The sequence below is a fragment of the Euleptes europaea genome, chromosome 14 (assembly GCF_029931775.1).
Source record: "Euleptes europaea isolate rEulEur1 chromosome 14, rEulEur1.hap1, whole genome shotgun sequence".
Classification (NCBI taxonomy): Eukaryota; Metazoa; Chordata; class Lepidosauria; order Squamata; family Sphaerodactylidae; genus Euleptes; species Euleptes europaea.
Window position 1 is genome coordinate 27,887,879 of NC_079325.1, and position 114,986 is coordinate 28,002,864.

Below are 114,986 nucleotides of genomic sequence, written 5' to 3' on the forward strand. Positions count from 1 at the left end.
TATGCTGACAAAATAGAGAAATGAAAATCCATACAAAATGGAGTTGGGATGGCCCTTGTGAGGGCGGAAAGGTGGGATATAAATTTTGTAAAATAAATAAAATATGTCTTTCTTGGAACAGATTCTTCCACACATGGCTACACAATTGGGGTGGGGTGGAGAGATGCACAAGCTGAGGGCTACAGTTTGAGCAGCCCTACATGATAAAGCTATTCCTGGCAGCAGTCTGGCGTCCCCAATTTCCCCCAAATCTCCAGGAATTTCCCGAACCAGATGGCAACACTAATGTAGTAAATTTATGATGGGAGAACATTCAGACAGGCAATGCCCACCCCTAGCATACAACTGTAAAATGAAAAGAGACAATCCAGGTAATGGTTCACTACTAATTCTACTGAATGTATAAATTCTACAGAATGTATTAAGTATTGTTATATCTAAGGGCTACATTATGCCAATCATAAAAACAACATAACTTGACTCCAGACTGCTCAGATATGCCAAAACAAAATAAAATACAACTTTGAAAATTAACTATAAAGTACAACTGTCCCACACAGGGATGGATGCCAGCCTCCAGGTGGGACCCAGGGATCCCCTGGAATTACAGCTCATTTCCAGACTACAGAGATCAGTTCCCCTGGAGAAAATGGATGCTTTAGATGGTGGACTCTATGGCATTATACTCCACTGAGGTCCCTACCTCCCCAGGCGCCATCCCCAAATCTCCATGAGTTTCCCAACCTGGATTTGGCAACCCTACCCCCCCCCCACATCTCCCGCTGGTAGCCAGGGGGACCTGGCAACCCTAGTCCCATAGCCTGGGACTGTGCAAGCTCCAGGTGACCTCAAAAAGTCAGCAGTTCCTAGTTAAAGGGGAAAAGAAAGCGATGAGGGACCACCTCTCCTGGTATGTGCCCCGGAGAACACTTTGTTCTGCCAATAATAACCTCCTGGTGGTCTCCGGCCCAAAGAGTGTCTGGCTAGCCTTGACCAGAGCCAGGGTTTTCTCTGCTCTGCCCCCTGCCTGGTAGAATAGCCCTTCTAATGAGACCAGGGCCCTGCGGGACTTTAGGGAATTTTGCAGGGCCTGCAAGACTGAGCTATTCCACCAGGCCTATGGTTGAGGTCAGCTAAATGCTGGCCTCCCCACCTCCTTTACTGATTTTTGCTCATAGGGGAGTGCTGACTGGTTATTTTTGCTGCAGTTCTATGTTGTATTAAGGGTGCCAAACGAAGTGAGATAGATATTTATATTTGATATTTAATGGTTGGTTTTATGGGGCAATTTTATATTTAGGATGTTTTAATGATGGAAATATGTTTTAAAATGTGTTGTGTGCTGCCCTGACCCCGGCTTTGCTGGGGAGGACGGGATATCAATTTAATTTAATTAAATTAAAAAATAAAGCGGCCTTTTAAGAATGTATACTATTTTGGAGGGAGAGATCTGTGTTGGGAATAACTATTTTCCAATTACCGGTACAATCCAGCCTCCAACCTAACTACTAAATTCAAACACTATGACCACCCCCCCTCCAATATTAGAGCACTCTCCCTGGAACTGAATGTGCAAAGCAAATTAAAGAAAGAACGTTTCCAAAAGAAACACTTCAATTACTACTTCAGTCCCCCCCATATCTTCATGCTGACTTGAACCCAGCTGGCAGCGTGACTTGGAGTACCATTAGGAAGGGGTAAAGATGGCCAATCACAGGCAGATTGATATTGGTCTAGGGTTCGGAAGACCTGGGTTCAAATCCCCCACATGGCCATGAAACTTGCTGGGTGACCTTGGGCCAGTCCTGCACACTCTCTGTCTCAGCCTAACCTACCTCACAGGATTGTTGTGGCAATAAAATGGAGGTGGGGAGAATCACATTGCCCTGACCTGGATGGCCCAGGCTAGCCTGATCTCGTCAGATCTCAGAAGCTAAGCAGGGTCAGCCCTGGTTAGTATTTGGATGGAAGACCACCAAGGAAGTTCAGGGTTGCTATACAGAGGAAGGCACTGGCAAACCACCTCTGTTAATCTCTTGCCTTCAAAACCCCGTAAAGGGGTCGCCATAAGTCGGCTGCGACTTGACGGCACTTTACACACACAGAATCACATTGGGGAGAAAGGCAAGGTATAAATGAAGTAAATAAACATGGTGTATTCCTTTACTCTCACCCATCTGTGTGAATGATTGTCACTCATGCCAGTGGGAGAAATGTAAAACAATACTCAGCATGCATACAGTATTTTAAGACCTTTCACACATCATTATGTTGTAATTCTTACAACAACAATCTTTTAAGGTGGGTCAGTATGATCCTCCGAGGATATACAGGGGAGCGGAGATTAACAGATAATGGCTTCTCTAAAGCTGCCTGGTGAATTAATGGCAGAGTTGACATTTGAACTATGAACTGCTTCCTAAGTCTCACAGGTACCAGGTCACGCTAAAACATTTCTCTTTACCCAGGATTTATCTGAAGTTTCGCTCTGTTGTCTGTTTTTCTATTTTATGGTCTATATCTCACCTGTTTTGATTTTTTATTACTTCCTCTTAAGATTCCTGCATGCTGCTTTTATGCTTCCATTGGGTGGTGGTTTTACGACTGTTAGAGTGGGGTGGTTTTATTGGTGGCAGAGTTAGTGTTACTGAGCTGTTTTACTGTTTTATTGGATTTATTTTTACTTTTTTATTGGCAGCTTATTTAAAGAGGAATTTAGAGAAGTGGCATGCAGACCTTCTTAATAAATAGTCCAGGCACTGAATCTGGATTTGCTGTGAATGAAAAGTGGAGCGAAGGGTGATATTGGTGACTCTGCACTCTGCAGGTGCCTTAGGAATTTTGACACAGGTGGTGGGCGTAACCAAAAAATGGCTGCTGCAGGAGGCGGAGCCAGCCACAAAATGTCAGGGAGTGAGGTTATGCATAACTCCTAACAATAACTCTTAAAATTTCAGGCAGAAGCTCTGCTTGACAGGACATCTTTTTAAATGAACATATTGTTTAAAATATCTTACATTCAGTCATGCAGTGCTGTAGTGGCAGATGTTTCCGAAGCAATGTTTTCAAAGCTATGCAAAGCCAATCAGATCTCCAATGGCCAATCAGAAGCCCTGTTGGGCAAAAGCCCCACCTGGCCCCATCCACTTTCTAAAGACAGTGGGCAGGAGCAATGGTGACCCAGATTCTACATTGCTGGATGGTTCCTCCCAGCAGTAACAAATGTTGAAAAAATACCAGGGACATTATAGAACCTCGCTGTAACCCCCAGGATAAAGCTTAGAAAGCAGAGCAGCAGTCATCCATGGTTGCCTTCTGCAAACTACCCTTCAAGCAGGAGCAGAACTACTGTGGCACAATGTCCCTACCCCCATTCCGTTGGGGGATTTTTGCAAATTATTTTAAGCAGTGCAAAATGTCACTCAAGCCAATAGGTCAGTGCTGGAGTTTTGCTGCTCCCTTGGAATCCTCTGGTGCCAGCCATTCCAAGGGGGAAATATCAGTATCACTGCAATAAATTCCTCAAAACCAAAGGTTCGTTCTAATTTGTTGTATTCTTAGCATTAAAACCACTGAATGCTGGGAAGAATCCTCTTTCTTTCTCTGATCCTTGCAAACAGGCCTAAGTCCCCTTGTTTGGTTATACATCCATTAGGTCTTCCAACAGCTCCCTACACTTTCTGACCAAATGCCCAGATATTTAAAAGTATTCACTTTCTCACACACTTGACCATCAAGTGACTAGTTATGCATAGGAGTTTCCTTATCAACCACAGACCACACAATGCTCTTCTCATAATTAAGTTTGAGAAGTTCCCTTTGGCAGAGCAAACCAAACATTTTCAGTTGTCTCAGTGCAAAGGTATAGAAGGTAACAGAGCTATGACATCTGCAAATGCAGCACAGATACATACCTGCTTGCTGAACAAGAACATTATTTTTTCAAGGTTCCCTAGCCTATTCATCAGATACTTCCTGGAAAAATCACGAGTTAAGCAATTCTGATTTAAGGAGGTGAAGCTTTCACCCAGCCTCCCCCTAATGTGATGCCCAGCTGAACGAGTGTTTACTTGGAAAGAGGTCTCACTTTATTCCAATGCACCTGACTTTCAAAAAAGCCTGCAGGGGATCGCAGCTTGCAAGGTCTGAGCCTATGTGTTTCCCCTCAGAAGCAGAGGGGTCTCGAGTAAGTCTGCAAAGGCAGCCACGGGCCATTTATGCACGGGAGGCTTTGCCTCGGATTTGCTGCTCTCTGGATGCACATTTCCCCCATCCGAATTCTCAAAACCCTGCATGGGGGCTCTTTCCCCCCCCCCTGCATGGGCGATTTTGCCTCGGATTTGCCACACTCCAGGCGCACATTTTCCCCCTCCGAATCCCCAAGCTCAAAAGCAAGCCCCCGTACAGAATTTTGAGAACCCAGATGCGGGAGAAGTGTACCCAGCGAACAGCAAAACCTCCCGTGCATAAGCGGCCTTTTAAGGGCATTTATTCATGGAAGGTTTTGCATTGGATTTGCCACTCTCTAGAGGCACATTTTCCCCATCTGAATTCTCAAAACTCTGCATGGCGGCTTATTGTTGAGTTTTGAGAATAGGGATGGGGGGAAAGCGCCTCTAAAGAGCGGCACATCCAATGCAAAACCTTCCATGAATAAATGGCGAGAACTCGGATGGGGGGGGGTGGAAACGTGCCTCTAGAGAGCGGCGCCAATGCAAGGCAAGCCCTCCCGCGCGCGCCCGGCCTCCGTTTCCCCGACGGGGCGTCCGAGGCGCCGCTGCGCTCAGGCAGGCAGCCGCCCCGCGCGCCCGGCACTCACATCCGGGGCTGGGTTTGGCGAGTGGGAAACGCAACGAACCCGGAAAAAAGAGGCGCTGCCCGGAGCCCGGCGCTGCAGGGCCCCCCGGTGCCGCCCGAGCTCCCAGCGCGCCCACTCCACGGGGCCTGAGCGCCATGCCCGCGCCCCCCACGCCCGCCCCAGACGCCGCGCGGTGAGTGGGAGGCAGGCGGGCGGGCGGGCGCGCGCGCAACAGGCGCGGGGCCGGGGGAGAGTCGCTCGCTCGCGCGCGGGTCGGGCAGGGGAGAAGGGGGCAGAGCGCGCGCCCGCCCGCGGGGGGGGAGGTCTTGCGCCCCCCCAAGGCTGCAGAGGAGGACGCCGCTGGGCGTGGGGGAGCAGGGGCGAGGCGTGCCTATGCATGCCCTCGGTGGGGAGGGGTTGGGCTCCAGCCGCGCGCCGGGCGTGCAGACACACCCACCCACCCGCGCAGCCCCGGGACCTGTTCACGGGGCCAGGGAGCCCCCCTACCCTCCGTACCTTCCGAAGCGTGCTTTTATTTATTTATATATAATGTGTGTGTGTGTATCTATCTATCTATCTATCTATCTATCTATCTATCTATCTATCTATCTATCTATCTATCTATCTATCTATCTATCTATCTATCTATCTATCTATCTATCTGAAGAGGTCAGGCTAGCCTGGGCCATCCAGGTCAGGGCATATAATATAATATATAATATATATTATATATTATATATATAATATAATATATATAATAATTATATATATATATATATATATTATATTATATTATATTATATTATATTATATTATATTATATTATATTTGCCCTGACCTGGATGGCCCAGGCTAACCTGATCTCGTCAGACCTCAGAAGCTAAGCAGGGTCAGCCCTGGTTAGTATTTGGATGGGAGACCACCAAGGAAGTCCAGGGTTGCTGTGCAGAGGAAGGCACTGGCAAACCACCTCTGTTTGTCTCTTGCCATGAAAAACCCCCAAAAGGGGTCGCCATAAGTCGGCTGCGACTTGAAGGCACTTTGCACACACACACATTATTATATATAATTTTCACAATTTTTTACTGTTGGGTCACTTTTCAGCAACACATTTCATAGATAATACAAAAGAAAAATTTTAACAGCGTCGCCGAAAAGCATTTTCATCTCATGATAAAAAGATGTTAAAAATAAAAGGCTTCCCCCTCATCTTCCTCCATCTTACTGTAAATTGATCTACTCTTTTGTATAGAAGTTCTAATCCAAGAAAATACGTCAAACTTGGTGACTAAATTAATTCTATTTTTTTAAATTATTTTCACAATTTTTTACTGTTGGGTCACTTTTCAGCAACGCATTCATTTCATAGATGATACAAAAGAAAAATTTTAACAGCTTCTTCGAAAATCATTTTCATCTCATAATAAAAAGATGTTAAAATAAAAGACTTCCCCCTCATCTTCCTCCATCTTACTATAAATTGATCTACTCTTTTGTATAGAAGTTTGAGAAAATACGTCAAACTTGGTTACTAATTAATTCTAAATTATCTAGTTCATTACAATTATTACTTGTTTATTATTAATTTAAGATATAGTAACAATTTTTTATTTCAGAAATATTCTTAAAAGGATTAGATCAATAGTAAAAAAAGTTCACTAGTCATAATTTAATTCCCTATTTAGCCCTCCGTGTCTCTCTATCACCCATGAACTGCATGCTTCCTTTTGATTTTATTCTTGCTGTGAGTTTTCGTTTTTTCCAAACTCGAGTTGCTTCAGCCAGCCTCCGGAATGAGCAGACCAGGGTTTTCTAGGTCAGAGGACGGGGCCTCCATCTTTGCGTTTGGAAACACAAATCATAGTTCTTAAGCATAAATAAATTTATGGTAAGGGAAGAAGTATAAGACGTAAGACTAGGTAGGGATAAAGAGAGATGGATAAACTTGAGATATACTTTGAATGAGTGGTTAACGTTAGTACTGTAAGTTTCAGAGGTTACAATTGGGGGTAAGATAAGGGTTGTGTGGGCTATCCTAGACAAGGATCGTGACTTGTTGATATTGTTTTACTTTTCCCTTTCTTTCCCCTTTCCCCTTTCTTTTTTTCTGTATCCCAAAAACGCAATAAAAATTATTATTTTTAAAAAGGAAACAAAAACCGTCATCATAAACATCCTGACTTCCGAAGAAAGTCCCATGAAGTTCAATGGGTCGTTCCCAATCAGGCTTGCGAGGACATTTGCCCCCTTCTCTCGTGTGTTTTTTAAAATGAAGTTTACTTAGAAAAAAGTGTGTCAGAGCCCTGCAGCCTGGTCCCAAGCATATTATTCGAGCTCAATAGGAGTAGCTCTGAACAAAGTAAGCATGCACAGGAGTGCAGCCTAGGTAACCTTCTCTTCTGCATTCCAGGAATAACACTCCAGTGCCCTTCCTGCCAGGGCATTCTACTTTTAGGCATCCTTTCCAAAATAGCGGTTGAGCTTCCCTTCCCCTCTGTGCCTTGGCAGAGGCCGGCCTTGCTCTCGACGCTCTTGGTGCATTCAGCTTTTTAAGAGTTCTGAGCCCCGCTTGAGGGTCTGGGCTTGAGAAGTGTGGTTGATGCTTCCTGGGCATCTTGCCCAGAGAGCCTCAAAGGCATGGCCACACAGTGCCTGCCTGTACTCTTGGCTTTGTGGGGCAGCTCCTGTACAATGAGACTGGGTGCAGTGTAATGGCCAAACGGCAGATGGTGAGTGGGCAGATTCCCGGGTCACATCTCGCCCCTGCTGTGAACTTGCGAGGTAGCTGCAGCTAAACAGATTTCTCAGCAGTATAGAAAATAATAATAATAATACTAGCCTTCTTTACAGGTAAAATCACTGCAATGAAATACATGAAACTCTGAATGCTCTCAAAGGTTATATAAATGCTAATTAGTCTTATTCCCAAAGTAGTCAGCTGTGTTGGTCCATAGCAAAATCCAAAACCAAAAGTCATGTTTTATCTTTTAAACAAATAACACATTGTGCAAGCGTCTGAGTCCTCCACAACTCGTAATTGGACTGAATGTTAAAAAGAGCAGAAGGTGGGGGGAATGCCAGGGTTGCATTCAGATGCCAGCCAGCCACACCCTGTGCCCATTGAAGTCAGCTAAGCATCAAATAGGAGGCTTAATACTGTGGCCTTAAAGATGTGCTTTTTTTTAAACATCTAGGCTGACACAGAGTTCTGGAGAACTCAACCGCTTACCCAACGTGGTGTGTCATTTGGGCTGCTCTCGATATAAGGCATTACCTGCCTTTCGGTTCTTAACATTATTGCTGATCTTGCAATAGAGATGTTGCATAGTATTCAGTAAAGATAACCTCTTGCAGGAGATGGGCTGTGGGCTGCTTCCCTTAAGTCAAGGGAATATGGAATAAATGTTCCCCGGATGAAGGGGCTATTGGTGCTCAAAATGATCACGTCCATTTTTTGCACAATAAAGTCTACCCCATTCCCATTCGGGTTCTTTTTTAAATCTTTGTTTGGGCCTTTTATTGCATGCTGGAAATAAAAGTTGTTGAACTGTTGGCACCCAAATAGGATGGTAATACCTTGAAAACTTATTTATTGCTTTTGGATTGGCCTATTCCTCTAAGGAGTTTAGGGCAACCTGCACATTCCCTATCTTGTCTCTTCTCTCCCTCCCCCATACCTTATCTTCCAGGACATCAGGCAGAGAGAGAAGTAACTGGCCCAGATCAACTAGTGAGCTGCATGGCATGGTGGGGATTTGAACTCTGGTCTCTCCGCTTCAGGTCCAGAGCTTTTTCTGAAAGCCAGTGTACTGTAGTGGAAATTAGTGCAGTTTGTTTGGGGAGGGGGAACCAGGAGGGAGATAATGATTTCTGCAGGCTGTAGTGCAGCTATGCTGGCAGGGGGAACCTGACCGTGGAGAGTGTATTTGAGGCTGGTTTACACACTCAGTGGAATGAAATGGTAAACAACAGATTGCAACTGGGTGTGCGCACTCCATTTTAAAAAACTGTTTGGCATGTTTTAAAACACCCTGCAAGTAGAAAGCTAGCACTCCAAGGAAGCAGGTTTTAGAACAGCCTGGTCCTTGTTCTACTAGTTTTGTATTCAAAGCAGGTCTTTGGCATGGAGGAGCATTTGCCTACCCTTTGAGTCTGATCTGTGAGTAGTGATTTGGACCAGTTTAGCATGCATCTCCTGATACTTACTTCTGCCCCCAAGCACCTCAACAAGATGGTGTGATATACAGTATCTAAAACTGCAGATGACCAACAAGAGCAACAGGGAGGCATGGCCTTTGTGTACACTCAGTTGGAGGTCGTCAGCTAAAGCTAGCAGAGCCGTCTCTGTCCCATAGCCTGGTGTGAAGCCAGACTGAAAAGGGTCTAGAGCAGATAAGTTACCCAAGAAGACTTGTAGTTGGTCTGCTACTGCTCTGTCAGTCACTTTGCCAAGAAAGGTCAGGTCCCAGATCTTGTTCTGTAGTGATCCACCTAGCCATATAGGAGGGCAGCAACCAGTGTCAGGTTGTGAATCTTGACTGAGGTGTCTCGTGGCATTCAATGTACAAGTGGTCTTGGCCAGGCACATTTTGCATCCCCCAAGGAGATTTGTGGGCATACTGTGCACACTGCTTGCTAGGTGGCATTGTGCTTTGGATCACCTTTTGTTTTTTCGTAGCTGCACTAAGGATAATGGTTGATGGAGCAACCACGACTGGTGCAGCAGAGGAAATGCACAGTTGTGTGCAGTTTTATTGACAACATCTACAGGGGCTTTGTTTTCCTGTTGAAATCAGGGAACAGGAAGAGATTTCTGTCCTCCACCCCATAGAAATACCCAGTTGGCATTCAAAAAGGTGCTTTGTTGATGTGTCCTCAGAGTGTTTGGGATATATACAGAGGCAGCCAGCTTATGAAGCACAGTTGGCAAGAGTGTGAGATGCAGGACTGCTCCACAGAAGAAATTTCTGGTGGGACTGAGCCTGAGGTTGACAACTGGAGGGTAGCTGCCATTTGTCTTGGCCACTGGCTCAGGCAATGATTTTCATAATGCTCGTTTCTCCTACCAATGTGAAGTATCGCCTTATTTTGAGACTTTTGTGGAATTCAGATGTTATGAAAAGGTGTATGTTGATTTCCATGATGTGGGTCATTAGTTCTCCAACTGTGTGTTGGGATCAAAAAGCAATTGTCTCACAGATGGGCCACAAGGCCAGGAGGGAGGAGGAGAGGGAATGAGGGAGCCAAAGAGGGAAGCTCTGTTTGGTGGCAATTTTGGGTTAGTTTCTGTGTAGTGTGTACGGTGGCTATGAAATATAGTTCTCTTCCTCCCCCTCTTCTTATTTACTGCTGGGATATTAGAAATGAACAGCACTGTTGATTTTAATTGATGTTATCTTTTATTGGTTTTATATTGTATTGGTTTTAAGTGTGTAATAATGTTGTAAGCCACTCTGAGCCCAGGGATAGAGTGGTCTAAAAGTCTATCAATAACAATAACTATTATTATTATTCAATGTGATATGCTTCTAAATACTAAACCAGAATAAGTTATACATTTATTCACTGTTGCCTGATATGAGATTCTTTTATTTAATGTTGGGGAGTAGCAAAAAATACTTTGTAGGTGAGTCCTGATGAATACAATAAGTTTAATTGTGGGTCCTACTTCAAAATGTTTGTGAACCACTGGCTTATGAATTACATTTCCTTAGGTTGGACGGGATGCTTATGCACAGAACAAGAACCTTAATATTTATTTACTTCATTTATACCCCACTTTTCTCACCCTTGGGGACCCAGAGTGTCTTACATCATTCTCATTTCCTCTATGAGTGTGTGTGCATCCGTGCATACATGTTCACAAGGACAGTGTGTGCCCTGGAGTTTAATTTGTACTTTTCTGTGAGATAAAGTAGTGCATGGGGCTTTCTACATGGGAACAGAATAATTCTCTGTACAGTGAGAGAAAAGGGGATGTGTGAATGCAAGGTATCAGTTGGGGGGAATGGAGATTACTTGACCTGTCATTGGCTCAACTGGGCAGTACAAATGTTACTGTCTTCTTTATTCTTTTCCAGGGTTGTGTGTGTGGAAGTGGAAAATTTAATGGACGAACTGGCCACAGGGGAATGTTTGAGCTGCTTAATAACATTTACCTTTTCATGTTAGTATATTTCATGTATACAAAGTGTGTGATGTCTATTGTCTTAGTTCTCATGTACAAGCAGCTCTCAAAATGCTGAAGAAAAATGTGGCAGGAGAGGCTTTCCTTTTTGCTCTCTTGTCAAACGAATACCGTGAATGCAGTAATAATAACAGCTTAACGTTTATGCAGCACTTTCAAACGTTCAGAGTGCTTCAGATAGGATACCTTGTAAACCTTAACGGCACCCTGGGTAGGTCAGTAGTATTATCCCCATTTTAGTGATGAGAGAAGACTGGGGAGTTTGTGTAAGTCTGTCTAGTACATTCAGGGCAAATGAAAGACTTGAGTGGCAGAGTTCCTGATTCATAGCTCGGTCTTGTAGCTCAGTACTACTCTACTTCCTAAGTTTATCAGCTTTTTTTGGCAGGGAGCTTCTCTGACACTGGCAGAAATTCAGCAGAAGAAGCCCACTTCTTTATGTTGCGGGGGGGGGGAACCTCCATTGGCTGTGTGTGTGTGAAGTACCATCAAATCACAGGTTTCTGCTTTTCCTGCGTATGTTAAGAGCACAGAAACCTTGCCCCACCAGGTTGAAGTTGTTTATCTACATGTATCCAGGCTTCAGTGGAGTTGTCCATAGATCTTAAATCTGCTTGAATACTTCTGTAGTTTGATAAGTAACCTTTCTGGCATGGGTAGGGGTAGAATAGCAAAGAGTCCAAGCTGGCTTTACCTCTTCAATTCTTAACTCTGATTAGAAGGACGCTGGGAAGGGTAATTGTTGGGGGTGTTTAAGGTTTGTGGTCCTTGTTGTGTCCTCTGTTCCTATTTTGATGAGAGGGGATTTTTTTTTTTTTGCGCCTTCCTCTTCCACAATATGTAAGTCAGCATGTGCTTTATAAGCACCCGGAGAGGAAGCTATGTAGACTTTGGGCACAGAGGAAGTTGGCAACTTTCCCAGGGGATGAGGTTCTAAAAAAGGCATGTGCTTTGTACAAAACCTCTGTTCTGTGGCTGGAGGACTGAATGCCTCTTCTGCTCAGTTAAATGACCCTTTTATGGTGGGGGTAGGGTGGGTGTGTATAGAGAGAGAGAGAGAGAGCCAAATCAGACCATTGGTCATTCTAGCTCAAAGGTCTTAAGCAGAGAAAAGGTCTTCCCTGGCACCTTTAACGTGAGATATTTAAACTGGAGAGACCACAGATTGGACCTTTGACCTTCTGCGTGCAAAATATATGTGCTGCGACTGAGTTACAGAACCCCATGTATGTATGTATGTATGTATGTATGTATGTATGTATGTATGTATGTATGTATGTATGTATCTGTATATGCATCATCAGTCTGCAGCTAATTTTGCCGGAGGGCTCCTTCAATAAAGGAGTGGATCTGGGCAAGCTAAGGACCAGAACTCAAAATGACACTGTGCCAAACTCTGTGGCTACCCGAGTGCTCACACACATCTTTCTTTTCTCTTGAGGGGTGGCACTGGAAGGGCTGGGGGTGGCAATTTGGGGTGGCACCATTCAGGGGTCTGGATTTGGCCTGAGGACAGCCTTGCAAAGGATAATGTGTGTATTAGTCGTTTGTAACCATGCAAAAAAACAAACAACAACCACCACCTTTCATAGAGCTATCCTGCCTAGCCATTGAAAGTAATTCAAACTTCTCAAGCAAGCGTGTATCCGTTTTTAAACTTATTGTGCAGGCTGTACATGCTTAATGACAGTGAAAGCTTATGTATCATTGAGCATTGATTTAAAAGAACTTGAACTCTGCAAAGCCAGCCAGAGAACTTTGGAGTGCCATAAATAATAATTCTAAGCCCATTTCAGCTATGCCATGTGTGCATGTACAGTTGGGCATTGCACATACTAGAGTCATAACCAGCATCCCAAATCATGTGGTGGGAGTTCCTGAAAGTCTGTCCCAAGTCAAGTCTGTACTGGAAAAGAACACCTGTTTGTTTGCATGCATGCATGTTTCCTTACTGTTTGTTTTATATCTACTCTCTGAATACCCAAATATGTAACTATTTTTATTATTATTTAAACTTTAAGGAAAACACAGGAAGCAATCCTAAGCAGGTCTACGAGGCAGTAAGCATGTCACACCCATTCTACAGGCACTCCATTGGAGTTAATGATCACATAACGCGTTCAAGGTTCTGGTTATCACTACAAAGCCTTTAATGGCCTTGGACCTACCGGGATCCACCTTGCCAGCCATGGCCCACCATGACAGCTTTGCTCATCTGAACTAAGTCTTCTGAAGGTGCCACCCTGCAAACGGGTGAGATCGGCAATTGCTGTTAACGCACATTATTTGTGGTGGCCCCCATCTGCTGGAGTGGCCTGCCTGGAGAGGTCAGTAAGGCTCTGACCGATCATTTTCCAGAATGTCAGAAACAGAAATCTTGAGGAAAGCATTTTCATAAAAGGATTAGAACTGCAGTGGCTAGCCTGATCTCATCAGATCTCAGAAGCTAAGCAGGGTCAGCCCTGGTTAGTATTTGGATGGGAGACCACCAAGGAAGACCAGGGTTGCTATACGGAGGAAGGCACTGACAAACCACCTCTGTTAGTCTCTTGCCTCGAAAACCCCATAAGGGGTCGCCATAAGTCGGCTGTGACTTGACGGCACTTTACACACAGAGAGAGACGGGAAATTAGGTGCAGAGTGGTAAGCTGCAGTACTGCAGTCCAAGCTGTGCTCACAACCTGAGTTCGATCCTGACGGAAGTCGGTTTCAGGTAGCTGGCTCAAGGTTGACTCAGCCTTCCATCCTTCCGAGGTTGGTAAAATGAGTACCCAGCTTGCTGGGGTAAAGGGAAGATGAGTGGGGAAGGCACTGGCAAACCACCCCGTAAAAAAAGTCTTCCTAGTAAACATCGGGATGTGACGTCACCCCATGGGTCAGGAATGACCCAGTGCTTGCACAGGGGACCTTTACCTTTAGACGGGAAAAGTTGAGGTCATTTTATGAGGGAAAGGATCGTAGTCTTTTGCAATGTTTATTGTATGTATCACTTTCCTTTTATTCAGTGTGGCTTACCTCCAGGAAAGTGTTCTTGGGATTGCAGTCATAAATATTCAATGTCTGTCGAAGCACTTATAAAGGTATCAGTATTGTTTTCAATGCAGCTCTTCCATAGGCTTAAAAACTCAGAGGTAAGCCTTCTCGTCTAATGCTTTCACTTGGATTTCATTTATTTCAACAGAGCAAAAGAGTTGCCGGTGCTCAGCACATATCTTAGTTAGATTTTCCTCAACTTTTGGTATCTTATTTGTTAACCTAATATGCCAGGCTTTACAGAGCCAAGATTTTAAGAAAAGCCACAAGAAAAGCCATGCTGGATCAGACCAAGGCCCATCAAGTCCAGCACTCTGTTCACACAGTGGGCAACCAGATGCCCCTAGGAAGCCCACAAACGGTGCAACTGCAGCAGCATTGCCCTGTCTGTGTTCCACAGCACCTAATATAATAGGCATGCTCATCTGAAACTGGAGAAAATAGGTATGCATCATGACCAGTATCCATTTGGACTAGTAGCCATGGATAGCCCTATCCTCCATGAACATGTCAGCTCCCCTCTTAAAGCCTTCCAAGTTGGCAGCCATCACCGCATCCTGGAGCAGATCCACAATTTAACTATGTGCTTTGTGAAGAAATACTTCCTTTTGTCTGTTTTGAATGTCTCACCCTTCAGCTTCAGCAGATGACATCGAGTTCTAGTATGAGAAAGAGAGAAAAAAGCTTCTCCCTGTCCGCTCTCTCCACACCATGCATAAATTTATATTCTGAAGGATAGGCTGATGCAATTCTTGCCAACACCAGTAAGTTATTAACTAACCTTCTGTGTTAATACTCAAGAACTTTGGGTAGTTAATGGACAGGTCTGAATGCAGTTCCAAGACCCCCTAAGCTTGAACGCCATAAACTGGCTGTATTTGTCTGCTGGGGTCTTGATAGCCTGCCTGTCTGCACTGGTCAGACTGGCAGCAGAAGCTGGAGATGCATCAGACTCTGGTTGGGCTGGCATGATGTGGTTGATGTCTGTGTATGGTGGTTTGCAAGTTGTGCTTGCATGCTTTAATGAATTCTTCAGGAAGTTTGTGTGTATGTGGGCGCATGCGTGCACAACCAAATTTCATAAAAGGAAGTGGAATTTGCAAATACAGGTCGGTATGATCACAGTGTTCTTAAACCAACATCCTCTCCTAGGATGGATGATCTAACAGCAGAGTTTAGATCAGCGTTGAAGTTCTATCAAAAGCAATTCCCAGCCTGCTTGTATTAGCCTTTTAGCCAGTTGTCAACTGATGTCCTTCTGCTATTCTCCTCAGTCCAAGTCTCTAGTTTTCTAACCGTTGCACTATGCTGGCTGTTGGTCTTGTAGCCAATCTAAACATATAGTCTCTGAGAGTCTAGGGGAGAAGCATGGCTACTTTCCTGATTGAATGCCCCAGTTTGGGCTCTGAAGAATGTGAGGTTTGCTCAAGAGGTAAGAAGTGTCAGGAGTTTTCTTTTGGAGAAGGACAGTCTTGCAAATAAGTCCACGAAAGTTACTTGACTGCTGGCTCTTGGGTACAAAACTGTAATAATTCGTGATGCACCAACGGTTGGAAGGGGTGCTGGTGGAGGAAAGTCTGTCCCTCTTAACTTCCCGGTAACCTAGGCCATTTTGACACAGGTTATTCACCTCAAGTGTGACGTTGTTGGGAAGGAGTTTTATTTTCCTGCTTTTTGTGCAAAGCCCCCGCCTGGGGTTTCCCTGGCTGTCTCCTGATCTTTTGTAATTCTGCTTTACTGTGAAGTTTTGGGGGGAAACACAGCTGTGTTTGGATGGCTGCCATGTGGGTATGAAAGTTTGGATTTTCTTGGTCCTGCCCACATGGCAGCTATTTTGCCCATAGTGGCTATTTTGTACCCCTTCCACTAGAGGGGGATTTTGGGTGTTCGGTGACTGAATATCATTACAACAACAGCTTATCTAAATTTCCAGCTTTTTTTCTTTTTTAAAGTAAGTATTCCAGCCCCTTTCGTAGCAGAGATGTTCCTTTCTCCTTATATCTACGCAATGAAAAGTGCTAGAGACTTTTTAAAATTACGGAAGTGTGGAATTCAGAGAAGCTGTTGCTCATGTTGTATGAGGGGGAGGGGGCTGCTGACAAGGACCCAGGGCTGGGAAACTACGGGGTAACCTGTGGTGTAGAAGCCCTGTTGCCTCTGCACAGTACTGCCAGCCGCAGTAGCATTGGGGGGAACTACACAAGGCTGTACCCTTGTGGGAAACTCTTCAGAGGTGATATTTACCCCAGGTGCCAGAGTGAGAGCCTCACTCTCCAATGACTGCCTTTTGCAGCTAAACAATACTTCTGGAAATCTGTTCATGGATCCCCAGTGCCATGTGTAGTTTTTCCCTCTGTGAGACAGAGGCCAAGGTATTGCTACGGCATATGGGTAGTTCATTCCCCAGTTCTGGCTAAAGGGGACTGTTCCCAGGTCTAGGGCCTGGTTTGCACGTGCGTTGTTTCTGTACTCTTGATGCCCGGCTATGTGAACTAACTTAATGGAAGGCAAGCATTGTGTCTTGAGGCGGTGCTGTGAAATTTCTGTTTGTGTTTATATCTGTGACGGTCCTTTCAGACATACACGCCATTGCTTGGTGTTACAGGTATCAAATGAAAGATGTGAATCGGGTGCAAACTGCCTCTGTAGCAGTTAATAAAAGATCTAGTCAGGGGTTTTTGATAAGAGATCTAGCAATTTTTTAAATAGTTATCGAACTTTTTAATCTTCTAGAAAAAGAAGAAATCTCTTCATGTGTGGATAATGGCAGTGGCTTTTGTTCAACCACTTTTTGGTTTTCATATAAGCTGTCTTTTTTTAATCACCACTTTTTACAGAAATTGTGCAATTCTGTGAAGCCTTTTAGGTGAAAACTTCTCTTTCCTTAAAAATTTATAACATTTGTTTCCTGCCATTCTGACAGGGAACTCAAGGTGGCATGCATGGAGGTTATCTTGTTTGTTCTCACAACAGCCCTGTGAGGTAGCTTATTTCCATATAATTCAGTGAGCTTTACAGCCAAATGGTGATTTGTATTCTGGTTTCCTCAGCATTCGAACTACTATAGCACACTGGTTCTCTCTTGGGCTAAAACTTGCTTTAATGTAGTGAGATGAACCCTTGTAAGAATATCGGTAGGTAGTTTTGTTTAACAGTAATACTGTCTCCTTGGAGATGTCCCAGGATAAATTTGTTTCCCCTCTCTTATTAAATATGCAAAGCAGGAGAGAGAGAAAGGTCCCACATTGAGCATGACAAATCATTTATGGCAACCAGCTTGCACAATGTGGAGTTCCTCTTTTTCTCTCTTTTACAAAATGTCAAACTCTGCGGTCTCTTTCGCTCTTAGGAGCTTAACTGCAGACCAAAAGCTTGGACCGGTTTCAGGAACGATGCGGGGACATCATTAGACTTCTTTATTAGGTAAGACATCACAGTAATGGCTATTATTGCTAGTGCCTCTCGGGGTCTCTATTGTTAAATCGGGAACCTGACGGCCTGTGGTTGGGACTTGGCCAAGCAAGCTAAGCTACCTGGGACCGCTTGTGCTATGCCTGAGAGCCTTCTCCAGAAGGTTCAGAAGCGTGGGCAGTGTCAGCCCCTGTGATTGACAAGCCTTTGGGTTTCGTTGGACTTGATGTAAAGGTTATGGGGCTGTTTGTCCAGCGGGGTGCATCTGCCGAAGTGAGCTTTGACTCACAAAACCTGTGTTGGAATAAACATCATTAGTCTTTGAGGTCCCCCTAGCTTCCTGATTCATTTTTTTCCCAGATGAGGCACTTTCTCCTCTGTTGTACTGGAGGCCTCACCTTCTCTACCTTTGCCAACTTCCAGTTCCTAGATCCAATTGAAGGCCCCGGCTCCCCTACGGGACCCTGGGCAGGAGAGCACTTCATCTGGGTCCTGAGAGTGCCCTTCCGTGCATCAGTTGGAAGCAGAGCTGTGTGGGCTTCAGATGTGGGTTCTGCAGCCCAGCTAAGGCAAATTCTGCACCTTTCCATGCACAGGCTTATCTTGAGTAGTTTATTTTGCTTTGAATATTTGTTATATAGTCTAATTTTTCAAGGACTGGTGGAGAGATGAGTGTGAAAAGTGGAACTTGCAAAGACAGAAGCACAGAAATGTTATCTCCCAGGAATAAGGTTGCTAGGTTCTTCTTCGCCACCCGTGGGAGATTTTTGGGGCGGAGCCTGATGAAGGCAGGGTTTGGGGAAGGGAGGGACTTCAATGCCATAGAGTCCAATTGCCAAAGCGGCCATTTTTCTCCAGGTGAACTGATCTCTATCGGCTGGAGATCAGTTGTATTAGCAGGAGATCTGCTACTACCTGGCAATTGGCAACCCTACCCAGTAACCTGTCCCTGTGCATGGAGTAGCCATTACCAGCTGAGGCTATTTCCAGCCGAGTTACTATGAGCTAGCTAGCAATCTGACCTGATCCAGGGCAGCATGTATCCTGCAATTTCATTGATTGTTTCACACAAATATGCATCCTGGTATTGAACAAAAAAATTCAGTGTTGTGAAAAACAAAACTTTCACTTGAAAAATGAGCAAGTTTCTAGCCCCTGAAGTTGCACAAGAGTGTGAACAAGCAAAGATGAATTCTTCTCACCCTCCTCAATTAAGATAATAGGAGGAGATGTTAATATTAATTTACAATACATTTCAGAAGTTGATAAGAGGAAAGATATAAAACAGACGGACACTTTAGCCCAAAAGAAAGTTGAAACAAATATTAGAGACACAGGGCATAATAGAAGATTGGTCTGAATGGTTTCCCAAGGAAAAAACACATACTTTTTACTCATCCAGATATGGCTCCTCTCTTAGATACAATAATGATTTATAAGGAAGCAATACAATGGATTAATGATATTTCTATTGGGGTGATAAAGTTTACAGACCATGTGCCTATTATAGCAAGATTTAATACTATGAAGGGCGAGTATAATAATACACGGAGATTTAATCCTATGCTGGTCATGGATAGTAACACAAAAAATAAATTGAAAATAGCACTAGATAATTATTTTCAGGAAAGTAGCGATAACCAAATTACAAGCACACTGAGATGAGAAGCAATGAAGGCAGTTTTGGGAATATACAAAGTTGGTCATTATTAACGAAACACAAAAACAGACAAATCAAGGATATGGAAAGAGAAATTAGTAAATGCATAGAGAAGTTTACAAACTCTGAGGATTGGGCAGATATGTTGATCCTAGAGAAGAAGATGGAAGAATTGAATATATTGGAAATAAATAAAAAGACATTAAATTTATGGTACATGAAGCAAACAAATTATGAATGGGATGGTAAAGCAACAAAATTATTGGCTAATAAAATTAAAGGAGCTCAAGAGAAGAAATGGATCTTGGTGTTAAGAATTTCAGATGGTAAATTAATAAATAAACCAAAAGAAATCATCAATTCCTTTTTGGAATTTTATGATAAATTATATGCTGACAAAGAAATAAGGGAAGAGGAGGTTAACCAGTTTTGTCAATCAGTAAATATCCCGCAACTAAAACCTGAAAGCCAGGAAATGTTATATAGAGAGATATCATTAGAAGAGGTGGGAAGAGCAATTAATTCCTTGAAAGATAGAGCTGCTCTGGTATTTTTTAAGCATTTTAAGGAAATATTGGCTCCTTATTTAGCAAAATTATTTAATGAAATAATGGAAGGGACTCCTTTACCACCTTCCTGGTTAGAGTCTAAATTGGTACTAATCCCTAAACCGAATAAAGATCCTACCTCCAGGGAATCATACCGTCCAATAACATTAATGAATACGAATTATAAAATATTTACTAAAATTCTAGCAAGCAGGCTAAAATCATGCATTGCTTCGGTAATTACACAAGATCAGTATGGCTTCGTAGCGAAGCGATGTATTGCTGATGCGGTCAGGAGAGTGATGGGACTATAATACTATGCTAAAAAAGAGGGAGCAGAACTGGCCTTATTATCACTAGATATATACAAAGCATTTGATTCAATAAACTGGAGATATTTAAAAAAGGTTACACAACAGTATGGGTTTGTCCAAAGATTTAATAATGCAATAGAAGCAATTTAAACAAAATTATGGGCAAGCATAAAAATTAACAATAATGTCTCCAGGAAAGTAATAATAAATTGTGGCACCAAACAAGGTTGCCCCCTCTCACCATTACTTTTTATTATGGCTATAGAACCATTAGCTATTAAGCTCAGAGAGAACCTGGAGATTAAAGGCGTGAAATGTGGTGGAGGGGAAAATCTGGTAACTATGTATGCAGATGATATGTTATTATCAATAACTGATTTAAAATTGGCAATTGACCCCTTAAAGAAGGAGTTTAGAACCTTTGCCCTTATCTCAGGTCTAAAAATAAACTTTGCCAAATCTGATCTAATGTGTCCAAATATTATTCCGAAAGTCCAATTAGAGGCGTCTCATAGTTTAAAAATACAACTGGTGCAGAAAAGCTTTAAATATTTAGGGATTACTATCCCAAAAATTTGAATAAGGTATATAATTACAATTATAAGGTACTCTGGAGTCAAATAAATCAAGATTTGAAGGAATGGAAAAAGAAAAATAGTATTTTCACACACATTACATGGGTCAAAATGTTTATCATCCGAAAGATATCATATTTATTTTATGGGCTGCCATGTCATATAGGTGAAATTTTTTTGAGGAATTGGCAAAAACAAATAGATCAGTATATTTTTCAGGTTAAAAATCCAAGATCTGCCAAGTTTTTGAGATACAGCGCACCAAATATTACATTATATTATACAGCATATCAATTAAGACATATTATTCCATTGGTCTCTTTATCTAAAGAAAGAAATAAGTTAAATATGGACCTGTATTACTTAGAGCAAGTAGGTGGCCTTCAAACACTGTTTCAAAATAAGAGAGGGAAGAATTTAAATACAACTCCTTGGTCTACAATACATAGCCCGATTATGTGTTGGAACAAATGGGAAAAGAATTTATATCCGGCTTATTCCGCATTAATACCTTTTGTCTATCATCCAAATTTTGAGGTGTTAAGAGGCTATGGAAGGGAATTTGAAAAGATTCTTGATAAAAGGATGTTTTTAAAGAATGTTAAGAAAACGATAGAAGAGGAGGGGGAATTAATGGGCATTGAGGCTTTCCTCCCTAAACAAAGTCATTGGCTATGGAAATATCAAATAACTTCTTTTTTGAGTAAGAAGGAAATACAACAACAAATGAAAAAGCCTTTGAATGACTTTGAGGAATTAGTTGATAAGATTGATGTAAAGGAAAAAAAAATTGATTTCAAGAATATACAAGATATTAATTGATCAGGAATATAAAATGGTATCATCATTAAAGACGATATGGGAAGGGGAGTTAAAAACGAATTTGAGTGAGGAGGAGTGGAAGGAAATTTTTAAAAGACCCCCCCATTCAAATCAATATCCATGAAAATTCAGGAACATGGTATAAAAGTAATGCAGAAATGGTACTTTACCCCACAAAAATTACATCTTATAAATAAGGAAGTAAATAGGCATTGTTGGAGAGGATGTGGGGAAATTGGTACATTTATTAACATGTGGTGGGACTGTCCAGTTATACAAAAATATTGGAAAGAAATTTTTAAGGGAATTGAGGCAATTACCAAAGAAAAAATAGAACCCTCAGTGCAGATAGCTCTCCTGAATCTATTTTTGAACGAAAATGGGAATTGTACACAGAAAACATTAGTAAGTTTTTTGATTATAGCAGTGAGGTTGGTAATCGCAGCGAATTGGAAAATGGCAGAAATACTATTTTGGGCAGGTGGTGACAGAAAATAAAAATGTTCATGATTTTGGAAAAAATTACTTTTAATACCAGAGTAATTCAAGGATATAAGGTGGGGGAAGAATTTAATAAGGTTTGGGGTAATTTGTTACTTTATTTTGGTAAAACCTATGACTGTAATATAAGTAATTTAATTAGGTAAACCAATATTTTTTGTCTTAATGAGCAGAGAATTAGTGGAATGTATTGATGCTCACAATGGGGTTTGCAAATGAAGTTAAAGAATGGTCTTTTTTGTTGGTCTATGTAATTTTTGTTATCGTCGTTGTTTTGGTCTATGTAAACTATGTATTGGTTTTTTCATTCTTAATTTCTGATAGGGCTGTTGAATTAAAAAAAATTCGGTATAGTTTGGATTCGGCCGAATTCAGCCCGTTTAGATTCGGGATATGCCGAAGTCCGAACTCCCCCACTTCGGATCCGTTCAATTCGGCGGGAATTCAAAGTTCGGAAAAAAAATTTGGCCGAATAAAGCCATTAAAAACACAATAGTGCCTTTCCGCGGCTCTGGGGGGGGCATTTTTGGGGTTAGAGGTCCCAAACTTTCAGCAGAGCTTCAAAGGACGTTTATTGAAAGACTCCCCACGTTTTGTAAAGATTGGGTCAGGGGGGGCTGAGATATGGGCCCCGAAAGGGGTCCCCCCCACCCTTAATGTGCATCTCTCAGCAGAGCTTGCCGCCCACGCACAAAGCTCCCAGCCCCGACAACAGCTGAGAAATTTGCAAAGCAACTGCAAAACAACTGCAAAACAACACAACCTTGTAAAACAACACCTTTGCAACACACAACTGAAACCTCCCCCCTCAAACCAGGGAGCGAGAGACTCGAGGGGGAACACACACCCCAGGCAGAACCGACAAAAGCCCCCTTTGGCTTCCCCCCCACCCACAGAAACTGCTCCCTCCCCACACTCACACAGACTCTGCTTTCCCCCCCACACACACACACATACACAGGAGAAAAATTATAGATTAAAGCCCCCAAAGGGGTCTTACTGTGGCTGTCTTCTGTTCCATCAGGAGGGGCTGGGGAGGACTTGTAATCCAAGATGATTCCAATTAGGCACGGGACGTTTTGCTCTGGAGATGCACACAGGATCGGCTGATCCATTCATCCCAATAGGGAAAAGGGGAAAGGGGAAAGCCCATATCTCGGGACCCCCTGATCCAATGTTCACAAAACTTGGGTGGTCTCTTAAGAACACTGGTCTGAAACTCCGCTCAAAGTTTGGGATCTGCACCCCAAAAAATGTGCCCCCTGCAGCCATGGAAAGAGAAAAGGGGGGAGGCGATATTTCTGCCCCCACTGAACCCATCTTTACAAAACTTGGGAAGTATCTTAAGAATAATTGTCTGAAGCTATGCTGAAAGTTTGGGGGCTATATCCCCAAAAAAGCGCCCCCTGCAGCCACATAAATGGAAAAAGGGGGGAGGGAAAAGGGAGAGAGCCGATATCTCGAGACCCCCTGACCCAATGTTTACAAAACTTGGGGGGTATCTTAAGAAGTTTCATATGAAGCTCCACTGAAAGTTTGGGGTCTGTACCCCCAAAAATGCGCCCCCTGCAGCCATGGAAAGAAAAAAGGGGGGAGCCCATATCTCGGGACCCCCTGACCCAATGTTTACAAAACTTGGAGGTATCTTAAGAAGCTTCATCTGAAGCTCCACTGCAAGTTTTGTGTCTGTACCCAAAAAAATACGTCCCCTGTAGCCACAGAAAGGAGCGAATGTGCACAAGCACCCCCACACACACACACACGAGGATTTCGCTCTCTCTCTCTCTCTCCCTGGCCGGGCCGCACATCAGCTGATTCCTCCAGTACTCAATCCTGACTGATTGGCCAGAAGAAGACCCAGCTTGGCCACCGATTGGCCGAGGGAGGAGAATTCTGCTTACTGACGGTTATGCTGCTTACTGACGGCCCCGAATTTGCCGAATTTATTCGCGAACTCCCGAACTCGCTGAATTCGGCCCCCCCCGGTTGCCCGCCAGTTTTGAGTTCGGTTCCTCCCGAACTAAAAACCACTGAATCAGGGGAAATTCGGCTGATTTTCAGTTCGGGCCGAACCGAATCAACAGCCCTAATTTCTGATGTTCCTGGGTTTTGCACTTTCTAACAATAAAACTCCTTAAAAAAAAAAAGCAATCATGAATTCTCAGAAGCCTGTCAGGAGAGGGCTGGGCAGGATTTCCCGTAATCAAGGGATTGCGTTTCAGCCCCCTCCAAAGCTCTCTGTGTCCTTCCCCATGCCTGGTGGTAGTGAAAAGTGCCCTCAAGTCACAGGTGGTAGTGAAAAGTGCCGTCAAGTCACAGCTGACGTATGGCAACCCTGTACGGTTTTCCAGGTGGGAGACGTTCAGGGATGTTTTGCCATTGCCTGCCTGCGCATCATGACCCTGGTATTCCTTGGAGGTCTCCCCTCCAAATACTAGCCAGATTCCAAAAAGCTATGCAAAGAAAGGGAACTCAGGCACTTTTGCTTAATTTGCATAGTTTGCACAGGCTATATAATTGTACAGAGTTTTGATCTTACGACACTCGCAGCCCTGACAACGTTCTCCAGGGAATGTGATTGCAGAGGTCTGTGTGGCTGGCTGACCTTCTGGTCTATGTATTAAGCCATACAGCAAAATAAATGGTAAATGCCTGTATAACTGTCACAGTTATCTTCAGATTTCTAAGGCCCTGCTTTTGTGCAAGAAGATAGAATTCAAGTGATCCTTCGTGGCTTCTCTTTAGTGGCTGCTGCTATTTCACAGGGGTTGAGAAGCCTGTAGATGGATAAAGGGTCTCTGGTTGCTCCCTGCCCGAGCTGTCAAAAAGAACCCTCTCTGCCCCTATTCATCCTCGTTACTCCTCATCAGTCCTTGCTTCCCTTGCCCCCGCCCCCCGCCCATCTGTGCATCCAAGTGCCGAACAACACGTTCAGCTGTGTCACCTGCAACGGCCCACTTAGGGCTGAGATGATGCAGGTAAAGAGTATTGTTTAACTGCATTTTCACTATGAAATGAATGTCCCTAATTTAGTTCCTTTTGATATCTGTTTCTGAACATGGCTTCCCCACGTGGATCAAAAAATCTGCAAGGGGTGTGTGTGCGTCCGCTTGCATAGACGTTGCAACTTAAAAAGAAAAAAAAAACAAGATCTCGCGCTGCTGTGTCATGAGATCTTGGCTACCATTTTGGGGGTTGCCTGGCAACCCCAATAAACTGCCAAAAAAACTGGCCGCGGTGGCGGGAAGTTGCGAAGGAGACGGCAACAGGAGGTCAGTGGGGGTGTGGAGAAGGAGGTTGTAGCAGGTCAAAGATAAACAGAGTGATGGGTGGGGGGTCCCTCTCCCCTGTGATTGTCTCCTGGATCCCTGCTACTTGATTTATATTTTTGTCAGCAGTGATGGTTCTCCACTTTTCATTGTTGGTACATTGTAGATTCACTTGCACTGTGAACACAGCTTGCGCAGTGCTTGTGTGCTGTTTATGTGCAGAATGTATGGTGCTGGTTTATTGGCAAACCTGCAGCATTTCAAAGGTGTACATTTTGCAGGTAAAATTCAGAATGGAAGAATGGCACCTTTTATTCACACAAGGGAGCAGTGAAATCAAGATGACCCCTTGTGGGTAGAAAGGCAAAGTAGGAAAAAAAAATTTTTTTGCGGGGGGAGATCCTCTTTTCAATCAGTGTGGAGCTTTTTTATAGGATGATCAATTCATAGTGGAGTATGTTAGAACGAAGTTCGAGGAGCCCTGTGGTTGTATTGATGTTTCTGAACTTTAAGCCACTGGACCGTATACCAAGGCCAGATCAGGGCTTTGGGCAGTTGTACCAGAAGCTAGACTGTTTATCTTTGACTTGCAAAAGCCCAAGATCAAGCTGTCCTCCACATGAAGCCTGCTGGGTGACCTTGGGCCAGTCACTGTTCTCTCAGAACTCTCTCAGCCCCACCTAACTCACAAGGTGCCTGTTGTGGGGGGGAAGGCGATTGTAAACTGCTTTGAGACTCCTTTCGGTAGAGAACAGCATGGTATAAAAATCAACTCTTTCTTCTTGTGCTTCTTCACCTCCCCCCCACCTCCAGCATTAGCCAGTCACAGAGGCTGATGTTGCTCAGTTGTTCAACCCTAAAGTCTAAAATAAAAAAAAAATAGAATTGCATGTCTGAAGAGAGCTCGGAGGTCTGAAGGGAACCAATTTCTAGTTTGTTCAATTTGCTAGACTCTGGACTGAGATCAGGAGGTTTCTGACGTGAGTGTCCAGTTACTGTGCTGTTGCAAAACCCCAGGTGGGAACCTCTGGAACTTCTTTTTATTTTGTTTAAATCTGTGTATTTAAAAAAAATCTTTTGTTTTTAACCTGAGAGTTTTTAAAGATTGCAAATTGGATGTTTATATTTTATGTCCTTGCCCCCTGGCATTGCATTGCTACTCACCTTGAGGCTGAAGAAGTAAGGTATGAGATAAAGAAATGGTTTCCAAGTTTATGTTCAATATCTAGCTATCTAATAGCCGCATTATATAGCAGCGGTAGTGAGCGTCAAGCTCTAATGAAGTCGGAGAGGTGCCGGAGGTGCCACGGCGAGGGCTTGTTTCGTGGCTTTTGCTGAAGGAGATTAACAAGAATATTGCGTACTAGCCAGGCACCCTCTGCACAGGAAAAGACGTCATGACCTCAGATCGTGCTCGGAGATCTCGGGCAGAGCAGATAACAATTTGCACCCAGAAACCTGTGTGTGCATTCCAGAACACGCTGTGCTGTAGCTTGTGCGGTTGGAAAGTGGTTACCAGTGCCCCACCCTTTAACTTTGGTTACAGAGCTGCGATGTTCTCCTGCATGAGCTGGCCGGCTATCTCCCGGAGACCTCCGCTCAGCTGCATTCCTTCTCTTTGAGGTGGCTTTTGCTTATGATGTCAGTCGACTCTGCAGGGTTTTTGTACTGGCTGACTGTGTTTAGACGCTAGCCCAGAGATATGGGGAGGGGGGCGTGTCTTGCAAGGGGCCTGGATTTTTCACTGAATTTTTAATATGCGTCTTTTTGGTTTTTTAAGGTAAGTCTTTTTACAGTTGTACTTGCAGAAATGTGCTGGGAAAAGTATCCAAGCACTGTTCTGCCTAATTGCTTAATAAGAATGAAACCTGTTTCTGACTTTACTCCTGTGAGTCCAACGGCACTGCAATTAGTGCACTTTTAAAATCGTAGTAAGCTAATTATTAAAAAAAAACATTTTAATGTAAATATTTTATATTTTTGAATTTAGTTTTTTGTTGCTTTGCATTGTTGACGCGTATTGCATTTCTTCTTCCTTCTCCACTACTGTGCACAATAGTACAGACTTGTTTAGAGGCAGCCTTAGAGATTTTGGAGAGGAAAAACTTAATCCTCCTCCTGCAGTACCCTAGATGCAAAACCTTTCCTCCACTTGCTGCAGCAAGTGCGGACTCCAGTTAGGGTGGGGGAAGTAGCTAGAGGAGAGATTGCAGAAGAGGATTGGTGGGTGGGGATACAGTTGAAGACCAACAGTGACATACACTCACCTGCTTTTCCCCTGCCAGTTATGCCCTTCTCCATACCTCTTTACACTGGAGAAGTGGAGCTGAGACTCTTGTTCATGTAGATGGACCCTGACTATACCTGGGTAAAATTAGGGGTATCAACCTCCAGGTGGAGCCTGAAGATCTTCCAGAACTACAACAGATCTCCACTTCCCCTGGAGAAAATGGCTGTTTTATTGGATGGATTCTATTGTATCACATCCATGCTAAGCTCCCTCCCCTCCTCAAACCCCACCTTCCCTAGGCTCCACCCCCACACCTGCAATTTCCCAGCTTGGTGTTGGCAATCCTAGATAAAAGTCAAGTCACAGTGCCATGGTTTGCTTGGCATAATTATTTATGCAAGCAAAATTCCTTGGTTTTTTTTGTGGGGGGGGGAGAGACTTATATCCTTTACATGGAGAAACAAACTATATTAGCCTCGTAACAGCAGCCTACTGGATCAGAACAATGGCCTATCTAAGCCAGCATACTTTTTCATGCAATGGTTGACTAAGGTGTACCAGGAGGGCCTGCGAGTAAGGTGTAAGTCCGATGATTCCCCCTGTTGCCCGCCAGCAACTGGCTGTCATAGATATTCTGCCTCAGAAGCACAGAGGTTCCATTTAGTAATCATGACTAATAGCAATGTAATAGCACTTAGTAATCGTGGCTAATACTGTCCAGGAATATATCTAATTCCCTTCTAAAGCCATGTAAGTTAGTGGCTATCACTGCATCATGTAGTAGCGAGTTCCACAGGTAAAAATGCATTGTATAAAGAAGGGTTTTTGGACTCTGCTATGAATCTACCACCCATCAGCTTCATTGGGTGCTCCCTCTCTCTAGTATAATAACAGAGGGAGAAAAGGTTCTTTATCCACTCCTCCACACTATGAACACTTTTATAACCCCTTTTTTGCCTCCTGTCTTTTATCTTAAAAAAAACAAAAACAAAAAACCCATAAAGATTATTTACCATGTTGTTGTCTTAGAGAATCCTGGTTTAGAGAATCTGTTTAGAGCTCATTACAATAGGGTTGCCAGGTCCCTCTTTGCCATTTTCTCCAGGTGAACTGATCTCTAACGGCTGAAGATTGGTTGCAACAGCAGGAGATCTCCAGCTAGTACCTGGCGGTTGGTAACTCTACATTACAATCCTCTTTGCTTTTCACCATCCAGAATAAGTTGGTGTCACCTGGCCACTTTGCTGCACACCTTCCAAGTCCAGATCATTTATGAACAAATTAAATAGCAAGAGTCCTAATACAGATCTGTGGGGGACCCCACTGTTTATTTATACCCATTGAGAGAATTGTCACCCTACTGTTACTGTCTGCTTCCTGTCGTTAAATTAGTTAGCCGTCCTATGCATACCTATTCTCTCCAGTATCAGAGGAGCATGCCTGTTATATTAGGTGCTGTGGAACACAGGCAGGATAATGCTGCTGCAGTTGTCTTTGTGGGCTTCCTAGAGGCACTTGGTTGGCCACTGTGTGAACAGATTGCTGGACTTGATGGGCCTTGGTCTGATCCAGCATGGCTTTTCTTATGTTCCTGTGAGAGATGATATCTTCTTATCCCATGATTAAAGCTGAGGGACCTTGTCTGATGCTTTTTTGGGGGAAGTCTGAGTATGTAACATCTTACTGGCTCATCCTTATTAGCTGGCTTGGTAACCCTCTCAAATAAATCCCAAAGGTTGCGAGGCAGGAAACCCCTTTACAGGCTTCCTTATTGAGGCTTATTCCTTTATGTGTAATATATCTTTAGTCTCCACCAGTCTTTACCCTGTGAGGACATTGGCCCCTAAGTCCCTGGAACCCCCTTTTAGAAACTGGCATTTGCTACTTTCCAGTCCTCCACTAAGAGACCAATTTTAGCTACAAGTTGCCTCTTTTTGTTTGAGGTCACAGTTTCATGTTTGAGATCTTCAAGAACTGTTGGAGAGGTGCTACCCAAAGCTCTGTCTGTGTGTGTGTTAAGTGCCGTCAAGTTGCTTCCGACTCATGGCGACCCTATGAATGAAAGTCCTCCAAAATGTCCTATCTTTGACAGCCTTGCTCAAATCTTGCAAATTGAAGGCTGTGGCTTCCTTTACTGAGTCAATCCATCTCTTGTTGGGTCTTCCTCTTTTCCTGCTGCCTTCCACTTTTCCTAGCATGACTGTCTTTTCCAGTGACTCTTGTCGTCTCATGGCGTGACCAAAATATGATAGTTTAGTCATTTTAGCTTCTAGGGTCAGTTCAGGCTTGATTTGATCTAAAACCCACTGATTTGGTTTTTTGTCAGTCTGCGGAATCCGTAACACTCTCTTCCAACATCACATTTCAAAGGAATCTGTTTTCTTCCTATCAGCTTTCTTCACTGTCCAGCTTTCACACCTATACATAGTAATAGGGAATACGATGGCATAAATTAATCTAGTCTTGGTGGCCAGTGACACATCCTTACACTTCAGAATCTTTTCTAGCTCCTTCATGGCTGCCCTTCCCAGTCTCTACTGGTTTTAATTTTTCTACCCTGGGGATGTATTCTACAGTAAGTGTGGCATTACTGTAGAAAGTGGCTCCAGAGATGCAAGTGGAGATGTCTCATACTCAATATTCTGGAGGTTCCAAACAAGGGGTTCTTTTCATCTGGAAAGGGGAGGTGTAGAAAACTGAGATTGCTGTCATACAGCTTCAGATTTGAGCACTATGTACAAAAATGAGAATGGCAGCAGCACCTAGGGCCATGATAGGCCTTTTTTTCTACCACTCCTGAGTTCCACAAACACTTGACCTCCTAAACCTCTGGAGATGGCCCGGGCCGCTTGCATTGTTGCTGTGAAACTGCCAAGAGGGTGGAGCTCCCAACCTGGGGTACTGGCAGCAATTTCAATTTCGCACTTGAGTCTATCAGAACGTGCCCACATCCTTCCTTTCACACACACATCTATTAAGATTCTGTCCTTACAAAAAAACAAAAAACAAACACCAACCCAAAAACCTATCTATATAGTTTTCAAATCTCGCCTTGAAGAAATGGAGAATATCTGATCTTCTTTTTAAAAATCTGGTAACTTGTTCTTGTGATTGCGGAATCTAAAGAGCTTTTAACGGATAGAATAGAATCATAGAGTTGGAAGGGGCCATGCAGGCCATCTAGTCCAACCCCCTGCTCAGTGCAGGATCAGCCTAAAGCATCCCTGACAAGTGTTCATCCAGTCACTGTTTGAAGACTGCCAGTGAGGGGGAGCTCACCACATCCCTAGGCAGCTGATTCCACTGCTGGGGTCCCTAACAAACAGAAAGACTTTGTAATGTATAGATCAGGGATCTGCAAGCTTTTGGAACCTGCGGGCACCTGTGGAATTCTGACACTGGATGATGAGTGCAACCACCAAATGAGAGCCAGCGTGGTGTAATGGTTAAGAGCGGTGGTTGGAGTGGTTGAGTCTGCTCTGGAGAACCGGGTTTGATTCCTCACTCCTCCACATGAGCAACGGAGGCTAATCTGGTGAATTGGATTTGTTTCCCCACTCCTACACACGAAGCCAGCTGGGTGACCTTGGGCAAGTTGCAGCTCTGTTAGAGCTCTCTGGGCCCCACCTACCTCAGGGTGTCTGTTGTGGGGAGGGGAAGGGAAGGTGATTGTAAGCTGGTTTGAGTCTCCCTTAAGTGGTAGAGAAAGTCGGCATATAAAAACCAACTCCTCTTGCTCTTCCTCCTCCTCTTCCTCCAAAAGAGGTGGCGCCAACCACAAAATCTCAGGGATTGATGTCAGCCATAACTGTAATAGTTACTCTTCAACATTTCATGCTCTGTTTAACAAGAGCCCCGTGGCACAGAGTGGTAAGCTGCAGTACTGCAGTCCCAAGCTCTGCTCACAACCTGAGTTTGATTCCAACGGAAGTTGGATTCAGGTAGCCGGCTCAAGGTTAACTCAGCCTTCCATCCTTCCAAGGTCGGTGAAATGGGTACCCAGCTTGCTGGGGGTAAAGGGAAGATGACTGGGGAAGGCCCTGGCAAACCACCCCGTAAACAAAGTCTGCCTAGGAAACGTCGGGATGTGACGTCACCCCATGGGTCAGGAATGCCCCGGTGCTTGTACAGAGGACCTTTACCTTTAACAGGATGCCTTTTAAAATGAACATATTGTTTAAATATATTTTCTTGCATACACACAACTTATCTTCAGTCATGCAGTGTTTTTAAAGCAACTTCTTAAAAACCTGCTCAGCCAATCAGATCTCCAGTGGCCGAATCAGAAGTCCTGCCCACTTTCTAAAGACACCTGGCAGGTGCCAGGAAAGGTGTCCATAGGTGCCATGGTGCCCATGGGTCCCACGTTGGGGAACCCTGAGGTAAAAGGAGCCTGAGCAAGTCGGAGGTGGGGGGCTGGCAGCTGCAGGCTCTAGGTCTGCAGATACTGTTTTTGATCTGTCACTGTATCCATTCCATCCCTTCAGGTTGCTGAGTACATGCCCTTCTCAGGGGTTGGATATGACAAAGGTCTCGAGACAGTGGAGCATTGCTATTCTTATCATTAAGCACATGGCACTGCTATGCTTTTGTAGCCTGTGTAACTAATGTCTGCAAAAATAAATAGCTTTGGGCTCTAATACCTGAGAAGCTTATGTTGGAATAAAACTCATTCATCTTTAAGGTGCCCCAAGACTCCTGTTTGTTTTGGCTGCAACACATGGCTGCCCCGCTGGTAATAGTTGCATAGTACATTTACCTACTGAACTCTTTTGCAGTGCTTTTCCCCAGAGTTACTTGGCTTTTTGCCGTGATATTTTTTTTCCAGGAGCAGGTGTGTGGATGTTGACAGTGGAGAAGTAGTCTTGGGTTTTCCCAGGCTGGAGACTGGAGGTGGTAGAATTCTGAGTTGGCAAAATGGACTGCACCCTCTTCAGGCTGCAGATGGTGGTTTATATTTTGAACAATCCTTTATATTAAAAAAAACACCTGCAGGGAAACTGAAAGCTAGCACGACAGGGAGACAAATCCCACCCCCCTTCTTTGTGCTTGCTTTGCTGAATTTCTGATCGCAGAGTGTTTTTAACACGGGGAGATTTCCAAAGTGTGATTCTCTGTGGTGGGCTGGCCTTTGCTTGAGGTCTTCAAACAGAGGCTTGGGCAGGACGTTTGGAGCTGGGAGTGGGACCAGATGGTATAGAAGGGCCCTTCTTTATCTCTGTCTTGGGGCATTCCCTTGCATGCATTTGGTAATATAACAAGAGCCCTCTGGATCAGACCAGTGGTCCATGTAGACTAGTATACTTTTTTACACAATGGCCAACCAGTTGTCATGGAGGGCCAAACAAGCAGGACACAGAGGCTGAGGCCCTCACCTGCTGGTGCCTCCAAGCACTGGTATTCAGAGATCTGCTGCCTCTGTATATGGAGGCTCCTTTCAGTCACCATGGCTAGTAGCCACCGATGGACCTCTCCTCTATGAATCTGTTTAACCCCCCTTTAAAAGCTATCTATGCTCATGGGCATCACTACCTGCCCTGACAGTGAATTCCACAGTTTAATTACTCATTGAGCAAAGAAGTATTTCTTTTGGTCCTGAACCTGTTTCCCAACAATTTCATTGGGTGCCCCCGAGTTCTCGTATTATAGGACATGGAGAGAAAAGCTCCCTCTGTCTACTTTCTCAGGTTTTAGTATTCTAGGGCAGTGATAGTTTAAAAAATAGTTTCTGAGAATCTTATCAGGAGTTCCCCAAAACTAGTAATAAGATCCATCTTTTTTTAGAAGGCAGTTTGAGCACCACTCGTGATACACCCCTGAAATATACAGCGGTAGGGAAACATGCCCTGACCTAGATGGCCCAGGCTAGCCTGATCTCATCAGATCTCAGAAGCTAAGCAGGGTCAGCCCTGGTTAGTATTTGGATAGGAGACCACCAAGGAATACCAGGGTTGCTGTGCAGAGGAGGGCACTGGCAAACCACCTCTGTTAGTCTCTTGCCATGAAAACCCCAAAAGGGGTCGCCATGAGTCGGCTGTGACTTGACGGCACTTTACACACACACCTTATATGTACTGAGTGGTCTCTGATTTGCACCTGAGAACATGCCCCAGAATCCTTTGCAAACACATAAGGCCCCCATGTCAAGTTCCTTGGTTGAAGAATTTCTATGGAAAGGGTTCCCTGAAAGCAGCAACAATTCTAGCTATTGCATTGTGAGACATCTCAAGAAGTCCAGGGACATTTTCATGCGCTGTGAACCTTTCTGATTGTTTCATAACAACTGTTCAAAGTTTCCCTCTAACAGGGGCTTTTTGATGAGTTTTCTCTGGAAGTAGCTGTTTGGTGTGGGGTTGGTGTAGGATAAAGAGAGGATGGTGATGAAGATTGAAAGGGAACCCTAGTTGTATTGGGACTTCTGTGGTGGTGGGGAAATGACTTGTGTGTATGTTTTATAACGCGTAATAAATTATTTGAAAAGCTCATCAGACTTGCTTTGCTTTAATTGACAGGGTGTATGCTAAAATGCATTATTTGTAAATAGCCACTTGCCTGGTCATCTGTAGTGAATAAAAATAGATTCCAGGATATCAGGTGCAGACATTTTTGTGTTTCAGAAGTTTGTGTTTCTCCTTTTCCCTGCTTCAGATTGTCAGCAATGTGCCACAAATGCCAAATGTCAGATATATGTGGGCAAGTGAGTTAATTAAAGATGTTACAACTCTTTATGAACTTGCTTGCGATGTTAAAGTTTTGTTTGTCAGACTCTTTATAGAACCTGCTTGCAGGGACAATCCAAATCATTATGGTCTGAGGAATGCAAATTCAAATGCCTTCTGCTTACCTCTAATGAACAGTGGGTACAATCGATTAGGAAGTTCTCCTGCATAAGCCTCTTTGTTCCTATGCAGTTCTTACTCATTTCCATGAGGCTTGTGCAAGAGAACTTACCAAGAGATAGAACCTGTGGGTCACATTTGTCTATCTCCCATTTCTTTTATTGCATCCAAAGTATGGTAGGGCTGTCTCTATCCAAAGGTGCCGGCTCTTGGGCTATCAAAAAATAAACATTATCATAATTTGTACATGATTTGTTAAGACTTTTATATCCTGCACTCTTAGCATACTTGCTTCCCAAGTAGCTTCCAGCAATCCATCAAAACGTTAATGAAACAATATCTAAAATTAGAATGCAAACCATAAAAAGACCACCAATAAAATCAGCACATTTTTAGTCTTATTGTTTTAAGAAATAGGACTTGGGCAAGGGAAAAGGAGAATTAAAGTAATGAAACTGGGGGAAATAATATATTAGGAAGTGCTTGGCATTTGAAGTTGAACAAGTTTGAGGGCAGGCGCATTGATTTAGGAATAGAATTCCACAACTGAGGTGCTGCAGCAGAGAAGAACCTGTCTCTTGCCAACTTATTTGTGAATGTGGAGGCTTACAGATAAGGCCGTTAATCTTAACTGGGGGGCAGGCTCCGATGGCAGCAGGGGTTTCTTCAAAGACATATCCATTCAGTGGCCTGTCCATGTAGGCTTATCAAATGATCTTGCATGCACTGAATGTCTGCTTATTTGACACAGAGGTTTCAGAGACAGTATACTAGCAAACTGAAATTAGCTATGACTTCCTAGTGCATCTTCCCCCCCCCTCCAAGAGTACACGCTGTAGAAAAACTCAAGTGTGCACTTGGCATATGTTACCATCTCCATGTTTTGCTTTCTTAAAGGCATGCTCAGGTCTATTGCAGGTGCTGTGAATTATTGGACACATGGGCTGCTTTTTAGGTAGGCCTGGGTAACTTGTGGTTGGCAAAGCTGAGCACATAACCAGCCATATATCGTGGCCTCATCAGTCCTTTCTAAAAACTCGCCTTTGCAGTTCCAGACAAGGAGGCAGAAAAAGCCCCCATATGTGGTTTGTGAGAAACATTCAAGACAACCTGGGCCACAGGTTGTGTAGTCTATTCTGGTGTAATGGTTGGGGATTTGCACAAATCCTTAATCTCATCTGTATGCATCTGTGATTCTCAGGGAGATGCTAGAAGAAGCCCAGAATGCCTTATGTGGATCGTCAGAACCGAATCTGTGGGTTCCTGGACATTGAAGACAGTGATGCCTGTGGGAAGTTCCTGCGAAGGTATTTCATCCTGGATACCCAGGCCAACCGCCTTCTTTGGTATATGGACAATCCCCAGGTGAGGCTTTCATCTCAACAAATTTTTCTCTAGCACGCCCCCCCCCTCAATTTTTTTCATTCCCATTTGTCTGCTTTTGTGTCCTTGCTCTTCCAAGGCAGACTTGAACTGGAATGAGACGCTGTTGTATATGTGTGGTTGCCATTAACAGTGGTAGCCCCATGTATTTTCCTCCTCCTTTCCTTCTCCCTTAGGAACATCTCATAATACAGAACAAGTTTCTTGACCTGATTGCATTTTGGATCTCTTTCCCTGATCATTTGTCCCCTCAGGCAGCAGAGAAACTGGTAATGCAGCGACACACCATGCATTTTGTTTTGGATATTGCCTGGGGAGAGGAGAAGATACACGAAGCTGTTCCTTTCAGTTGCAGCTGTGCGTGTTCCCTAGGGGCTAATTCGAGCATCATTCCTGCAAGAATGGAGTTCTTGGGGGTAGCAATTTAATAGAGGCCTTTGCATGTTTTGAAAGACAAGAGGTAAGCGGAGTAACCCATCTGCTACTTGGCCTCATGAATCCAAGCACTCTGTTCAGGGGGTCTGTCCACATTAAAGACTTAAACTGGTTTAATGATATTCTCTCTTGCTAAAGATTCTGGGGTGTAGTAATTTAGGGCAGAAGTGTGAAGGCTGGGAGTGTCCAACAAAATTCTCGGTCCTCTTGCCAAACTATATTTTCTGGATTTCTTATTTGGGGGCAGGGGGCGGGGAGCCCATGACAACTAAACTGATACAAACATATATGTTTGCCTTTAGTAGACAGATCATATATTCTCCAGGGATTGAAAAGGTTCTCTGTGGTTTTCTGCAAAGGAGCTTAAGCCATTCATGAGATGCAGAACCAGCCTCTGGCAGCCTCTGTGCAGCTGTGCCAGGGTTAGTGGGCACTGTGTGCCCTGGTCTCTACAGCGGGGATACTAATACAGTGATATCCTTTCTGATGGGGATTAATTATGTGTGCAGAATATTCCGTAAAGCAGGCAAATTAGGCCAGATGCTTTTCTGATTATTTCCAGTCCGACATTATGTCCGTTGCACTAAATGACTGATGTGTGGATTTTCCCCTCACCCCCCCTGGACATGGGCAAATCCAGAATTGAAATGGGGTATTCTTGCTCTGAGGGGAGGGCATCTTGATCTTTGGTTATTCCCACCAGCTGTTCAGGGAGGCAAGGCTAATTTATCCATTTCCTGTTTCCCACACCAGAAACCCTAGAGCTCAGTTTTGTTTCCTGCTAGATAGGGAACGCAGCGGGAGAAAGATATCTCCGCAGCAGCCTTTCTTGCTTCTGCACTAACTATAAAAATCTTGCCCTCAATCTAAATTCCTTTATTCTTCAGATTAAGAGAGCCTTTTTCTCTCTCAAGCTTTCAGCTCCTTGAAGCCCCTTTTCTCCTTGTGCCTTTGCATCTTTTCCTTTGATCCTCTTCTCCCCCCTTTCCCCCTTGATGGAGGTCTTTGAAGTCCAGGAGGAACACAGTAGGGATGGATTCCTCTCAGAGGAGGATGCAGACCTGATGCTGATAATCTCAGCGGCGGCAGGGGAGCGTCCGGAGCACAAAAACAGCAGAGAAAAGAGAGAGAGAGACATAGGACAAAGCAATGGTGGAAAAACGAAAGCACCAAACCACACAGTCAGAAAATGGCGCAAAAAGGGCCTCAAGAGGAACACAAACACAAATGGTCACCAGTACGGCCCAGAGTGGCTATGATGGACTTACTATTCCTTTCCCTAGCAGCACCAAATAAGGGACAAAAAAATGTCCAGATTGGCAATCAGTTATAACATCAGGCAGTGTATCTTCCAGGCTCATAAGATCATCAATGTTCCAGTACCACCAGGCATCACAACGCTTGATGCATCCTTCGATCATCAAGCCTCGGTGGAGGAAATATGCAAGGCAGCCACGTGATCCTCCGTATCAAGCTTTGACAGACACTACACGATTAATTCATTCTCCTCAGCTGATGCCGCCTTCATGAGCAGAGTGCTACAACATGTAGTGGACGAAGATTATACCCACCCGGTTGAGGGACACCGTTATTGGAAGTCCCAGAGATCCAGATGCTCTCCCCTCAGAGCAAGAACAAAACCTTGGATGCTCACTGTGAGGGTTTCTTCTGCTCTGAGATAAGGAGGGCATCTTGCCCCCCCACAAAGGAACTAGCAAAAACAACAAAGAACGAGTACCGCATCAAGCATACTGCCAGGACGGGAAAAATACGAGTCCCTTCACTGATCAGTCAGCATCTCAGACATCCAAGCATCAAGGGAGGATAGATGATACAGCTAATCTTCACCCTAGAACAGTTTCTCTTTCCCATTTACTAACACCTTCCTGCATTACAAAGGAGCCCCGTGGCGCAGAGTGGTAAGTTGCAGTACTGCAGTCAAAAGCTCTGCTCATGACCTAGCTGGCTCAAGGTTGAGTCAGCCTTCCATCCTTCCGAAGTTGGTAAAATGAGTACCCAGCTTGCTGGGGGTAAAGGGAAGATGTCTGGGGAAGGCGCTGGCAAACCACCCAGTAAACAAAGTCTGCCTAGTAAACGTCAGGATGTGACGTCACCCCATGGGTCAGGAATGACCCGGTGCTCGCACAGGGGACCTTTACCTTTACCTTTTCCTGCATTACAACAGAGTTACCACCTGTTCTTGTTAACATTCTATATTACATTCTTCCTGTCATTGATTTAGCTTGGGAAGTACTCAAACTGAGCTCTAGGGTTTCCTCCGTGGAAGACAGGAAATTAATAAGTTAGCCCTGCCTCCCTGAGAAGCCGATGGGAATAACCAAATATCAAGATGCCCTCCTTATCTCAGAGCAGAATGAACCCTCACAGTGAGTATCCAAGGTTCCATTTTCTGACCTACGGTCTCTCTTGTCCAGGGCTAGAATTGGAAAAGAGAACTTCAACTGGAGCAGAATATTGAACAGTAGGCTGAAGGCACTGCTCCACTGTCTAGGCATAGGCCGAAATCCAGACTTCTTATATTAGATGAGACCAATCCAGATGCTTCACACTGACTCCCAATTGCAGGGGCAAATATGTGAAATCCCTGCTGCTTGTGTATGTGTGTGTGTGTTCATGCACATGTGCATAGGTGCACCTAAAGAGGGGCTCTAAAGCTTGAGTGGGCGTTGTTCTAAATGGTTCACTTGCTATATCCAGGCTAGGCTCTTGTTTCAAGCCCCAGGATCCTTGGTACGTGGAGGCTAGGCTCTTGTTTCAAGCCCCAGGATCCTTGGTACGTGGAAAAGTTCCAAGTCTGCAGCCATCATTTTCTGTCTCATGAGCCCAAAGAGGAAGCCAGACCAGCGGTTTGCTCTGACTCATGCACGCCTTCCTCTATCTAAACCTCTTTGTAAGGAAATCACAGCAGGTCCTTTTGTTTGGGAAACTCCCTGATCAGTTGGACTCTGTAAGCCGAGCTCTGAACTGAGCCAGACCTGTTTAGAAGATGGCGTATACACAAGATCGCACCCCATTGCTGTGGACTGATCCACTCTGAAATAACTACCACTTCTTGATTTTAGTAATTAGCATTAGTCCTTCATGCAGAAATTAAAAAATGACAGCTGCTCTTGTCCTGCTTTTATTTTGAGTGTAATGGGGTCGGTTATAGTGTGGGAACTCCATCACCCACCTCTGGGATTGCTTTTTTGCAGCTCCTGTTAATGTTTAGCTCTTCTGCCTGTGTGGTTAGTGCAGATTCTGTGATTTCTACCCATGCGAGCAACACCCACCTCATTAGGAGAGATGTCACTAGTTTAATATTCAACCACACAGTAAGCTTATTACAGGAATGGCATGGCAGCAACCATGGCAGTAGTGGCACCAGCGTTACTCTGGATAATGTATAAACCGGGCCCAAAGGGATAACTGATTGTATTGAATAAAACTGAACCAGCTAGGTGCCCGCAAGAAATTGTGGGAGGGAGGAACAATATGGACATTTCACCTGACTCTGCCTCCCTCCAAATCTTTCACTCCAAAGTTCTATCAGGTCTCATGGGTTGGAGCAGACTAACTCCCCCCCCCCACCCCAGTTTTTTTCCTAAAATTACTTTCAGTGGCTATCAACATTTTGTGCCTCCTGGAGCATACTCAGTCCTTATCGGGTTGGTTTTTCCCCCTGCGCGAATGAACTGAAGATTAAAATCTTTCGGTATACCTGGCGAGTTGCCCAAGTATGCATTAACCCCAACCCTGTCCGTGAGCAGGGCTTCTTTTGTGACCATATTCACTTGTACTGAGTACCGGCACCTTTTGGGGAGCACTCCCAAGTCCTGTGAGGAGAACTGGTGGAAATCAAGGCAACTTTATGTATGAGTAGGGCCACAACAAAGAAAGCGCTTTCTGCGAGTAGCCCATACTGAGGTCCAACTGCTTTAGTATTAGAGCCCAGCATGGTATAGTGTTTAGATTGTCAGGCTAGGACCCGGGTTCAAATTCCTGCTCTGTCATGAAAGCTTGCTCAGTGACCTGGGGACCAGTCACACTCTCAGCCTAGCCTACCTTGTAGAGTTGTTGTAAGGCTAAAGTAGAGGAGATAAAAACTATGTAAACTGCTTTGGGTGCCCATTGGGGAGAAAGGTGGGGGTATAAGTGAATTAAATAAATATAGTGAGATTCATATTTCTTCAAAAGATGGGCAACAGATGCTGTTTTTCTGGGAGGGGAGTTTGAACAAAACTGCCACAAGGCTTCAAATCCTGATTAATCCATGAAGCCCACCAGATAACATTCTGGGCCCGTCACCCTGTCTCAGCCTAAGCTACCTCACAGGCTTATTGCGAGAGCCCTGCTTAGAGCTACCCTGAGGTCCATGGAGGAAAGATGAAGTACAAATACAATAGAGTGGGCCAAAACCCAGAGATTGTCTGTCTCAATTTTACACATGAACACATGAAGCTGCCTTATACTGAATCAGACCCTTGGTCCATTAAAGTCAGTACTGTCTACTCAGACTGGCAGTGGCTCTCCAGGGTCTCAGGCAGGGGCCTTTCACATCACCTACCTGCCTCGTCCCTTTAACGGAAGATGCCGGGGATTGAACCTGGGACCTTCTGCATGCCAAGCAGATGCTCTACCACTGAGCCATGACCCCATCCCATGCTTCCCACTGGGCACCACTACTTCTAAATTAATAAAGTGAGACCGTAGCCCATTTGTTGCTGGATTCTTCATTAATTAACTTTTAACCCCTTTCAGAACTTGGCTATAGGAGCAAGAGCTGTGGGATGTTTGAATCTGACCTACATTTCAAAGGTAAGAAGAACAAGATGGAGATAGGATTGCAAAGTAGGATTCTGGGCCTGTTGGGTTTTTTTTATAGTCATCTTTACCTCTGAATATAGATGTGTTCTGGCAACTAAATAGCACATAGCAGCTGCAGGAAGCACATAACCTGGTAAACCTTTCGGGCAGGCCTTGTATTGTGTTCCATACAGGGCTTTGCACACCTTAGCAGTGCTAAGCAATAACTCAGCAGCAGGAGTGAATCATGTACAAAGTGTGTGTGATTGTGTATGCCATTCCACCTCTGCTGCTGTCACGTTGCCTGTATGTGAATTTAACATTTTTGAGACAGAGGCTGGGTTTGAATTGAACCCCAGATCTCTTAGATCAAGTCTCTCTATCCATTAAAGCACAGGAGCAGGGTGATTTGTGCTGTAACCTCCATGTTGTGGGGCTCCCTGCCTCAGGAAGTTCTCCTTGCCCCCATGCTTTCCGCATTCTGGATGCTGGTAAAGATATTCTTTTAAAATCTTTTATTCCAGGAGGCCTTTGGTTCTGTTTCGTAACTTTTTGATTATTAGCCTGCTGTGTGATGGGGGGAGTGATGATGGCTTTTTATGCTTTGGTTTAATTGCTCGATATTTTATATGCTTTGTACTGTTGTGACCCTTGCTGTCTTTATGATCTATTAATTTTGCTGTTGCTTGCTTGGTTTTATGTGGTTTTGATCGTTTCTATACCATCAGCTGCCTTGAATGTTAAGGTTGATTAGTGAAAATATAGGATATACATTTTCTAAAATGAACTGGAGTACCCTGGCTTTTCTTCTACATACCCCTCTTCAGGTCTGTCTTCCGCAATACTGCTGATATCTCGCCTCTTCCATCATCTTCTGCTATGCTTATCTGGCCCCTCCACAAGTTTTTAAAATCTTTATCTTGGAAGCAAAGTAGTGGCAGGCAGCTTTGTGTGTGTGTAAAGTGTCGTCAAGTCGCAGCCGACGTATGGCGACCCCTTATGGGGTTTTCATGGCAAGAGACTAACAGAGGTGGTTTGCCAGTGCCTTCCTCTGCACAGCAACCCTGGTATTCCTTGGTGGTCTCCCATCCAAATACTAACCAGGGTTGACCCTGCTTAGCTTCCAAGATCTGACGAGATCGGGCTGTACCATGCTGCCTTCCCTCCTGGTAGGCAGCTTTACTCATGTTGAATTTAAGTTCTGTTGCAGAAGAACTTGGATTCTCTTTCTCTCTCTAACCACCCCTCACTGCTAGTAACATGCTATACTTTCTGTAACATTATGTGCAAGTGAGGATATACCATTCTTGAGGAGTTTAACTTTGGTTAAGCAATTGGTAATGTAATGCCTACATAGGGTTGCCAGCTCAGGGTTGAAAAATACCTGGAGAACTTGGGGCAGAGCCTGAGAAGGGAGGGGTTTGAAGAGGGGAGGAACCTCAGTGCCATAGAGCCCAATTGCCAAAGTGGCCATTTTCTCCAGGTGAATGATCTCTATCAGATGGAGATCAGTTGTAATAGCAGAAGATCTCCAGCCACCACCTGGAGGTTGGCAACCGAATGCCTACACCAGCTCCCCTATTTGGTATCGTGTAGATATATAATATGAGTGAAGAGGATCAGGAAAGATCTCAGGTAGCATTAATTTGGCATTTTGTCATAAGGCCCAGCTCCCTCCATCCCATTCCTGATTCACTGCCTCAAGCTCCACTTCCCTGCTTTTCTTGGTAGGCTGCAGAACCCTTATTGCTGTTGCTGCATAACCTTGTGATAGTGCGCATGTGTTCGGGTTGGCAGTTGCCTGGAGAAAAAAACGAACAAACCTTCCCTGTTTCTTAGAAAGGCTTAATGTGTGTGAATGGGCAGCTGAAGCATTTCATGGCATGGAGGTAAACAATGGGCAAAAATGCATGGCCGCTTTAGCCTCCTTTATTCCGTTTCAGCCAGGATTCAGCCAGGATTGAACTCATGCGTTTTCGCCGAACTTTAGCCCCCTTTATTCCCTGATCAGCCAGGATCGAACGCAGTTCGGCGAAAACGCATGCGTTCGATCCTGGCTGAATCCTGGCTGAAACAGGGAATAAAGGAAGCTAAAGCGGCCATGCGTTTTTGCCCATTGTTTACCTCCATGCCATGAAATGCTTCATCTGCCCATTCACACACATTAAGCCTTTCTTAAAGGGACAAGACATTCTGCTTCAAGTCTGTTGGTGGCCCTCGCATGAGCAGATTTGCACAACAGCACAAGCAGGCTGGGTAGCTGGGACAGAGTCAGTGCCAATAGCTAGTTGGAGGAGGCAAGCACACTGGGGGGAGAAAGGAAAGCTTGATATTGCTGCTGGTAGAGAGTAGGAGTCTCCACCAGTCACCAGGCCTGTCCTTTTGGTCGAGTTAATTGCCCTGTGGATCAAACCGGCTTTATCTTTATCGTTTTATAATCTGCGTCTTAAATGAGGCAGCTATTGGGCTGTCTGGCAGCTGTGTGGGTGTACCGGCAATGGAGTATTCTCCTGTGTGGACTTAAATTGTTAAGAACTTCTTGTTGAATGAGCCGTAATGATTGGTACTCCAGGAGAGGTGTGGTTGAGTTTTTGTGTGGGGTTTTTTTGTTTTGTTTTTTTGCAGCACTGCTTCTCCTTTTTAGGTCACCAACGTCCCTTTCTTCTGGCAAGGCATCTGTGCCTTTGACTGCTGCATGAGATTCAGAAGCTTAGCGAGGGCACATCCCATTCCTTGACCTCTGTGTTCTAGGAAGGGTGTCACCAGTTCAGTGCCTGCCTGGGATGCCTATGTTAATACCATAAGAACCCAGGTGCCCCCAAAATGTGCAACTTACCCTCTTGTCCCTCAACAACAAAAAAGGGCTCGGGTTACAGTGCCATCATCTCATTGCCGTTCAACTCTTCTGTTTCAGGTCAGTGTGGCTACCCCAAAACAAAAACCGAAAACTCCTTTCTGCTTTGGTGAGTATAAGGTGTTGGGAGAAAGGTGTGGGGTAGGGAGGATCACTTACAGCTGGGGAAACAGGATGGGTACCTGCTGTGCCCCCAGTTCTTCAGCCCAGCAGCTTTTCCCAGCTAAAATATCCATCTTGAGACCCCATCATGAATCCCTAGCTTGGGAGTGTCAAACTCAATTATTACGAGGGCAGGATCATAGAATCATAGAGTTGGAAGGGACGACCAGGGTCATCTAGTCCAACCCCCTGCACAATGAAGGAAATTCACAGCTACCTCCCCCACACACACACCCAGTGACCCCTACTCCATGCCCAGAAGATGGCCAAGATGCCCTCTGTCTCATGATACGCCTAAGGTCATAGAATCAGCATTGCTGACAGATGGCTATCTGTGTGTGTGTTAAGTGCCGTCAAGTCGCTTCCGACTCATGGCAACCCTATGAATGAAAGTCCTCCAAAATGTCCTATCTTTGACAGCCTTGCTCAGATCTTGCAAATTGAAGGCTGTGGCTTCCTTTATTGAGTCAATCCAACTCTTGTTGGGTCTTCCTCTTTTCCTGCTGCCCTCCACTTTTCCTAGCATGACTGTCTTTTCCAGTGACACTTGTCGTCTCATGACGTGACCAAAATACGATAGCCTCAGTTTAGTCATTTTAGCTTCTAGGGTCAGTTCAGGCTTGATTTGATCTATAACCCATTGCTTTTGTTTTTTTGGCAGTCCACGGAATCCGTAACACTCTCCTCCAACACCACATTTCAAAGGAATCTATTTTCTTCCTATCAGCTTTCTTCACTGTCCAGCTTTCACACCCATGCATAGTAATAGGGAATATGATGGCATGAATTAATCTAGTCTTGGTGGCCAGTGACACATCCTTACAGTTCAAAATATTTTCTAGCTCCTTCATGGCTGCCCTTCCCAGTCTCAATCTCCTTCTGATTTCTTGGCTGCAGTCTCCCTTTTGGTTGATGGTGGAGCCAAGGAATAGAAAGTCTTGAACTATCAAGGAATAGAAAGTCTTGGCTATCTAACCTCTACTTAATGGATGTGACATAAATGTCCCTTGGTTGGGCTGAGCCATGGTTCGCCAGCCCAGATTGAGAGTGGGGGAGGGCGGCTGGCTCGCAGGCCAGTAAAGAGCTCTCAAGGGGGTGGATTCAGCCCTTGGGCCTTTTGTTTGACTCCCCTGCCCTAGCTAGTTCTGAGAATCTGTGTCACTTGGTGGCTTGGGAGCAGGAGACAGTTCACACTGTCCCTGTGCCAGCTGTTTTCCCCTGAATGAACTCCATAATGCATATTTTCTGCCCTGACAGGGAGTGGGTAGGAGGTTCTTGTGTCACTTTTTTACTGTGAGGAATGGGGGGGTGGGGCTCATGTACACATATATTGGCTAAAATATTGTAAAATAGTCCTTGCTGGATCCATCTAATCCAAGTTCCTCTGTCCAGCAATGGACAGCTGTGCTTGAAGTACACAAGCCTGCTGTTGAGGGGACAGGTCTTCTGGCATTTAGAGGTACAAGGCTTTTAGACATGAAGTTTCCATTTGGCCATCACAGTTAATAGCCAATTATAAACGTGTGTGTGTAAAGGGCCGTCAAGTTGCAGTTGACTTATGGCGACCCCAGCAAGGGGCTTTCAAGGCAGGTGAGAAGCAGAGGTGGTTTGCCATTGCCTTCCACTGCAGAGTCTTGCTTGCTAGTCCCCCTTCCAACTACCAGCTCTGCTTAGCTTCCAAGATCTGCTGCTTTCCTTCCCAATTATAAACACATCCTCTGTGAATTTATCTAATTCTCTTTCTAAAGGCACCTATCATTATATCTTGTGGCAGTGAGTCCCAAAGTTAATTTATCTATTGTGTGATATTTATTTGCAATTTTACCCTCCCCGTAGGGTTGGAGCAAGGGTTTTTGAATGTTTTAAAAGTCCTTATCCATAGTATGGGTCTTCTGTTAACCATGCAGTTCCTAGCTAATTTTCATGATTACAGATTGGATCTTGAGGTATTTGCTTTCATGCTCCTGAAATATCTTTGTATCGTTTGTTTTAACTTTCTATTGGCGAAACGCCACAATAAATTTTTACTACTACTACTACTGCTTTCATGCCTCTGGCATATATCTGGTAGTTACAATGATGGCTTACTATGGCTGTTTTTCTAAATGAGGGCAATTAATTGCGTGGCAACGTAGCATGTGTAATGGGAGGTGAATCACCAGCCAAGTACCTCGGTGCTGTGTGTTGCTTGGGACTCCTTTCCAGAACCAGATGTTTTCAGTTAAGCTATGAGGTCCTTTTCCAGTACTTTTTATGGACCCCAGCTCTGTTGCAGACCACCTCTGAATTTTACAGCAGATGCAAGGCTTCTTCTGAGAACAGAAGCCCAGCTTCTCCCCAATAACATCAAGCAATGTTATGTGCATGGCTGCACACTGTCCCAGACCCACCAAAAGCAGCCCATAAAGTGATATTAGAACGCTTGCTGTGCAATGATGGCACATCCCATGTTAGGTATTATGGGATAGAAGGGGAGGAGACACAGAGCTGCTGTTTTTGACGGCAGCTTGTTTCTGTTATAATGTCTGGCCTCGGTTTCATTGTCACTGGTTCAACAGCAGGCTGGTTTTGAAGCAGAGTTTCTTGTACCAGTATTGTTGTTAACATATCCAGGTTTAGCTGTGCACAATTAATAGCATGCAGGGCCTGCAGATGTTGTATGAGAGCTGATATGCAAAACAGGAAGTTCCTGGTTCAAATATTGCCCCTCCTTGCCTTGTGTGTGCTTATGGGTTCCCTACTGGGAGCTCAGTTCCCAGATGCACAAGGCCCAATTCAAACCAGGGCTGTGGTGCGTCAGAAGAAAGAACATCAGCCCTCCCCCCCAGTGCCATTTCCCAGACCTGAAGTGGTTCTGGAGGGTGTGACTTTCCCCTTTGGGGGGCTTCACGTCTTCTGATGGGATAGATGGTTTCCCCAGTGGGGTAAATAGTGGTTCTCCTTGGTCAGTTTGGGTTGGAAAAACACCAGGGGGGATGTAAGCATCCTCTCCCCATACACTATGATCCCGATCCAAAGTGGGATCTGCACAGCTGGGAATTGAGTTCCCAGTGGGGATTTTGCAAGCACACATCTGACTGACAATCCTTGTGCCAGGCCTGACCCCAAGGCCTGTTATCATGTAAGCAGGCCTTCAGCAACCCCCCCCCCCACATTTATAACACTGCTATTCTTTAGAAGGGATCTGTCTAAAAACTACACCAAGAGAGTATATGTATATATTAAGTGCTTTGAACATTTGAAAGCAACTATATGCATTCTAAGTATATATCTTTATTGGGACGTGCAACTTTTCTTCATTAAAAGATGCATCCAGGCAGTTCAGAGGGGTCCAGCTGAACATTGCAATCCAGATGTGCATTGTATCTAGGCTGGCTGGTCACATGGAAACTTGCCTCTACGCATACATCTCCCTTGCTAACTTAGGGCAATTGTATTAAAAAAAGTTACCAAATTAGGTAATGCATTTGATTATTTTGTTATTAAGGCCAAGTCTATATCTGCAGTACAATGGAGGCTGTAGTGTCTTGAGGCCCTGGAATGGACATTATTATTTCAGATGTGCACATGCCATAAAAAGTTCTTTGTATTCCAACTCCATGCAAGTTGGAAGGTTACCCATTAGGTATACAGCTTCAGTGGCAAATATCTTTGGGAATGGTCAGTCTTCACCAACCTATGAGAGGTTTAAAAGAAAGAGAAATGGCTGGCCAGATGAGTGTTCCCTGGGCAAGGAATGCCAGAAGTGGGGTGCCAGCAGTAATACTACAACCCTAGACACCTCTGATGGCAGAGGCATTTGTAGTGGGGACTGCTCAGAAGCTCTCTGAACATGGCTTCTGGGGAATATGCTGGTGGAGCTCCTTCAGAAAGTTGAGAGGAGATGGAGCATGTTCATTGCCTTCAACTCTGCTGAATTCTGATGCTGATCTTTGTGTCCACAGTTATCAATGCTTTGTCTCAGCGCTATTTCTTACAAGCCAGTGACCAAAAGGATCTGCAGGACTGGGTGGATGCACTAAATCGAGCCAGCAAGATTACGGTACGTTGCCCTGTGTGAGCACCTTCCATTCTCCAAGGGAAGAGCTGGGGCTTCATTTGATTTTTTTTTTCTAGTTTCCTTACAAATGGAAAAGTACTAGGTGCTTCAGAGATCCTTGGGGGGGGGGCAGGTCTACAACCAACAGGATTCCTTAGGTAAAACCATAACCATTAACATGGTATAAAACCCAGTACAAATATGTATTGTCCTTGATCGTAGCTCTTTGTATTTTTCATGGAGAAAGTGGTTTGCTACAGCACAGCAAAATGTCATTTCCGTGGAGCAGATGTGGTACCTTTAGGCTACATCCCCAGGTTAGCCTGATCTTGTCAGATCTCAGAAGCTAAGCAGGGTCAGCAATGGTTGGTACTTAGATGGGAGGCCCCAAGGTAGTCCAGGGTGTCTGTACAGAGGCAGGCAATGGCAAGCCACCTCTATGTGTCTCTTGCCTTGAAAACCCTACGGGGTCACCATAGGTTGGCTGCAACTTGATGTCACTTTCCACCACCACATCCCAGGTAGCGCATCTGTTTCTGGAAATGCTACTTTCTGGAAACACTAAGGACTATATCGAGTTGCTGAAGAAATGTGATTTTTATACAAGTATTATTCTATTAGTAACCGTTTACACTTTTATGCAGGTATTGCAAAGATTGGTGTTATGCTGATTGTGCTTCTTGTAAAATAGGCCTGTACAACTTCTGACCCACCATGCCAAATACAGCCCACTGTGTGGCAAAACAATCCCTCTGTTCTTGAAGTCTCACGTAGGCAGCCAAAACCAAATCAAGGCTAATCATTATTGATCTTAAGAAAAAAATTATCGTATTATCCTAGCAACATACTTAGCAATTACAATGGCATAATTAGAATTTCCCTTTCAAAGTGTATCATGTCCATTGTTTCAGCAATCCTTACAATAACCCTGTAAAGTAATCCTGCATTATCTCCTCATTCCGAATGTGTAGGCCTTGAGGGTGAGAGAGGGTAGTTTGCCTTTGGCCACCTAGTGAGGGCTTGGCTGAGGCAGGAGGGGGTGTGGCTCAGGGGATGTTTTGTTTTTTGGCTGCCATTTGGAAGGAGCTTCTGTGTAGAAAGGAAGCATGTGCTGCCTCTCTGCATGCTGAGAAGAACAGCAGGACGGGGAGGTGAAGTCATTCAGTGGTAGAGAAGATTCCTCCGTGACCCTGCCCTTGGCTTGTTCCTCATGGTGGTACCCCTCCTGATGCTTGATGTGTTGCATGTCCTCAGCTCTTTTAGCCTGCTGCCCATGCTCCTAGCCATGACACTGGTGAGGTCATAACCCTGGTTCCTTCTTCCTGTCATATGGCCCTGATGCTACGTGACTTCCTGTCACGTTCTGGCTGCTTAGTGGGTCCTGGGTCTGAAAGAGTTGAAAACTACTCTATATCATGTAAAATGCTGCTTTCCCACAGATTATGCATGAATTTGTGGAATATGAATTAGCTTGTTTTTGAAGATCAGTCTACATACACTCTAACTTTGGGGTGACGGTCTTGCTCTGTATGTGTAATTAAACTGCCAGGAAGAGTGACAGATGTTTTCTTTCTCTTATTGAGAGAAAGACATGTGAGATTTGAGGCATCTCAGGACAGACCTTGGTACAGGGGCCAGCTCAGATGGATGGGTTTCCTTCCTCTTCAGTGGCTGTCTGGCTGTTGCCACATCAAATGGAACCTGTGGGGAAGGGTGCCCTGCAGTGTGTTCCGGCTGCTCTGTGGCGTTCAGCAAGGGTTGCGCCACTACAAACACAGGCATTTAAGAGTTCAAAGCACACTTTCCTCCTGCTTCGGCAGCTGCGTTTCAAGGGCTTGGCTTTCACTGGTTCCATTACCAAGCGGCAGTCTCCAAGACAATGATTCTTTTCCCCACCTGCGCTCTGAGAAAACTGTGAGGTTTCCCACTGGGAATCTATTTCCCAGTGGTTTCTTGAAAGACTGTCTGTCCACCTTTGTCAGTCTTCCTCTGTGCATCCAGAGGCTGAATGTTAGGGGTGTTTTCTCAGGAATTGGGTGGGAGGAGGTAATCTCCCGGTGTGTGTCAGACAGTGAAGAGGCTCCCCAGACCTGGACATGACACTGCAGGCAATCAGAAGAGTGTGCAGGTATGTTTCACAGACTCCTTTGCAACCTTCAGAGGTTCTCTGGCAGATGCATAGAAGGTTTCTCTATGAACAGATCAATACACAAAGTCTTTGAGGGCAGGCAGTTGTGAAGATTACTACTTAAAGCCCATAGTCACCAAAGCAACATGTTACCGTCTGTCTAGTTTCTGTGGAACACATACTGCAGTTGGTCTTTGTGCAATAATGGATTGTGGTGCTTGGTGTCTCTCTCCCCTCCCCCATACAAACCCTTCCCCAAGGAAATCTGTAGAGCAGGGGTGTCAAACATAAGGCCCGCGGGCTGGATCCGGCCCCTTGAGAGCTCTTATCCGGGCTGCGAGGCAGCCGAGGCAGCCACCCCTCCAGTTCCAGTCTGGGCTGGCGAAGCATGGCCTGGCCCGACCACGTGACATTTATGTCATATCCGGCCCTTGTAACAATTCAGTTCAACACCCCTGCTGTAGTGTGTTCAGAGCAGTCGGGCAGCATTTCAGACCTCCATCGTAATGGGGTTGTATAGATAAAGCATGAGGGTTGTTTATGTGTAGGGTTGCCAACTTCCAGGTACTAGCTGGAGATCTCCTTCTGTTACAACTGACCTCCAGCCGATAAGAGATCAGTTCCCCTGGAGAAAATGGCCGCTTTGGCAATTGGGCTATGCCATTGAAGTCTCTCCCCTCTTCAAACCCCACGCTCCTCAGGCTCCGCCCCAAAAATCTCCCACCGGTGGCAAAGAGGGACCTGGAAACCCTGTTTATGTGTAATCCACCTTGAGTCCCTGTGAGAAAGACAGACTATAAATAACGTCAATAAAATAAACAATTTAAAAAATTGACTGGGTTTTTAAATCCAAAAATTGGCACCCACAGCCATGTACAGCAGTTAAAACCCTACACATAAACAACCATTAAAATATACTTTCACTATTAGGCCAAGTGTCAGGGGGAAATTGGGCTTGCCACCCCTTCGTCTTCCAGCCTCCACAATGGCACTTTGTGGCAGGGAGAAGAAGCTCTGTTGGCTGGAAATGGAGGGGTGTCCAGCCCATCATAACTAGATAAACTTTTCAGGTCCAGTCTGTTTGCGATGAAGGAAAACAACAGACTTTGCAAATGAATGAGTCTTGCTGTTTGCTTCTCTAAGGATAGGATGAGATCCTCAGGATGTTGTAAAGGTACCTCTCTTTTTTTTTTTTAAATACACTTCGCAGTTGAGAATGGAAACAACTTAAAGCCAATTCACAGAAACAGGTGGTGAGGTTTTTGAGGAAATGCACCCCTTCAGGTAGCATGTTTGAGTGTCCGCGTTTTTTTGTTTGTTTGTTTGTTTTAAATTCCCTGCATGTGGAAAAGTGTTATGTCCAGGAGAAAAATTCAGCTTATCCTTTTCGTAGATATGCAGTGGTTTTGTTTGTTTTTGGTGAAGGTTATTTTTTTCCATGTGAGACCATTCAAATATGTCACCCCACAATGCAGTCTGAAGTACTACAACCTGGAAAAAATTCCACTTGGTTTTCTGGTATGTACAATTGGCCCTTAGAACGGAATTGTATCCTTACTTGATACCCTTTCATCTTGGTGTCAAATCCCAATATCATACTTCACTTTTGTTTCATGCGTGTATAGAATTCTTTGGTGTGGCAGCTGCTTATGTGTTCTGCAGATGATTTTCTTTTGAATTTTCAATATAATGCTTATTTTAAAAAGAGTGACCAGTTCATATATATTAGTTTTGGAGTTGGGTCCAGCCAGCTTTGCTACTCAATCTCACCCAATTTCCTCAACCCCCATACAACAGCCCCCAGTCCACATGACTTTTGTACATGCAGGTCCCATGGTTCTCGGCATGGCTTCTTGAGTGGTCAAAAAGCCTACCTCCTTCCTTTTTAACCAGTAGAAAAGCTGGTTGGATCTAACCCTCTGTGGTTAAACCCTTTCTGCTTGTGTGCAAGTTTGCCAGCCTGGGCAGAAGAGGAAGCTTTTAAAACCTGAGAGGGGAAAGGAGACTTATGGCGACCCCATAGGGTTTTCAAGGCAAGAGACTTTCAGAGGTGGTTTGCCTTTGCCTGTCTCTGCATGGGCTGAGAGAGTTCTGAGAGAACTGTGACTGGCCCAAGGTCACACAGCAGGCTCCATGTGGGAGAGTGGGGAATTGGACCCAGTTCTCCAGATCAGAGTCCGCTGCTCTTAGCCACTACCCCACACCATCCCCAAATGCCCATCACTTTTCTGAAGACTGGAATATCACAGTTCTAAGAAATGTTCCAATTTTTAAAATATTGGCAGCTGTTACACCAATCTATAAAGGATGCAAAAGATCTCTCACATTTTGTGTCCTGCTCTTCCTTCAAGGAGCTCATAAATGCTCTTCTCCATTTTATCCTCACAGCCCCTTAGTGATATAGGATAGGTCACCCACCGAGTTTCACTGAACCCAGGTCTTCCCAGTCAGAGGGCCCAACCACACATTATGTTGTCCTTGTGTCCTCCATAGGTCATAGATTTGCTCTGCGAGTTCCATACTCAGGCTGCTGTGGCCTGGCCATTCATTTCCAGTTTGGAGGAGGACTACAGCACATGAAGAGAGGGGGCTTAAGCCTTCCTTTCCACGCTCTTTTCCTGACTTGCAAGGGCCCTGGGGAACTGCTGTTTGCTCTGTTGGGAAACTTTTGTGTATCCCATTAGTACATGTAAATTTTCTTAGATGTGGAAGGGAAGGTGTTGTGTTCCACCCTCTGAGCTGCCTACTCCCTACACTGGGTAGCTGATTGAAATGCAGGCCTTCTTCTCCCCCACCCAATACCTCCTTCCCTTTAACCAACATGTGCGTACTCACCAGGGCTCAGAAATCCCTTTGAAAGACATCTGGGCTTTTCACAGGTAGTGTTCCCATCACCTGAACGTTCAAACCCCAGCATCCTCCCTTGCCAACACCTGGTAGTACTCAGCACCAACTTGGTTGCCCTGACAACCATTGTCACATTAAAGATCAGCATCCCTCTCCTCCCCATTGGCTTGTTGGAATGATTGTATCTGAGGGTGCATTCACAGTGGACTGGGGGTGGGGGCTCCCAGGTAGGTGACTTAACAGGAGCATAAAGGCTACCTGTGCTCTTTCTCCCTCCCTGCTTTACCCCAAACAAGAACTGTGTCGTTTCTGAAACTGCAAGTTGTGTCCGACTGCATGCTTGTTTCCTGGTTCCCTGGCCCTGCGGGCAATGGTTTGCTTGATATTTTGGCCCTGGGTTCTTGTCCTGAGAGAACATTAATCTGTAAGGTCACCCTTCAGAATTGATGTGGGGCTGGTTCACACATTGTTGTTTGTTTATTTTATTTCAAACATTTTTATACTGCCTTTCCACCTGATCAGGATCCCCAAGGTGACATGCATAAAAACATTAAAGCAATTAAAAACATTTATAATTTTCAAAACACACAGACGCAAACAATACCAGAACCTGGGAGGAGGGCCAATAATGGTTATTGGGGGGTATGCCAAATGAAACAAAAGTCTTCACCTGTTGGGGGAAGATACCGATAGAAGGAGACAGACGAATCTCCCTGGGGAGGTAGTTCCAAAGTTTTGGTGCCATGAGTGAGAAAGCACTTTTTTGGGCCACCACCCAACTAGCTTCAGATCATGGGGGCAACCAACCAAAGCAGGGCCTTCAAAGACATTGTGTTTCTTTCAAGGTGTGCACCTAAGATGATTTATGGCTACTTGAAAATTTAAAAATATGATTGGAGTGGGACGAACTTTGTATTTGCAAACCTATGTATCATGCATGAGTGCTCAGTAAGGTGCTAGGAGCTTTACCTCCAGGTACTTTACTTGGCCATGGCAAATCCATAATGTATGAAATTACCCTAAGTTTCTGATGAGTTAAGGATTAGTAACATCTGGAAGACTTGCCTGTCCTCTCAAACAATTGTACCAACTAACCAAGGCCTTAACCGACTGTGTTCCTACTAAGAGCAGAGAGAACACCACTGGGACATTCCTAAACACAATCACTTGATGAAGCTTATTGTTCAAGCGATAATTACAGCCATCATGTATCATTTTGATTGCTGCTGGAGCTGATCACCTATCCTAGATAAAGGCTTACATAGAGAATGAGTGCAACACCTATAAAGGGACACATGTCTAATTACCAGTTGGTGCAGAAACCAACAAAAGCTACTTGATTGCTATTAAGTATTACTGTGCTAAGTAACTTAGAGTTGTCTGCTCATTCATTTTCCAACAAGATAGATTGTCATGACTTACATCTTACAAATAAGATATTGAGGCAGCAGAGTGAGCCTTTATTACTCAGCGTTGGTTTCCAGTTTTTGACTTGGAAATCTCAAGTTCCCCATTGAGTTAATTTTTAGCAAGCTTTGTGGGCTCGCAGGTCATCTTTCTAGCCATAGGAACACACTTCTGCCTGGCTACAACTGTGTGCCTAGACTGACAGCAATTCTCCATTCATTTGCTGACTTCAGCACTTTGCTGCCTTCAGCATTTGCTTTGGTTTGAGATCAGACCTCTGAATGCTGGATCATAGCAGGCAGCGAGGATCTAGGCCACATGGGTGTTAGCCTATTAAAAGCTTACGAATGCCTTAGCAAGTTTTACCAGCCCAGCCCATATTCTACTTTTACCTTTGGGATGGAGGGAAGTAAATCCAACCTGAATTCACCACGAGATTGTAAAGATGAGTTTTTACCATTTAGTGGGGGGAAATTAAAGAGGGGCCTGTATACTCTGAAATCACCTTGTTCAACCTGAATCTTGTACAGGGATGGCTTTAACACTTATGCTCCACCCAGAAAGATATGTTCATGGATACCAAGAGCTGCCAGACATCTCCGTGGGATTAGCACCCAAAGAGCCACACAGGTGGTGGTGATGACGCTATGGCAGCTTGTGGGAGGATGTCTGAGCATCTTTGTGCCCTTATGCTGGGCAAGCTCTTGAAAGGCAACACCCGGAATAATAACTGTCATTAGAGAGTGCCAGCATCGGCTGCAGAGGGTGGGCAAGTGACTTCATATTGCAGCATCTCCAGAGAAGCCTGCCACTGTGGTATGTTGTGTCGGAAAATTAAGGGTTCTAGTCCCTAAGGAGAAAAGGTTATTCTGTGGCTGTGGAAGATCTGTTGCAAAAGCAGTCGTAGTCGGAGTGTCTCTGCCCTGCTTGCAGCAGATTTAGCATGGAATCCAGGATGCATAGCTTCTTCTATCTCCAAGCTGAAATTTCTTATTTATATAATTTATACCCCACTTTTCTCCCCCAATTGGGGACCCAAAGGAGCTTACAACATTGTTCTCCTCTCATCCGTTTTAACTTCTCAACAATCCTTTGGACTAGGTTAGGTTGAAAAAGAGTGGCTGGCTGAAAGTCACCCAGTAAGCTTCCATGGCAGATTGGGGATTTGAACCTGGTTCTTCCAGATCCTTGTATGTATTCTAACCACTACAACATGCTAGGTGTGTCTTGCAAGCAGTGATGCCTCTTTCAAACTACTTCTAGCTTGGGCGGGGGTTGGGGGGGTTGGGTCTGCTTCCAGCCTAGCAGATCACAAAATCAAGGAGATGTGGATATTTATTGCATTTCTAAGCTGTACTTTTGGCCTAGGAGTTCTTAAATAGCTTACACGTTAAAATACTAACATTTTAAATTGGTATGTGAGTCTTTAAAGGTTAGACCAATAACCTAGAGAGATACAAATGCCAAGGGGACATTTGGATGTTCCATTTGTTTCTCTTGGGTTTTCTGCACATGTGACTTATTTCTGCTTTTTTAAGCAGTTGATCCACTAGCATTGGAATTGCGTTGAGCACCGGGGTCCTGCAGTTCTTCTCTCCCTAGGCATTTTTTCCAGTTGCCACATCAGTTAACTTTCTTACAAACATGACATAAATATGAATTTTTCCCTTTTTCTTTGGTTGTTGTTGTTGTACTATATATACCGCGAGAAGTGGAGCATATTGTCCCTGTAGAAAAATTCATGTATTGTCCCTGTAGAAAAATGCCCTCCACTCAAAAATTCACCCCAATATTTGGACATTTGAGGCTACAAATTGGGTTTTAACCATTTTTCTGTCGACAAATGGTGGACAATTGCTTACCCATCTAGGCAGCTGCTTGCATTGTGGTTGTTGTGGTTGTTTTTACTGTTGTTGTTGTTATTGTTATTACTATCCCCTTGCCCCGCAAAGCAGGGCCCAAGGCAGTTTATAGCAGAAATAAAACAGATCTTCTTACAAGAATATAAAAAATACAAATCTAGCAAGTCAACTCAGCCATTACACAGTAGCAAAATTATTAGATTTTGTAGTAAAGAAAACGGTTTGGTATTCCAGGAGGCAAATATATACACAGTGTAATTTTCAGCGTTTTCCTGGGAACCTAAATGATGTCTTGCAGGTTCCATTTTAAAATTCCAGCTGTTATTCATATCTTGAAACCTTTATAGTATGATAACAAGATAGTTTGACTCAGAACTTAACTTTGGAATGTGCTAACAAGTGACCAAAGGTCTGAGAAAATGTGTACAGTACTGGAGCATGCCTTTCCTGGCACCTAGTATGTTCTCAGAGGGAAGTAGGTGGGTTGTGTGCATCAGATGTAACGTCTCCCTTTTATTTCATAGGTACCAAAGACTGGGAATGTGTCTCCAACCACAGATGTTGCAAAAGCCCCCTACAAGACGGAGATCATCGGCGGGGTGGTTGTGCAGACACCCATCTCTGTCAACCAGGTGAGAAGAGAATAACAATTAAACCAAATTTCTTGCTGTCGAGGAGGGCATGGAGGGGGACAGCCAAAGCTCAGTGGCCAAACATGTGTGGAAGAGCCTAGATTCAGTTGCCAGCATCTGCAGTGGAAAAGATCTCTGATAGAGGAGGTGCGCCATCAGGACGCCGGCGGAAGGCTGAGCCGGCATCCCAGGGCTGCACAGGCAGTCCGGTGTGCACTGCCCAACACCAGTGTTTTTGTTGGTCGTGGCGGTGCAAGTGGGGCAGACACCGGCGCGGGCCGTTGTGCGCCTCCAAAGAACATTCGCCCGCACAGTTCAGGAATGGGCTGTAATAAACCTTAATTTCAATATTTCCTTTTAAAAGAGCCACATTTGTCTCTGGGGCTATAAATTGTAGACCCTTGGCTTATTGTCTTTACCGTAGTCTCAAATGTTCAGTGAAATCATGGCTTAGTTTCCAGAGATGATCCCAGCCCCTGGAGGGTTTGTATAGAAAGACACCAATGAGACTTGCTTGCAAGCAAAGGTTTCTTTGCACCTGATGATAATTTACTGCTAGAAGCAGGTCATTGTGCCCTAGCAAAGCTTCCAAAAAGGGAGGGTGAGCGAGCAGGTAGCAGGCCCTGCAGTCAGCAGCCAATGTGAACCCAGCAATCTGGTTTGAAATGTGCTAGAATTCTCTTGCAGAGTGTGCCTAAAATGGGGACTGCCCAGGGTCACATAGCGCTAACACTGTCATCTGTTCAACTGGTAATTGATTAATCACCTGCCTTTGCATCTCTCTGCTAATGGGTTCAGAAGGGGGTTGTGCCCTTTAGATATGGGCTTGTTCCCATGGTGCTGCCGTAACTTTTAAAAGCCTGCCTGTTGTGTGGGTGGGGCTAATCACATGGACCTTTAATGTGCAATGGTGCTGAGCTGGGATTGGGAGAGAGGATTCCACAGTAAGAACCTGTGCAACTGACTTTGTCCACAAGGTGGGAAGCTTTTAAATGTTACAAGAGCATTGTGGGAAGAGACCGTGGGAAAATGGTATCCGGGCCTCTGCTGGAATGCCTGAACAGCAGCAACGTTCTAAGCCTTTTGCTTACTTAGTACAGAAATCAGCATCCACAGAATCCTCTTTTCAGAAAGCCAGACAAAGTTGCCTGTTTTACATTCTTATGATAGCACCTGGTGTAAGCTCAGAAGGAGATTGAGCAAGCCGTCCAGCTCCCAGAGGGTGGGTGCTTCAGTGCACAGCTATATAGCTAGCAAAAACTGAATGAATTCTGCTGAATGAGCAAATAAAGCACAATCACTACCCATGCTGCAACAGCTACCAAAGCAGCCAACAACAAAAGCCATCAATTAAAATATAAAAAGCACAATAATAAAAACAGTAAAGGCAGTAGTAAAATGTGTTATTTTTTAGAAACATGGGAGAATGCCGTTGTCTTCATTTGGTGTTTGAAAGCTTTCAAAGTAGAGAGACCAAATATCCCTGCAGAGAATTTTACAGTGGTTGCCATTAATGTAAGCTCTGACGAGGGGAGCACATGGAGTTGGCACTCTGATGTAGATAGAATAGAAACAATTCTGTCTACATCAGGATTGGGGAGGATTGTAGGGGAGAAAGCAGTCCACTACAGAGTAATACCAGATGAGAAAAGGCAGGCCCCCTTCCTCTCCAGTTCTTTCCTGCCTCGCTTATCGGGAGAGCATGTTTTTGCAGCTCTCTGACTCAGCTTTAGGAAAGTTCACTAATTTTCTTACTATTCTACTCTACACTATTTCTTTCCCACCCCACTCTTACTACTGTGGTCTGTTTCTTTTAAAAGTGCTCTTTCTTTCCTCCATTAGGAGGGTTTCTGCTGGTGTGGGGGGGAACAGTTGGCGTGGACGTTCCCGGCAAAACAAAATGGCGTCTGACCGCCCCGATCAGTTCATCGTCCAGGACGATCTTGATCCCTCCTTATTAAGGCCGGCTGCCGATAGGGAGCAGCCCTCCTGTAGTCAGGCGGCAGGCTCTAAGGGGAAGGATAATAAAAATAAGAAAGACAAAGCCGGGGGCAAGAAAAAGAAAACCGGGTCGGCGCACGGCAAAGCGGCTAAGCGCCTCCTCATGGCCGCCCGGTTTCACCAAGCCCCGAAGGTTCCAAAATTGAGCGCAAGTCAGATGCCTATTCTAAGTGCTCAGGGACACACAACGGCTCCGTCCGCTCCGTTCCCGGACTACGCCCCGAGGCAATCAACGTTCCGCCTCTCAGCTGCGGTGCGGTGGCCGTTCCGCCTCTCAGCTGCGGTGCTGAGCAGCTCTTATCGCAGGCGCCGTTTCAGCCTCTCGAGGGCCAGTAGCAGCAGAAGCCTTGACCGGTAATGTGCCTGCGCCGGGTCCCCTGGGGGCGGGGGGACTGGATTTTTTAAGAACAGAACTGGCGGCTCTCATTAGAGACTCCTTCGTGGAAGGCCTCAAGATGGTTAACCTGCCCTCGCCCAGCCCTTCCCAACGTGAGCATATCTCACGGGAGGTCTCTCCCCTGAGGCGTAGCACTGATTTGCCCGCCAAACGCAAAAGCGATCATGGTCGGACTTCAAAGCCCGAGTCAGGCTCAACGGGCTTCCACCAGCCAGCATGAGCCTGATAACTCTCCTTTCTCCTCAGATCAGGAGGATAGGGAACAGGAGGAAGGTGAATTCTCCTTCAGCGAGGAGGAAACTGTCACAGAAATTAAGCAAAATAGAATTTTTAGCGCAGACAACTTTCCTTTGTTATTAACTAAAATGCTGGTAGCCTTAGATCTATCAGAGGATACCAACTCCTCTTCTGAAAAGAGGAAGGGATCAAAGGAGTTCTTTCATATGAATGATGCTCCTTCCAAATTTATTCCTGTCGTTGATTATTTTACAGGGCTAGTTAAAGCTGAATGGGCTAAGGTCTTGTGTCCTTTTTGGCAGACGCCTCGCTAGATACGATGGTCTTTTCTGCCAGGGCGATGGCCACCACAGTGGCAGCTAGAAGAGCCATGTGGATCCGCCCATGGCAAGTTGAACACCGTTCCAAAATAGTACTGATGGGTTACCCTTATCAGGGCAAAAAGCTGTTTGGGGATTCTCTGGAGTCTATCCTAGTGGAGACGAGACAAGAAAAAGGCCCTCCCCAAGGTCCTGCGTCAGGACAATAAATATCACAATCAGACTCCTTTTCGTTCCTTTCATACCCTGTCACGTTACAGGCCAGATAATAGGAGAGGGCAGTGAAACTCCCAACGGGGGTCCTTTTGTAGAGGAGGATGTTACTCCAGGTCATCCCGTTATTCCAACTTCCAGTCTGACAAAGGGGATAAGACCCCTCGCCAACCCAAACAATGACTCCCCTCCACCGTCTGTGGGGTATAAAAACCAACTGTTCTTCTTTGTAGTCTAAATATTTAGGAGAGAATAGATGTGAGGAAAGGTAGAGGCACATGTGCATAATTAGTTATAACATGCATGTAGTGCTTTCAGAGTGATGAAAGGGCACAGCCTCAGTCCTCAGTCTCATAAGTTGCACAGGCCTCCGTGAAGCCAAGCTTTTGCTTCTCCGTGAAGCCAAGCTTTTGCTTCTCAGGTCTCCTTCTAAACATTCATACACTTGCCAGCGTGGTGTAGTGGTTAAGAGCAGTGGTTTGGAGCGGTGGACTCTGATCTGGAGAACCGGGTTTGATTCCCCACTCCACATGAGCGGAGGAGGCTAATCTGGTAAACTGGATTTGTTTCTTAACTCCTTCACACAAAGCTAGCTGGGTGACCTTGGGCTAGTCACACTCTCTCAGCTCCGCCTACCTCACAGTTGTGGGGAGGGGAAGGGAAGGTGATTGTAAGCTGGTTTGATTCTTAAGTGGCAGAGAAAGTCGGCATATAAAAATGAACCACTACTCCTCTTCTTCTTCCTCCTCCTCTCCCTCTCGTTCTTCCTCTTCCTCTTCTTCCTCCTCCTCCTCTTCCTCCTTCTCCAACAGCCCTGCAAGGTGCACCCATATAATTATCCTCAACTGGTATGTGTGCCATCTGTGGAAGCGAAGAGGAGGTGGCTTCCCTAGGGCTTAATCAAGACTTGTGATGGGGATTTCCTACTTAGCCATTCCAGGGCTACCTTGCCTCCAGAGGTTGTTGTGTGCACTTTTTTTTTAAAGTACAGAATGAGTGCAACCCTGGTAATAATTTAGCACAGGCCAATGTAAGAACTAAAATAAATGACACCACGATAATAGCCCTTCTCTGCCCAGCCCTTGGGCATGACAAAATCCAGGGCGCAGCCAGTGTGGCCTCGCTGCCAACACAACTAGTCTGCCGTGTCTCATGAACTCAGCGGGGGGGACGTGTGCCGCTGTCCTCCTTTCACGGTGCACTTTACAGAAAAGCAGGGTTGTTTGTCCTGAGATGCAAGAAGAAGAGTTGGTTTTTATATGCCGACTTTCTCTACCACTTAAGGAAGAATCAAAGCAGCCTACAATTACCTTCCCTTCCCCTCAACAGACACCCTGTGAGGTAGGCGGGGCTGAGAGAGCTCTAAGAGAGCTGTGACTAGCCCAAGGTCACCCAGCTGACTTCGTGTGTAGGAGTGGGGAAACAAATCCAGTTCATCACCAGATTATCCTCCGCCGCTCATGTGGAGTGGGGAATCAAACCTGGGACTCCAGATCAGAATCCACCGCTCGAAACTACCTCTCTTAACCACTACACCACGCTGGCAAGTGTATGAATGTTTAGAAGGAGACCTGAGAAGCAAAAGCTTGGCTTCACGGAGGCCTGTGCAATTGTGAGGGCAGCCATGTGGCAGCCCCCCCTCCCCCTCCATGAGTGTCTCCTCAGCCATGCGTTTTTGCCACTGGCCTGAGACCCGAGGTTGCCATGCAACTAGCAGGTCGCTGAACATCGTCAATGGGTTCTGTTTGGCTTGGTGGAACCCAGATTGGGTAGGCCCAGAAACCTTCAGGGGTGTGCTACTTGATGGAACTGTGTCATCATATGATGACGTGCACCTGTGAAGGTGTTGTCGCAGATCACAGCTTTCATATCCTCTGAAGCAAAATGCAAATATGTGCTTTGAATACATGAGCACATGGAGCTGCCTTATACTGAATCAGACCCTTGGGCCATACAAGTCAGTATTGTCTACTCAGACTGGCAGCGATTCTCCAGGGTTGCAGGCTGAGGTCTTTCACATCACCTACCTGCCTAGTCCCTTTAACTGGTGAGGCCGGGGGTTGAACCTGGGACCTTCTGCATGCCAAGCAGATGCTCTACCACTGAGCCACAGCCCCTTAAGAAAGCCAGTGTGGTGGTTAGTGTCGGATTAGTACTGAGGATGCCTAGGTTAAAATCTTTGCTTCACTGAGTGACTTTGGGCCAGTCAGACTGTCTGAGCCTAACCTACCTCACAAGGTTGGTTGTGAGGGTGAAATGGGTTTATTGCATCCCCCCCATTTTTCTCCCAAGCAGTTCTCAGACTTGTATACGTGAAAAAAACTCCTCTAGTTTTGTCATCATAATGACCCTGTGAGATAGGCTGGGAGATTGCAGCTGGCACCCAATCGCCAACTGAACTTCATGTCTGAGCAAGACCTTGAACTCAGGTCCCCTTTGCTACAGTCCTCCACTCTACATTCGGTGGCAAGTTATAGAAGGTTGAAGGAGCTGGGTATGTTTAGCCTGAAGAGGAGAAGACTGGGATATGATAACCATCTTCAAGTACTTGAAGGGCTGTCATATAGAGAGGATGGTGCCGAGTTGTTTTCTGTTGCCCCAGAAGGTCGAACCAGAACCAACGGGTTGAAATTAAATCATAAGAGTTTCCATCTAGACATTAGGAAGAATTTTCTAACAGTTAGAGCGGTTCCTCAGTGGAACAGGCTTCCTCAGGAGGTGGTAAGCTCTCCTTCCCTGGAGGATTTTAAGAAGAGGTTAGATGGCCATCTGTCAGCAATGCTGATTCTATGACCTTAAGCAGATGATGAGAGGGAGGGCATCTTGGCCATCTTCTTGGCATGGAGTAGGGGTCACCGGGGAAGGGGGTGAGGTAGTTGTGAATTTCCTGCATTGTGCAGGGGGTTGGACTCGATGACCCTGATGGTCCCTTCCAACTCTATGATTCTATGTGCTGCATAAGTATGAATTAGCACCATGTCATCCCAAGTGGCACTTTTTTCAAACTGTGTTTTGTACCAACCCAGCGGCAGTTCTTTTGCCCATTATAGAGGGGATCCATAGCTCAATGGCACAGCACGTGTTTGTAGGAACAGCAGCATCTTTGGTTAAAGGATCTAGGCAGTTGTACCACTTTGTATATTTATGGGTGGACTTTCTCTGCATGGTAGATCTATGGCATTTTACAAATGTGTGTACAAATGCACATTTAATGAGTGCAGAGTACTCATATGTTTCCCCCATGTCAAACTTGTCAGGAAGAATGTTCCTCATTCCTCTTAATATAGAGCAATATTCAAACATGTGAACCCACACACCCCACCTTCTGATGTGGTTTGTTCCAGGAAGACTGTACCAGGTGCTTTTGCTGAACACAGAAATCAGCTCTTAGTGCTGTATCCTGGCATCTTAATTACTGACTTCATTATGCTCTGGCTCCAATCCACCCTGAGCCCTCAGGATGGGGCAAGCTAGAGAACAAAACAAGTTGTGCCAAGAATATGCTAGGGGCAGAGTGCACGAACCGCAGAGGAAGTCTTCCCTGGGTTTTATGACCGCTGAGACCAAATGTGTGTTTTATGAGAGTCTGTCTTAATTAATGGTTTGGGCCCTCCATGTTTAATTAAACGATTTGGCTCTATGTTAACATTCATGATCACCCAATTTCTCGACCTCTTGATGGCACGCTCCACTTTGTTGAGAATGAATGGCAGGGAAAAACAAGCCCTACGAGGAAAGGTTGAAGGAACGGAGTTCCGTTTAGCCTAGAGAAGAGACGATTGAGAGGGGACAGGATTGTGCTTTTCAAATATCTGAAAATAGTAGAGGGACAAGACCTGCTCTCTGCTGCTCCAGAGGGCAAGACCCAGTGGCAAACTAGAGGTGTTGGCCCCGGGGAAATACCACCAATTTTAGAGAATGAGTTCCTGTGTGGGAACGCCTTTAACCTGCATCGCAGGGTCCCAATTATAACATCAATGAAAAGTAGGAACAAATTTTTAAAACCTGATGCTGCCTCACAGATACAAAGCAGACAGTTAGAACAATGCAATAACGATTGAGACATATCGCTGCCAGTTGCCGTTGAAGGCCAGTATCTGTTGGGCAGAGAGCTCCATAAATGGGGCCTCATCCCAGAAAAGGCCCTGTTTTAGGTAGTCCCTCATCTGATCTCTGAAGGCAGGGTCACTCAGAGAAGAGGCTCTCATAAAGGCTTAAGCTCATTTTAGCCTGAACATTTTGAAATGATGGATTTTCTATTTTTGTAATCTGCACTGAGTATCCTTTGATCAGAAAGGGAGTATTTCTTCACACAGCGTATAGTTAATTCATGGAACTTGCTGACACAGGATGTGGTCTTGAATGCCAACTTGGAAGGCTTTAAAAAGGGAGTGGACAAATTCATGGAGGACTTGCTCATCAATGGCTACTAATCGTGATGGATATCTACTCCCTCCAGTACCAGAGGTAGTATGCCTCTTTTAATTGTTTGCTGGGGAGCACAGTCAGGATGATGCTGTTGCAGCCTTCCTGTTTGTGGGCTTCCTAGAGTTAGCTGGTTGGCCACTGTATAAAAAGAATGCTGGACTAGATGGGCCTTTGGTCTGATCCAGCATGGCTCTTCTTATGTTCTTATGAGTGGTGTGGGTTCTCTAAATAAATACCTTCCCGTGTAGATTTCTCTTTCCAGAGAAAGAGTTGGTTAGGTATTTAAGGCTAAGGTAGTAAGTTTGGGGGGAAATCCAGAAACGGGTGGACTTTTGTGTAGTTAGTTGATGATAATGTTGCTAGTGTGATTAGATGGCTCATTAGATGTCTTCATCAGTTTATGTCATTTAATCCACCTTGAGTCTCGGTGAGAAAGGCAAACTATAAATATAGTAAATAATGATATACACATTTTCATTAAGGCTGATGGACTGCATGTTGGATGCTGTAACTTGATTTGGGACCTTTGGTTTATCGAGTTCAGTGTTTTCTACAGTGACTGGCAGTGGCTCTCCAGGGTGTCAAGTGAGAGGTTTTCCACATAACCGGCTTCCTGAATTTTTCAACTGGAGATTCTAGGGGATTGTAACTGGGACCTTATGCATGCAAAGCACTGAGCCACTGCCCCACCCTAAAATGGTAAATGTCTTATATCTGAATCTGACTGGCCATTCTAGCAGCCATTACTTTGGCATATTTATATACTTGTGGGGATCAGTTTCATTGCCTCCATCTTCATTCCTCTCCACGAGTGCTAATCCTTTTGCCACAGGCATCTTTGATTCATTCATGACACACAACACTACAGAACGTGCATGTGACTTGCCATTATGAACCTACGTTCCTCATTCTGCAGTAAATCTCTCGCCTGCTCTTGTATAGGACATAGCTTTGATTAGCACTAAACAAGATACACTTACATATTCATTTGAAAATAGTACTTGCTTGTCATACTGGAAATACGTACACCGCTAGAGATATTGTCATCTGCCAGATGGCCAAGAATCCAAGTATCTGCCTGAGTTGTTTTCTTCTTCTCATACCTACTATGTTTCCCCTAAAGACCTTGCAGAGATTTTTCTCTGGACGTCAAAGTGTCCACAGGAAGCTATCCAGTTGCTGTAATATTTTTTTAAAGGGATGTAAGTTTATACAGCAGTTAGCTAATCTGTTTTAAACCATGTTCAGTCTTTGAGGCCCACTCCACATAAACATCTGATGAGGTGGTGAAAATGTGCCTGGACAGTTCCTGGATGGGTAGGAGAATAGAACACTTGAATGTCCCCATGTGTCGAAACAGAAAATTTAAAACTTCATGTGTCGAGGAGGTTCAAGCCTAACCTGCTGTCTGATGTGGGGATTCTGAATGATCAGGGCTTATGCATAGGGTTGCCAGCTCTGGGTTGGGAAATAGCTGGAGATTTGGGGGGGTGGAGCCTGGAGAGAGTGGGGTTTGAGGAGGGGATGGACCTCAGCATGGTACAACGCCACCCTCCAAAGCAGCCATTTTCTCCAGGGAAACTGATCTCTGTAGCTTGGAGATCAGATGTAAAAGCGGGAGATCTCCACGCCCCACCTGGAGGCTGGCAGTCCTACTTATGGAGATACACACTCTCTGTGGGGGGGGGGCGTAGGTATGCAGAAGTCTCCAGTGTGTGCCAAAGGCAGGAATAAAATGACAGGTACTGAGGTTGAAGTGGCATGGAGCTATTCAGGACCCTGACATTCTCTCCCTCCCCTGCCCGGTAATTCCCAGTGTACCAGGGCATGGGAGAGTGAGAGAGTGGTTAATTAAATAGTCCTCTGAGCGGGGTTCACCCTATCACTACAACAGGCTACCTGCTGCATCTCTGCGTAAGCCACTGCTCTGGTGGTTCCTTTTTTCAGTTGACATCTGTTGGGTGAGGAGGTAGTTCTTCAGAGAAGGTGCCTGGAATTTGTTCCTTCTGAGTTCTTTCACTTGTACTCTGGATCAGTGGAACTGGCTGCCATTTCTTAATCAACTGTCAGCAGGGATTTGGGCAAAGGAAACCTACCCTTCTTCCAAAACTACAGACTGGGGGGGGGGCAGAGTCTGGATTCAGTTTAAACTTTGGAGATTGGTGAAAGGGGGGATATCAGTCCCAGGAGGGTTTTATTGTAAAATGTCCAGGATGTTTAGATGCTGGCAAGCGCCAATTCTGCTCATGCCCATTTTTAAAAAAAGCTTGAGTCAGATCACTCCATAAATCTCCGAGCAAGTTCTTCAAAACAAGCCACATGAATGCTTACCTCATGGCCTGCTCCCAGATGGAGCTTTCCCCCCCTTTCCCCCCTCTTCAGCCAAGACCCATTTTTCAATCCTGTTTTGTAAACTTTCTTCCCTGTTTGCTCTAGTTTGGCTTCTGCCAATCTCTCTGTGGGACGTCAGGGTTTCGCCTTAATGGCGCTCAAGACGGATAAATGTCATCTCCTGGGCTGCTGTTTTGTTTTGTGCTGTCCATGGCTCTTCCCTGCAGCCACAAAACCACGGCTTATTCTCAGCCTAGCGGGGACAGTGAGGTGCTTTGTGGCTGACCCTCCGTGCCGAGAGAGCCTGACGCACCGACAGAACAGGCCACCCGAAATGGGGGGCACAATGGCACAGTGTGTCTGTCCCTTTGTCACCAAGGAACTGTATTTATTAAAAGAAACATGAAGTGGGCACTCATCCATGTAATTTATGCTGTGAGCAAAACCCTGCTTTCTTTTCCAGAGCTTTTTGGCTCATCCTGTTGAATTTTTTTTTAAAGTACGGTCATTGAACCATTTTGATTTCTTCAACCAAAAGGCAATTGGGAACACCTCAGGATTACCTCTAGCTTACTTTTCTGTATTTTTGTCCATTGTATATTCCCATTCTATTACACTCCCCCATCCCCGGCCACCTTTGAGCCTTTCCTTTTAAAGCATGTACATTTGTCCTTTGGACAGCAGTAATCCTTGTCCTCTCTGGAAACATATTCTGGCTCTTTGACTTCTAGTAAAAAGGGGAGCAAAGCCTATGAACCTTCCAAGCCCTCCCTCTGTAGTTAAACTAAAATTCTGTGCCTAGGAAAACCACCTCTGTGAACAGGTAATTCTGCTACCTGTGTACATCGATGCCAATCTGGAAATGTGCTGTTTTGCTTTGCGCTGTCCTTTTTTTTTTTTGCATAGTGGATTTTTGTAACCCAAGGAGCTGTGCAGTGTTCTGATAAATATCCTTTTCCCAGTTGTTGTTCTGCCATTTCCTCTGACTTCTGAGATTTCGGCAGGCTTTTCCTACACATGTTCTAATATATCTTTGTAGCCATAAGGCCTAGAAGCTTTTTGCTTTTACTAATGGAAACTACATTCTGCCTCCAGTGTTGTTTGGTTTGCTTTCTCTGCACTGTCATGAAATGCAGCATACACACTGCCCTTCCTGCAGTGCTCCTTTAGTTCCAGAAGCACAGTCAAAGACCTTTTCTGCCAAAGCTCAATGAAGATTTGAAACCAGGAAGGTCAGGCAGAGCTGTTCTGTAGCACCAGGTCATTTCTGTGTTCTTCACAGCACATAAATAAATGTATAGTGGTAGAAGTGTGGCTGAAGCAAAACTCCACGAAGTTATTCACCAGTATTCTGTATCAGCTCTTCGACTTCCAAATTTCCTGGTGTGGTTTTCACTAAGGGAAATGTTGCGCTTTAAGGAACATTTTGATTTTATTTTCCAAAGTTGTGGGTGGAAAAATTCTGAACCCAATGCCAACATTTGACTTGTGTTCATCCTGTTCTTAGGGTGGCAGCCATGGTTCTCGCCACCATGTTATCCTCACAACAGCCCTGTGTAGGTTAGGTTGAGAGTGTCATCCACTGACCTTTGCAGCAAAGGACCTAACCAGATGTGACATTTCCCACATGTACATGGAAGCCACGGGGGAGGGGAGGTGGCATGGTATAGCCTGATCTCATCAAATCTGAGAAGTAGGGTTGGTACTTGGAAGGGAGACCACCCAGGAAGACCATGGCAAGAGGAAGGCAATGGCAAACCACCTCTGCTTTTCACTTGCCTTGAAAACCTCTTGCTGGGATTGCCATAAATCAGCTATGACTTGACAGCACTTTACACACACACATGGATGCCTCATGTACATTTGCCACATGTACATTTGTAGCACTCTGTGGTATCCATGCTGGCTAATGGTTAATTTCATCCATCATTGAGATATAAGAATTCTGGCGTAGCTGTAATTGGTAGAATCTTTTCCAATTACCGATGGATGCTCATTTTCTTGCCCTGGTTGTCTTACTATTCCTCTTAGGATCTGTCTAATTGTTTCTGATTCTCTCTCTCTCCCCCCCCATCTCCCAGAATGGAGGGGACAGCTCTGAAGGTGGAGAGGTAGCAGCTCATCCTCTTTTGAGACGGTCTCAGAGTTGCATCCCCACTTCAGGTACCAAATCACCACCTGGTCCTCCACTCCTCAAGAGCGGCTACTGTGTAAAGCAGGGGAACGTGGTAAGTATAATCCGTGACCTTTTTTTGTGATACTGTTATTGCCCTAGGTAGTGGTAATGTGGGGGGTTTGAATAATTTGCTTTTGTGCTTCTGCTGCAAGAAGAGTGCTAAAAGGCTAGTAAACAGGTGATAGAAGGCAATAGAGATTTGACATTCTTGGGCCCTTCTTCCACAAAACTCTCAACTTTGGAAAAGATCCAATCAAAATTTTTAAGATCTATCTTTCGAGTACCATCAAGTGTCTCTAATGCTACCCTTCGATTAGAATCAGGTTTGATTAAAATAGAGGCTAGGATAGTTTTAGGATCTATAAACACCTGGTTAAGACTATGTCATAATTCCTCTGATTTTACTTCCATAATTCTCCGTGACAGCTACTGTTCATCATAGGATATCCTTACTTGGGTTCTCATTTGAGTCCTTACAGATGATGCCGATTGAAAGGGCCAGGGACATTGTTAAGCAAAGGCTGTATGATATAGACAAGCAGAATGACATTGCATGTGTTCCTAAATATTGGGCTCAACAGACAACAAAATATATAGCCGCCCCAGCATTGTATCTTTCACTCTTAGAGGTCCCATCACACCGTAGGGCATATACAATGGCAAGATGTAATACTTTCCCCTCAGCCATAACAGAAGGCCGGTATAAAAAGGTACCATTGGAAGAGCGGTTTTGTCCCTGTGGATCAGGGAGGATCGAGTCAATGGACCATATATTGCGCTGTAGGTTTTATGAAGCAAGTAGAATGAAGCTTATTTCACCAATAATAAAGTGATGACATGGAATTACCGATGTCGAAATAAGCCAGAAACTATTATTTGAGACAAACCCGGAGTTTATATTGAATTGTGCTAGATTTTTAGCTATAGCCCTTAAAATTCGCAAAGATAAAGTGGTGACCTAAATGAAGGGCTACCTAGTAAAGATAACTTTATTTCGGTGATTTGTTGGGCTTTATATGTGTATTTTATATTTACAGTCAGCCTTAAATTTTATTGTGGGGTGTTGTATCCCATCCATTGCATTTTGATGGCGGGTTAGATATACCTGTGTATTGGACTTATTGCAACTTTGCTCGTTATGTACCGAATAAAGACTTGACTGACTGACTGACTTGACATTCTGGCACGTGCTATCGAGATGAGATGTTTAGATTGGGAATGGTTGCCACTCTTTATCTGCATCAGATGAGGACTTTTTTTCCTGAAACTTTCCCTGTATGATAACTTTGAAGCATATAAGAACTTCCCAGCTGGATCGGATCAAATAATAATAATTGGCAAGTTATGTGAAACACTTCCATTGTTCAAAGTGCTTCACATGTATTTGTGGGTCAATACAGTCAATATGAAGAGACATCTAATGAGCAAAGGAATAGGACTAGGATTCCCAAATTATGAATGAACATAGCATATCAGGCGTGATTCAGGGTGGACATAATGAAGATAAATGATATTACATCACTAGAACATGATGACACAACAATAGAGTAATACATGTAGCAATCTGATATGTCCTATACACAGTGGGATAATCCAAATTCCCTTTCCCTTTGTAAAGCACCTTCCTGAACTATTCTGTATATAGTATAGCCCTATTGCCTTTATAGAAGAACACTCCTTAACAACTGTGTGTAATATATTTTATGGAATGACAAGTGTGGGAGCCCTCCTGGCCTTCTCAGGCAGGCCATTCCACAAGGTGGGGGCCACAACATAGAAAGCTCATAGGGCGATTTTTCATCTTGCCCTGCGGAAGGCCCTGAACAGATGAGCGGAGCTGTCGTGGCAGAATACAGGAGTAAGAGGTGTTCCTGCTGAAATGAGGTTCCAAGGCTGCGCAGGGCTTTGTATGGGATCATTAATACCTTGAATTGAGCCCAGTAGCCAATGGAGTGACTGCAAAATGGGTGTAATTGGCATGCCCCATCTAGCTTCTAATAATAACCAAGCTGCAGCATTCTGTACCAACTAGAGTATCTGGGTGGATTTTAAGGGCAGTTCATTCACTTAAGCAAATGTCTTTTTAGTCCAGCAGTCTGTTTCTAGCACCAGCCAGCCAGGTGCCTCCAGATGTTTATAAAGTGGAACATGTACCAGCATCTTCCATTCAGATATACTCCCTCTTTACATGAGTGTTCCATTTCTCTTTTATGGGTGATAACAGTAGTCCTCTTTGAAATTGTCTAGTCCATAACACAGGCCGTTGTTGTGTTTGGACTGTTCAGGACTGCAATAGACAACCTTGGAAGAAAATGGGGAAAGCATTCACATTAAAAGGGGCTACCTTTCTGTCTTTCAGAGGAAGAGCTGGAAACGCCGGTACTTTACCCTGGACAACATTTCCATCAGTTACTTCAAGTGTGAGCAGGTAATCATCTTGCATACTGGGCAGAGTTGTCATTTGCACTTGGTTTGTATTGGATAAAAGGATTCCATATTATTGGAACTAAATTTACATTGTCCTTAAGGTAAAACAGTCATCATAATAATGGTTAGCATGTTTGAAGTGTTCAGATAACTTCAAATATTAATTTCACTAATCCTGTAAAGTGGATTGGCTTTTTCAGTTTTTGCTTTAATTGGCAGTTGAATATCATTATAACATTATAAAAATCTGTGTAGGAGGTTCCCTGAATTTCAAGTTTTTGTTTGTTTGGGTTTTTCTTTTTAAAGATGGAAGTCTGTAGCCCCTTTCTAATTCCACAGATATAAAGGGAAAGGCATATCTCTGCAATGAAACGGCCAGAGACTTATGTTTAAAAGAAAATAAAGCTCAGAATTCAGAGAACCTGGTATTATGTCATGACAATCTGTGTAACGATATTCCATCACTGATTTTAAAAGCCCCTCCCCTAAGTTGGGTCCATTTTAGGCATCAGGTAAAAACTTAATTTTCCTGCAGGCTTTCAAATAATTGTTTTAACTCTTCTTAGTTAGTTTTTTCTTTTTTAATCACTTTCTACTGGCTTTTAAAGAAATTGTTCTAATTTTGGCTTTTGAAGAGAAGATTTTTGGTGCTGTTCTGTTTGGTGTATGGTTTTTTATGATTGATGACTAAGTTACTGTTGGCATATTTGTTTTATCGTGGTTTTTAGGATTTTTACTATGCGATGGTTAGAGTTTCTTATTATAGATTTGGAAGCTGCTCTGTGAGCCTTTTTGTACTGAACAGCATGGGGTACAATTGTTTTAAATAAATAACCAGGGTTACAAAATTGAAATAATGGCATGTGTTGATGCCCAAGGAAGTTCTGTAGTTATCCTGCTCCAGCAGGGAACCTTTGAACATCATCCAAGCATTATGAGTCCTGCTTCTCGCTCCAACACACAACAACATGCCAGCTCATCATAACTACATATGCGCATTCTCTTGGTTTCCACTGACCCACTTTCCAAATGTGCACATTAACTCCATTGAATAGCAGTTATGCCGCTATAACCAACCTTCTAGCTGGATTAATAAGACAGTGAGCTTCTGAGTTGCGAAGAACTCAGGTGGGAGATAAAGAAGAGTTTGTGCAATATGGAAGCTTTGCTAGTCTGCCAACTCAGTTGGCCTACTAAATTGTACTGCCTCGATATTATCTGCCTCGGGACCAGCGTGACATCTGCTGTCACCCCCAACATCTGTTTTGTTTGTCTCCTCAGGATAAAGAACCACTGCGGTCAATCCTCCTGAAGGATGTACAGAAGACTCATGAATGCCTAGTCAAATCCGGGTATGACTTTCTTCTGATCTCTTGGAGATTTTAGCCTTGGAATTGGTGCTAAGGATCATACTATGTGTGACACGGGACTTTCATGATTTTAACCCCCTGACATGTCCTTGGTTCAGAAATGCCACCATGGAGAACCCTCGATATGAGCCAGGGCTGTAGCTTTGGGAAGGTTCCCCCCCCCTTAACTCTAACTTCTGTGCTTTTTGAGCAATTAAAAATATGTTGTCTCCCTCCTCGCCCCCTCAGGAAGAAACATAGTCACAACGAGCGGCCATCTTTTTATCCTCTGTTTCCAATACATTAAATTAGTCTAAACGTTCTGGCTAAAGTGCAATAAACTGTGTCACTTTTGTAAAATAACTGCTATAAAGAAGAAAACATGTGTGATGAATTTCCTGTGAATGCCTCTCTCTCTACTTCTAGTGACCTTCTAATGCGCGACAATCTTTTCGAAATCATAACAAGCAACAGGACCTTCTATATCCAGGTAAAACGTCTGCCGAAAAAGTAGAAAAGGATGCTTTTTAAAAACAAACTAACAAAAAATATATTTGGGGGGACTTTGGGGTCCTGAGGAAGATCTGTAAAGGCTCTTCAAAGACAAGATCCATTATAGAAGACTAGCTTCCCTTGGTGAACAAACCATCTTCAAGGGAAGCTATTCCATAATGGATCTTCTCTTTGAAGAGCCTCTACAAATGGTGATTACCGATCCTGTGCTGTAACGGGCAGCCTCGGGGAAGTGCTGGGCATGCTGTCGCTCACACGTGCAATGCAGCTTGGCAGGCCTGGCCAGTTCCCTGCACGAACTGAGGCCCGGGCTCCGCGGTGCCCTCATTGCTTGAGAAGCAGTCACATGTAAGCCAACATCTTGACTTAAAATTCCAACAGAGAGAGCTGAAAGTGATAGGAGAGTCCCCTGGCCACCTTCCTCCAAACTGTGTAAGCATATCTTATCTTTTCTAACTGGTAATTGTCCCCTGGAGGGGAGAGGAGGAAGACGTAGGGGCAGCTAGCTGCTGAAGGAGAGATAAGACTAGCTTGGATAAACGGTCAGTGGAGAAAGGCAGCCCAGAGGCTCTGCAATCGCCCAGAGGAGTTTAGAATTCTACACAGCCAGAGAGTGGCTTAGACCGGGCTGCTGTTCATGTCACGAGTGTCACGTGTGGCCAGTTTGTGCAGCTCACTGTGGTCTCTTGGCTGAATGTCCAAAGAGCTCCCTGAGGGGGAAAGCTTGAAAGCTTAGCGATGCAGAAGGTTCTTGGGTGGTTAATAAATCCTCTCTTTAAAGATGGATCCCTGTCGGGGAGGGCAGTTTCTGTTTGTGTCTTTGAGTTTATTTTTCTAAGCAGTAAATTTAGCTCTTGACAGTTAGCATAGCCCTTGCCCTGATAAACAGGATGCTTTGCTGGCAGTCCGTCAAGCAGAAAGAATGAGAGGTGAGACCTTCTATATGCAACTCCTTTTGGTCTCTGGGGGCTCGGCTTGCCATGGGAGCTGCTTCTGTGGCTTTCTCACTTCCCCGTTTCATCATATTTATATCAAGGGCTTATTTAGACAGATGCAAAGGAGAGCCAAAGACAGGGGTGGTTCATGCGTAATACGCCAGTGTGGCACTGGTTCTCTTCAGTGGGGGCTTGTTTATGTGAAGAGGCTGCATGCGATAGTGTGGCTTAGTTGTTAGTCTCAGAGTCAGGTTCAAATCTTCACTCTGGCAAGGAAGTTTGCATGGTGTCCTTGGGCCAGTCACTCTGTTTCTCAGCCGAATGTACTTTGCAGGGTCGTTATGTGGATAAAATGGAGGGAAGAATGACATTGTGGTCATTTTGGGTCTCCTCCACTGGGGAGAAAAGCAGGATATGAATGTCCAGTAATAATAACATGCAGCTGGAGTGAGGGATCTTGAAGGAGGGGAGAAGCTGTGGCTCAGGGGTAGAGCAACTGCTTGGCATGCAGAAGGTCTCAGGTTCAATCTCCCGGCATCTCCAGTTAAAGGGACTAGGCAGGTAGGTGATGTGAAAGACCCCTGCCTGAGACCGTGGAGAGCCGCTGCCAGTCTGAGTAGACAATACTGACTTTGATGGACCGAGGGTCTGATTCAGTATAAGGCAGCTTCATGTGTTCATGAAGACACTGAGCACAATATGCCTGACAGATGAATGGGGTCCACATGAGAGCATTGTGTAGGCTGCTGTCTTCACCGTGCATTGTCTCCCTTTGGGGAGTCTGGCATGGCAGAGGCTCGGCAGGGCGTGCTCCAGCCCTTTCCTCCAAGTAGCCAAGCAGGGTGGAAGCTCTGCCTCAATGGTCTTTCCACTGGTCCTTTTGGAACCGCAACGGTGGGTAGACCAGTGACAAGTTGTGGGGAACAATTGGCTCCCTTCTTGGTGGCCTGGGGGCAGCTGGTACTCTTTAGCAGGCCCACATTCTCCCCCCAGGCCTCCTGGCCATTGGCCATACACTTACGTTAGTGGACAGCTGGCACGTATGTTCTGAGAAGGGCCACTGCTAGTCTGCCTCAGAAGCATATGAGTTCCTTAGCACTGTCCCCAGTCAACGGCACCAGAGTCTACACGTTTCTTACCTGTGAAGCTGCGAGGGGTAAGCAGTGCTAAATAGCCATGAGGGAATGGCGCTAGGGATGCCACACCTCCTACTATAGTGGGAGGCTTCCCAGCATTCAGGCTTGTTGCCTGCCAGCATCTCAGGTGCCAGTGGAAGGAAATGGGTGGGTGGGGGTTGCCAGTGGTACACTGGCACACTTATGGTAAAAAAGGTACTAGACAGACTTTGTTTACGGGGTGGTTTGCCACTGCCTTCCCCAGTCATCTTCCCTTTACCCCCAGCAAGCTGGGTACTCATTTGACCGACCTTGAGCCAGCTACCTGAAACTGACTCCCGTCAGGATCGAACTCAGGTCGTGAGCAGAGCTTGGACTGCAGTACTGCAGCTTACCACTCTGCACCATAGGGCTCCTTATGGTAACTTCGAGTCAAAACCAGAAGTGACATGGGGACTCTCTAGCATTATACAAAATCTCTGTGGTAAAGCTACGTCCCCTAATTCCTCCCTGGCAACCCTCTCCTGGACTCATGTATAGAACTACCTTTGAGAAGTTGTTCTGTGACCCAGTAATCTAGTATAACAGCAGTGCCTGAAGAGCTTAGAGACTACTGTGGCAATCATTCACCCAGCAGCCTGTGAGCCAGAGCACCAATGTGGAAGAGTGGTTAGAGTGTACAGTTAGAACCAAAGATATTTAGGTTCCAGTCTGTTTTATATCACTGGGTCGGTCATCCTTTGTCTAACTACTTCAGAGGGTTGTTGGGAAGATAAAATGAGGCAGAGGTAGAGTTGTATACACCACAGTGAACTCCTTGGAAGGGAGGAAGAATTTTTTTAAAAAGTGATTTTAGGGCTTAGCAATTGCACAGTGGCCTAGCAATATTTTTTAATCAGTTTTGAGATTTTCTACAGCCTTCTCCCTTGGGCTGTCAGATTCAAAATGGGGAGGAACATCATAAGATGATGACAACAAGGGATGTTTGAGTGATTTTGCAAAGCAGATTGCTGTTTCTTGCACCTGTCAAGGAGTTACGGTTGGCTGTGCCTGTTTTTCAGTCACAGAACAGTGCAGTGAACTCTTGGGGGGGCAGGAAATGGGTCTTGTGCTATCTTGATGGGAGGGGCCACAGGTCAGTGGAAGAGCTATGCAGGAGGTCCCAAGTTCAGTCCTTGCAATGTCCAGTTTAAAGGACTTTGGCTAGGAGGGCTGTGAAAGACCTTTTTGTGCCTCAACCACCCCCTTCCAAGCCAGTCAGAGGAGATTGTTCTGTGTTAAATAGACAAGTGGTCTGCCTCAGTGTAAGGCATGTTTTCTCACCTGCTCATTTTAGCCTCCAACAGCTTTAACACATTTGCTTTACCTGCATATATTCGGAGCCAAGAGCACTTGGGGGCGTTCATCTTGGAATAACCACAACTGGAACTCATCCTCTGTTTCTTTCCACCTTGTAGGGCATGAGTAGTGGTTTGAGTAGAGTTATCAACCTCCCTTTCATTCAAACAAACAGTTGTGTGGTGCTGGATTTGGAGCTGGAGTGACTGGGAGGTGAAGTTCCGTAGCAGCAGACAGCTGAGTCAAGTTCAGAAGGATCTGGGATAGCTTCCAGGAAAAGCAGATAGTTGCTTGTTTTCTTGCACACACACACAGCTTACCTTCAGTCATACAGTGAAGACCCTTGTGCTGTGGTAGCAGCTGCTGCCCCCCCCAAAAAAAAACCTTTTAAAAATCTGCACAGCCAGTTAGATCTCCAGTGGCCCTATTGGAAGCCCTGCTGGGTAAAAGCCCCACCTGGCCCTGCTCACTTTCTAGAAACTGTTGGCAGACACCAGGAAAGCTGTCAGCAGGAACCATGGAAAGGGATAGGGTTGAAAGTCTTTCAAATGCATTATTGGGGGGCCGAGACAAAACATCTGCGGTCTTTGACTTGCTTTTCACAGTTAGAAGCAGCCCAAGAAGTGACATGAACTTGACCTTGTTTGTCCGTTTGGGGTTTGTTCCTGTCTTTAGCCCTGTGTGAACTGGAGCCATTGACTTTAATGGGGGACTGCAGTTTTCTTTAGCAGGCACTCGGTCTCAGAACCTGAAAGCCCTTTTTTACTCTGGGAACTTGTTCCTTATTTTATCTCATTTCTGCCCCCTAGTGGAAATATCCTTGCAAATATCCTTGCAAATTTGTTCTTCACTTTGATCCTGGCAGTTTTTACAGCTCAGAGGGCGACATGAGGGTGGGAGAGGAAACCGAGACAATCCCACCATTCCTTAAATTGGCCAGAAAAGTCCTGTCCTCTTTCGGCACATTTCCTTCTCCTCTCTTATCAGCTTAACCTGCTTCAGAAGGTTGCTATGAGGGTAAATTCCGTAAGATAAACATGTGTTTTGTTCCTTGGAGGAGGAATGGGATAAGAATGTTAAAAAAGAAAAACCTGGACCTGTTTTCAGAAGACTTTTATGTTCAGGCACAGAATAAACAGATCCTATATGAGCAAGTGGGTCAAACCATGTGTCAGTAGGGTTGCCAGCTCCGGGTTGGGAAATACCTGGAGATTTTTGGGGCAGGGCCTGAGGAGGGTGGGGTTTTAGGAGGGGAAGGACTTAAATGCCATAAAATCCAATTGCCAAAGTGGCCATTTTCTCCAGGTGAACTGATCTCTATCGCCTGGAGCTCAGTTGTAATAGCAGGAGCTCTTCAGACACCACCTGGAGGTTGGCAACCCTATGTGTCAGTCACATTTTTCTCTCCGCCCCCGCCCCCAGTAGCTCAGGGCAGTGTTCAGGATTCTCCCCTTCTGTTTTATCCTGTAGACTGTGAGAGAGTGACTGGCTCAGGTCCACCCAGTTAAGCTTTGTGACACTCTCACCGCTCCATCTCTCTGGTTCCAGTTTCAGGCCCTAAATAAGCCATTCTGTCCTGCAGACCTGAAATTTGATTTGAGCATTTCCTTTTCTCAACTCCTGAGTTCCCTACGTGCGCAGCCCAGGGAGGCATCTCACAGTTGTTGGCTGGTGTTTCTTTTTCAGGCCTATAGTCCTGAGGATATGCACAGCTGGATTAAAATGATCACGGGGGCGGTGCAGGCGCTGAAGAGCTGCCCGAGGGTAGGTCATATCCTTTCCGCTTCACATTTCAGCATCAATTAACTGGGGTTGTTGTTTTAAGCAGACATCATTTATTTGAATGTCTTGGGCAAACACTTGACAAATAGCTCATTTCCAGGAGAAGCTTTACAAGCTTTGGCTTTCTCCAGCACAAGACCAAGAATGGGCAGCTGCGGGGGGGGGGGGGGTGTTCAGAGAAGCCATAGGCAAAACAAGAGGGGCTTCTGGCTGTTTCCACCTTCCTTCATAGAGGATAGGTCTATTAGTGACTACTGTCTCTGGTGACTAAAGGGAACCTCCATGTTCAGAGGCAGTAAACCTCTGATTACCAGTGCCAAGAGGCAACATCGGGGAAGGCCTCGGCCTCTATGCCCTGTTGTTGGCCCTCCAGAGGAACTGGTTGGCCACTGTGTGAGGCAGGATCTGGACTAGATGGACCTCTGGTTTGATCCAGCAGGGCTCGTCTTATATTCTTATGTACAGCTACAACAAAGGGTATGGCAAAACTCAGTGGTGTTGGATCACTTCCTTGGGTTATCATTCTGCCTTCCAAAGATTAAATGAATGGGCCTAGAATGCTAGTTACTGTCTTGGGCTCATTGACTTCAATGGATTGAGAAAGGTGTAACTCTCCTTTGCACTGCGAGCAACCTTATTCATAATCCAAGGGATGAATTACACAAATAAAACATTCCAAATGTTTTAATTGGGAATTGTTTTAAACTGCAACACATTCCCGTCCACACAACCCCATTTTTAAATAAGTAAAGTAAGTTAAAATAAATTCATTTAATCTTGACATTTCTGTTTAGTCTCCTGAATGCCTGCTTCTCAAGCTTGTTTAAAGCTATGGCTGTGGATGCAGCCACAGAATAATCTTACCCCATGCAAGTGAATATAATGTTCTACTTATGAGAAATCCTGTCCTGACTGCCTGGCTCGCTCCACCTTTGGCTTCTGAGCTGTTGTTAGACACACAGTGCCTTTGCCTTTTAAATATATTTTTTTTACCATGGCAGATAAGAGAAATTTGCCAGTTGGGGAAAGGAATGAAAGGAGAGATAGTAATGCAGTGGGAAGAAACAAGACAAACTTGGAAAAATGGGTTGCTGCGCCCCGTGGTGCAGAGTGGTAAGCTGCAGTACTGCAGTCCAAGCTCTGCTCACGACCTGAGTTTGATCCTGATGGAAGTCGGTTTCAGGTAGCCGGCTCAAGGTTGACTCAGCCTTCCATCCTTTTGAGGTCGGTAAAATGAGTGCCCAGCTTGCTGGGGGTAAAGGGAAGATGACTGGGGAAGGCACTGGCAAAACACCCTGTAAACAAAGTCTGCCTAGTAAACTTCGGGATATGATGTCACCCCATGGGTCAAGAATGACCCGGTGCTTACACAGGGGACCTTTACCTTTTACTCCCAAAGACCAGATGAAGCCCCTCCCTTGAGATTCTTTTTCTTTGTTTTTACTGGCTGATGTTGATGAAGCTTAGCAGGGAAATGGCATCTCCTCTGGAATATCCTTTCTTGGAAGGGCTGCTTTATGGTAAAGGCTGGTGCTGAAAGCAGCATTATCTATTCATTTAGAAAATTACTGTGCTGCCTCTCTAGAGAACCCTGCTCGTGACATTTCAGCACATGATTTAAAAAAAACATATCAAAATTTACATGAAAAACCCAGCCAGAGCATTAAAGCAATTAACAGCCTAAAATGATGTTCATTAAAACAGTCTTCCAGCTAGAAACAGTCGATATACAAAAATTAAGATTTTTTTAAAAAGGTAAAGGTCCCCTGTGCAAGCACCGGGTCATTTCTGACCCATGGTGTGATGTCACATCCCGACATTTTCTAGGCAGACTTTGTTTACGGGGTGGTTTGCCAGTGCCTTTCCCAGTCATCTTCCCTATACCCCCAGCAAGCTGGGTACACAGGATCAAATAAAAGCTCAAACCCCTTAGTTAAAAGCCTGCGAAAAAGGGAACGTTTTGGCCTGGTGCCTAAAAGAGACTAGAACCAGGTAGTCAGGCAAACCTCAAAGTGGAGGGCATTTCCCAGGCGAGGTGCCACCACTGAAAAAGACTCTGTCTCTGGTTGCCCCCTGCCCCACCTCTGAAGGTGGGGGCACAGTGAGCAGGGCTTGTGAGGTAGGCTGCTTGTGATGACCTTTTCTTGCAAGATGTTATTATTTTCAGGTGATTTTATTTTTAAACAATGACTGCCACATCTTTCTCTCCATGCAGGAAATGCCCTTGGTGAGGTCTGTGTCCATGAGCAAACGCGGAGGCCACGCCCTGCCATGCTCAGCCATCCCCTCCATCGCTAGATTGAAGCAGTTGGGAGAGGAGAAGAAGGCCGCCTGCAAAGGGCCCTCAACGTCGGGTTGGCTGCCTTGGACGCCCGTGCCTCAGCCGGAAGGCAAGCAGCAGTCTGCAGTTAAAGAGCAGGCCGCTGAATTGAAGGACTCTGAGTTTGCACCTGTGTTTACAAAGAGAGAAGCCGGAGCCCTGCAGGGAGGTCGATTACGGCACAGGTCGGAACCCCAGAACTTTAAAGAGCACCCCTTTCCGTATGACCTGGACGATGAGACCATCCGGACCTCGGATGTGTGACTGCAGAGACAGAACGGAGCTTGCAGGCAGCCCAGGGAAGCTGCTTAGGGTTCAGACGAAGCCGCGAGCCCAACACCAATGTGTGCTGGGTGAACGCTGGCTAGCTTGCATATGCTGAGACAACTGAGACTAGGAGCACCCACTGCAGTGCTATGAACTTCGCCTTGGGAAGGACAATCAGAAGGGGGACCACAAGCACTGGCTTACTCAAGGTCTGAGGCATAGGTGAATGAGCTGTGCCCAAGGGGTTAAGCTCCTCCCCATCGTTTGACCCCCTCGCCCTCCCACGTTTACAAAATCAGGCAAAAGGTGTGATCTGTCCTCGCCTCCTATACCTTGGGGAGAAGTTCATCAAGCCTTTTTCCTCCATAAAATGGAGATCTTCCACTGGATGCCTTCTCTCATAGTGAAAGGAAGGCCATGTTGTCAGTTTAGGTAGGCGCCTTGGGAAGGGGGTTGCCTTCTCTGTGTGTTTGTGTGTGTATGTGTGGCTTTTCTGGAGCCAAGTAGATATTAATGTACCTGGTTGCGCCCACTCTCAGGTAGTGACACACTGGTAGTCTGGTTTGTGCAGCTGATCCTTACAGAGGCTGGGGGAAAGCACTGAGGCTACTGGTGTAGAAATTCCTTGTGGCTGTCAGCGTGGCACCCGTCTGCTGTGGGGAGAACACACAGACTTTTTTGCCATTGCATAAGATTGGTGGAGTTTACCAGAAGACCGCTCTGGAGATAGGAAAACATCCGTAAGCAAAGATAATTGGGAGAAAGGAAAGTGAGCCAATGTGGGGTATTCACAAGACAGTATTTTTATTGTAGCTTAATAAATCTAAGACAGGGATTTTTAAACTCTGGTATAGAGACCTTCAGTGATCCAGAAAGGGCATGGCAAAACATATTAAATGATCGAAGGCCTTTTCTGAGAGCAAACGGTGATGAATGCCGAATGAAAACTCAGCTCCTTCTGCACTCCAGTGCAGTGGCACCGAATGGGGAAGGGAGAGAAATGGGCGAGTGCTGTGTGCGTCGCATTACAAATGTCAAGCAACACCTGTCTCTGTGCATAGCAACCCTTCACCCTTGCTTTTCTGTGCAGATGCACTGGAGTGCAGGAGGAGACTGGCTTTAATGTGGAAGACTTTCAAGCAGCCTCCTGTGTAATGTGAGGGAAAGGCCACAAAATAACATGCCAATGAGAACGATCAATATGCCCAAGTGTGAGAATTGCTGAGCTGCTCTGTTCAGCACCTGGTTCCATCTTCCCCAATGAAGGACTAAGGACCAGGTCCTGCACGAAGGGTGCCTGATCTGCATTAAGATCTTTTGGGCTCTGTACAAGGCAGGAGGGACCTCGTGAATTTCACAGTGAACTCCCCCTTTTGAACCTTTTCCTCCTCCCACATTTCCACATTAACTACATAGCTGAGCAGTGCTTGTCATTTGTCAGTGTGGTATGATTGGGGTGGGAGGAAATTTCTTGATATAAATTCTAGGGCTTTGTGGGTTTTTAGGCAGGTCCCTCAGTCCAGTGAGGGAGAGATCCATGTCTGAAAGGAAGATCCCATACACCTTGCGGAAGCTCTTCTATAGCGCCATTATATTCTCATAAAGGCCTCACTGAATGGGTTGAAAGCAACTTCTGTTGCAAATTGAGGATTGGTGTGCAAGCAGATCTGGATCGGGAAACTTTTTTTTCAGCTCTGCAAGGACTCCTTTCCTATAAACTGTGGAAATGTCTGTGGTAGGAATATACTCAGGTTGTGCACGCTTCTCTTGAAATACCTGCAATATGATAAGGATGCGAAAGGTTGCTTTCCACACAGCAGGATCGTGACAAGTTTGCATCAAGCCAGGGGTACTAGAAGAGTGCCAAATAGATGGCATAATATAATAACTTTCTTTTGGATAAGCATAGCATTAACACAAAATGCCTTCTGATTATGTACATATGAGATGTAAAGTTGAATTTAGCAATGTCGTGGTCTTTTTATAACCCAGCCTGGTATGTATTTGGCACTATAAAAAGTAGGCAATCCAAATTCCATGCTAGGAAGAGCTGCAGAGTGTATAAATTATGATAATTGTATGATTTGCATATTACTGCATAATTTATTTTTTCCCCTTTTGTATAACTTGTTCTGGAGTTGCTAGTCCTTGGGGAGGGGCATGATACCCCTAACCACTAGATCATCTTACGGCCCAGTCCTATGCACATTTACATGGAAGTAAGTGTTTCTGAGCTGAGTTATTCCCTTGACAACATGTACAGGCTTATTCAGCTGCCTCTATGCTTCTGAGGTATCAACAGGCATTGCCAACACTCTTTTAATCCTATATTGGCATTCATAAGGGCTAGAAACCTGTTTGTTTGAAAGCTGAGCACATTAAGCTGAACCACATGATGCTTTGCTTTTCCTGTGTCCCCACAGAGTCACAGCATTAACTAACCATGCATAGGAAGGTTCTTCTTGGAAGGAAAAGAGACTCAGTGTCTTAAGAGATTTATTTTCTAAGCAGAGCATGGAAGGTAGGGTTGATTCTCCAACACTTTGCTGGGGCACAGTCTTCTGGTATAAGAGGTGTCATAAGAAATAAATTAATTCATTGATGAAATGCTCCTGTGACCACAAAATACCCATAGAGGAGGCTCTTGCTGGTCTCTGCATGACACAGTTCCGGCTTCTTCCAGTCAACCTCTGCTAGATGGATACATTTTGGAGGGGACTACTTTAGGGGCAGGATAATTTCCGAACTTGTCTTTAAAAGAGAACCTTTTTAGGGTATAAATGTGTACCTTAGCCCTAAAAAGGTTTGAAAATCTCTGGATTTAAGGCCACAATCCACCATGGGATTCTTCTGAGCAGGGGATCATGAAGAGACGCAGCAGGCCTCATTGAAATGAATAGGAGTAACAAAGTGTGTGCTAGTCATTTCCTAAAAAGTCTTTGTGATTGGAATCTGTGTGGATAGTCATCTGTTGCGTGTCTAAGTAGTTATTCCTGAGGCTTGGTTTACACATGTAGTAAAATTAGGAGGTAGAGGTGTAAGGCGCCCTGACCTGGATAGCCTAGGCTAGCCCAATCTCGTCAAATCTCAGAAGCTAAGCAGAGTCAACCCTAGCAAGTATTTGGATGGGAGGCCTCCAAGAAATACAAGCAGATCAGATCATGGGTTCATCTACTCCAGCATCCTCTTTCATATAGTCACCAACCATTTCCCCAGAAACAGAATGGATACTCTGGGCTCAGAATGGAATTGCTTTTATAAAGGCAAATTGCTATCCATGCTTCAATTTTGGATCGATCAAAAGTTAAGGTTATTCATAAATTTGGATTTAAATTTTTGGAACTGCTCTCACAGACTAATTTACACGTATTATATGGTACTAATTTGGATAGAACTGGGTGTACCATTATCAGTTTATCGGGCCAATACAATAGATTATAAAGGCAAAAGGCTTGCCAACTGAAGAGGCAGTTGCAACTTTCCCACTAATCTGTGTCAAAAGATGAGGACTTAGAACTAAAAATCAATTGGTTTGAATGGAAGATGCTACCTTTTACTGTGCTTAGGAAAACACGTTTGACCCATTGGTTTCTTTTTAATTTTGTCTTGGTTTGCACTAATGGTACATGATCACTGGAATATTTTTTAAGACTGATGAACTTGTCAAAGGTTGCCAACAATTTTCTGGAAGGTCTCTTTTATTTTTAACAATCTACAGGATGGGCAAGAATTCTCCAGGTAAAACATTTCCAATCACAACTTCTGCATGCTGGGAAAAGCTTCCCCTGCTGCATTTCTACCCTCTTGTAATCTTCTAAAGCGGGAGTCCCTAATGTGCTGTCTACGGGCACCATGGCAACACTGACATCTTTCCTGGTGCCCGCCAAATGTTTTTAGAAAGTGGGCAGGGCCAGGTGGGGCTTTTGCCCAGCAAGGGTTCTGATTGACCACGGGAGATTTGATTGGCTGTGCGGATTTTTAAAAACATTGTTTCGGCAGCAGCTGCCACCACAGCACAAGGATCTTCACTGTGGCAGCCGTTTTGTGGCTGTGCCCGCCACGCGGTGTCAGAATTCCAAAGGTGCCCATAGGCTCCAAAAAGGTTGGGGATCCCTGGTCTAAAGCTCTAGCGCCTCCCTGATCGCTTGTTTGATGAGTGAAATATCTTGGTAGAAGCGTGGAAGAGATTTGTAGCAATTGGGTGGGAGTGGAGTCACATGAAAGCACCAGCTTGCTTTCTGCATACCTGTGTATTGCAGTCCTGTGCAGATTTACTGGGAAGCAAGTTCCGCTGAGTTCAGTGGTGTTTACTGCCGTGGAAGTGCCCAGAGGCTTGCAACCTTAATTGGAAATCCTTTTGATTTTTTCCCCCAGTGGAGCTGACTTACAGGTACACTTGCTTAGGTTTGGAGCTTTAGGCAGAAACCTTGAAACATACCCTGATCAAAGACTTGATTAATTCAGTGGTGCTTACTCCCAGGTAAACATGCTTAGCATTGGAAGCCCTGGACTGCAAATCTTCAGCATGCTTACCTGTAAAGACGGACCCTTTGAAATCAATAAAACTTGCTTAGGTTCAGCATATTAGGGCCTCTTCCTGTGCGAGGCTTCAGTTGGCCTTAACTCAGGCTATAATATGAAGCAAAATATTCACTTGGGAATCCTCACCATGTCTGCATCACAGTGAGCTCATGGAGCCGAGCCATGTGTAGGCGGCTTGTCTGAGAGCGCAGCCTAATTCCCCTTCTGTAATTAATAGCTGTTTACTGCCAGATCACCAGAATTTCCCTAAATACTGAATATGACTAGTGCAGTGGAAAGGATCTGCGTCTGTTGCACGCATCAAGGCCAGACTGCATCAGTCATGCCTTGGAAAGAGAACGCCTGCCTGCCTGTTTTGGAGGAGGAGATTCCAGAACCTTTCTTGATTGTACCAAAGTTCAACCCAGTCTGGTGCACTCCCTCTATCCAGTGATAGTTCGATGCCTTTGGGAAGGTCACAGACCAGCAATATCCACCATCACCTCTTTTTTGTGCCCAGTTTTTGGCACTTAGAGGTATACCTTTTTTCGACAGGGAGGTAACATTTAGCCAACAGCTGCTATGACTTTGTCTTGTCCTGTGTCAGAGTTATCACCATATGTGCAAGTCATTGTATGAAGAGGTGGCTTCTTTTGCTTGTCGTGAACCTACGGCTCGTTTTTGTTTGGTGACCCCCTGCCCCACCCCCAAGTTCTAGAGTTATATGAAAGGGTTAAAAAAAAACTTATCTCTGAAGGTTGCAGTCTTAACCACACTCCCAAGGGAAACAATCCCACTGAAGTCAGTACTACTCCTGAATAAAGATACTGACCAGTCTGTGCTGCGCAGCTGCCATCTTCTGATCTGGAGGCCACATGGACAACCCAATTTGCAATCTGGCTCAACCCAAGTAACTTGGATCGAGGTCAAAATAAGTCCCGTGGAAGCCAGAGGTTCTCACGTGGCTGAAATCCATGTTCTTTGACTTAATTGAGCCGATGGATCAAGCTGTCATGATTTGTTTGCTTGTTGCCAAGCATCCCACCCAGTTTCTTTTCAAGTTACAGACTAGTGAGCAAGGCAGAATTGGGGAAAAACAAGCCGATCCATCATCACCACCGGATTTCTGTTTTATTAATACGTTTTTTGGAGCTGCTTGTGCATTTAGCTGTGATACTTCCACTAATAATTCTCAGCTGTGAATCGCACTCCTGTAGAGTGACTTTTTTCCTTGAGCAACATTTGTGCGGTGCAGTGACTCGGTCTGTACGAAGATAACTTTGTTGTTGTTTTTTAATAAAATGGTGTGAACATTTTAAATGTGTTTTTCTTCCTGCCTTGACTTTATGGTGTTATTTAAACTGTCATGATTTTTTTTACTACAAAAATTATGGTAAATTTATGTTTTCAGCTTGACAACAACAAAAGTTTCTTATGTAAGTCCTTATATGTGGCAAGATGAAGGGGTATGAGTTTTGGTAACATTTTAAAAGGGACAATTTCTGTATCCTTAAAAATTGAGCATGTTACAAGAAAAAGCTGTACCTGTGGAACTTCTACTTTCCATCAGGCAGGGAAGTAGAAGCCTTATTGCAAAGATCCTTGAGGATAAGTAGATGTATTAAAAAAATATTACACGCCAGCTTCCCATCATCTGCGTAGGATAGCTTGCAACAGTATAATTAAAACAAATCAGAATAAACCTACCAATTACCATGAGCATAAATTACACAGAAATGGCCCAGTAACTACAACTCATACTCCCACCCAATTAAGATAACCCACCTGACATCTGAGAATATCAACAATGAGGATTATCCCTTAGAAATAAAAGTTTTCCAGCTGTCCGGAATGCTATGATGAGAAAAAGTCATCTGACAAAAACATGCATAGAAGAGAAATATCCCTCTTTATGTCTTCGGTAAGTATGGGGGAAGTGGAGCAGAATTGTACTAGCTGACTGCATACTGGATCTCCACAAATCCTGCTGAATTATTTGGGCCTTATATGCATAAATTGGGTATGCATATTCTCTACATGAACAACCTTAACCCTTGTGAAAAGCAGAGTCCCAACTGTGTAAAGACCACTGTATGCATGTTGGGACTCTAAGCATATGGCCAGCTAAATTCAACGAGATGCTGCCAATATCTTTGCTCCTCCTCCTTCCACACATTCAGTGAGTTCAAAGTTGGGACCCTGGTATAGACTGGACACTTCGACCCTGATTTGGATAATTGCTCTGGAGGACATGTGTTTGGTCTGACATGGAAAGGGGACGCTCTGAGAATTTGGCCTCAAGTGTACCCATATTTGTGAGGCAAGCAGAGAAGCAGCCAGATCTGTGACAGATATCAAATTATCTAAGATGCTGAAATCGCAAGCAAGATTTGAAGAGTACCAAAGGGTATCTCCTAGCTGAGTGAGTAGATTGTGATATGCCAAATGAGGTTCGAACTATGAACTGATAAAGTGATGCCCATTGGGGCAAAGAACCCTAATGTGTGACAGGAATGAAGCAGGCTGTGACTAAGGAAGAGACCTGGGGGTTGCTAGGGCCTTGAAACTGAAAGCACAGACTGTGTATGCTTGCCGAAAAAAGTTATGTGCTGGAGATTATTATGAAAGGGATTGAAAATTAAAAGTGCCTTTCTATAACTCAATGGTCTGGCTGCATTTGGAATTCTGGGTACAGTTCTTTGCCATCGACAGCTGACTTATGGCTTTTTAAAAGGTTTTTAAGGCAAGAGACCTTTGGTATTCCTTGGAGGTCTCCCATCCAAATACTAGCCAGGGTCAGGGCTGAGAGTGTATGACTGGCCCCAGGTCACCCGGCAAGTCTCCATGGCTCAAGCGGGGATTTGAATATGGGTTTCCCAAGTCCTACTCTGACTCCTTAACCACTAGACCACGCTGGCTCTCATAGTTCTACAATCTAAAAAAAATAAAAATGTTGCAGAACAGAGAAGGCACAGAAAAGAGCAACCCAACAGATCGTTTCTGAGATGTTTGGGGCTGTTTAGGGGGGGAAAGGACTGAATGTCTAACTGGATATTACAGAGGTAAGTTCCCCTGGAGAATTTTTTAGTTAACGTTGTTCAACTTCTACTCCGCCCTTTCCCCAAGCAGGCAGGGCTCAGGATGGCTTACAGCAATCAGCTAAACATAAGTCATTAAAATCCTATAAATAAAAAACTCAATGATGGCATTATAAAATATAATAAAACTGGATCTGTGGCACCATTTATAACATTCCTCCCAATTAAAATTTACCAGCTACAGTAGTTGAAGTGAAGGGAGGAAACAGAACCCGGCCGCCACCACTAGCTGTCCAATGCTACCACTGTAGTTTGGAGCATTCAGTGATTTTAATGATTTCAGTAGATAGTTATGGGAGGCCAGAGATGTACAGAGGGTGTAGTCTGGCATTATTACCCTGCTGAGCTCCCTCCCCAGGCTCGACCTCCAAATCTCCAGGAATTTCCTTATTCGGAGGTGGCAATCCTAATACTGCCCCAAACTTCTTACAGGAAGGGTGGGATAAAAATATGCCAGTAATGTGGCATTTACTGTTCAGGTTCTACTTGTCATGAACGAACAGAGTCTACCACACTGATTGATGGGAAGAGTTGGTTATTTATAAAACCCGTAATTTGAGGGCAGGAGTGTGTTAAGGTTTGCTTCCGTTTTAAAAAAATTTCCTCCGTATATTATTTTTCATGTAAATCCTTTCAAGAACTTGTTTGGAGTTCAGTTGCTTTGTATGCTCATGCCTGATTGCCGCTGTTATAAGCTTCTTCTTCTAGAAACGAAGTATTTCCCCTCGGTAGAGCATCTGCTTGGCATGCAGAAGGTCCCAGGTTCAATCCCCGGCATCTCCAGTTAAAGGGACTAGGCAGGTAGGTGATGTGAAAGACCTCTGCCTGAGACCTTGGAGAGCTGCTGCCGGTAGGCAGGTCTCTCTTGGCCACCCACAGGAGGTTTTTGGGGTGGAGCCTGAGGAAGGCAGGGTTTGGGGAGGGGAGGGACTCCAATGCCATAGAGTCCAATTGCCGAAGCGGCCATTTTTTCCAGGTGATCTGATCTCTATCGGCTGGAGATCAGTTGTAATAGCAGGAGATCCCCAGCTAGTACCTGGAGGTTCCACAAGCAAATAAAGGCTCTGTGCTGTATAGTAAGTAGCAAAGCAAGGAACAGCACAACAAATGTATATAATAAATGTGAAAATCTATAATACAAAGGTGACAACAAGAGCAAAAGGTAGATACAAATACAATATCACGTGTGTGTGTGTGTGTGTGTGTGTGTGTGTAAAGTGCCATCAAGTCGCAGCCGATTTATGGCGACCCCTTTTGGGGTTTTTCTGGCAAGAGACTAGCAGAGGTGGTTTGCCAGTGCCTTCCTCTGCCCAGCAACCCTGGTATTCCTTGGTGGTCTCCCATCCAAATACTAACCAGGGCCGACCCTGCTTAGCTTCTGAGATCTGACGAGATCAGGCTAGCCTGGGCCGTCCAGGGCAGGGCAATACAATACCACAAACTGAGTCGATTTGCACAAATATGCACAGATGTAAAGAGCAGCAGAAAGGAGTTTCCAGCCTGTATCCAATGTAACCAAAATGTATCCAACTTCACAACGTTGCGCACGAACTTCTCAAAGGACCTTGACCAGGTTGATCTTTTGCAGTCTATGTAAGTGAAAAGAGACCCCTAGCTGCCGTCCTGAGTAGCCAGTCCTGACTTTGGTGGACGTAGGGTCTGAACCAGTCTAAGGCGGGGGGGGGGGGGGAATACCAAGACCACGGTTACACAGCCCGGATAACCGACAAGAACCAGTCGAAGGCAGCTTCATGTGTTCATGCGATTTCGGACGAAGGCGCCCCCCTCTGGCCCCCCGAGGCTCGTGGGCTCGCCGTTCCCCGCCCCTCTTGGCCGCAGCCCTCCAAGAGGCCAGCCATAAAAGGGGCCCTCGGGCCGTCGGGGGGGGAGTCGCCGGCCACGCGGGTCTCCTGCGCGCCTCCCTCCTCCGACGACCATGGCTGCGGCCCCGGGGCTGCCGGCCCTGCTCCGCGCGCTGCTCCTGCCGCTGGCCCTGTGGGGCGCGCCGTCGGCCCCCGCGCCGCCCTGCCCGGCCGTGTGCGAGCGGGCGCGCTGCCCTCCGCGCTCGCCCCACGCCTGCGCCGCCGCCGGGGGCCTCCTGCAGCCCGACGGCTGCGGCTGCTGCTGGGAGTGCGCGCCGGGCGAGGGACAGCCGTGCGCCCCTGGCGGCCTTTGCGCGCACGGCCTCCTCTGCCGCCGCGGCCCCGGCGGCGGCCGCCAGCGGGGCTCCTGCACGTGCGCCGAGTCCGCGCGCCCCGTCTGCGGCAGCGACGGCCGCACCTACCGCAGCCTCTGCCAGCTGCGCGCCCACAACGGGCAGGGGCGCCTGCGGGACCGGCCGGCCGTCGTCGCCGTGCAGAAGGGCAGCTGCGGGGACACAAGTGAGGGGGCCAGGGCTGCGGGGTGGAAGGAGCGGGTGCAAGTCCCCAGTCCGCCACAAGGCTCGCTGGGAGACCGGTCACTGCCCCGACCTGGCAGGGTGGTTGTGATGAGATTATGGTGGGAAGACTTATGCGTGCCGCACTGCGCTCCAACTCTCTGGGAGGCCGGTCACTTAACCGACCTCGAAGGGTTGTTGTGACGATATTAGTGGTGGAAAGACCTATGTGAGCGACACTGCGCTCCGGCTCTCTGGGAGACCGGTCACTTAACCTACCTCGAAGGGTTGTTGTGATGATATTAGTGGTGGGAAGACTTATGCGTGCCGCACTGCGCTCCAACTCTCTGGGAGGCCGGTCACTTAACCGACCTCGAAGGGTTGTTGTGACGAGATTAGTGGTGGAAAGACCTATGTGAGCGACACTGCGCTCCGGCTCTCTGGGAGACCGGTCACTTAACCTACCTCGAAGGGTTGTTGTGATGATATTAGTGGTGGGAAGACTTATGCGTGCCGCACTGCGCTCCAACTCTCTGGGAGGCTGGTCACTTAACCTACCTCGTAGGGTTGTTGTGATGATATTAGTGGTGGGAAGACTCATGCGTGCCGCACTGCGCTCCATCTCTCTGGGAGGCCGGTCACTTAACCTACCTCGAAGGGTTGTTGTGATGATATTAGTGGTGGGAAGACCTATGTGAGCGACACTGAGCTCCAGCTCTCTGGGGGACCTGTCACTTAACCTTCCTCGCAGGGTTGTTGTGATGATATTAGTGGTGGGAAGACTTATGCGTGCCACACTGCACTCCAACTCTCTGGGAGGCCGGTCACTTAACCTACCTCGAAGGGTTGTTGTGATGATATTAGTGGTGGGAAGACTTATGTGTGCTGCACTGCGCTCCAACTCTCTAGGAGACCTGTCACTTAACCTACCTCAAAGGGTTGTTGTGATGATATTAGTGGTGGGAAGACTTATGTATGCTACACTGAGCTCCGGCTCTCTGGGAGACCTGTCACTTAACCTACCTTGCAGGGTTGTTGTGATGATATTAGTGGTGGGAAGACCTATGTGTGCTACACTGAGCTCCAACTCTCTGGGAGACCTGTCACTTAACCTACCAGGGTTGTTGTGGTGATATTATTGGGAAGACCTACACTGAGCTCCTTGGGGGAAGGGTGGAATAAAAAGGACAATAAATTGTAGAAATCCTAGATGGATAGGGGAAGGAACTAAGTGGATGAAACTGCTCAGCATAGGTCACACAGATGAGAGAAAGATCACATTCTTCTGGGGTCTGTAGGCTCCTGCAACCTCACTTTGCCTATGGGCCACGCGAAAGACAGTGTGGGGAGTTAACTCTTCAGCCTCCACTTAATTTTTCTTTGTTGTTAGCATTTAAAAGGAAAATATCTGGTTTATAAGGACAATCTTTTGCCTTTCAAATGCCATAGCATATTGGGGAACCCAGTTTCAAATACTGAAGCTGGGTGAAAGTTAAAGGGTTAACCCCACCTTTTTCTGCACTGTTCTTTCTCTGCACTGTTCTGAGGCTAAGGATGAGGCTGCCATTTACAATTGCATCTTATGGATGGAACAAGACACATCATCTTTGTCTAGGCTGTTTGAGTCAACCAAACATACACTTGAATAAGATAAAGGCTTGATCGCACATGCGTCTACATCAGCTGGGTAACTGCAGCAGCAAAGGTATAGATGAACTATTGCAGAATGCAGATGATTTTATGGCAACCCAGATATCCTTTTAGTGGAGTCTATGCATTCTTCTCTGAGGTATCAAGCATACAGGGGATTCAAGTGTAGCTGAAGCTGAAGTTGGTTCGTAGTAACCAGTTCATGATCATAGTAACCAGTTCCTGGTTTGTTATTCTTCAGTACAATCAGAACTCCAAAGCAGTGTGCACCCAGGAATTAGATAATTTGCACTGCTAAATAGATGAAGTATAAGCAATGATGCAGTGCTGTACCGCCAAATAAGCTTTGGGCAATCCAGTTCATACGAGTCCAGAATCGGGACACGGTACTTTGCCTCATGCTATAAAGTGGTGCCTGGTCTAAAGCTTAGATTTTTGATCAAAGCGCTCTGAAGCAAAGTAAGGCAACCCTTTGCTCGGCATTGCTTGGTAGCTGAAGAATAAGGATTGGTGGATGCTGTACTCCAAAACCAGTTTTGGATCACTGTGACTTGTGTATCCCTGGAAACAGAAGCTGGTATCCTGCAAGGTGCCATAAAGTGTTTGCTGCTCTGAAGCCTGATTTGTGAGCAAAGTTCTCCATTGTGTGGTAGCCCAGTAGTTCTGTTGGATTGGATTGCTAAGTTGTAGAACAGTGAAGATCTGAGGATGTTTTGGTGAGCTTTGTTCAAACCAGGCTGTGGATCAAGCTCAACCCCATGGCACTTTGCAGAGCACAGTCTCCAGATTCTGAGCCTGTTTGAATTGTGGTGGCTCAAAGCTTATTTTGGAGTGCAGAGCTGTTTAACTGCCATCACTGGATTTCAAACAAGGCGACTGCCATAATTGGTGTCCCTAGACCTGTAAGTTATCTGCAAAGAGTACTTGTGGTGGGTGGGTGGGAGTTGATATAGGTCAGGCTACACCACTATGAAAAAATGGAGAGTATTAACCCTCACCTCATGCCATTTTCCTGACTGCAAAGCTGAGTTTTTAAGGCAATGATCCGATATTTCTGATTGGAGAAATTAGATGGAGTTAAAGGGTTAACACCCCACCCTTCACGCCCCGGAACAGATTGGTTCTCTCCATAGTTGCTTTGAAGGCATATATGGGGATCCATTCCTGAATCCTCAGTGTCACATGTAGTTTGACCGATAAAGGCAGAAGTTGAAATGTCATTTGTTAAAAGTCAGCCATTTCTTTACATATGAACTTCCATCCTTCTAGGATCCAGAACCTGTTTGAATGCAGTTGCTCTTAATTTTATTTTTACTTTATTTATAACATTTCTGTGCTGACTTTCCACCCAACTCAGGGTCTCCAAGGTGGCAGACATTAAAACACTTCAAACATTAAAACATTTCGAATCATGTATATGCCTATGTCTTTTATAAAATCACACACTTTGCTTTCAGTGGAGTACGCCATGTCATGTGTTCAGCTTTGATTCATCCAGTGTGCAGGTGACTGAGTATAAAATGATCAGGTGACATATCTGAAGGTGTGAATGGATTCTGTCGAGAAGCAGTGCCTCTCATCATTTGCAACAGTAATGTTAGGTTGCAAAGTATCTTGGCCACTCAGATGAAGTTATAATAAAATTAGCACTTTCAGTGTTCAAAATACTTCACACACACACACACACACAGTGCCATCCTAAGCAAAGTTCCACCCTTCTAAGCCCACTGATGGACTTAGAAGGGTATAACTCTGTTCAGGATTGCCTTTGCATTCACCATTGTGCTATGCCAGCTTCTTGCCCGGTGAGTGATACAGGTATCCTGTGTCTTGCAGGTGCTGTGGATACCAATGGCCTGCGCTACAAGTTCAACTTCATTGCTGATGTTGTTGAGAAGATTGCTCCTGCAGTTGTGCACTTGGAACTCTTCCGCAGGTAACAGAAGGGCTGCCTTGCCAGATTGTGCTCTCCATCTACTGAGCTTTTAACCATCCACCTTTGCCATTTAATCCACCTTATCCTTCTCTGACTCTCCTCCCAGCAGCTGCTGCACTTGTTCTAGCTGTGCTGGTGCTAAGCCACTGGAACAATGAAGGGCAGGTCAGAAATGGCCATCATCACTCTGTGTCTGCCTTAAATCCCCTTTGAAGGTCATGAAGAAGCAGCGATAGGACTGCGGTGTTCTGTTCTCTAGGCCGGACATTGCATGGCAGCACTATAGCGGCTCCTCTTTTCAAGGGAGAAGTGAGCAGAGGGATGACTCATTTCAGTCTCTCTAAATAGACATTTTAAAAACAGCTTATTTGAGAAGGAAAGCTTATTTGAGAAGTGTGTGTGTGTGTGTGTAAAGTACCATCAAGTCGGATCCGACTTATGGCGACCTCTTTTGGGGTTTTCCTGGCAAGAGACTAACAGAAGTGGTTTGCCAGTGCCTTCCTCTGCACAGCAACCCTGGTATTCCTTGGTCTCCCATCCAAATACTAACCAGGGCCGACCCTGCTTAGCTTCTGAGATCTGACGAGATCATTTGAGAAGTACCCCCCCCCCCATTAAAAGATATCTTCATCAGTTAATTGTGGCAACCTTTTTGTGGCTGTGCCCGCCACAAAATGGTTGCCACAATTAACTGATAGTTAATTAACTGCAACATGTCCTTCTCAGGTGTGGGTACTATAAGGAGGACAGGGAGAAGATTCTTGGCCCTCTTTTAAGAAAGGACACTGGCTATCCTGAATCTGTTACAGTTAACATCCTTCTTAAGGATGCATTTTCTCAGGTAACAAAGTTTGTGGCCAAGTTTTGTAGAATAGTATTTAATTATAAGAAATCCAAATAGACATGGAAAGTTGTAGAGGGGACTGATTGTTTAAATTTATATTGTTGACCAATTTTTTAAAGAGTAATATTTTAGATCATGTTTTAATCAAATGTATGAAAACCCCCAAAAGGGGTCGCCATAAGTCTGCTGTGACTTGACGGCACTTTACACACACACATTGTTTTATACTGCCGGTTTGGGTACACCATGTAACTGCAAACATTTTATGCTTGGTCTAAGGACTGTAATAATAATAAATTAAATTACTTCAGAAAAAAGACTTAAATGATACAATTGTTGGTGAAAACAAATGTCGGTGATCCTGGGGCAGGTTGCCTTACTCGAACAAAGAGATCCTGGTGTCCAGTGGTTCGGGCTTCATTGTGTCTGAGGATGGCCTGATCCTCACCAACGCCCACGTTCTCACTAACAAGCAGAGGATCCAAGTGGAGCTCAAGAGTGGCCAGAAGTTCGATGCCAAAGTCCAAGATGTTGACCACAAGCTGGACATTGCCCTGATCAAGATAAATACCAATGTGAGTACAACCTTGCTTTCCAGAGGGGCATCATTGAGCACTAGAGGCACGAATGCAGCTTCCTTGGCCTTTTTGTTGGCATAGTTGGGGTGGCAGAATTTCATCCACAAGGTTTGGGCTGTTGAGATAGAAACTGTGAGAAGCTACAGACTTGGTGCAAACAACCATGGCGTGATGTTGGAACCCAGAATTCCCCCAACTATTATTTGCCATCAATTGGGGGCGCATCTGGGTTGGTTTTTGAGAACTTTGGGGAATTGTTCAGCAATGTTGGTGTTCCATAGATCCCCATCACCTGAGGTCACTCGCCTTGTTCTGTTTAGGGGTACTTTTATGTCTGAATCTTGGATTTCCAGGCAGAGCCAGACATTTTAGTGTTTCAGGGGGAGAATCCACATCTGTTAGATGATATTACAGTTTGAGGAGAACATGTTGGGAAAGAGTAAAAAAGTACCATTACAGTTGTGGGAAGATACAGCAGTACTTTGGGGGGGGGGGGGAATCAACAAAATACAACTGGAAGGTCCCGTTTAGTCTGATATGGACACCTCTAGTCTTTGTGGCTACAAACATTTTATATTTTGCCAAACATTCTGCCTTTGGTCTTGGGCTGACCCTGTCCTGTGGCTACAATTATCTCATGCCTAGTGTTTAGTCACTTTCAAATAAGTCCATAAAATTTTACTAGCTTACAAGAGTCCATTTTTAGCCTGTACCAAGCAGGCTATATTTTAATTGCTCGCTCACCTGGAGAAAATTCTGCATTGCCACAGGAGGCCAGGAATGTTTACAAGCTTAGTGTTTCCATTACTGTGTAGATGGTTCTCCCAGTTCTCCTACTGGGCAGATCCTCTGACCTTCGGCCTGGGGAATTCGTGGTGGCTCTGGGCAGTCCTTTCTCCTTGCAAAACACCGTGACAACAGGAATTGTAAGCAGCACTCAGAGAGATGGCAGAGAGCTTGGGCTGAAGGACTCCGATATGGAATACATCCAGACGGACGCCATTATCAATGTAAGAGACTCCTCTGGGGGGCTTCCCTGAACAGTTCGGCAACTGGTAGCAGCACTGCCACCGTGCATGGTAAAGAATTGGTTTTCCAGTTTTTCAAACCTCACTATGAGACTCTGTTCCCTAAAGAGTTCCCCACAAGCAGTTGCTCTTTTCCATCCCATTTTAATACCACCAAGCATAGCTTTTCACATGGCTCCAGCAGGGATGGAGGGGAGGGACTTCTACATACCAGCTCTAAGGAAACAAGAGAATGTGAAAAATAGGGATTTGCCCACTTACGAGTGGATTACCAAAGAGAACTGTGACCTCCATAGGGTGGAAATTCTGTATTCCTATGCACAAGCAAATCTGCCTCCTCATTTGATGTGAAATGGGCAACTTACCCATCCACACACACACACGTTCCCATGAGTACACTGGAGCATATGTGGGGCTGTGGATGGGAAGAAATGACTACAGCAAACAAAGGTCAACCTATCCTTGTTGCTCTGAACTCTCTTAGAATGTCACAATTTAAATAATCGTGTGTTATCAAATCACAACTGACTCATGGCAACCCCAGGACCATGGGGCTTTCAAGGCAAGAGATGAGCAGAGGTGGTTTGCCATTGCCTTCCTCTGCATAGCAACCCCAGCCTTCCTTGATGGTGTCTCATCTGTGTACTAACCATGGCCAACCCTGCTTAGCTTCCAAGCTCTGACGAGATCAGGTTAGGCTGATGGGTCAGTTTGAGGCCTCTTTAAACGCAAATAAAGGTGCTGTAAACTGTCTGCATATGTTCAGTTTCCCATGAATTCTGCCAGAAGAAATGGATGATGAACTTCCTTTTCAATTCTCTTGCAGTATGGAAATTCTGGAGGGCCCTTGGTGAATTTGGTAAGATATTTTGCTGCTGCTCTTCCTTGCCTCTAAATTTTGCCCAAGCTGATGGAAAATCTATGTGTCACTGTCATTGTTTTTAATAATGTACTCCATATACGAGAGATCCCAACTTTCTTTCTCCAAATTCTGCCTGGCTGACTCTCAAGCTAATACCACCCTCCAGAGCTCAGACTTCCAAAGAATGAGGAGTACAGAGCTGTCCCTTGAGTGGGAAGAACACCCAGGCTGTAGACCACTGTTGTAGAACCTCCTTCACCAACAGTAGTACCATGTCAAGTTTAAATATAAAGGCCATAGCAGTGCTGGGTAGGAACAATTTAAACATCCAGATTTAAAACCTGAGAAAGGTAATCTTCCCTCCCTCCATACCTCTGATATACCCAGTATATTTGTAGGGAAAACTTTTCTTCATCAAGGATATATAATAATAAACTAGCAAACAGCTTGGGCTTAAATACAGCAGCTGCGTTGGTCGATTATCCAGACAATGTTTAAAGGTAAAGGTCCCCTGTGCAAGCACCGGGTCATTCCTGACCCATGGGGTAACGTCACATCCCGACGTTTACTAGGCAGACTTTGTTTGCGGGGTGGTTTGCCAGTGCCTTCCCCAGTCATCTTCCCTTTACCCCCAGCAAGCTGGGTACTCATTTCACCGACCTCGGAAGGATGGAAGGCTGAGTCAACCTTGAGCTGACTACCTGAAACCGACAATGTTTAGGTTATACTAAAACAGCTTCTTTTGAGAGCTAGCATAGTGTAGTGGTTAAGAGCAGTGGATTAATCGGGAGAACCGGGTTTGATTCCCCACTCCTCCACATGAGCAGTAGACTCTAATCTGGTGAACTGGATTTGTTTCCCTACTCCTACACATGAAGACTGCTGGGTGAGTTTGGGCTAGTCGAATCTCTCTGAACTCTCAGCCCCATCTACCTCACAGAGAGGAAGGGAAGGTGATTGTAAGATGGTTTGAGCTGCCTTAGGGTAGAGAAAAGCGGGGTATTAAAAACCACCTCTTCTTCTATTTGAATAAAAAATATAGCATTGCAAGTTTTGCATTGGAATAAGCAGAGAATTTGCCTTTATTTCTAGATATAGGTATTTCAGTACTGTTTCTGTGTATGGTTACCATAGCTTTGGTGTGATGTCCTCCCCTCCCCATAATGTAATGGGGCTCCCCTCCTGACTCCCACATCTCTAGTGAGAGATGTTTCCTTGTTATTGTGTACTTCTTGAGTTTAGGTGAATGTTCAATGTCATCCCCTGCTCCGTTTTGCCAAGTTGCATCCTTGCTTCTGCCTAAGTGCCTCCAGTTTAGTCGTGACTGTGGTGACCTTCCCAACAGGATGGAGAAGTCATTGGGATGAACACGTTGAAGGTGACAGCCGGCATCTCCTTCGCCATCCCCTCAGATCGAATCCGCCAGTTCCTAGAAGAGTCTCACAATCGCCAGGTGAAAGGTAAGGGTATTGGGAAAAACTCATTGGTTAAAAAGGTCTTGATTTTCTGAGGTAAAGTTCACACATGGTGCCTCACCTTATACATTGTACACAGAGTGCAGCATGATGGGAAAGAACCATGGCCTACTAGGTCACACATTGAACCTGCAATAGATTCATGCCATCCAGATCTGTGCAGGGACAAATTGACCCTTTAACTCACCATGAAAGTTCCTGACAGGCCACTGCGCTGGTGAGCTGTGGGCAGCCAGGAGGTATAACCTCATTATACTGGCTGCAACCCAGTGGCTGCTTGCATTGGGCCCAGCCATCAACTCCTCCCATACTGCTACCAGAAAGTGCTGTAAAAATCTTACTCTGCTGTCTTTTGAGTTTTTGATGTATTTGCTGGGCTAGAGTTTTCTTTCTGATAGCTTTTGTTTGGCAAGCGGTTACGTCATGAGCAGATTTGGACCTACTTTTGGAGAGGGAGATAACACACTTAATTTTTTGGTGTTTTAGCAGACAAATTGGGCAATGTGGACTTGCACACAGAGCTTTGTACAGAGAACACATAGGCCATATTCACACTGGATGGGTGGTAAGAGAATGAGGACTGTGGGTGAACCAGGCCTGACAGTCTGGGCCTGTGCATTTTACTTGACTATGTGAGAATACGTTTGACCCTCTGTCTCTCTAGGGAACAGTAGACCCAAGAAAAAGTACTTGGGACTCCGCATGCTTCCTCTCACTTTCAAGTAAGTTCTCTCCCCACCCCCAATTTCTTTTTTCCTTTGACCATCTCTTGTTTTAAAGTTGACTTACGAGGCTTATGACCTGATAAGAGCAGCCAGCTTGTGACTACCTGGATATATCAAACTATCGAATTGCTTCTAGCTCATTTTAGGGTGATCTAGACTTTGACAAGTCCTAAAAATGGGAATTTGCCCTTGGCTGTTCCACCTGAATACCAACTTATCAATGGGTGCTTTGGTAGTGGTGTCTGCTGCCCCATTTTGTATAGATAATTTGTCTTAACTGAGGGATGTTGATATAGTTGTGGGGTTCTCTGGGAGCTGCTACTTGTAGTTTGGACCTTTGCCAATCATGGCTTGTGAAATCTTGCAAGGAGTCCCTATGTGTGTACTGTATTATGGAGAATTGTGAACTCCTCAGTGGTCAAGACAGTTTTTCCTAAATAAGATATGTATTGAAAAAGCTTACTTTGGATGTTCATGTGTTGGCTAGCTACAGGCCAGACTCTAACTTCCCTTTTTGGCAAAATGATTGAACCAGGTAGCAGCTAAGCAATTACATAAATATCTGGATGATGCATCTTCCTTGACCCATTTCAATTTGAACTTCAGGCCTGGATTCAGGAAATGCATTTGGTGCAAAGTGTAGCAGTTTGTCTGCTATCAGGGGAAAGCCTCAGAGATCACATCACACCTATTTTGCAATCCTTGTAGTGGTCGCCTACTGTCGCCAAGCTCAAGGTGCTTAGCCCTTCATGACCTGGAGCCCATATACATTGGGAGTGTCTCTCCCAATATATTCCCATATGTCAGCTTCCCTCAGTACAGCAGCACCTGTCGGTTATCTCCAACCCGTGAGGGTGTGTTCCATTTCTGCCAGCTCGTGGGCCTTCTCTGTAGCCATTCCAGCCATCTTACTGGCTTCTGCAGTCTATTCACTTGTAGGGGCAGGGAATCTTTTGTGGACATTGAAAACTTTCTACTAGTGATATTTCCCTATTGGTACATTTCCTCCAAGCCTAATTTATCAGTTTGTACTTGAAAATTTCACCTGTTTCCAACTTGTTCGGTCTTTTGAGAAACTTTTCAATATCCACAAAAGAGAAATGATGCTTTGCACCTTTAAAAGACCATTTGATGGAAGGAATTGCCAGATGGGCATCCTCAGAGGCCACTCAACTCCCCTCCTTTAGGTTTCAGGACAAATGCAGCCCACATTATGTCATAGCACCTTCTGCTGTCCTCTGGTGGCATGAAAGCACTAACCATACACAACACTCCCCCCTTCCATTCCCAGTGATATTTTCTGCTGGAAGGTTGGAGTCTTTCAGTACAGTCTATTTTCAACCCAGGCCTCAGGCACAGTGGATGTACACACTTCGCTACCTAGTGCGGACATCTGTTAGCAACACTTGGGATATGTTAACGTAGGATTCTAGACAGCCCAGTTGAGCTGTCCTGTTTTCTCTTCTCAGTCTTATTCGTGAGCTGAGGCGGAGAGATAGGGATTTCCCAGACCTGAGCTCTGGGGTCTACGTCTATGAAGTGATTCAAGGAACAGCTGCTGCAAGGTAAAAGATTTAACATATTATTACCTGGGATGGGACAGAAAGCAGAAGAAAAAATGACCAGTCTTCCATCTCTGAACACGTCTTGAATTTGAGAGTACCTCTTTCTACTCTGATTGCACTATTCCCACTCAGTCATCCGTGCTGGCCCACCAAGGATCATCTTGGGTGGCTTGAACACTTTCAAATCGAGAAGAGCAGAACTGGATCACAGGGGCACTTTTCAGCTGCAAACATTCCTGTTTTTTCATTACTTCTCTGTGCCACATTAGTTTCAAGTGCTGGTGAACTAGTGAAAGGGTACTGTGCTAGTTTAGTAAGGGATAGTACAATGTGTCAGTTAATGGCAATACACAGGGAACATGTTTCTTGCTTAGAAACAGCTGGTTTTATATAGCCCTTCCTTCCAGACCTGTGATTCTTTAGCAGCTCTTACAGAAGGGGGTCATGTACATAATAGGGAGTGGGTAGTGACTTAATTCACCCATGAGCTCAAACAGATAACTACCTCATCAATGATCTGGCTGTAGATAAGATCCTTTGTGTCCCTATACCCTACTCAAGAGACAGAAGTAAAACGTTGATCTTGTACATGTACCCTCTGACTTCGAACCAGCGAATCTTGACAAATCTTTTGGCTCAATCTTGGCTAACTGAAATCTTTGTGATGGATGGAACTTGTACGTGCATGCTTGAGACTTGCTGGAGAGGCAATGATAGGGGAAGCAGAAGCTGCTCCAAGATGGGTTGTTCAGAATAGACTTTTTGCACCCATTAACGTAAGGCTTTCTTACAGTAACAGCAGCAGACCTCAGTTCCAATTAAAATGTTAGAAAAACTATCCTAGAAGAATAAGATGCAGTCCCCTTGAGCTTTGTGAATGGACTGAGTACGGCTGCTCAGTGACTTCAGTACGTGGGGTCAAGTGAAGTAGGTTGGATCCCAAAGATCCATTTCACTGCTGGTAGTGATGCCTCTGCCTCAAGGGAGCTTCTTGCGTTAGGAAGTTCTTCTGTTTGTAGAATATATCTAGCCTCAGACATATGCCTGCTTGCTTAGTTAAAATAAAAACACAAGCCCTTAAAAACTATTTGCTTTGAAGCACTTTTACTAAGCCGCAGCTGCTGCTCTTCATCCTGCTAGGAGCGGATACATGAATAAAGAACTCTTAAGACAGCATTAGTTGCCCTCTTCTGTGAATACTACCCCTGTTCTAGTGGCACTTAGCAGGAGATTCATGTAACTGATCAAATCACAAACGCAGCATAATGCTGGATGTATTTATGAAGAATTTGTAGCATGTATCATCTTATTGTGGACCTTCTATGCTGTTGTGTGATAAATCCTGGTGAACTTGTCATGCTAACTTTCCTATAAATAAAGCAACCTTGAGTGTAAGAATGTATAACAAGATCCTAAATCCCCCTGAAGTGTCATGTGCCTATAGAGACCCGGCTTCATGCCTTTAAAGGGGCAGGCTTCTTTGCAAGCTTAGGAATTAACCTACAAGAACTTTGATAGATAAGCGATGCTAACCCTTTAACTCACTGTAGTGGCTACTACTGGTTAGAGGCACAAGTAAAATTCCTGTCCTTACTGATTTTAAAATCTCTGGTTTTGGTTGAAGTGCTGGCTTCCGAGATGGTGATGTCATCATAGCAATTAATGGGAAAACTGTCACTTCGACCCGAGACGTCATGGATGCTGTGCAGAACACCAACACGCTGGCCATTGTGGTGCGGCGAGGAAACGAAGATGCCATCTTGACAGTGACTCCAGATGAAATTGATTAAAAGTTGCCCTTCTGCAGCAAAGGAAGGTGTGAAATCTTAAATTACAACCGATAACAAGAGGCATGGAGGGGATGACTCCATGTACAAGGTGTCCAACAAGAAAAGTGCAAGAAACCAGTTTCTTTTTAAAGTTCCTTCCATCCAAGTGAGACCAAATGGCAAAAAGCTGTATTTCCATAACAACTATATAGGTAGACAGGAGATGCTGTTCACTTGTCCCGTGTCCTCTATCAATGCAAGAGCTTCTGGGCACAAACCCTACTCCGTAAGGGACTAAGGGGTAATCCAACATCCATTTTATGGAGGGGGGGTGCAGTCAGAGGTTGAACACTGCAGAGGAAGGTGCATCAATTGCCAACGGTTGCCTGCAAGATAAACAGTACATTTAATACAGCGCTACTTGGAAGAGCCAGTAAAACCCCTGGAGGCTCCAGCCCATCCATCTGCTTTCATGAATATTTCTTTCTAAACCCTTTTGCACCCCCCCTTCTCCAACTGATATTTTATGACAATCTCTAATGACAAGCCACTAATGGATGTTTTAGAGCAGTGACTTATGTGATCTCAGAATCAAATCTCAAGCATCTAGACTTTATTCTTAGAAAACGTTTTTGAAAAGCGCACTAGTTGAATTACATTTGGTAGAATGGACTGTAATCCTAACATTGGTAAGTAGGTACCCCATTACTCTGCTATCTTGTGCTCTTCCCTCATACATATGCCAGATACTTACTTCCTGCAAGTGTTCTTGCCAACAACAAACAGCTAATCCATGCCTAGAACTGTTGGATTCTGCACTTGCCAATACTGTCCATGTAAACATGTTTGCAAGGTTCTAGGGGAGACAAACTAGGTAATAATGAACCAAAGGCATGCTAGAGATTCTCTACTGGCAAGTCTTAAAATGAGGCTCACACCCAGGAAGTCTCTGCTAGGCATACCTTTCTCCAGAAAGCCTCCAGAGCCCTTGAGAAGTGGAATGCACTGTGAAAAAGTTCTTGGAGGAGACCATGCTGAGTTTCTGTGGTTTTGCAGGTACATTTTGGACTTGACTTTTAGGAAGGATTAATCTTGATGTACGCAAGAAATAGCTATTGTCCCATATCCCATTTGTAAAATTAAACCGATTGCAAGGAAGGAATGCTGCAGACTTCATGTCTGTATATCTGCCAAAGGCCACAGTCCCAGCGGCCACGACACAAGCAAGGCAAGCGCTCCACTAGCCTACAAAGGGAGAGGCAGTCTTCCTTGACACCAGGTTTTCTGAAGGCAAAATTAGTGCAAGAGTCATGCTGCTTCTACCTTCTGTAACCCTCCCCCCCGCCCGTGCAAAACAAAACAAGACCCAACTCCTTTCCCCCAGGGAGAACAGCCGCTTTCACCTTTCAACAGGATTTTGAGACTTAGATTTTTAACAGAAATTGTTGCCAGTTTCACTTAAGAATCCTAACAGCAGTAACCTTTGCAATATTATCCTTAAGAAGAATGCTAATCTCACTAATACCGGCTACATGGTTTTTTCTCTCTTTTAAACCTCTTCTAAATTGTACGGAAGCCAACTAGGATTAAGCAGATTGTGGTAAACCATAATTACTATCTTAGTACCTCCCAGAGGGCTACAGAAGTGTTAAGGATATAAAGGAATACAATACCTTTATGACAGTGGTAAGTAGAAATCTTCCCAATCCATTATGGCCAGGAAAAAGGACTGCTTCCTTCAAACAATGAGTGTACACTAAAATTATATTTGCTGTTAATTCCATTTCGTGAGGATCTTTGACAACCATTCCAGTGTAAAAGGAGTACACCAATATAGTCTGTCTTGTTGCAATAGAACAGAATTCAAACATCAGGCTTCCAGTAATGCCAAGTTAAGACTTCCCCCTTCTGTTCCTTTTTCAGGTGAGGTCCACAGTTGCAAGTTTTCCCCTTCTCAATAAATAGTACACCAATTGCTTCCATCACTGGGCATCAGTCCTCCAGTGATAAGAAGAATTAAGTCCACAAACCACCAAATTCCAAGTCCTCCAAGAGTGAGAAGTTTTCCCACTGCTGTTCCTGTGTGCCCCAGGCAGAAACGATCCACTCCAAAGCAACCCAAGAAAAAGGAGTAGAGGAGAGTGGTTATAAAGTAGTGCCCGGTGTACCTATGATAGAGCAAAGTTAGAAAAAAGATTACACTGTAATTTCTTTAACAGAAGGAGAGGGGGTATAAATTTCAAATCTAGCCTTCATTTTCATTCACAGTTCCCTCCCTGGCTACAGAAAAAAATGGTGTTAAACATAGATTTAAAGAATGACTGAAGCTACAGTCAGCGTGGTGTAGTGGTTAAGAGCAGTGGTTTGGAGTGGTGGACTCTGATCTGGAGAACTGGGTTTGATTCCCCCTTCCTCAACATAAGCTGCAGACACTAATCTGGTGAACTGGATTGGTTTCCCCACTCCTACACACAAAGCCAACTGGGTGACCTTGGGCTAGTCACAGTTCTCTCAACCCCACCTACCTCACAGGGTGTCTGTTGTGGGGAGGGGAAGGGAAGGTGATTGTAAGCTGGTTTGATTCTCCCTTGAGTGGGAGAGAAAGTCGGCATTATAAAAACCAACTCTTCTACAGGAGCGGGCCTATATGTGGTATGCTCTGAACAATGGGGTGTTTGTGGTAACATTTGCTCTTAGGTGTTGAAATAACTAACACAATCCTTAAGGACACACAAGCCATCTCCTCCCATACAACCCCGTGCACCAGTTACAGTATTCCAGCTGTCACCTCCTGGCTGTCTCCTCCCTCCCCACCAAATGACACTGCCTGCTTGGCATCTACCAGAGCCCACTCCTTTTCAATAGTGGCTCCCACTTTGTAGAACAGGCTCCTTGAGGAAAGGAGGAGGATATCCACTTTAGCAGGTTTTAGGAAGTGCTGCGAGGCATTTTTATTTCTTAGGGCTTTTAATGGTGCCTGACATACAGACATTTTCTTAGAAGACTGTATTAATGGGGCTTTATATTCTGGATGGTTTTAACTTAGAATTGTAAGCCACCTTGAGACACAAGGGGAAAATATTTAAATAAATAAATAGCAAGACCAAGTGGGAACTTTGGAAACAAGGGCGTTGTTTCTCAGGAGGAAGACACCTTAGATTGCAATAGTATTCTGCACCTCTCTTCCCCCTCCCCTTGTCATCAACTGGCTCCAGTGATCCCAAAGGCACAAAAGAAAGGAAACTCACTTTATGCATGGTTTATTCCCTCGCAGAAAAGTCTTTGAGCCGGCACACTCAATGCCATCTAGGGCTGTGCACTGGACCTGAGTGTGGCTTACATCGCTATATGCTTGGCCGCCAAACTATAACAGAGTTAAGAATAGTACACAGTAATCAAGATTTGTTAGTTCCAATTAAAACATTTTACTGTTGCTAAAGAATGCACCTTACAATTTAAAAGGTGTGTGGTAGGGATGTAGGATCTCCCCCCAATTCAACAGCACCACATGGCAAAATGGCATGACAACCCTTTTCAAACATACCTTAAGACACCCATGGCCCAGTCCATCTCGCGCGCTTGTGTTTCCACTGTGATCTATAGGATCCTCACATTCAATGAACTCTTCAGGTCTGCAATTAATCAAAAAGCAGGTTTAGACTTCGGAATAATCTCCCAAGTTACATCTCAGAAGCTACAAGGATCAGGAACTGACCTAGAAAACCATGCATGCCACAGAATCCAAGAAAGAGACAGTCTTTTCTAATACTAACCTTCCTGCCAACTTGATTCATCAAAACAAATTCTGCTTCAGTTTACCAGGGCCTGATTGTAGGTTTCCCTGTGGCATCTGACTGGCAACATTGAAAGACTAATTAGACCACTGGTCTGATTCAGCATAGTGGTGCTTATGTTCTCCTGCAGGGATAAGGTGCCATGATTTGAAAGCAAGTTGTCAGCAGAAATGGTTTTGGGTTGCTTGAACACATCTGCATAGAAAATCCCAACTCCCACCGAAGGCCTTCCAGGTTCCACCCTTTCATACAGACCAAAACAAGCCCCACCCATTTACTAAGCCACACCACTTGGGGCTTTCTTCCTTCCCTTATCCTAAGGCTTGTTCCTTTGGTCTTCTCTAGTTGTTATACGAGAGCCAGCATGGTGCAGTGGTTAAGGTGTCAGACTAGGACCCAGGTTCGAATCCTCACTCTGCCATGGAAACTTGCTGGGTGACCTTGAGCTAGTCACACACTTTCAGTCTCGACCTTGGCAAACATTTGGATGGGAGACCTCCAAGGAATACCAGGGGTGTGATACAGAGGCAGGCAAACGTCTCTTGCCTTGAAAGCCCTGCGGGGTCGCCATAAATCAGCAGTGACTTGACGACAAAAAAAGTTGTCACGTGAACACATGAAGCTGCCTTATACTGAATCAGACCCTTGGTCCATCAAAGTCAGTATTGTCTGCTCAGAGCGGCAGTGGCTCTCCACGGTCTCAGGCGGGGGTCTTTCACATCACCTACCTGCCTAGTCCCTTAAACTGGAGATGCTGGGGTTTGAACCCGGGACCTTCTGCATGCTAAGAAGATGCAGGGGGGATGGGAAGCGTGGAGAATTTACTGTGAAAATCAATTTTTAATGGGGCCATTTAAAGGATTTTTGATTTAATCCCTTATATATTTTTTGTAAAAAGGTAAAGGTCCCCTGTGCAAGCACCGGGTCATTCCTGACCCATGGGGCTACATCGCATCCCGACGTTTTCTAGGCAGACTTTGTTTTGCGGGGTGGTTTGCCAGTGCCTTCCCCAGTCATCTTCCCTTTACCCCCAGCGAGCTGGGGACTCATTTCACCGACCTCGGAAGGATGGAAGGCTGAGTCAACCTTGAGCCAGCTACCTGAAACCGACTTCCGTCAGGATCGAACTCAGGTCATGAGCAGAGTTTGGACTGCAGTACTGCAGCTTTACCACTCTGCGCCACGGGGCTCCTTATATTTTTTGTACTATGGTCATATTAAGGTACTAAATTAACAAATTAGAACCAAGATAAGATACGTATACATTAATTAAACGATACGGGGATTAATTCTGTTAGCAAAAGTATATACAATTTATTTTTAGATCGAAGGGAGTGAGGGGGAAGTCATTTTAAGCTTAAATTACTATTATTAATAGTTTTTATTACCTTTATCAATTTGTAGTAATAGAGGTTGATTTATATGTTGACATATTAAATGAATAAAATAATAAAAAAAATTCAAAAAGAAAAGATGATGCTCTACCACTGAGCCACGCCCCCTCCCGATACAAGACCCGCCCACTACAGGCCACGCCCCCTCCCCCACCTGTTCAGTTTTTACTGAACCGGGTTCCTGCCCTGCCCTTTCTCCCAAGCCCCTCCCCACGCAACCCAAGCCCCCGCCCCTTACAGGTGGTCGCAAAGGACGAGCGGTGCGTAGGGGCCCAGGTAGTCCAAGGCCTTGGAGGAGGAGGAGGACGGCGAAGAGATGGCGGCTATTGCCGGAGTCTCCGCCGGCGGCTCCTGGCTGCGCGCGGGGCTGTCCGTGGCGTTCTGCTGGTGGCTTCGAGACACCCCCTGGAGGACGAGCAGGTTGCCCAGCAGCAGCGCCGCCTGGCCGCACAGCAACGCGTAGCCGACCGGCCCTCGGCCCGCCATCGCGGCGACCGGACGCCCAGCGGCCCCCTCACGCTCCGCGTCCCCTTAACTTCCCTTCAACCAATAGGAACGCGAACGCAAACGCGACGCTCAGACTTCCAGCCAATCAGGACGACGAGACAATGCGCGTAAGTTTTGAGCGCGGGGCGGAAGTAGTTGACGCAGGGGGCGTCGGTTTAGAATTAGCCTAGAGCGGCGCCGGTCGTGAGTTTCCGGTAGAGAGTGTGAGGAGGCGTGGTGTTCCATGGCGCTGCTCTCCAGCCTGAGGCTTCCTTGTGAGCGAAAGCCTTTCTCCGCCCTTTGGTGGGAAGTACAGGAAGTCAGTAGGATTTTTGGATAGGAAGCGTTTAGAAAGGCTCTCCATTTCAAAGGGAGATTGGGAAGAGAAACTGCTGGGTTACAGTTGATATTCAAACGAAAGGCAATGCATTGACCTGGGCTGGATAAAGACCTTGCATTCATAGCTCATGACCAATGCTGGTTTCTCCACACCCATCTCTCCCCTGGACATCACAGACTCTTCTGCATACCACACCTCATCCCATCACGCCTGCTATTCATATTTACATACTGTTAACATTTACATACTAACGCTTGTCCTCTACTTAAAGACAGATGGATTCACATTCTAGCTGTATCTGAAGAAGTGAGCTGTGGCTCACGAAAGCTCATACCCTGCCAGAAAACATTTTTGTTAGTCTTTAAGGTGCTACTGGACTCTTGCTCTTTTCTACTCCTTTAGAAAGGCTATAATGGTGCGTAAGGCCCTTAGATGTAAACAAGGCGCTGAACTTGAGATCCATCCTGAGATCTGGGTCCAACGCCTGGGACTGAGCAATCCCAAAGGGTGCTTCTTTATTTATCCTGCCCCGAAATAAAAAAATAATTTTAAAGGTTTTTTTTTAAACTCACATTGTTAATGCACGATGAGACCCGACTCTAAAAGGAATAAATAAGGTTGCCAACCTCCAGGTACTAGCTGGAGATCTGCTCGTACAACTGATCTCCAGCCAATAGAGATCAGTTCACCTGGAGAAAATGGCCACTTTGGCAATTGGACTCTATGGCATTGAAGTCCCTCCCCTCCCCAAACCCCGCCCTACTCATGCTCCGCCCCAAAAACCTCCCGCCGGTGGCGAAGAGGGACCTGGCAACCCTAGGAATAAACAATGTAGTTGTGGGGTGAGGGAGGACATAGCTGCAATTGAGTCCTGGATTTAATCTCCAATCGATTGGAAAATGGCCATGGGCAATTAGCCCCCCATCTTTTTTCTTTTTTTGCTGTCAAGTCACAGCTGACTTATGGTGATCCATGGTGAGGTTTTCCTTTTCCTTTTATTTTAAGCTCATTAGACCAAAGATCTTTAGCGCAACATACATAAGACAAAAACTGATGGGGTTTTCAAGGCAAGAGACGTTCAGAGGTGGTTTGCCATTGCCTGCCTCCACGTCATCCCCCTAGTATTCTTTGGAGGTCTGTCATCCATATACTTGCTAGGGTCGAGGCTGGGAATGTGTATGGTTATCCTCTTGCTTGGAGGTTAAATTCAGGGTTTCATTGTAGCTGTGAAATACTCTCATACACACACAAACAAAAGTGAAGAATTTATTCCTTTTCAGAGGGGGCTCATCACACATCAAGAATGTGGATTTTAAAAAATCTTTAAAATTATACTGAAAATGGGTTTTGGTTCTGGGCAGGAGAAATAGAGCACCCTTTGGGATTGCCAAATTCCAGGTGTTGGAACCAGATCTCAAATTTGGGGGGTTATCATAAGAGTGGTAGGTTGAATTATCTGGGACAACCACTGTCACACCCATGGTTTCATTCTATGCATTCTTGCTTGTGATAACTTTTGTACTTGGAGACTAGAAGCTATAATCAGGTACTAATAATTGAGTTTTATGTTTAGCATGTGGTTAATTTAAATAGTTTTAAAATGTGTGGTGCATGTTTGATCTCTTTAAAGCCACAGGGTGAGAGTTACATACATTTTCTAAGATACCATGTGGACGTATTTTGATCAGTACTATTTAGTATGAACTTGGTAGGCCCTATCTCATTACATCACGAGGTCTCAAGGTTTGGGATACTTGGCACCCTAACTATAAGTGGGGGAAGGGGGAGGCTGTTGAGGTCATTCACATCATCTACTTGCCTAGTCCCTTTAACTGGAGATGTCCGGTATTGAACCTGGAACCTTTTGCATGCCAAGCAGATGCTCAACCACTGAGCCATAGCCCCTCCCCATGTGTACTTTTATACTTCTAAAAGTGTAAAATGGAGGTCCCAAATTAAACAAGAAGCTACTTCAATAGTTTTGTAGATCTGTGGTAGCACACCATCTCCAGTGGAGTCCTGGTTAACTGCAGAACCTTCTCTGAGAGACAGTGAGGGCAGAGAACAGAGTAGCTTTCTTGTCGGTAGAGGGCAGCAGTGAATTATGGGAGAAGCTGCCTGTTCCACAGGTTGCAAGGGAAAGCTGCTGACTATTTTATGCCCAATTTAGTATAATGTAGTAGCCTGAATAGCCCAGGTAGATCAGAGCTTGGGAGCTAAGCAGGGTTAGCCAAAGTTTGCACTTGGATGGAAGACCACTAAGGAAAACTGGGGTTGCTATAGCACAGGAAAGCAATGGTAAACCACCTCTGCTCATCTCTTGGAGAACCAGCGTTGTGTAGTGGTTAAGAGCGGTGGTTTAGAGTGGTGATCTGGAGAACCAGGTTTGATTCCCCACTCCTCCACATGAGGGGTGGAGGCTAATCTGGTGAACTGGATTTGTTTCCCCACTCCTACACATGAAGCCAGCTGGGTGACCTTGGGCTAGTCACACTCTTTCAGCCCACCTACCTCACAGGGTGTCTGTTGTGGGGAACGGAAGGTGATTGTAAGCTGGTTTGATTCTTCCTTAAGTAGTAGAGAAAGTCGGCATATAAAAACCAACTCTTCTTGTCTGAAATGCTCCATGGATAGGGTTGCCATGAATTGATTGTGACACAGCACTTTTTTGTAGTTGAGTCCATCCGTGCCTCTTGCTGTCTGTGACCAGAAGTGTAAATAAGAAAAACCAAATATCTTGTAAGTACTTTTAAAAAATGTATAATGGGTAATTTATAAAACATTTAATATTGTGCTACGTGCTGCACATGTTAATGCAGCCCTGTGCATTCTTCCTACTTAATAACACCAATCAAACTCGGTGGAGCTCTTTCCCATTACAAAGAGTGTATAAGTTCCAGCTGCGTTGCTACAATCTGGCATGTGCTTATCTGAGAGTTTTAATGAACCCACTGCATATAGCACTGAAGCGTGACAGTGTTTTTAAAAGGTATTGCAATCGAACTAACAAAATACAAAATTATTCGGGAATAGGAGCAGAAAGGAATGGATGCTAGGGCTGTCATCCAGCTAAAAAGTATAAAAGGTTAATTGATTAAATTGTCATTATTTTCCATCTGACTAAAATAATACTTCTAAAGGGAAAAAAGCCTTTTCTTAGACACAAGAAATGGTGTTGAAGAGGGGTTGAATTCTCTGCTGTTGTGAGAGAAGAAAAATACTATATTTAAAATGATACCTGTCACCTGCAGTTATGTGTAAGAGTTTGTATGAAATCAGCTAATTTTCAAAAGGGAATCTGCCACACAAATTTCATTATTTGTGTCTTCTTGAGTCTACTAAAGTACATTTAGCTGCAGTTATGAGATTTTTTTAATCATTCAAGAGGGCAATTTATTCCTTTTGCTCTAGAAGTCTAAAAGGCAAAAGTCAGATCTTTTTTGCTCTACGGAGCACCAATCTGGTTTCCTGCACTTTCCTCTAAAATTGAATCTTACAGTCAAAATTCTTATGTTCCATCTTTCAATTGTATTTCAGACTCCAAGTTATATTTAGAAGCTGGCCTTGGTTCCAGCTCCCTTCTAGCGTGGAAAGCTGTGGTGAAATTCAGATTTTTTCCTATTAGATCAGGATTTTCTTCCTGAGCTTTTAAAATGGACTGAGCTTTTAAAATGGACATACACACTCATACAGATTCCCCTTAGCACCGTAGATTTCCAGAGCTCCTAATTGTAGGTGGTGTGTGTTTTTATGTTTACTCAGTTCCGTTTCTGTCTGACCTATTCCTGAAGGCAACACCAATAAACAATCTCAAACATGGCTAATGAATGCCCAAGTAAAGAAAAACTTTTCCCACGCTTGCTTAATTAACCAAAAAGGAAGTATTAATTGCTGCTTCAGAAGGTGTTTGAATTTTGAGTGAAGAGAGGTTACTAGTTTACCCTGCAAGAAATGTGGGAATTTTACTAACTTCTTAAATGTGTGTTGGTGCAGTAAACAACCATGGCTACCGTAGTTCTGTAATATTCCATGATTATTGTTCCTCTACCCCTAGCCCTAGTTACTGACTCATTGGGTTGCTACTGAGTGAAGAAATTTGCTCTCTCCTTCCATGCATTTCTGTAGTGTTTTGTCACTATTTCCTGTTTCTTTGTTCAAAGAAGTAGTTGTTTGGATGGGAGGCTAAGAAACTGCATATGTATCCATGCACATTCTGTGCATGTGGCCTTTAATATGTATCCATGCACATTCTGTGCATGTGGCCTTTGGTCTCTTTTTTTTTAATTATGCCTCCATGTTGTGCACCACTTTGGCAAAATGATAAGAAGGTGCAGGAAAAGATTCTCCAAATTGTTCCCTTTGCACATTAAAATCAAAACGAAGCATCTCTCTGGTTCTTGTAGGTTCTCCGGGCTGTGTAACCGTGGTCTTGGAATTTTCTTTCCTGACGTTTCGCCAGCAACTGTGGCAGGCATCTTCAGAGGATTAACACTGAAGGACAGTGTCTCTCAGTGTCAAGTGTGTAGGAAGCATCTCTCTCTCACACACACACACAAACCCCATCATGCTAAACCCTAGCAAACATTACCCGATATCAGAGTACAGTTTCTCCATGGAAGGTAAAAAAAAAAACCCAAAATACACTGATACAAAAATGAAGAAACAAAAGTGAAGATTGTTATTTAAATCTTTCAAAATATACAGACAGTTCTGTGAATTATGAAAACCTTGGATATAAAGTGGGGGAAACAAATTGTTCTTAAATGTAGACTCTAGTAGCCATGAGATTCTATAGCTCAGAGGAGTACCTTCCCTTTACATCTTCATCAGCCATGGGGTAGTAATATAAAAAAAACTGTCTCACCGTATGGAAAATGTGGTGAAATTGATCAGTTAGTAAAGATCCAACCTGTGCGGTATATAAGAACATGGGGCAGAAAGAAAATTGTGCCAGACTTTTAGTAAAATTGATTTGATCCTTGAATTGATTGTGGAAGCCAGTGTAAAGATAGAAGAACCAGGGTCACATGCACATAACACGTCACCCTCCATTAACATTCATTCTGTTGCGTTTTCAACCAGTTGTAATTTCTGTATTGTCTTCAAGGGCAACCCCATGTAGAGTATGCTACACTCTCGTTTCAGGGTTATCATAGAAAAAATTAACATGGCTAGGCCAGCTGGGTTGAGGAAGGGAAACACTTTCCATGTAAAATGTAGCTAAAAAGGGACGTCTTGCTACTAGACTTGCTTGTTTCTTCAATAAAATAGCCCTAGCAGGACTCCTAGGCTCTCAATGGAGACTGTCAAAAATAGATTCTCCCAATCTGGAATAGGCCAAGGCACCCCATCCTGGACCTCAGCCTTCCCAATCAGTGTCAACTCTGACTTGTGAGGATTAATCTTCGCCCCTTTACTATGGCCTCTAGACACTGACCTAGCACACAGGCTGCGGTTTCTAGAGGATTATTCAACATAATGTATGACTATGTGTCATCTGCATAAGAACATAAGAGCCCTGCTGGATCAGTCCAGGAGTCCATCTAGTCCTCAGTAGCCAACCAGTTGCCCTAGAGGAGGAGGAAGAAGAGGAGAAGAAGAGTTGGTTTTTATATGCCGACTTTCTCTACCACTCAAGGGAGAATCAAACCAG

General features: G+C 44.9%; 3 protein-coding genes across 3 annotated transcripts; 2 read left to right on the plus strand and 1 right to left on the minus strand.

Moving 5' to 3' along the window:
• Positions 1-35,399: 35,399 nt before the first annotated feature.
• On the plus strand, positions 35,400-80,958 carry PLEKHA2 (pleckstrin homology domain containing A2). The gene is made up of 11 exons (XM_056860699.1): positions 35,400-35,552; positions 40,767-40,823; positions 43,726-43,774; positions 47,772-47,869; positions 56,635-56,742; positions 68,751-68,897; positions 71,205-71,273; positions 72,554-72,624; positions 73,048-73,111; positions 78,209-78,286; positions 80,520-80,958. Exons 1-11 carry the CDS (start codon positions 35,412-35,414, stop codon positions 80,886-80,888), a joined length of 1,251 nt encoding a protein of 416 aa, XP_056716677.1. The 5' UTR covers positions 35,400-35,411; the 3' UTR covers positions 80,889-80,958.
• A 9,488-nt stretch (positions 80,959-90,446) lies between these two features.
• Positions 90,447-103,403, plus strand: HTRA4 (HtrA serine peptidase 4). The gene is made up of 9 exons (XM_056860071.1): positions 90,447-90,891; positions 94,332-94,473; positions 95,688-95,892; positions 96,711-96,905; positions 97,750-97,782; positions 99,131-99,245; positions 99,925-99,982; positions 101,455-101,550; positions 103,175-103,403. The coding sequence occupies exons 1-9, from the start codon at positions 90,447-90,449 to the stop codon at positions 103,338-103,340; spliced, it is 1,455 nt and encodes a 484-aa protein (XP_056716049.1). The 3' UTR covers positions 103,341-103,403.
• A 1,683-nt stretch (positions 103,404-105,086) lies between these two features.
• Positions 105,087-108,993, minus strand: TM2D2 (TM2 domain containing 2). Its single transcript, XM_056860625.1, has 4 exons — positions 108,746-108,993; positions 106,864-106,951; positions 106,568-106,683; positions 105,087-105,487 (listed from the first exon to the last, which is right to left on the minus strand). The coding sequence occupies exons 1-4, from the start codon at positions 108,991-108,993 to the stop codon at positions 105,274-105,276; spliced, it is 666 nt and encodes a 221-aa protein (XP_056716603.1). The 3' UTR covers positions 105,087-105,273.
• Between the last annotated feature and the right edge of the window lie 5,993 nt (positions 108,994-114,986).

Excerpts from the sequence above, each read along its gene's own strand:
- HTRA4 (XM_056860071.1), top strand. The coding sequence starts at position 90,447 with ATGGCTGCGGCCCCGGGGCTGCCGGCCCTGCTCCGCGCGCTGCTCCTG. Across the intron at positions 95,893-96,710 it reads TGATCAAGATAAATACCAAT|ATGGTTCTCCCAGTTCTCCT; the intron begins GTGAGTACAACC and ends ATTACTGTGTAG. Across the intron at positions 99,983-101,454 it reads ATGCTTCCTCTCACTTTCAA|TCTTATTCGTGAGCTGAGGC; the intron begins GTAAGTTCTCTC and ends TTCTCTTCTCAG.
- PLEKHA2 (XM_056860699.1), top strand. The coding sequence starts at position 35,412 with ATGCCTTATGTGGATCGTCAGAACCGAATCTGTGGGTTCCTGGACATT. Across the intron at positions 43,775-47,771 it reads GAAAACTCCTTTCTGCTTTG|TTATCAATGCTTTGTCTCAG; the intron begins GTGAGTATAAGG and ends TTGTGTCCACAG. Across the intron at positions 71,274-72,553 it reads GTTACTTCAAGTGTGAGCAG|GATAAAGAACCACTGCGGTC; the intron begins GTAATCATCTTG and ends TTGTCTCCTCAG.
- TM2D2 (XM_056860625.1), bottom strand. The coding sequence starts at position 108,993 with ATGGCGGGCCGAGGGCCGGTCGGCTACGCGTTGCTGTGCGGCCAGGCG. Across the intron at positions 106,952-108,745 it reads CTCGTCCTTTGCGACCACCT|ACCTGAAGAGTTCATTGAAT; the intron begins GTAAGGGGCGGG and ends GATTAATTGCAG. Across the intron at positions 106,684-106,863 it reads TGGGCCATGGGTGTCTTAAG|TTTGGCGGCCAAGCATATAG; the intron begins GTATGTTTGAAA and ends ACTCTGTTATAG.